Below are 144,179 nucleotides of genomic sequence, written 5' to 3'. Positions count from 1 at the left end.
CAAACTTTCCCAGTTCTTTCAGACCCAGGAGAGCATGGTGTAGGGGACACCAAGCAGAAATATGGACTAAACCTGAGGGGTTTTTGGTATTTTTGCCCCAAATCGGCTCTTTTAATTTTCTTGAATCACTAACTCCCAATGAGTTTTTGTTGTTCTATCTGCCAAACTGGCACAACGATGCCTGCCATAGTAATAATATTCACAGGGTCATAGCAAGATCATAGGTATTGAGGAACGCTGGCAAATATTCCTAGCCATTATCACTGTTTATAAATGTTTGTTGAATTGAATGTCAAGCTAGCTGATTAGCAAGACATACTAATAACAATAATATCCTACCAGGAACTGCCATTTATTAAGTTACAGAACAACTCATGGGCCCAACATTCTCTCTGTAAAGCCTCACAACTGGCAAATCAGGTGTATACATCACATTCATTCCCCAGTGTCACAGATTAGGGAATGGAGATCCAGAGAGGTTAAGGTTGCTTCATAGACATATGGTCAACAGCAGGACCAAAATTTAAACTCAAGCCAGATCTCTGCTCTAAGCCCCACACTGCATTTGGACAGTATTTTGATTTCATAAAGCCAACATCAGAATATTACTAATATCTAACTTTCATGGAGGTACTGCAAGACACGGCTCTATATGGTTTCCATGAAAGGAACTCACACCAACACTATGAGCAAACTCCTATCATTATGCTCAAATGATAGAGGAAAGGGAAACAGACATGGAAGAAACTCACTGTCTTAGGTCAGAGTCCCCAGGAAGAGACACTGCAAGGGAGGATTCAAGTGCAAGTGATTTAAGAAGAATTGCCTTTCGAGAACCAGAACAGGGCAGGAGGGGAAGACAAGCAAAAGGCAAGAAATTCAGGAAGATTAGAGATCCAGCCCTTTGCAGTCATCTGTTCCTCAGTCATTGGCTTAGGGTCATTCAAGAGATCTCCTGGGAAGGGATTCAAGGATATGAGGAAGGAGCACCAATGTTGTCCCTGCACTTGGCCAAGAAACATCTCTGAGTATGGAGCTGGGATTTGAACCCAGCCAGCCTAGCTCCAGCCTCCATTATCTTAACTTCTAGTAAATTTCCCTTTAAAGAACAAAAGGAGGAGTTCTCGGCTCAGTGAGTTATGGATCTGGCATAGTCACTGTTTGGCTCAAGTCACTATTATGGTGCAGGTTTGATCCATGGCCCAGAAATTTTTTTTTTTTTTTTTTTTTTTGTCTTTTTGCCTTTTCTGTGACCGCTCCTGCGGCATATGGAGGTTCCAAGGCTAGGGGTTGAATTGGAGCTGTAGCCACCAGCCTACGCCAGAGCCACAGCAACGCGGGATCCAAGCCGCGTCTGCAACCTATACCACAGCTCACGGCAACGCCAGATCCTTAACCCACTGAGCAAGGCCAGGGATCGAACCCGCAACCTCATGGTTCCTAGTCGGGTTCGTTAACCACTACGCCACCAAGGGAACTCCCATGGCCCAGAAATTTTTATATGTTGCAGGCACAGCCAAAAAAAAAAAAAGGGATAAAGAGGGATAGCAAACTATTATATATAGAATGAATAAAAGACAAAGTCCTACTGTATGTATATTCAATATCCTGTAATAAACCATAATGGAGAAGAATATGAAAAAGTATGTATCCATACATACAACTGAATAACTTTGCTGTACACCAGAAATTAACACAACACAGGAAATCAACCATACTTCAATAAAATAAAACAAGAAAAAAAAAGAATAAAAGGAAATGAAAAAGAAGCAACACCAACAACTCAGGACCATGGGCTTATCCAGCCCCAGTGCCGCACCTGCTTGGCCTGTTATTCTGAGCTCATTAAATTTTTTTTAAAAACCTGAATTAATTGAATCCCACAAAACTAAAGAGCTATGAAGGGGAAAAAAAAAAGACTTCTAATTTATTTATGCAGATTATATGTTTCGGCATCTGCCAGCCCAGAGCCAGCAGACGTAAGCGTTTATTCAAATGGGCCCACATTTTAGAGTTGTTACAATACCTGCAACTTACAAGATGAGCATAATTATCCTATTTTTACAAACTCTAATATGATCTCAACTGGTGTCAGTAAGTTTTGATTGAATTTACTGCTGATTAGAGTTGATCGTCTCTTTGAACAACAAGAAATTACATCTCATTCAGTTCGTTAGCAAGACTAGTGTTCAGCTTACGAGCCATAGCACCAGCGGTAATTATCAAGGATAATTGATTTCTAATGTGGACATATTAATTATGTAGCTATTGGAAAATTAAAATATTTTACTCTGCCAATTATTATTATGAAAAATAAACAAGCTGTAGATCATAGACAAGAAAGTTTCGTTTACTCTGCCAAATTACCTCCCCTCTTCGCAGAAAGACTGTACATCCCAGGAATGTGGTTATGGCACAGACATACCACAGAGAGTGGCCCTAATGGGCTGGCTTGGAAATGCAAACCCCAAGGGAAGCTGAAGATGACCCTCTGCAGAGTAAGAAGATGGACATGGGAAGAGAAAATGAATGTCTCCTTCTCATCAGAAAACAAACAAAAAAATGTGCCTGGTAATGGCAAAGGAGAGCTCATTCAATCAGCTACTCAGTCAACAAACAATTATTGAGCATCTACTATGTACACTAGGGTTAAAGTACTGATGCCTGGATGCTCTCATGAGCCTACTGCTTAATGGGAAAGTTAAGCATGACCCATGAAAATACCTAAATACCTACATAAATCTAAGACCTATGAAAGAAAAACACAGGCTGCTATAAGAGGGACTGACAGTGGGCGCTAGTTTAGATTGGAGGTGGGGAAAGAACCCTTGAGAGAAGTGGCATCTACCCTGATATCTGATGAGTTGGAAAGGTGAAGAGCTGAGAAATATGAGTGATTGTTGAAAAATCTGGGTGCATTGGAGAAAACAAAAGATGGTTTGTGTGGAGGTTTCTCAGAAAACGAAAAGTAGACGTACCGAATGACCCAGCAATTCTACTCCTGGTTATATATCTGAAAAAAAACAAAAACACTAATTCAAAAGGATACATGCACCCCAATGTTCATGGCAGAATTATTTACAATAGCCAAGACATAGAAGCAACCTAAATGTCCATCAACAGATAAATGAATAAAGAAAATGTGATACATATACACAGTAGAATATTACTCAGCCATGATAAAGAATGAAATTTTGCCATTGCAGCAACACAAGTGGACTTGGAGGGCATTATGCTAAGTAAAATAAGTCAGACAGACAAATACTGTATGATATCACTTATATGTGGAATCTAATAAATACCACAAACTAGTGAAAATAACAAAAAAGAAACAGGAGTTCCCTTGTGGCCTAGTGATCCAGGATGTGGTGTTGTCACTGCTGTGGTACAGGTTCAGTCCTTGGCCTGGGAACTTATGCATGTCACAGACACAGCCAAAAAAAGAAAAAAATCAACCCCCCCAAAAAAGAAGCATATTCACAGATATAAAAAACAAACTAACCATGGTTGCCAGTGGGGGGAGAAAGGGGAGAGGAGAAGTATAGGAGCAGGGGATTAAGAGATACAAACTGTTAGATATAAAATTAGCTATGAGGATATATTGTACTATAAATGAAGTACAACCTTTAAAAATTGTGAATCACTATATTGTACACCTATAACTTATATAATATTGCAGAGCAACTGTATTTCAATTTTAAAAAGATGGTCTGAAATGAAAGGTGCACCATGGTGATGTTATGAGGTAGTGTGGGCTAGACTTTGTAGAGCAGGGCCATCCAGTAGAACTTTCTGGAATGATGGCAACCTTCTATATTTGTACTGTCCAATACAGATGTGGCTCTTCAGCACCTACAATGAGGCCAGGGGTACTGAGGAATTCAGCTTACAATTTTAAGCTTAATTACATCAAATAGGGACGTGTGGCCAGAGGCCACCATATTGCAAAAAGATCAGGAGCCTTATAGGCTCTGATAAGGACTGCAGATTGTGTTCAAAGAGCCATGAGAACTACTGAAGACTTTGTAAGCTCAGGAGTGCTGCAGTTCCACATGTTTTTGACAGTTACTCAGTCCTTAGAGCCAGGAGACTCATTCACAAAGCCACTCAATCTGGGAAAATAGAAGTGGGATTTGTCAGATGCCTGTATGAACCAAGGGTATCATGTTATACTGTGTGCTTATTGATTCAACCTGTTCTTCCAATTCTCTTCACCACAAGGAAATAAAATGGTTTAATGCTAACTATAGTGATCCCAATTACAGTGATTCTAACAAACTACATACAGCAAGATATTTCATGGTGTTCTTAACCTTGACCTAGAGTTGCATTCTTGAGCTGACAATGGCAATGACCTGTGAAAATGAGAGGGGACGCTTGACTTTCCACATGGGTGTAGCCCCCCCCCAAGCCAAAATTGAACTTAAAGTCAGTAGGATTGAAAATGCCCTCTAGGAGAGTGGTTCAGATGACTAGAATTGAGTCCTCCTGGATTCAAATCTAGCCAGTATCAATGAGATCCAAGGAGCAGGCAACTGAGCCCAGGAGACAGGGCTACCCACTTGGGCCACAATTTCACCACTGCCGTGAGGAGGAACAGGCCAGGTTACGCCAAGGCCCCTGCTTCTTTGGTGACTCACTCCTCCTAGCCCTACTCCAGTTCATAGCCAACAGGCTATCATACTTCCGCAACATTTCTCAGGTGTCAGACACTGTTCTAAGCAATGGAGATGATAATGGTACGGACATTGTGACAGTGTGAGAACAAATGAACCTTATTCTCAAATGTACGTACAGGTACTTATATGGGAAGAGAAAGTGTTTAGTGCTAATATATGCATTTTCCACTTCCTTTACTCTCTATACATTTATATTTAGTTTTCATGATACACATATTATTATCCTCATTTTTATCTCCATTTACCTGCACTATCCCCAGTAATAATATTGACATTGTGAAAATCAATAACATTATACACACACAGTGTTTAGTCCTTACATGTAGAAAAGCTATGTATAGATATAAAGATATAGACAGGGACATCACAACGTCCATATTATTCTCATCTCCATTTTCAGATAAGTGACAGATTGGGCACGAGGGGTTAAATAACGTACCCAAGACTGTGCAGCTGAAAAGAAGCCCCAGGGTCTGCGCTCACCTCCTCCTAAGGCCTCCACAATAGGTGCAAAGCAGGTGCATGAACCCAGCCCACCGGCCTCAGTAATTGGTCTGAGGGTAGATCGTTCACCCAGGCTGGCCCAATAATTGGATGATGGTCCATGGCCACCAACGGGTCCAGACTCTGTGGATATGGTCCAGGTGTGGTCCTAACGGAAGATTTCCTGAGAGTTTTTGTCTCTCCAGAGGCCAGAATGAGAAAAAGAAAAGCAAGGAATTGTGGATGCATTGAAGCCAGTCTGGTATAGAAAACAAGGGGAAGAGCGAGGCCCAAAATCAGAGAGAGGGAAGAGCGAGAGGAAGAATAAGTGAATCTTGGGGGAGCTCAGATCCGTCTGTGCCTATATCTGCCCTTCTTTCCCAAGGCTTGGATTTCAGCTCTTCCGTTGACTCTGAGAGCAACTTGGAAATCTCTGGCTGGGCTGGTTCTAGTTGGGTTCCCATCCCTTGTTACCAAAGTTGCCCATACCAACAGGCTGCTGGCTAGTAGAGATCAGCACAGATTTCCTGCCACCACCCCGCCCACTCAGAGCGAGGTGCAAGTGCCAAAAGTAACCCTAATAAGTCTAAGTGTTTGTGTCCCCTGAGGGACTTTGAATACAATGGTTAAGTTCCAAGGAATCATTCATTCAACAGCTTCGGAACATCTGGGTATTATCTGAACTCAGTGAATCTCTGCCTTCTGTTATTAATTGGAGCAGTTGCCCTCAGCAGCCACCAGCAGAAAGTGGGCACCATGGCTCAGTATGCTTTTCCCTGGCTGCCCATCAGTCTGCATTCTCCGTGGTGCTCATTGTCCTTTGAATCTTTGTCCATGAGGTGTCTACTCAATTTTAATCATCGATAATAGTATTTCTATCATCGAGAGGACATAAGTCATCTGGAATAACAAAGAGCGACCTTGGCCAGGTAGGTAGGGGAAAAAGTGCTGTGAATTTTACATTGATTTCCTGCATTTGGCTCAAGTGCTGTTTTTCTCTGACGTTGTCTTCTTTCTAGGTTATATGTAATGTTATTACAATTGGTCACTCAACACATTTTTCCTGCATGTCTACTCTATGTTAGCCAATGGGCTGGGTTGTCTGGAGTGTGAAGATGAAAGAGGTAGCATCATAGCCTTCAAGGAGATTCCTCTAACAGTGGATTCAAGTACAGCATAAGACACTGTTGATGGCTTCCTCAGCATCTAGTCCTTCTTTCTTCTTCACAGACACCTGCTATTGCTCAGCTACCTGTCTTGGGCTGCCTACAGGCCCTGGGACAAGCTGACCCATTCCTGGCTTGAGGACTGGGCACAAGGCTCCTGAGAACCCCCTTCACCTTGCCAAGACTGGTTACTGCAGGAACCCAGGCTGAGCTGGTCAGCCCATGGCCTTCCCGTCTAGCAAGACTGACTCAGAAGCAAAGAGCTGAGCTCAAAGAGGTCACTGAGATCAAGAAGGAAATTTTGCTATCTCTTTCTGGCCTGGGATATAATGAAACCATTACAACTGTCACATGTCCACTTGGAGATGGTGCCAGCCCCAGAGGAAGGACAAGTCAAAATGAATTACAGAGAAACTGAGCAAAAGCATCCTGATCAAGCCAAGCCTGAAGTCCAACCAATCTCTGCCTTCCCAGCAGCAAGAGTCTATATTCTATTTCTTCATTACTTAAGGAAGTTTGAGTTGATTTCATTCTAATGGATAGAGACAGAGGAACGGACACTCAGCTAGCAATGTAATAGATCCAGAGAGCGTTAAAGGAACTCTGAGGAGGGGTACCTGCGTATCCCAGTGGGGAGGGGTTGCATAGACAGGTCAGGGAGGCCCTCTGGGGAAAAGACACCCAAGTGAAGCCTTAAAGGATAAATCAGAGACAAACAAATGAGGGAAGGGGTTAGGGCAAGAGAGCCTTTCTGCCATAGAGGGAACCATCAGACAGAAACAGAAGGAAAATGGCACAGGATCAACATGCCCAAGTCACAGATTACAACGTGGAAAGTAGACAGTGAGGCTGGAGCCATATCACGAAAGATTTGGAGGCCATGAAAAGGACCATGAACTTGACCTGCAGATGACGGGAGGCAGGCTTGGCATCATCAGATTCACATAGTAGACAGGTCCCTCTGATACCCTGGCAGAAGACAGCCCGGAGGTCTGAGACAGCTTCTCCACTGCATCTTTGCAAAAGCAGCCAGTGGCTCTATGTAAATTAATGAATGTGGCTGGGTTCCAGTAAAATGATTTTTATAAACATAGGCTCTGTCTGACTTCAGATTTCCAGCACCTTGGAATTTCATAAAAAGCACACATCCAAGAGGATGAGTCTCCTGCTCATAATCTTCCTGTGAACTCCCATCACACTTAGAACAGATCTCAACTTTCCCAAAGCCTCCCAGGCTCCGAGCAGCCCGCCTCCCTTACTGACTTTGCCTCCAGCCGGTCCTGCCCTTATGAAGGTCTTTCCAACTACAGTGGCCTTCCGCTGACTCTTGGTTGCTCCTAGTTTATTCCCACCTGAGGTCCCCAGCACTAGCTTCTCCCTCTGTGTGGAACGCTCTTCCCCCAGCAATGCGCATGGCTCCCTCCTTTCTATGATCCATGTCTCTGTTCAAATGTCACTCCCCAGAGACAGTTTTTCTGACTACTTTTTTTTTTTTTTGGCCATATGTGTGGCATATGGAATGTCCCAGGATAAGGGTCGAATCGGAGCTGTAGCCACCGGCCTACACCACATCACAGCAATGCCAGATCTGAGCCACATCTGTGACCTACACTAAGCTCATGGCAATGCTGGATCCTTAACCCACTGAGTGAGGTCAGGGATCAAACCTTTGTCCTCACGGATACCAATCATGTTTGTTGCCGCTGAGCCACAACAGCGAGTCCTGACCACTCTTGCTAAATTAGCCCCCTCTCCTCCCCCAGCAAGCTCTGTCCCCTGAACTTGATAAATTCTTCTCTTCACAGCCGTTATTACTTCCTGACTTTACAGGGTATGTTTGTTTGTTTACTGATTTCTTATCTCTTTTTCTCCCTGGAAGGCAGCTCCATTAGAGCAGGTAATTTTGTCTTGCTCATGGTTACAGCCCCAGTCTAGAATATTGCCTGGTATATGATAGACAAAGAGTATCTATCAAATAGCTGAATGATTCCATTTCTGCCTTAGATCACCAGAGCAACCCACAGGGCGGGGACCTTTTCGGGAGAGATTGAAAGCCTATTTGAGATTGTGCCCATCATTTCCTATGCAGAGACCTTCATGTTTCTCACTGAGTGCCTTCAGCTCTTCTCACGGCCTCTTTGCATCCTATGACACCTCCCCTAGCCTCATCCTAGGAAAATCCAGAATGCTCTTATATCAGGATTTGCAATAGCCAGCAAAGTCAAGTGTCCAAAATTAACAAACAGGCCTCTAGTTTCCCTAAAGTCGAAGGAAGTTCAAGATGTTAGTGTGACATAGGGACAGAGGCAAGAAGGATGCAGGTCAGGAGGGGGAAGAGTCCAGTGGAGGCTGGTCTGATGAGGTTTAAGGATCCCAACGACATCACCGAGTGTTCAAGAGCAATGGAATCTATCCTCGACATCGTCTAGCCCTTGTGCTGCTTTAGCTGTGGGCCTGGACCAGTAGCATCCCATCACCTGGGAGCTTTTAGCAGCCCACCATCTGGGGTCTCAGGTTCCCGACCTCCTGAATCAGACCCTGCGTGAGAGCAAAGCCCCAGGCAATTTGTGGGCACATCCTAAAGTCTCACTCTAGCCCATCCGCCTGACAGTTCAATTTCTGAGGTTTTTTGTTTTGTCCACCAAGCTTCATCTTGCTCAGAATTATTACAGGATGTCATTTGTTTCCCACATTTAAAAAGACAAGGGGTGTCACCAAAAAAAAAAAAAAAAAAAAAAAATCAGATCTCTAACTATCGTTGAAAAATCCAAAATCTGGTAGCCCTGGTGTGTGTCCCCCACACAGCACCAACTGGGGACAGATGAGCAGTGGCTCCTCATTACCTGGGGCAGGTAAGCTCCAACTCATCAAGCCTACAACTCACCAAGCCCTCACCCAGCCTGCTGTAATCATCAATGAGACTTGTCTGCACGCCACAGTTGTCTCTGTTTCTCACCTCTCATGTAGTCCAATGATCTCATTTTACGGAGAAGGAAAAGACGCTCAGAGGGTTAAGCATCTTGGCTAAAGAGTCACAGCCAGAAGGATGCTTATTCACTTTTCATTATCCTGCCTGAGAAATGGGTAACTTTACTGTTACCTTGAAGATGAGCAAGCTGAAGCATGTCAAAGAAGTTCACTGGCTGTCTTAAGCAAAGAAATAAATAACAAAAATACCTCCCCTCTCCAAGACTGGCAGGAGAGGGAGTCTCCCCAGTGCAGGAGGCTACTGAAGGTAGCCCTGCGCCCCGTACCTCCCAGAGAGGGCAAATGCTGACCTTGGACATTTGCTCAGGACTGCTTCACCTCTCCCTCGGGAAGGAAAGTCTTGGGAACCAGAGAAACCTCTTCAGCAAATGGCATTATCCCGAAGAGGAAGGTAAGGCTGTGACACAGCGACCTTGTCAACATGGGACAATCACTGATCGCCTCAAGTTCACATGAGCACCAGAGACAAAAACCAAAGATGGAAGTTTGAATTCTGAGTCCAGATTAGGCCGCTGAACCCTATAACCGTGGGTGATTTTTTTACACTTCTGGATTTATCAAGCCCCAATGCTCCCATTTCTCACTCTCCAAATGAAGGCCAAGGGTCACAAAAATAAGTCATTGAATAGTAACAAAAGTAAACCATTCAGAGTAATAAAACGAGTTATTCTGCAGGGTATAGCGATTCAGAGTTTACACTGAAACGTCACATACCTTATCTCCTCTGAACATCACAGTAGCTTGGCGACTCTCTGACTTCATAGATGAGAAAAGAGCCCATCCGAGCCCACAGAGTCAATAAGTGCTGTGACATTCAAACTCCCATCCACAGGCTTTTGAAAACTGTGTGGAAACAAAGTAACTGAAAGGAGACCATGTAGACATGAAATGGTGCAGAAGCCTATGGTTCCCACCACCCCCTGATGTACTTTTGTCTGTAGAAAAACTTCAGCCCAAGAATAAGTTTAATCGGAGAAATGAGAAAATGTAGGAGCAAAGGAAAACCATCAAACAAGACCAAATAGTAATAATATAATAATAATTTGCTTAAAGCCAGGGACTTTTAGTTCCTCCTCAAGGGCTGCAGATAATATTCTGAGCCATGTCCTGTGAGCTATCGATACTGAAACCCCCACCAGGTAGAAGTTACCTCCATGATGCTCTGTAGACATAAGCTACCACAATTCCAAGAACTGGCCTCAAGGAACTGGGAATAAACCAGCCCTGGAACCAATAATGAGCTCTATTGAAGACAATCAGGATGATACTGATCAGACCACCTCATGATCAATTCCAAGACGACTGTCAGAGCTGACTGTGCTGCTTCTGCATGTAGCCCCCTCCCTCCCACTAAAAAACTCTTGCCCTTTGTCAGTGGGGCAGTTGGCCTTTGGACAGGAGTCCACCTTCCCCGTTGGTAGGTTACTGGCACCCGAAATAAAGCAAACTTTCCTATCCACCAAGCTTGCCTCTTTATTGGCTTTAGAGGGGCAAGCAGCCAGATCCCACTTTCGATAACAGATCACCTGAGGAAAATCATCAAACAGACCATGTGCAATGACCCCACTGAAGAGAGACAGAGCAGCAATTAAGAGTGCACATTTAGGAGTTCCGGTCCTGGCTCAGCAGAAACAAATATGACTAGTAACCATGAGGATGCAGGTTCGATCCCTGGCCTTGCTCAGTGGGTTAAGGACCCAGCATTACCATGAGCTGTTAGTGTAGGTCACAGATGTAGCTCAGATCTGGTGTCGCTGTGGCTGTGACCTAGGTCCGTGGCTACAATTCTTATTTGACCCCTAGCCAGAGAACCTCCATATGCTGTGGGTGCACCCCCCTCCAAAAAAAAGGCAAAAAAAAAAAAAAAAGAATTCACACTTAGAGTGAAAAAACCAGAGTTCAAGCCCCAACTCTGCCACTTACTGCTGTGTAAATTTTTGGATGTTACTTAACCTATCTGGGCTTAGGTTCTTCATGGATTAAATAAGGTTAATAATAGCACTAGCCTTTTTCTGAATCAAACAAAATAATGTGTGTAGAAATGCTTAGCCTGCTGCCTAGCACACAGAGTAAATATTCAATAAATGAAAGCAATTATTATACATCAGCCCAGCAAGAAAAATATCTCAAGACAGCACCTAGAAAGACCTTAGAGGCTTGTAAACCAAAAATGTAGGTAAAGAGAAGAAATGGAGAGAGAGAAATCTTACCCTTCTAATCTTGCAAAAAGAAACTCCAAGGGGAAGCAGAAATTGTGATGTCTAAACAGCTTCGAGATTTCAATATAAATTAATCAAGGGAATTATTCTTCCTTTCAGAGGATTTAGACTAAGGCGCAATGGCCTGAAGCTACAGAAGAGGAAATGTGGGTTAGGTACTTCAAGACTAGAATGTTCTCAGCAGGGAAAGTAATTAGGAAATGAAATAGGCACCCTGGGGTTGGGATGGAGGAATCTTCCTTGGCAGTAATCAAGGAGAAATGAGGGGAAAAGGACAAAGCAGGCAAGAACGGCACAATATCCATCCATGGGGGGCGGAGGTGTTTCTACACGTTTTAAGGGATCTATCAAGTAGTCAATCAACAGGCATTCATGATGGCCTATTTCTTGGTGCCCCATGAGGTCTTAAGAGACATGCCAAATAAAGGCAGGAACGGGAGTTCCCGTCGTGGCTCAGTGGTTAACAACCCCACTAGCATCCATGAAGACTTGGGTTCGATTCCTAGTGGGTTAAGGATCCGGCTTGGCCGTGAGCTGTGGTGTAGGTCACAGACGTGGCTCGGATCCTGCATTGCTGTGTCTGTACTGTAGGCCAGTGGCTACAGATCTGATTCGACCCCTAGCCTGGGAACTTCTATACGCCGCAGGGGTGGTCCTAAAAAGACAAAAAGCCAAAAAAAAAAAAAAAAAAAGAAAAAGAAAAAGAAAAAAGAAAGAGAAAGAAAAGAAGAAAGAAAGGCAGGAAAGATGCTGACCTCAGGGTCCTTGCTGTCTCCTAGAGAGAGCAGAGCTCCCAGACAAGAGGGAGGATGGGTGTGGGGGAGGGGCTGGGACTTCTTTCCCCCTTGGGTAACCCTCAATTGTTTTCCGTATATTTAGTTTCTCTGACAAAAATGTTAATGGCTTTACACCATCATGAAATAAAAGTCATGAGTTAGGTTTAGCAATTGATTTGTTGATTTTATGCAGACAGTCAAAAAGTGCCTGTGGGTCCTGGTGATGTTACCTCCCGACATGTTGCAATGACACTGTTTTGGTGGCAGCAGGGTGGCTAAGTAGCATAATGTAGGGGAACAGAATACGCCACCCTCCATTATGTCACTTTGGCATATTGATTATTTTGAATTAAAGTTATTTGAGAAACAGCCCATGCAAGAAGAACATTCTGACTCTTCTTTGTTCACCTGAAAGCAGGACAGAAAGCACCCATGTGAAAGGTACCCTCCCTGTCCCAAGAGAGATGAAGAAATTGGGAATCACCAAAAATAGGAAGTTTTGATCCAAGACGGAGGAGCAAACCTTGTTATTTCTTCACTAATTTACTATCCCAAAGCCAAACCCCTTTTTCTCATCAATGCCTCACAAATACACTGTGTCTTTCTCCAAAAGGTATAAAAGCTTCCTGCTTTGGTCTCTTCTTTGAGTTTGCTGTTTTTATAGAGCTCCTGTACGAATGAAATTAAATTGGTCTTTCTCCTGTTACTCTGTCCTAAGTCAACTTTATGATGGGGCCAGCCAAAGAACCTCGAAGGGAATCAGGCACCATTCCTCTTCCTTTACAATCGTGAGCCTCTAATGTATAAGAGAAACATAGGAAAAGTCATACGACCAAGTTGAGATTGATGCCTCATTCTACGATAAAGAAATTCGGCTGAGAGGACCATCACGGCAGGCGACATGGGCAAAGATTTCTCCTTAGGATGAGGTGAGATTGAAGTTAGCCTTTAACCTGAATCATGATGCACATAAGACACGGAAGAGCCATCATCAGCTATCTGTTGCACAAGTGCTGCTTCGTAACAAAAATCCACTGCAAAACTCAGCAGCTTAAAACAATAGCTGTGTATGGATTCTTACAACCCTGTGGAGCAGCCGGGAGGTTTTGTTCACCTGGACAGGGCTCAGCTGACCTTTCCTAGGCTTGCCCACGGCCTGGGGTCATCTGGCATGTAAGGTGGGGCCTGGAGGGTCAAGGATGGCCTCAGTGGCCATGGGTCCCGTGTGCTTCACACAATTTCAGCCCCTTCCACAGGCTTCTCGGCCTGTCCTTGTGACCAGAGGCAGCAAGGCCTCCAAAGGCTTGGGCTTAGAACTCAGAACTCCTCCTGACACCCTTCCCTATCAACACACACACAGCCCTCTGCTGTTGCAGGAAGAAGATTCTGGTAAAGCACACTCCTGGCTCTGCTTTGTCTGGCTCCATCCAGATAATGAAGGGTCCCCGGATGGTTTTGATTGACATGACAGAGACCTGAGCTAAAAGAGGGAAGGGGAAGGCACAAAAGAGTAAGCGTCTGCCGTGCCCCCATTTAGAGTTTTAGGGAGAATTTGGAGAGAAGCAGCCGTTGAGAGTGGACTATGCCAGCAAAATCTGGCAAAAGATGGAAATCGTAGGATTCACAATGTTTTATTGGGAATAAGACTGAGACCCTCTTTGGAATTCTTGGAGAGGCTTTGGTAGAGGTTTAATTGCTTTGCACTTCGGGTTTGGGATGGGCACTGCTTTGGGTGCAACTCTGGGCCGCCTGGCAGAGCATTGGTGGGGGCAGGATGGTGGGGTCCCCTGGGAGCAGGCTCACCATCAGCCTCCTGCTCCAGCCTCATAAACATCTCACATACACTTTGGTTCAAGTCTGACTGTGTGGCACTTAACCAAGGGGATAAATCAACCCCAGCTCCAAATGAAGGCTGGAAATGAAATGGCCTTTTCTAGAAAGAGATGGCCAATTCACCCAACCGCACATAAATTTTGCCTGCATTTGAAATTGGAAAAATCTTGCAGACCCTTCTTCCTGATTAAGAATGTCATAAATCCGAGGGATCAGAGGGGTAACCAGATTCGCTGGCCTCTGAAGTCTAACGCATTCCAGAACAGCATCCGCCCCACTCGTAAAAGTCCCCTAGTATTTTGTTCCAAGACCTCAGAAAGCTTTTGCAGAAAATCACAACTTCCTAACTGAAGAGTATGTCCACATTATTATTGAAAACACGTCCTTATTTTGAGACTTTATTTCCTATGTCTTTGTTGTCTGTATGCAAGCGTTAATAGAGACCCATGGATTATTCATTTGTTTTCTAATCACACGAAGAAAATGCAATGCCAGGAGTCTGTTGGTCACATCAGTGTTTGAAGGACAAGTTCACAAATTAGCAATTGTCCTTATCTTGGCACTAGCCCCCTGACGATCTCTGTGCAGGGTGGGAACGGGATGGACCGAGGACATGGGGTGGTCTCAGAGGAATGTCCTTTTAGCATGGAAGCCTGAATCAAACAGAAAGCAGAGCCTGGGAGTTCCCACTGTGGTTCAGAGGGTTAAGAACCCGGCTGGTATCTAGTTGAGGTTCAGTGGGTTAAGGATCCGGCATTGCCATGAGCTGTGGTCACAGATGCTGCTCAGATCTGGCATTGCTGTGGCTGTGGTATAGGCTGGCAGCTGCATCTCTAATTCAGCCCCTCTCCTGGGAACTTCCATAGGTTGTAGGTGTGGCCCAAGAAAGAAAGAAGGAAAGAAAGAGAGAGAAAAAAAGAGAAAGAGAGAAAGAAGAAAGAAAAGAAGAAAGAAAGAGAGAGAAAGAGAAGAAAGAAAGAAAAAGAAAAAGAGAGAAAGAAGAAAGAAAAGTAAGAAAGAAAGAAAGAAGGAAAGAAAGAAAGAAAGAAAGAAAGAAAGAAAAAGAGAAAGAAAGAAAGAAAGAGAGAGAGAGAAGGAGGGAGGAAGGAAGGAAGGGAAGAAAGCAGAGCCTGTTACAGGCAATCAGAGTCAGAGACTTGGGGACTGTCCTTACAGGTCAGATCATGTCACCCCTGTACTTATGATCCTCCCAGGGTGGTCCCTCTCCTTAGGAACAACTTCTGCTTCCACAGACCGAAAAGGCTGCCCAAACTCAGTCCCCTCCCAGCATTGCCTCCATCCTGCCACCTGCTCACTGCCCCTTCACGTACTTGTGAATCTTAAAACCATCAGAGAGGCCAGGTGAATCAAAACAGTCCCAGAAACTGCTCATGGGTCTCTGCCTTCCACAAAACCTTCCCTGCTTCTGTGGGTTTGCAAGTTTGGTTTCCACGGCTCTCAAGGCTCTCTCTGCTGCTCCAGATAGTGGAGGAAACCCCTTAGCTCAGAAGTCATCCCCCTAGAAGCCTTGCTGGCCTTCCAAGGCAGCCATAGTTCCCTCCAGCCCACGTCCTCTGAGCCCTGCACTCCTTCTGTCCATAGCACTCACTTCTTTGTCCTGTAAAGCAGGAAAGTTTGCAGACGTCCACCAGGGAGCACTGATATAAAGATAATTGACACAGTGTGAATAGATAGAACTATTTATGTCAGCCCCGCATACACTCTATTGAGCAGTCATCAAGTGTACAGCCACTGACCTGGCCTCGCCTGCTGATAACCTGCACCTCTTTAGAGGGGAGGCCAGGTACATCCCTTCACTTAATCATCATCAATACAATTTGCTGACTATCATCTATTTTCCATCATATCAGTTATCAGTTGTTCTTATGATAAATCACTTCAAAACGTAGTAGACGAGGAGTTCCCACTGTGGCTCAGTGGTAACAAACCCGACTAGTATCCATGAAGATTCGGGTTTGACCCCTGGCCTTGCTCAGTGGGTTAAGGATCCGGCGTTGCCCTGAGCTGTGTTGTAGGTCACAGCTACATGACTCAGATCCCACGTTGCTGTGGCTGTGGTGTAGGCTGGCAGCTGCAGCTTTGATTCCACCCCTAGCCTGGGAACATCCAAAGCCATGGGTGCAACCCTAAGAAAAAAAAATTTTTTAATAGAATTTAGAGGCTTCAAACTTCCACAAACATTCATTTGCTCAGCACTCTGTAATTTGGGCAGGTCTGGGTGGAACACTTTGTGTGTGTTCCCTGTGCGAGAGCATGTCACGTCTATATCTAATGCCTCTGCTCGGATAACCAGAAAGGCTGGGGTCTGGTGGGTCTCTCTTGCCTCATGGTGCCCCATCCCCCCCAGCCTCTCTCTCTGCAGGCGGTACCTCTAGCAGGATGGACAGGACCTGGTGTCTCAGGGTTCCAAGGGCGGGAAGGCAAAAGCCACAAGGCCTCTGAAATCCAAGACTCTTAAGACGTGCGGCATGTCACTTCCTCTGATCCTATTGGTCAGAACAAGTCATGTGGTCAGCCTGTACGCAAGCAGGAAAGAAAAAGACTCCACCTCTTGATGGGAGGTGCAAAGGGCTGGCACAAGAGAAGCAGGCTTTACTGGGTGCCTCATATAAAGTCCGGGGATCCCAGGGCGTGGCGGGTGCTGGGAGAGCCTTAGTGAATAAGAAATAGTTCCTGTCCTCAAAAAGCTCACATAGGGGAGATAATAGATGGTAACTAAATGCTAAAGGAGGGGCCCAAACAACTGTAGGTTGGGCCTCTTTTCACCCTTACTTATCAAACACGATATTTGTTTTTTTGGTTTTGTTTTTTTTGTTTTTGTTTTTGTTTTTGTCTTTTTGCCATTTCTTGGGCCACTCCCGCGGCATATGGAGGTTCCCAGGCTAGGGGTCGAAACGGAGCCATAGCCACCGGCCTACACCAGAGCCACAGCAACGCGGGATCCGAGCCGCGTCTGCAACCTACACCACAGCTCAGGGCAACGCCGGATCGTTAACCCACTGAGCCAGGGCAGGGATCGAACCCGCAACCTCATGGTTCCTAGTCGGATTCGTTAACCACTGCGCCACGACGGGAACTCCCTCAAACACGACATTTGTCAGGAAAAAAAAAAAAAAAAAAAAAAAAAAATGGCTGTGCTTCTCCCAGCTAATGAAGGGGTGATGGGATGGGGGGGGACATATTTACTTTGTCTTCCCAAAATATGTACAGACTCCTCAGAACCTTTAAGACATCCCTTCTCCATTCAGATTTCCCTCTCCATGGGTTTGTCATCTTCCCCTCACCCAAAAAGTCTGCACTCACCTTCCTATTGTCAGGCCCCAGGTAAACACACCCCAGGAGAAACTGTGGATGCTATCACATGGGGCCGTCTTTGAGAATTTACTTTTTTTTTTTTTTTTTTTGCTTTTTAGGGCTGCACCCACGGTATATGGAAGTTCCCGGGCTAGGGGTTGAATTGGAGCTACAGCTGCTGACCTACACCACAGCCACAGCAACACAGGATCCAAGCTGCCTCTGCAACCTACACCACAGCGCACGCCAATGCTGGATCCTTAACCCACAGAGTGAGGCCGGGGATCGATCCCCGCCAGGGATCCTAGTCGTGTTCGTTACCGCTGAGCCACAATGGGAACTCTGAGAATTTATATTTTCGCCAGCACATCTCACCACCACCCTTCCAGACTCAGAGCGAGTTGATATATTCTACACTTTACGACAAAAGCCTTTACAATTAATGTCTCCCACCAACAAGCAAGTTTTCAGCTTTTGAGAATCTGATCAAGGCTACATATCCTCACTCTAGATAAATGCATAGAAGCATATCCTTGGCTTTTGCTTACAGTATCAGGGTGGCCACAGAACTCTCACATCCAGGTAAGGGCCCATTTTGGTTTTTAATCTGCTTTGCCATCGCTCTGCACAACGCCTGACACAAAAACAAATGAATGGTGAATGAATGAATCCATCCGTGTGTTAGGACCACCCTTACATCTTTTTCAGGTTTCTCTGGTGAGAGCAGAATGAGGTCCATTTCTTGCTGAAAGGTACATTGTCATCTCAATGGTTAATTAAGAACAAGGCGGAGAGGATTCCAGAAGTATTCACAGTCAAATCCCTCAAGCCTGCGGGCGAGAGTCAGAGAGTCTGAGCATTTAGAAGCGGCTTTCTCTTTACAGTAACTCAGCAATCCTTGTCTCAGGCCGGATCACCGCCTAAGCCTGTGTCAAAGATGGGAGCTTAGCTGCTGATCACGTGGTCGCAGGTCCTCTGCCCCCTGTTTCCAGCTCTGCAGATTTCCACCGAGTAGGTGGTGGAGGAGGAGAGTCTAAGAGTGGCCAGAAGGAAGGCAAAACTGTCAATCACTTTCCGATTCTTTCCCCTTGCAGGGGAAGCCCGGAGAGGCTCTGAGCCCTTTTGTAAATAAGTGGATGAATAGTTCTGGCCAAGGCTGGATCCAGAGCTGTTTTCCTCATGGGGCCAAGACTGATTATTTAACGGTATCTTTTCTCTTCCCTTCATCTCCCCAGGGAACAGAGAATGCTTTGTGGACTTGCTTTCTTTAGTTTTCAGAAAATCCAGGGGGACAGACTGGGGGCAGGGTGCTGAATCCCCTTGGGCCAGGGAGACCGTGTCCAGGGAGATGGAGAGGCTGCCAAAGTCACAGGATGCTCAGATTCGAACGCTAAAAGCCGGGCTCCTACTGTAATCCAGCGCTGTCCAAACTGCCTGGCCAGACGCCAACGGTTCTGAAAGGGGCTTGGGGCACCCACTGGGTGCTTGGTGGAGGGAGTGTTAGTCACCCATATTCTATCCGGCTACCCCAAACATGGGCATCCCCAAATAAAGGCTAATTAGTGTCCCACACCCAACCTCTATCTAATAAAATCTGTACAACCTATGTTTAATAAAAGCCCATAATAATCATCTATAACCTGGAATATAAGATGTATTATGCATAACTGTTATATATAATATAAGCTAGAATAACTCGTAAAAATAGTAAGCTACATCAAAGACCTAAACTCTATCTTTTAATAAAAATGTGCTATTTAATTATAATTTAAGGCCAGATTTCTGCCACTCCCCTCTTTACAACCAGATTAATGGTCCTCGTCTTCTTTTTTCTTTTTGTTTGTTTGTTTGTTTGCTTGGTGGTTGTTTTTTAGGGCCACACCCATGGCATATGGAGACTCCCAGGCTAGGGGTCAAATGGGAGCTACAGCTACCAGCTTACAGAAATGCCGAATTCCCAACCCACCGAGCAAGGCCAGGGATCGAACCCACATCCTCATGGATGCTAGACAGATTCATTACCTGCTGAGCCACCACGGGAACTCCCTAATCTTTTATATTGACATGCTGAAGCCACCACTGCCTCGGCCAAGCAGAGGCTGAGGAGGAGGGACTCAGAGCTGCTTATGTATTAGGCATCTGTGTGCAACTTCATCTTGAAGAAAGGCTTCAAGTACCGCCTTTTTAAAGAAAAAAATAAAATAAAAAGTCACTGCTTTGACTGTCAAAAGAAGACCAAATTTGGCTACAAAGAGTATTCAACCGGAATGATAAAATTCTTGAGCCACAGCACCCCCGAGAAGGAGAACTGTCAAGGATTCAGAGCCTGCCCAGCAGGGACATGTGGGCAGCCTTTGCTTAGTTCAAGTCACCTTTTGGGCATCAGCAGTATTTCGAAAATTTGCTGATTCAAAGATAAAGCCTCCTCACTTAAGGGTGCAGCCTGTATCAAGATCTTGGGTTTTTTCTTTCAGATTGAATCTCACAGCATAAATGACCCTGGCGAAGGTCAAAGTCACTACATCTCAGAGTCCACATTTGTGAAATGAAGACAGTAATATCTACCAAATAAATGCCTCAGGAAAGCCCTGTGGTACCACTTTGCATGCAGGAGGCTCACGCGTTTCAAAATTTCTGTTAAGAAAGTGAAATTAGTTTTGTTCTATCCTCTATTCCTCTGACCTAACCGGAAACGACAATCTCAGTGTGCTCCTAATGTTTGCAGAAGGAATGAATACACTCTAAGATTACATAGAAATGATTTAAACACCGTACAATCTTATGGCATGTCTGCCTTATGATGTGGCGGCAGAGCACCGGTCATCGAGAACTGGTTATATGATCAGGAGGCAAAATGTCACCAGGATGACAGAAGATGCCAATTAAGCAAAGTAATTTATCGTGGAAACATGTTGAAAGATTCTAGAACGGTGTGCAAAGGGACCCCTCTATTATTTAGATCTACATTTTTACTGGTAAATTTATGTCAATAAAATGACATAAATTCATTCTCATTAGGCGTAATGAGTTCATCCAACTCAACTAATAATATGCAACATCTGTCAGAGTGACCTTCTAACAGACTCTTTTCAGTGATGTCACAGTGCTTGTTGATTTATGCTTTTTCAAGGGCACCAAGGTCAAGGTCAGCTGGCTGGTCAGTCCACAGTTACTGTGAGACCCACCTCTCGCTTGCTATGGTGGGTGGAGCCCTATTGCTAAAGCTGCATCACCCAAAGTGCATGCGAAACAAGTCTGGTGCTTTGGGATGTTGGGAGAAATGAAGGAAGGGAGAGGGGAGGAGGAGGAGGGAGGGCAGGAACGAGGGAGGGAAGAGGGATTCGAAGAATGAATTCTCAGGATTCTTTATGTTTGGCTGACGCAGGATTAAATCTTTATTGCAAAACTTCTCAGAGCCTTTAAAATGTACCGATGCCTTATGACTTTCCAAGCGGAAGACTGGGTAGTCAGTGTTTAGAATTCTGTTCTCGTGACTATTGGAAAGAATGATGCTCATGAATATCGCTCAGGAGAAAAACCAGATAAATACCCCAGCCCTGCTCCCTTTTCACTGAGTGTGACTCAAGTCAATGTTCTTTGCTCGGGTTCCATCAAAGCCTTCCGCTGTGCCCACAGCAAATACCTTAGGTACTATGAGAAGAACGCTCACAGCGTGCTTTTACTGCTTAGAGTCCTTCAAACCAGAATGGAGGGTCCCTTCAGGACACTGCAGGGAGCTGGGACCAGCACTCACTTCCCAGGTGGAGCCCCCAAGTGGAGAAAGACCTGAAATGAGACTGTACACAGGAGTCCCATCTTTAGGCGGAGCCAAGGCTAAACTAAGGGGTCTTATTGGAACATAGCTTTCAAGTTCAAGGAGCAGAAACAGCAGAAAAAGCTTCCAAGTTCATCTATTCACTAAGGATGAGCAAGAGACAGGACAAAAGGAATGGGTCTAAGGCATTGCTGAGAATGGCCCTAGGGACCTGGGGGGTGAAGGGGTCAGCCTGTTTTGAAAGCCATGGTCCTGAGCAGGCTCTAAACAAGGCAGGCAGTGTGGATGAGGGGGAGGCCAGGCTCACAGGAGAGCGGCTTCTGGAGTTTCTCTTGCTCTCACAGTCCTGGAATCAACAAGTCCACAGTAAGCCTTTTGCCCCCGTGAGCCCACAGACCCCTAATCACCATGGTGTCTGCCTTAACTTCCAGTAGGACTCCTGATGAGCACTTCAAGGCACTGGAGGCTAGTGATCTGCCTCCTTCCTGCCAGACCCTTCCCCCAACCATGATTTTGCTTCGATGCCCCACTTGCCAGAGGAGTCTTGTATCAAAACAAGAAAGAACATGCAGAAATGCAGAACAAGAATATTCTGACCCTCCCAACTACGCCAACATCCCAGCTGCCTAGAGGTTCCTGGTTGGGTGGGGGTGGGGGATGGGCAAGAGATGGTCCCAACAGAAAAATGAGGGGTTTCCGCTGCTTCTTCTGAATCTTTTCTTTTTTTTTTTTTTTTCCATTTTGGCCTCCCTGCAGCATATGGAGTTCCTAGGCCAGGGATGAGATCTGAGCTGCAGTTGTGACCTAAGCCACAGCTACAGCAACACCAGATCCTTAACCCAGTGTGCAGGGCGGAGGATGGCACCTGCTGTGTCCCAGTGCTTCCAAGAGGCCCCTGATTCCATTGTGTCACAGTGGGAACTCCCTTCTTCTGAATCTTAATTTCTACTTTTTGCACTGGATGGTGGTATGCGAACCTCAGACATGCCTGTGTTTCCATTTCTTCTAAAAATATTGCATTATGATAATATTAATGTACTATTTTAATATTAATTTTATAATTAACAAAATTATAATTTCTAGTATTTACATTACTAATTCAATAGTTGACATACTGGAGAATAGTTTATATATAAAGATATAATACATATTTATAATTTTAAGAATAATAAGACTAAAACTCAGTATCCATTTTGCAGGTTAACAAGAGAATAATGCCAGAGGCTGTGAAGTTCCTGAAAGAGTCTAGTATGTTGCTTCACCCTCCTGACTGTAAGAAACTCTATCCTTGGAGTTACCGTCATTGCTCAGTGGAAACAAGCCTGACTAGTATCCATGAGGATTCAGGTTTGATCCCTGGTCTTGCTCAGTGGGTTAAGGATCCTGAACTGCTGTGGCTGTGGTATAGGTCGGCAGCTGCAGCTCTGATTCAACCCTTAGTCCAGGAATTTCCAAAGCCACAGATGCAGCCCTAAAAAAAAAAGAAAGAAAGAAAAAAGAAATTCTATCCTAAATTTTATGTTAATCCTTCTCTTGCTTTTCTTTATAATTTTGCTATGGTAAATCCCAACAATATAATGCTTAGTTTTGCCTGGTTTTGAACTTTAGATCAAAGAAATTATATTGTGTATATTCTTTTGTAATGTGTTCTTTCACTCAACTTTGAGAACCACAATGCAAAATAAAACCCTCATTTCTTAAATTTCATGGCTCTATGGTATTCCATGGTTTGAATGCATCCTACCTGGTTTCTTAACTCTATTGTAAATTTGATTATCTCTAGCATTTTGCTATGATGAACTAAAAGCATTCTTACAGATGAGCCCTACTGTGCAAAAATTTGCCTAAGGCAAAGTTTCTCAAAAAAAGAAAAAGTAATAAAATTTTTTTGACTTGAGCATCTGCTAAAAACTTTTGACAAGCGAAATATTATGTCAAATATTTTTAAGGAAGTATCTGCAGTTTTTCAACAGAGGCTTAAATATTTGCAAAGGCTATTTATCTGTCATGCTGCAAATATGGTACAAACTCTGTGATAAATGCACATTCAAATATAAAGCAAGGAGTGGTTGGCACATTCTCCCACCATTTCCTATCCTCAGAAGAGGTGTTACCTCCCATAGGAATAGGGCAGAGAGAGGAGCCAAGGAAGGAAGGAAGCTGGGGAAGGAAAGAGCAGGCACATAGGATGGGCCGTGGACGTCTGAGTCTGTAGTTATCACCCAGCCTGGGCTCCCTCATTCCAACACAACAGGCTTCAACTAACAGATTCTCAGAATTGCTGTCACTTTTCTGGACATTTTAGAAATTTTCAAGACAGAAATACCCCATTGATACGAAAGTTGGAAATGGAAGGAACAGCTCAGCAAAGTCATTCAATTCTTTGAATGCTTCCTAACTTGTGTGCAAAAAGGCACTTAGTAATCGAGCATCTTTAAGAATTATTTTTAATGACCCTCAACTGACCACTTGACTAGACCCTTTTGCATTTGGTTGAAAGTAAAGAATTGTAAACTGTTCGATTTATAAAAATTTTCAGGCATGTGAGTTATCCATTTTTTCAGTTTCTGGGAAAGAGAATAAAGAGGCTTTACCAATTGTATTCCAGAAAGATTTATCAAATTCATCATACTTGAAATTTTTTCCCTTAGAGTCCCCTCGCTTAACCTAATGGAGGTTATATAACCTGGAAAGGACTAGGAAAAGGAAATACTATGTTAATACGATATATTTAACATCATATTTTTAATAAAATTATTTTCATTCCAACTTGTGCTTTTAAAACATTTTCATCTAAAAGTCAGAAATAAGAACAGAACCTATTTAATTTGTGGATAAAATCCAGTATATAACTGAACCAGCAAAACTAATCTTTAATTTTAGCCCATCATCTAACCCAGACTTAGTGTCAGAAAAAAAAAAAAAATCTGACATCATAGCTTAAATTTTTAAAATCTGGTACTATGAAGCCCTAACAGACTTTTAACTTTTGCATTATAATTCTACCACAGATAATACACAGTAGGGAGTTCCCGTTGTGGCTCAGCAGGGTAGGATCCCAACTTCATGTCCCCAAAAATGCAGGTTTGATCCCTGGCCTCAATCAGTGGGTTAAGGATCTTGTGTTGCTGTGGCTGCGGTGTAGGCCTGCAGCTGCAGCTCTGATTTGACCCCTAGCCTGGAAACTTCTATATGCCATGGGTGCAGCCATAAAAAAAAAAGAAAGAAAGAAAAAAGGAAAAAAAAGATAATACATAGGTAGATAAGTGGATGAATGGATGAACATGTGATAGAGATAGTCTTTCTCGAAGTTTGTTACCTGGAGAGTTCCCACGGTGGCTCAGCAGTAATGAACCCGACGAGTATCTATGAGGACGCAGGTTCTATCCCTGGCCTTGCTCAGTGGGTCAAGGATCCGAAGTTGCCATGAGCTGCGCTGTAGATCACAGGCATGGCTCGGATCTAGCATTGCTGTGGCTGTGGTGTATGCTGGCAGCTGCAGCTCCGATTCAACACCTAGCCTGGGAACTTCCATATGCTGGAGCTCTAAAAAGCAAAAAAGAAAAAGAGAAAAAAAAAAAGTTGTTAACTGGATGAAATAAGGCACTGCCACCTTTAAAATTCACAAGAGTAATGCATTTTAGATAGTAGTTGGAGATTTCAAGAGGTCAGGAAAATTGTCATCACTCCCACTGGATTCAAAATATCCTGATGTGAACCAAAATATTCCATTTCTAACACAATACTCTGCTCTCAACAGAAAAATTTATAAGACCACAAAAATCACAAAGCCCTACCACAGGTTAATGTTATCTTGATTGAAGGAGGCTTCAGAGGGCAACAAGATCGTGCATTGCCTTTTTGGTTCTCCCCAAGGATCTGCACATCCCAGAGTGATGCATCAGAGGAACTGAAGGTCAGTGAGAGATTTTCTTTTTTAACAATAGACTAAGGATGATTGTGCAAAGGGAGTTAGAAAAGGAGAGCCAACAAGATGTTTTTATCCAACAGGTGTTCCCAGACAGAACAATTTTAGAAAAGAATACCTACAGAGATTGCAGGTCTAAAAATTAATTCACTTAAAACCCCCTATGCTTGCAGACCCCCTGAAAAATCGCTACGAAGCCCCAGGAAACACTTGCTCTAAAGTGTGAAGACCAGTGCCAAAGAGTAAAGACTCAGGCGTAGAACTGGGGTCACAGGACGTGTGTATCTTCAACTTTATTAGACAATCGCAAATTGTTTTCCAAAGTGATCAGCCCAACGTGCAGTCCCACCTGCCGCCTGCAAGGGTTCCCATCTCGCCACATTCTTGCTGGCAATTGGTATTGCCAAGGCTTTTTTCTTGCCCATCGAATAGTTGTAAAATTTTATTTCCTCTTTTAATTGGCATTTCTTTCAGGACTGAGATGATCTTTTCTTGTGTTTATTGACCATTTTGTTTCCCCTTTTGTGAAATTCCTATCTGTGTCTCTAGTCCATTTATCCACTGAATTCATTTGGCTTTTTTCTTATTGATTCTCAAGAAATTTTCTTTGAACATACTGTATATTATAGTACTCCGTCAATTATATACATTCAAAATAGGTTCATTGGTTTAGGGATTACCTTTTTACTCTGTTTATAATGTAGTTTGATGAAAAAAAGTCAATTTGGGGGAGGAGGAGATTTTTAGGGCCACACCTACGGCATATGGAAGTTGCCAGGCTAGGGGTTGAATCAGAGTTATAGGTGCCAGGCTATGCCAGAGCCAGAGCAACACTAGATCCTAGCCATGTCTGCAACCTACACCACAGCTCAGGGCAACAGCAGGTCCCCAGCTAACTGAGAGAGGCCAAGGATTGAACTGGCATCCTCATGGATCCTAGTCGGATTCCTTTCCACTGTGCCACTACAGGAATTCCAAAAGTCAGTTTTAATGTAGTTGAATTTATCAGTATTTCCCTTTATGGCTTGTGCTTTTTGTGTATCTTAGGAAACTCCTGCTCTCTCAAGATCATAAAGACACTCTCCTAGATGTTTCTAAAATTTAAAATTTTGCCATTAAGTACTCAATCCATCTGGAATTGCTTTATGCATCTGAGCCTAGTGGTGATCCATTTTCCTTTTTTACCATCAAGATAAAAATTGCCTTTGCACCATTTACAGAATTTCTATCCTTTCCCCCACTGACCTGCAGAGCCAGCTTGGTCATCTACCAGCTTTCCATGTATGTGTGGATCCAGTGCTGGACTCCCCGTTTGTCCCATTGACCTGCCTAACGATCCCCATGTCAACGTCACAATACCTGAATTACTACCGCTTTATTGCAAGGTCACCCTACCCACAAGGGCAAGTCCCCACCCAGAGGACACCTCTTCATCAAGAATGTCTTCATTGACTTTGGCACTTTGCCCTTCGTGCCAGCCATGAAGGCACACACACTACTTCAGTCTCAGGGATAACCTGCCAGGGGAAGGGCAGTCAGCCTCCACCCTCCAGCGGGAGGTGCCTTCAGAACGACATCATCTTCAAGCCTGAGGCCATTCGCTCCAGAGACTGCCCAGCGGATGACTGAGTGCAGGGGTGGGTGAGCAAGCTCTCACTGAGCGCATCCGGCCAGAGTGGGACTTCTCTATGGACAGTCATTCACTCCAGCTGCCCTTTGGACTAGTGGAGACGTCTCACGCTGAACCCAATAATGAGGCTCTCCATCCCTGATTCTCCTTTGCTCCTCCTATCTTTTCACAGGTCTAGATCAACATAGCCATCTGAAGGCTTTACCTGCCCCCTCCTACTCCCTCTTCCCTCTCTATCTTATGGGCATTCCACTCCCTAAACCTCTAACTCCATCTTCTTTTTTTTTTTAAGGCTGCACCTGCAACATATGGAAGTTCCCAGACTAGGGGTCTAATCAGAGCTGTAGCTGCTGACCATAGCCACAGCCATGCAACGCCAGATCCAAGCCACGTCCGTGACCTACACCATAGCTCACGGCAATGCCCGATCCTTAACACACTGAGCGAGGCCAGGGATGGAGACAGGCACTCCTCTAACTCCATCTCGGAGGCTGCTTCCCAGAAAACCCAACCGTTGTACGCTCACGAAAACTGAGAATGTTCCTACCGATCATGCTCCACAAGACAATTTGTTGGTACAATCTGGGATTGAACTGAATCTATTAGTCCGTGAATCTATGAATCTATTAACCAGTTTGGGGAGAATTAACATCTTTACAAAATGTAAACTTTCTATACATAAACATGTTATATCTGTTTATTTCGTCTTCTAATATCTTTTAATAATGTTGTAAACTTGTTACCAAAAATAATAGTAACAGTAATGTGTAGGTCATTGCGAAAAATTTACAACTTGGACGTTTCATTTTTGGTTGGGATGATATCTGGATGCCTAAAATTTCATTTTCTGACCTTTTGAACTTTTTTTTTTTTTCCTGGTCTAAAGAAATGCCATAACGGAGTTATGGCTCAGTGGTTAATGAACCCGACTTGTATCCGTGAGGATGCGGTTCGACCCCGGGCCTTGCTCAGTGAGTTAAGTGGTGCCATGAACTGTGGTGTAGGTCACAGATGCGGCTCAGATCCTGCATTGCTGTGTGGCGTAGGCAGGCAGTCGTATCTCCAATTCAACTCCTAGCCTGGGAACCTCCATATGCTGTAGGTTCGGCCCTGAAGAAAGCAAAAAAGGAAAAAGAAAAAAGGCCATAACTTTTTGTATCTTAGATCCACAAGCCTTGATAAACATTCTTACTAATTCTTTTGATTTCTTGGTATATTCACTTAGGTTTTCTTTGTACAGTATTTTCTGCTAATTATGGCAGCTTCCTTTCTTCCTTTCCAAATCTTGAAACTCATTTATCATTCTTATCTGAGTATAGGAGCTATGGCTTCTAGAAAAGATTGAAGAGAAAAAGTTAAAGGGTCATCCTTGTCTTGCTCTTGAACTTAAAAGAGAACACTTTAAATTTTCTACCTTTGAGGAGGGTGCTGGCTGTAGGTGTTTTTTTTTGTTTGTTTGTTTTTTTTTTTGCTGATTCTTTAATTAATTTTAGGAAAATTTCCTCCTATTGCTAATTTCCTAGGAGGTTTTTTTTTTTTTTTTTTTTTTTTTAAATAATGAGCAATGCATTGCACCCAATTGGACACTGCCCCATATATTTCACTACAGACACTGCAGTACAACCAGCTTTGCACAATGTAACTGAACAGAACTTGTATCTGATGCATCATGGTGTTTGATCGCTGAGTTTTCAAAACAATTTCCACTATTGTATTTCTCTTATTTTTCTATTTTTTCTCCATTCCACCACTTGAATTAATGGATTCCCCCTCTTCATCCCACAAACACCTCCAATTTTTTCTCCTTTACTAGCTTGAAATGTAGTGTTTCTAATATTTTATTGGTTCTCTCGGAACCTTTAAAGTCCATATGTAGCTTATCAAAGTGCAGAGAGATTTAATATCTTTATCTTCCTCCTGAACACTATTATTTTGAATGCTTTTAACTGCAAATATCCCTCCTGACTTACACAAAATAAACATGCAGAATTTTATTTCTACTTCAGTTTCTACCTGCATAAATTAGATATTGTCAATATTACCTCTTAGCGTCAATGTTTGTTTAGTTACCCACGAGTTTACCATTATCTTTATTTACATTTCCATCTTGCATTTTAGATATTCTGGGATTACTTTTCATCTCTCTGAAGTGCATTTTTTAGAAATTCCTTTAGTGAAAGCCTAGTGGAAATTAATCAGTCTAGGTTTTGTTCAAATTGCTTTTATTGCAAAGTTATTTTTTAAAAAATTCTATGCCTGCATAGAATTATGATCTGAGAATTATTTTCTCTTAACACTTTGAAGAAACTTTTTCCAGCCTTCTAGCTTCCTTTGTCCCTTTTTTTTTTTTTCTGGTTTTAATGGGTATACTTGACCCACAGTACTGCATAAGTTTAAGGTGTATGCCATAATGACTTGACTTACATATATTGTGAAATGATTACCACAATAAGTTTAGCTTGGTTACCATTCAGAAATCAGTTTTCAGTCTAATTTTAGTTTCCTTGTACATTTGTATCTTTCATCTCTCACTGGTTTTAAGCATTTCTCCTGGTCTTTCCTGCTCTTCACTTTCACTCTGTTTCTATGTGTAGCTTGCATTTCGGATTTCTTGCTTGGGATTTATTTGGTCTTATGAATGCAAAAAATGGTATATTTTATTGATAGTAGAAATTCTTGGACTTTTTAAAATACGACTTTTCCTTCTTCTCTGTGATCTCTTTCTGGAGCTTCCATTAGACCTTCCATGTTTTTTTGTTCTCATTCATACTTCCCTTCTCTTGTCTCTCCGAGATGTTTTCTGTGTAATTTCTTCATATCTATCTCCCAGCTCACTTATTCTCTCTTTTGCTATGTCTAATCTACATTAATCCTTCCACTGAGTGCTAAACTAGTAGTAATTTTTTCTTTTAATACCAATTTTTACTTTTTCTAGATGTTAAACATGTTTTATTCCAATTGTGATGGGTCAGTTATGGCAATCTCCTGTACTTTTATCATATTTTCAATACTTTCAGATTTTTAACATTTGAATGTTTCTTTTGTATCCTATATCTGAAAATTCCAAGTCAGGAACCTGACACCACTTTTTTTTCTACCTGCTGACTTGTTTGTGATAGCTTCTTTTGCTTGTGTTTTTTTTGTTTGTTTGTTTTTGTTTTTGTTTTTTCCTTTTTGCTTCTTAGGGCTGCACCTATGGTATATGGAGGTTCCCGGGCTAGGGGTCCAATCAGGGCTACAGCTGCCAGCCATAGCCACTGCCACATGGGATCTGAGCTGCTCACGGCAACACTGGATCCTTAACCCACTGAGTGAGGCCAGGGATCAAACCCAAATCCTCATGGATCCTAGTCGGATTCATTACTGCTGAGCCACAGTGGGAATTCCTGCATTCCTAGATATTAATCCAACAGATGTAAAAAAAATGATGTCCATGCAAAAGCAGCCTGTGGATGTTTATAGCATCTTTATTCATAATTGCCCAAAACTAGAAGCAATCAGCATACTCGCAATAAGGAAATGGATAAGGAAACTGTAGTACATCTATACCATGGAATAGTATTCAGCAATTTTTAAATGAGCAATAATACCATGAAAAGACAAGACATGGGTCAATCTTAAATATATACTCCTAGATGAAAGAAATGAATTGTACAAATGCTACATACTGTACGCTTCTAGTTACATGACACACTAGAAAAGGGAAAACTGTGGAAACAGTAAAAAATCAGTGGTTGTTAAGCTTTCAGAGGAGAGAAGGGAGATTTAAATAGGTGAAGCATAGGAGTTTTTTTTTCAGGGATGTAAAACCATCACGTATGATGTAGAACAATACTGTGAATATGTCATACTATGCATTTGTCAAAACCCATTGCACAAAGAATACTTTTTTTTTTTTTAAAGCCGTACCCTCAGCATATGGAGCTTCCCAGGCTAGGGGTCCAATTGGAGCTGTAGCTGCCAGCCTACACCACAGCCCACGGCAATGCCAGATCCTTAACCCACCAAACAAGGCCAGGGATCGAACCTGCGTCCTCATGGATGCTAGTCAGATTGGTTAACTGCTGAGCCACAATGAGAACTCCCAAGAATACTTCTTAATGCATGCAAATAAACACCTATTTGAGTGGTCAGAGGAATCCCGAGATGGAATGTAGAATGTGACAAAACCATCTCACTGTATTACAAATATGTGAAACCACCTCACTGAAGGGGTGAGGGGGAAATGGTGTTTACCTAAGCAAATGTGGAAATGAGGAGTCTGTAAAACTAAAGGCAAAATAAATTACACAGGTACAACCAACACTACACTCTAGTTGATAAAGGATGAAAAACCTCCTCCGAGTGTCTGAGTTAACAATTCTGATACTGCTATGCGTATATATTGGAGCTGAACAATTAAGGAAATAGATGGCAAACAGTGGTTTTCTCCCTGTTGGAGTGGAAGATGACAGCCAAGCCAGGGGAAAGGCTGGAATAGTTCCTAGGATAATCAGTGAAAGTGGAGACATTGCCATGAACTCATGTTTGGCTGAATATAGATACAGATGGCAACGTATAGAAATATTTATAGATATGTGCCCAAGCATGAATTAACATACACACACATATTCCCTTGTTTTGTCATCTGGGAAGGCCTAAAAGTAATAAGACTCCAATAGCAATGAACATACCTAGCCCCCAGAACTTGGTTTCTAATGCCATTCTTCAATAAAAGGAACCAGAGTTTCTTGGAGAAATGACTGATTCTAGCAGGGAATATACAACATGAGCCTGGATCATCTTACAGTGCTAGAAAGTAAGTACTAACATACACACAGTGGGGGTGTGCCAAAGAGAAATAGGAGCTAAATGAAAAAGCTCTAGATGGCCAAGGCCAGAAACAAATGAGCAATAATGAAATCAGCATTGGATTATAACCCAAGGTATAAAATAAATACGTTCCACATCGATACAAATAAATGATTGAATAAATAAGTGTGAGAGAGGAGTTCCCGTCATGGCTCAGTGGTTAATGAACACAACTAGCATCCATGAGGACGCAGGTTTGATCCCTGGCCTTGCTCAGTGAGTTAAGGATCTGGTATTGCGGTGAGCTGTGGTGTAGGTTGCAGACACAGCTGGGATCATGATTGCTGTGGCTGTGGCGTAGGCTAGCAGCTGCAGCTCCGATTCAGCCACTTGCCTGGGAACCTCCATATGCGGCCCTAAAGAAAAAAAAAGACCAAAAAAAAGTGTGAGTAGAGACAAACTTTCATGTAGAAAAATTGTGCATAGTATATGCAGATACTCTCCCTTAAGGAGATGGAGCATAATTTCCCACTCTCTAAATGTGAACTGTTCAAAGAGTTCCCATCGTGGCTCAGTGGTGAATGAACCCGACTAGCATCCATGAGGATGCAGGTTAGATACCCACCTCACTCAGTCGGTTAAGGATCTGGCATTGCCTTGAACTGTGGTGTAGGCTGGCAGCTGCTCCGATTCAAACCCTAGCCTGGGAACATCCATATGCCATGGGTGCAGCCCTAAAAAGGCAAAAAGATAAAAAAAAAAATGTGAACTTCACATGATGAATTTCAAATAATACAGTGGCGTGGTGCAGGGGCTGGCAAGAGACAGAGTGAAGGAAGTAACTTTACAGTGGAAAAAAATCTCCCAAACTCTACCTCTTTCTAGGTAACCAAAATCAACGGCAACAATGATAAGGCATGTTGTTGGTATCTATTCTTGATGTGATATGATAAAATGGCATTTTACTTTTATCGTCTTTCTTTCAAAACCCTTTCTTTCTATTAATGAGAAAAGCAACAATTACCAATTGAAGGGCATTCTCTAAAATGTGCCAGTAGTCTTAAAAAAAAATCAAAATCATCAAAAAGAAGGAAAGTCTGAGAAATTTACAGCCAAGACAACCCCAGAAAATACAACATCTAAATATAATGTGTATCCTGGATGGAATCCAGAAACAGAAAAAAAGACACTGAGTAAAAATTAAGAAAGTCTGAATAACTTATGAACTTTATTAATATCCTATTGGTATTTGTTAATTAATGGTAACAAATATACTCTATTAAGATGATATTCATAAAAGAAACTGGATATACAGTTATATGAAAACTGCGCTGGCTTTGTGTTTTTTTTTTTGGTAAATCTAAAACTGTTCTAAAATGTAATGTTTATAAATAAAATACTTCAAGATACTTTATTCTTCCTTCCAATCCTTCTGTATTTCTATAAATTTGTCCTTCGGTCCTTCCCTGCTCACAGAATGCAGTGACTTAATGTGGGATCTCAGTTCCCAGAGCAAGGCCAGGGATTGAACCCCAGGCCACAGCAGTGAAAGTGCCAAGGTCCAACCACTAGGCCACCGGGAAACTCTTCTATTCTTTATTGAGAGGTTTCTTTCCATATGTGATTTGTCCCTTGATTGGCATATTATTCAAGGTTCTCCGGAGAAATAGAACCAATAGAAAGGAGATAAATCAAGAGAGCATTAGAGAGATCTAGAGATCCACATGCATTTTTTTATTATATAGAATCGGTCCACACAATTATGGAGGCTGAGAAGCCCTGAGACCTGCAGTTGGCCAGTTTGAGGTGCAAGAGTGCCGACGGTATGGTTCCCATCTGAGTTTAAAGGGCTGTGAGGAGTCCCCGACATGGTTTAGGGGTTAAAGAACCTTACTGGTTACCATGAGGACGTGGGTTCCATCCCTGGCCTTGCTCAGTGGGTTAAGGATCCAGGGTTGCCATGAGCTGTGGTGTAGTTCGCAGACGCGGCTCGAATCCAGTATTGCTGTGGCTGTGGTGTAGGCTGACAGCTGTAGCTCCGATTGGACCCCTAGCCTGGGACCCTCCATATGCTGCAGGTGTGGACCTAAAAAAAGACAAAAAAAAAATAAATAAATAAAGACAAAAAATAAATATATAAAGGCCTGCAAACCAAGAAAGCTGATGCCACAGGTCCATATCCAAAGCTCCAGACCCAGGAAAGCCAAGGTCCCAGCTCAAAGCAGTCAGAGGGGTGGGGTCCTCTCTTCCTCACCTTCTTTGTTCCACTTGGGTCTTCTGATTGCCTGAGACCCACCCACATCAGAGAGGGCCCTTGAGTCGCCCTTGTGACTCAGCCAAAACGAACCTGACTAGTATCCATGAGGATGCAAGTTCAATTCCTGGCCTTGCTCAGTGGGTTAAGGATCCCACGCTGCCATGAGCTGTGGTATAGGTCACAGAAGAGGCTCAAGACCTGGTGTGGCTGTGGCTGTGGCTGTGGCGTAAGCTGGCAGCTGCAGCTCCAACTTGACCCCTAGCCGGGGAATTTCCATATGCTGCAGGTGTGGCCCTAAAAAGCAAAAAAGAAAAAAGAGAGAGGCCCTTCTCCTTTACACAGTTTATGATTCAAATATCAATCACAGACACACCCAAGGTCATGTCTGGCTGCCCCGCTGGGGACCCAGTCATGTTGACACCTCAGATGAACCATCACAGCTAGAGTCAACAGACCAGGCAACAGACTTGCACCCCTGGCAACTGGGATGCCAGCCTCTGTGCCACATTCTGCACAGGGAATTCAGCTGCAGGTCTGTTCGGCTCTTAGCCTCCCTCCTAGGGGAATGCCGTTGGGGGCACAGTCCTCTGCAACCCCGAGGGGCCTCAACAGCCCCTGGCTGGGCCCATTGTGCAGACTGGATGTGATCTTGCGTGGGAACACACCGTGTGAGCCGATCAGTCTACAGAGATGAAGGGCTGTCATTATTCTGCTTATTTTTCTGGGGATTAGCAGCATTCACATTATCTTGATGTTTTCTCGACAGAAACGAAGCGATACCATATCTGAAAAGCTAAGCTCCTATGAATTCATAAAGAAAATAGCTGGCATTGCCTGCCTCAAAGAGAAGACTGGCTGCTCAAATTTCTGCTTCGCTTTTGGCACACAAGCCACTTTCTAATGCATTATCTCATGTAATCGTTACCAAAATCCTGTACAATGCAGGGTGTTATTATTCTGCTTTTTGTGGATGTAGAGAACGCCCGAGAGAGGTTAAGTGACTGGCCCAAGATAACACTGTTGGGAAGTAACTGATTTATATTTTAACACCAGGCTTCAAATTCTAAATCTGTATTCTTTTCACTGCATCACAATCCCTCTCCTGAGAGGGAACAGTGAACTCAACCCTTGGCGGCATAATTGCCTGTAAAGAGAGACCAGAAAACTTTGCCAACAGCTGAATAACAGGTTTCTGGTTTATCTACATTTAGGAGACTATATCCAAGTGAGGTGTGATCATATCTAAGGGATCTAGTTTCGTGTTACGCATTCATTCATGCCTTCCACCTCCAGCTGGCCAGCCAGCCAACAAATCAAAGGTCTACTGGGTGCAAACCACCCTTACAGGTGGTGAGATCCCAGCTGATGATCTCAGCCTCACCATCGTCATCATCAACATTCTCATCCTGGTGCCAAAACCCGTCTCTGTCCACCGCTGCTGCATGGAAACTACGAGACAGAGTTTTGGGTGAAGGAGGAAAAAAAAAAAAATAGCTTTATTGCTCTGCCAGGCAAAAGGGCCACAGCAGGCTAATGCCTTAAGACTGTGCCCCTTTGGAAGGATTAGGAGGTGGTTTTAGAGTTTGGAGAGTGGAAAATAGGGCTGCAGAGAAGGATCAGGGTAGAGGCAAGCTTGCATTTCTTTCATAATTGGTGTTTAGTGGCCCCAGGATGGGTTCTGGTGGTCCTCTTCTCCCTGGAATAAAGAATGGCTCATCAGGTAGTTCTTCCATGTGCTGGGGGTTTGAGTTTGGCAGAAGGGCTCCAAGATACAATTATGTATATTCCTTGCGACCCTGCCCCAAGGCTGCACCATTGTCTCTTGACGGCTCCTCCCTGGTCTCTGCATCCCCTCCCTGCCCTGATGAGCAGCTGCCCTTTGGAGCTCAGGGAAGGTCATGGAGGCTGAGGCTCATTCCCTAAAAGCAAGAAATGGAGGACACAGAAATGTCTGGGTGCCTGGGAGCCCCGCAGGGCAATCCCAATTACTTTGATCATGTGCACGTCACAGGTGGCTAGGAAGAAGTCCGAGATTACAGAACTTGATGCCAGTGTTGTGTTGGCCATGACTTTAACACACACTCACCAAGGCAAATGCTGGAAGACAGAGTAAAGGAGACACAGTCAGCTGGGCAAAATGAAGATATGCACAATTAACCCACAATGTACACAGGGGAAAATGCACTTTGTGGGTGTGGATTGGGAAGAAAGAGTCGTGCTATCTGAATTAATAGCATCGTAAAGAACGCTTGTTCCTGAGTAGGCAGATTGATGAAAGCTTTTCTGATAAGAAAGCAGGGCTGTCTTTTGTTTCTTGTGATGTCTGGGAGAAATTTTCAGCAGGAAGTTCAGCATTCTGGACCCAACCATGAGAATTTGACTTGCTCCACTGGCACAGAGTAGGTCTTAAAAAAGTGTTGATTTCTTCTGTTTCCCCAGATTCAGAAGGGTATGTGTGGAATATTTTCCGGAGGAGCTGCTTTAATTTGGAAAGTAATCTAAATTCCCCAGAAGGGAGAATCACAAAAATAGAAACTCCCCTCTGATCTTTGCTCTACCTAAACAACGCCTCTCATTTCTCTCTAAGGTACAGATCAAATGTGGCTTCTGTCAAGGAGGCACCTTCCCACTCCAACAAGCATCTATCAGGGTCCACGCCTCTGCTTTGTAACCTCCCGGAACACACACCTGGGGAGCTAGACGCCTCTCACTGTAGCCTCTGCAGCTGCTCTTCCGTTGTTACTGCAGATGAAACATGCTGCTTCTGGCTCAGATGGATCCATTCATTTTGAAACTGATCAGATCTCCACTCAACCACGTGGCTACAATAATTTTCCTCTCTCACTTATCTTTATATATGCACTTTCTGCTTGGTCATTCCCAACAGTAAACTCACATCATTTCACCTGGCTTTCAAATAACCTCTGTCAATGGCACTTCCTTCTTTCTACCCCCCACCCCATCTCTGTCTCATCTGTGCTGTGTCCTTCATAGAATCTTTCTCAGCCAACAAAAACCAGCCCTTCCTCTCAAGAGGCAGATCACAGCCAGGGACTGACTCGCATGAGGCACCAAAAAGCTGGCCCACTGCCTTGAGGTGGGGGTGACTTGGTGATGCAAACCATTTTCCAAAGCATCACTCTTGAGCTCAGACTGAAGCCAATAGTCAGCCGAGACTACCACATTCCTGCTTAGCTTTTCTCTGTTCTGTCTTGCTTCACTTTCTCTGAAAAGTATCACTTATATGGGAGTACTCAACTTTGGAGTGTATTCTGCTTCTAAAGAACACTCTGCTTCTCGGAAACCAAGCCTAAGACAGTTGGTACTAGAAGTGAGTGGTCTTAGGAAGCTCCAAGGATGGAGTCTCAAATTGGACCACTTTTTGGATGAATGGCAATGAGGACCCATCACTGGTATTACATGGAGTATAGACCATTCCTGGTTTGTTTGCTTGTTTGTTTTCTGTTTTTTTTTTTTTTTTTTTGTTTTGGGGGTTTTTTTTGTTTGTTTTGTTTTTTGTCTTTTTAGGGCCACACCTGGGGCATATGGAAGTTCCCAGGCTGAGCATCTAATCAGAGCTGCAGCTGCCAATCTACATCACAGCCACAGCAAGGCAGGATTCAAGCCAATCTGTGACCTACACCACAGCTCACAGCAACACCGGATCCCCAACCCAATGAGCAAGGCCAGGGATCGAACTCACAACCTCACGGTTCCTAGTTGGATTCGTTAACCACTGAGCCACGATAGGAATGCCAAGGAATGTATGTATATTTGTGGGACTGGGTCACTTTGCTGTACAGTAGAAATTGACAGAACACTGTAAACCAACTATAATGGAAAAAATAAAAATCATTAAAAAATAAACAAAAATAAGAGCAGAAAACATACCAACTAAACATGTTCCTTGGCATGGCTCAGAGGAACACTTATTTACCAAGATGACAAAAAAAATGCTCTGGTGAGAGATTCAAAGCAGTGGAAAACAGATGTAGCTTTCCTCTGTAGGTCAGGACTGATGCTGGCAGATGCTGCTTCAGAGCTGGGCTCCCTAATAGCAATGAGGATGACAGGAGCCTGAAATAGAAGAGGCCTGGTGGCAGCAAGTAACAATCAGAAACAAATTGAACCCGTTTACAGTAATGGATACCACGATTGCAACAGCAATCACAGGTATGACCAACAGGATTCTTGGAAATGGCTCATAAAACATAGCAATCTTGGAGTTCCCTGGTGGCCCAGCGGTTAAGGATCTGGCATTGTCACTGCTGTGGCTTAGGTCACTGCTGTGGCGTGGGTTCCATGCCTAGCTCGGTAACTTCTGCATTCCATGGGTACAGCCAAAAATAAAAAATAAAAAAGTATGACACCTTGAGGGACAAACAATATGGGTAGAGGGCCACCAAGTCTACTGCTTAAAATCCATAATCAAAACAGTTCTGAGAATGAATGATGAGAAGGATAAGGTCAGCTGCCCCAGTGGAAAGCCATGACTGTCCAGTTTACAGGCCAAAAGGGTTCTCAGGTCCAGAGCTCATTAACTGCAGGAAAGAACAGATCTCCATGAAAAACAAAAAACAAAACAAGGAGTTCCCTTTGCGGAGCAGTGGTTAACGAATCCAACTAGGAACCATGAGGTTGCGGGTTCGATCCCTGGTTTTGCTCAGTGTGTTAAGGATCCAGCGTTGCCCTGAGCTATGGTGTAGGTCACAGACATGGCTCAGATCCCGCGTTGCTGTGGCTCTGGCATAGTCCAGCAGCTACAGCTCCGATTAGACCCCCAGCCTGGGAACCTCCATATGCCACGGGAGCAGCCCTAGAGAAGACAAAAAAACACACACGCACACATACAAAAAAACACCAGCAACCACACAGTGTACAAAGCTGTGCTTCCTCAGTCCTTCCCCCTCCAAAAGCAAATAACAGCAACCAGAGAATTATAGCCATCTACTCAGATAATTGTGTACTGGTCACAAGCAAATAACCAGGTCCTTCAAAGACTGTAGAATACAGGGTGTGAAAAGACACGAACACTCGGGAACCAAAACCCAAATTGTCACTGTCGTCCCTGTTGGAATTGGGTTCTCTGGGGGGTCTTTAATAAATGAATTCTTGGCTCAGGTCCATCTCAAAGTGGATCCATTGGCTCTGCAGATTCACCTATTGCTGTTTCTCTGATTCATGAAGGTATCATCAAAATTGCCATACTTAGCAATTTGACAGAACTCTCAGATTAACCTTAGAAGAAGAGCTATAGTAAGAAAGGCCAAGAGAACGCCCATAAAGTTGCTCCTCCCCCCAAGACAGTACATCAAAACCAACAGCTTATCCTAGAACATGTATGATCCATATTAGTGTCTTCATCCTTAATAGACTGTCATATCCCATTTACTTCCCTGGTGCAAAAAACCAGATGGAGCATGATAGATATTCATGGAAAAATCACAAACTTAACCAAGTATAGTCTTGTTTGTAGCTGCTGTGCCAGATGTGGCGTCTTGACTAGAGGAGATTAATACCGTTTAAGATGTATTGGGCGTGCTACTGTGTTCTTTTCCATCCTCCTATGAGAGGAAGATGAGAAGTAGGCTTGTATTCTTGCGGGACAAATAACAGTTCACACTGACTGCTGCAGGGCTGTGTTAATTTTCCCATTCTCTGTCATTACGTAGTCCAAAAGCAGCTTGGCCATCTGGACATCTTAAAGATGGTAATGAGCACAGAACCGCGGAATCCATTAGTCCTACTATATTGCAAACTATCCAGAGGCTCTTGGCCTGATAGAGGGATGGAACAACCTTTTGAGGACAGCGGAGAGGCCGGATTGACGATGGCCCCTTTGAATAAGGGTGACATCCTTGATGGTGCGGCATACACGTTAAACCAAGGGCCATTACATGGTGATATGTGTCCAACAGGCAGACTGCATGAGTGACAGAACGAAGGACGGAAGTCGGATCAGCCACTTAGGAAGTGTGTGTTTCCTTTGCCTGTAACTTCAGACTCCACGGGTTCAAGGTCCCGGCTCCCAGAGAAGGGGATGCTTTCAGCAAGGGACCCGGACCGGTGCTACTTGGTCATTTGAGGATCCTCAGGGAATTAGACCAGCGGTCACAGAAAACAGCCACTATACCAGTCGGGGCAGTAAACGCTACTCCTCAAGAGGACAAAAAACTTCTGCAACTTAATGAAACTAGGAAAAAATAAATTTGGCATGGACCTGATCCTCCAGGGCAGCTCTTGGTAGTTCCATGTCCTATAAATAAGAGTCCTGTGGGACTGAAATCCTACATCCTTCTTGGGGACAGAGCTCAGTCGATGATGGATTAACATGGGGGTAAAAAAGACGCCCCCCCCCCCCGGCCCGGGTCCCAAGGTGTACTGTACGTTATTTGTGCTTCCTCATAGGATCAAACTAAGGCTCCTCTCAGCTGAGACCACATTCAGGTTTGTCTTCTTTTCCTTCCTTATCCCACTTCCCTCATTTCCTTTTGGCATGAGCACTTCCAGGATAAATCACTTGAGCAAGCATAACTATTTCGGGCTCAGCCTCTGGGGAATCGTGCCTAAGACGCGAGGATTTCTGACAGGTTGGTTCACGGATGGATTAAAAATCTCTAGGAAGAAAATGCATAGCACGCAGTACGCACTTCGATGATATATGTCAAATAAAAGTTTAAGCCTTTACGCACTGAGCTGTCATGCTTGGTTTACTTGCTGTTATTTATTTATTTGTGATATATTTGATTCACCTACCGGACCTTTATCCAGTGTCTCCTGGGTTCGAGGCTGTATGCCAAATGTTGCAGATAAAGAAAAGCAAACGTCGGTAGCCCCTTCATAAAGGTACTCTCAGCCTCATCAAGCAGGCACATCAATAAACCAGCACATCTGAATACAGTGTAATATGTGCCATGAGACAGAGAGGGCCCAGATCTTCCATTGTTTTAACCTTAAAGAGAAGCAGAGACACTGGCTCACAGTAGGCACTCAATAAGTAAGGGAATATTAAATGAATAATTGGAAGTAACCTCTCCGAGTCTTGGGCAATGTTAAGACCTGGTTAGATCTTACACAACCTCAGCTGCATCTCAACAACTCAGAAAGATCAGTCCTCATGGAAATAAAGGCCAGCCCGTTCCTCTAGGATGGGTTATGTCTTGTTTACCGTGGACAATTCAGTTCTGACTTCACCTTCCCTGGAGCATCCTCTGACCGGGCTCCACCCTGAGATTAGACGTTGTTCCTTCTCTAACCCTCTGTGCCTGCATTTTCCATTGTACTTAGCATTTTGTTTGGCCAATTGTTTGGCTATGGTTTTCTAGACAATCAATTGGTTTTTCAATTGTTTTCATTGTTTTTTTTTGTTTAACAATGTAATTGCTTTTTAATATCTAAAGGACAATCCATGTGTGAAAAAAATATTTATCATGGCTTGGATTTTTATCAATAGTCATTTTTTTTTCATCCTTAATTTGAAATCTATTCTTTTAGCCTTTAAATTCAATTCTCGAGTCCAATATATTTGCTTATAAATTTAGTAATTAGATGTGAAAATTAAAGACACTTGCCTTTGTTCGTTTTTTTTTTTTTTTTCTCTTTGTCTTTTTTTTAGGGCCACACCCAAGACATATGGAAATTCTCAGGCTAGGGGTTGAATCAGAGCTGCAGCTGCCAGCCTACACCACAGCCACAGCAACTCAGGATCCAAGCTGTGTCTGCAACTACCCCACAGCTCAGGGCAACGCCAGTGAGCAAGACCAGAGGTCAAACCTATATCCTCATGGATACTAGTCAGGTTTGTTACTGCCGAGCCACAATGGGAACTCCCCACTCTCCTTTGTTCTATTCTCTGATTTCTACTAATTTAACTCATAAATTTTACAGGTTAATTTCCCCTAGGCATGTGAACATTAAAATTTGTCAAATTTTCTCAAACATATCAAATGAAAGTTACAAAAACTTATAAACTTGACAAATAAAAATCTCCCATGCTATCTAAAATTTCATTAATTACATTTCCTTATGCATGTCCAACTATGATCATATGTTGAATATATTTTATTTGCTCAAGCACTTCAAACAGCCAACAAGACAGGCTTATAAATCTACCAACAAAAACTCACTGAGCGAGGTCAGGGATTGAACCTGCCTCCTCATGGATCCTAGTCAGGTTCATTACCGCCAAGCCACAATGGGAACCCCCAAACCTCCTAACGTTTTAAATGAAACCTCAAGTCTAGATTCTCCAGAATGTCAGGTTCTCTTGTTTCAAACATTCCACAAAGTATCTCTTAACAGCACAATGAATACAAAACTTCCTACTACACGTATCTAGTCACAAGGTACACAAAGGTTTAAATATCAAATTTATTTCTTCATCATCTACATACTTATGTTTTTATCTTCCCAGGGTTACAAAGTCACTCATCCAAGCTACAATAATAGAATTACCATCTCAGACCACCTATGGTAACTGAAATTACAGATGAATGTTTGCCAGGGATCTGAGACCACAGAATTGCAAATGCAAAGGATTGGTCAAACACTTGGGACTGCACAGCCTGAACCAAATCAGGAGGAAAGAATCAGACAAACAAAATAAGAAACATTCTGCAAAACAACAGATTGTGCTCTTCGAAAATTTCAGTGTTGTTTCAAACAAAATAGAGAAAGACAAGAAAGAAGACCAAATATGGCTCAGCAGGTTAAGGACCCAGCACTGTCACTGCTGTGGCTTGGGTCCCTGCTGTGGCTCGGGTTTGATCTCTGACCAGGGAACTTCTGCATGCAGCAGGCTTTCCAAATAGACACAATAACTAAAGGCAATGCTTGATCCTGGGTTGAAGCCGGGACTAGAGAGGAAAACAGTGCCATCAGGCAGCACTGGGACAATTTGAATGCAGAGTATATATTGGATGATAGTTTATACTAAATTTAAGTCTCTTGAGTTTGATGATCCCATTGTGAGTATATAAGAGAATCGCCTCCCTTTTTAAGAGAATCATGCATCAAAGTATTTGGAGATGAGGTGTCAGAGCCTCATAACTGGCTCAACAAAATAATAATATTAAGAGTAAGAAGAATGGAAAGAAGAATAAGAACATGTGCATATTTACGTATGTGGAGAGAGGGCACGCAAAAACATGGCAAAAATGCTCAGAAACAGGGGCAGCCGAGGTGAAGAGGAAGTGGAGAGTGTTCTTGCAAATGTCTGCAGTTGCCTTTACAAAACTGAAAGGTTTCTTTGAAAATTAAAAATCAAAAGATTAAAAGTAAGATTTGGGATGAGCTCCTGTGAGTTTGGGTGTGTCTTTGAAGAGAATTCAACTTGGGCAGGAGATGATCAAAGCAACAGCAAGCCATGGGCAAATTTAAACAAAAAGCTAATCTACTGAAAGGAGGCTGGATTCTTTGGAGCTGAAGGAAGGCTGGGGAACAGCTTCTGTGGCTGTGCTTCTAGAAGAACATCTAAAATCATATTTCCTCCCCAGGAAAATAACATTGTCACTATTGTTCCATGGCACTGCAGGCACTGGACCCTGATAATGTCCTGGGCAAAGTGACCACCTGTCCTCCAAAGCTCAAAACTCCTGTCCTAAGTCTTTCACTGGCCACCAGGATGGAGTCTCCATGTCTCTGCTCTTTGTAGGAATTGCTCACCATTCAGCGTCGAAGGCATTTGCTTTTGATTACCTGAGTCTAAGGCATAAACCAAAACTGGGAAAGAAGCTAGGAAGTCTGAGTCTGATCTCCAGCTCCTGCCAAGGCATGCAGGCTCTGCTGCTGTCATCAGATGTCCTCGTGACAGGCTTCCCCAGTCAGAGGAATTGAGTTCATACGATGGTTAGAGAAAAGGAAGAGGATCCATGTCCACAGCACACAGTGCACCCCTCTGCCTGGCGTATCAAGGGTCCCCAAGGCCAAGTCATCCAGCTGGGCTCTATCTCCTCAATCTCAGTCTGGACCCATTCCTTTCTTAAAGTGACCTCTCTCAACTCTTATCAGTCATTCAAGGAGACAGAAGTCTGCCTGCCTCATCCCTACCTCTTTCAACTAAATACTTTGCTGCCTAATTACTTTATTGACTTCGATGAAACTCCTTCCCTCTCCCCCTCTCCCCTCCCCCATCAGGATTGCAACTAACATCTCCTAGTTATGAACTGTAGTAGGACCGTCTCCAGCCTCTTTCTGGCTTTCTTTTGACCTCAATCATCATTTTGTGACAATCTACTGTCACAATCCAGCACAAGGCCTAGGAAACAGTAGGCACCTGAGACACAAGGATGGGTAAATAACGGCACGAAGGAATGATAAAGAGCAAGGGGATGAGAGTTCCCGCTGTGGTACAGCATGTTAAGGATCTGACATCGCTGCAGCTGTGGCGTAGATTGCAGCTGCAGTGCAAATTTGATCCCTGCTCTGGAATATCCACATGCCATGGGTGTGGCAATAAAAAAAAAAAAAAGAACAAGTGGATGAATAAACTGATGGACACTATAGAAAATCACCTCTCTGGCTAACAACGATATAGGAAACACACAGATTCTGACATAAATACAATCTCAATCCATTTCTTGGAAAATCGCCTTTGTATTCAAACATGAAGGTTGATTCCACAACACTCCTGAGTCCCTGGCGAGTTGGATCTCTGACCTCTGCCATCACAGGTGGCAAGGTCACCTGGACCGCTCCCTCCCACAGCAGCACTAACTTCTCTCCCTCCCGTGACCAACCCCCACCTTAGAAGGAATAACAGGGGGTTCCCATCATGGCTCAGTGGTTAACGGACCCAACTAATATCCATGAAGATGCGGGTTCAATCCCTGGCCTCGCTCAGTGGGTTAAGGATCCGGCATTGCCGTGAGCTCTGACGTAGGTCGCAGATGTGGCTCGGATCTGGCGTTGCTATGGCTTAGGCCGGTGGCTACAGCTCCAATTCGACCCCTAGCCTGGGAACCTCCATGTGCCACAGGTGCAGCCCTAAAAATGACAAAAAGACAAAAAAAAAAAAAAAAGGGATAACAGGTGACTCATTTAACCCATAGTTCTCAGCCACCAGCCGGCCCCTGCCTCATTCTTGATTCCTGACTTTTTTTTAAGATGGGGAAGATGCAAAGGGTTAATGTTATCTTGCTATCACTTATGTGTTCAGAATCTGCACAGAGCAGCTAGTCCCTGAGCAAGATCTCCCACCCCGCCCACATTTTTCTCTCTTTCTCTTGGCCTTTCCTCTTCGGCCAGGGACCTTAAAACCTAAAGGCTGAAAAGCTCATTATCACTGGATAGAAATGTAAGTAAACAAGGCATTACGGTAATGAATTCTATGGCAAAAGGCAGGAGCAGAGGGAAGGAATTTTTTTTTGCAAAGGATTGGGCTGGAACTGGGCCATTTTTCAGCTACAATAACAATAAGAAGGCTTTTGTTGTTCTCCAGACATGTAAATCAAAAAGGATACTTCAAGACAAAAATGGAAAGGGGGAAACAGGCTTTGCCACTGACCCTTCAGCCTGCATTCCAAAACTAGCTTTAAGGCTAAGACGCTCTAATCCCTCAACCAAACAGAGGGAGCTAAAAAGATTGGATTTGAAAAGACCACAGGAAATGAGACTGGCAGTCTCTCTCCACACAGAGCTAGTCAAAAGACTTGGAGAAGTTAAAAAACGAGATGAAAAGAAGAGCTGAAAAATTATCCGCGGAATATGTATGAAACACGAGGCTGAAATCAGCTGAAATGCCTCCCTAATTTCTCCCAGCTCTGTGGATGCTTTAAGTGCCAGATCCAGGCGTTCCAGGGGCTGCCGCTGATGTGAACGGAAGAGGGGTGTTTCTGCTTGTGAATTTCAAGTGTAAATTGTATTAGCGTCAGCGACAGCGACGCTGCTTGCGATTTGATTTGCCGGAGCCGACTGTTTCTGATGTTTTACTAACAATTTGGGTAAATATGCCGAAACCAATATGTTCAGCCAGGTGCTGGGCAAATTTAGCCCAGCGTGGAACGAGGCCTGCACAAATCTGTATCCCCAGATGGAAGAAACGGAGTTACAAATTAGTGCAATTGAAACAGAAGAGGTTTGACCAAGGCGAAGCTTCAAGAGATCAAAGGGAGAATAGATGGGAAACTGGATACAGTCGCATGCCAGTTCTTTAGAAGGCAAAGGGTACTTAATTATTTTAGTCCAGTTTTTTTTTTCCCCAAAGAATTGGGTTAACGATTTCACTCTTCCAGTTTGGCCCTAAACTCCCCCAAATTATAAGACAGCTCTGTGTCACAGTGATATGCTAAATACATGGGAAATTTCCTGCATTATTATTAATCTGGGACCAGGCACAAAATTCCAAGCATATTCAAAATCAGAACCTTTTTATATAAAAAAAATATTTACCCATGAGTGTCATCAAAGAGATGTGTTTATTTATGTGAGGCACCATCATTTCTTAATATTCCCATCCATTTATTATTTTCCCCAAACAATACATTGTTTTAAAATCTCAATTAACCAACATAATAGCTCTTTAGTTATTATCATATTATTTTATTTCTCTATAGCCAGGTAAAATCACAATGATTTGCTCATTTACCTCCCAGGTTGGGGGATCTTGCCCAGAAATAGAATAATCACATTTTTAAGTAATTGAAATTTTTTAAATAAAAAATTTTATTTTCATTTTTTAAATGATTTTTATTTTTTCTGTTACAGTTGGTTTACAGTGTTCTGTCAATTTCTCCTGTTAAATAAAAAAAAATTGTAAAAACAGAGTTCCAATTGTGGCTCAGGGGGTTAAAAACCCAACACAGTGTCTGTGAGGATGCAGGTTCGAACCTTGGCCTTGCTCCGTGGGTTAAGGATCAGGTGTTGCCACAAGCTGCAACACAGGTAGCAGATGTGGCTCGGCTCAGGTATTGCTGTGGCTGTGGTGCAGACCTCCACTGCAGCTTCAATTCCACCCCTAGCCTGGGAACTTCCATATGCTGCAGGTGCAACTATCAAAAGAGAAAAAAAAAAAAAAAAAAAGAATTAGAATTATGCTCCCTGTCAGTGGTGGGGTGTTGATTATAATTTGTGTATAAAGGTTAAAAAGAGACAAGAATGTGAGGATGGTAGTTTACCATTATTTGCAATGTCCCTAATATTTATTTGTAACCAAACTTCATGGCACTAAACTCCCTTGAAGTAGGTTCTAGAAGGTAGAGGAGGGGCAGGGGGCAGGAGACAGGAGACGGGAACTACATGACATGTGAACTAGCTAAAAGCACAGACATGGACTCAGGAAGGAGGCTGGGGCTTGCACAAGAGTGAGAGCCAGAGAGAAAGACAGAAACTGTATGCTGGCTGCAGACTCAGGAATACTAGGATTGGTGGGGAAGTTCAGGAGGCTTGCCTGTAGGAAACTCAAAGTTCTGTGAGAAGAAACTGGCTCCGGGGAAGTAATAGTCAGGTCACCGACTACACTGTGTAAGGGAAGTTTCTCCCTCGTGCTCGAGATTCTGCGACACCAGCTGGCGTGTCCTACACTTCAGCTCAATTCTAGTGCTATTTACCCAGAGATAGTGTCAGATTCCACGGGGTAAGGGCTCAGTCCCTCAAGAATGTCCCTCTCCCCTCACTTCAGGTGCCAACTGAGAAAGTCCAGGCTGTCACCTGTGCTTCTGATCAACTGGCTCTAAGTCAGAGGTTCCCATGACCCCTCCTAAGCTTCCATTAATGTGCTGGAGTGGCTCACAGAACTCAGGAAACCCATTTATTCACTAGATTACAAGTTTATTACAAAGGATATTAAAAGCTATGAATCAGCAGCCAGATGAAGAGATACATAAGGTGAGGTTCCAAACAAAGAAGCATCAGTCCTCATGGAATTTGGATCCTGGCACATGCAAGGGTTCTGGCTCATCAACCCAAAAGCTCTCCAAACCCCATCTTTTGGGGTTTTTATGAAAGCTTCATGACATAGACATGATTTATCAAATCGTTGGCCATTGGATTAGACTGAATGTTCCAATCCTCTAATCACTTGGTTGGTTCCACTAGCAACCAACTCCCCCATCCCCAGCCTTAGACACTTTCCAAAGGCCACCTCATTAACGTAACAAAAGACACCTTTTATCACTCTCCTTGCACTAGGATAACAAACATGAAAAGACATAGTGAGGCTATAACTTGGGGATGGAGTTGAGAAGGTGTGCGGTGAGCACGACTGCAGGACATTTGGAACAGAAAGGAAATCAGAGTGCGTACTATGCTTTAGCTTTAGCAACTGGGTGAATGGATGGTGGTTCCCCTTTGCTGAGCCTGCGTGGGCCGAAAGGGGACGGGAGGGGAGGGGTTGGTACACGCAGGGGTTCGGAAAGTGGAAACGGCAGGATGATCTAAGTTAACATGAGGATCAGAGAAGGAAAAGTCTTTAAAGGAAGCACCTAAACGCCATATACCTTCTTGTGTGATTGCTTTGCTCACAGCCTTTCTACCCAACCCTCTTCATCCTTCGAGATCCAGCTCAGGCATCCAATCCACGGTGAAACTTCCCTGACAGCTGACTCTGGTCCAAGAGCAACTCTGTACCAGGCAGGATGCAGCGGGTATAAAGGCAGAAGGCCATGGTCTACCCTCAAGCTTCCTGTCAAGGGAAGGACAACAGCCATGGAACAAACAAATACCATTCCTGCTGGGACAGAAGTGTGGACAGAAGTTTACAGTGTGTACTAGCCTGCCCTAAAGCACAGACTGAGCAGCTTAAACAATAGGAATTTATTTCTCACAGTTCTGGAGGCTGGAAGACTGATATCAAGGTGTTGATGGCCTAAGTATCTGGTGAAAGCTCTGCTCTCGGGTTGCAGATGGTCACCTTCTCACTGTTCCTCACACGGCCTTTCCTCTGCGCTTGTGGATGCAAAGAAAAGAAGCAAGCTCTCAGAGGCCTCTCTTTTTATTCTTTCTTTCTTTCTTTTTTTTGGGGGGGGGGATATTGGAACTTCCATGGCACATGGAAGTTCCCAGGCCAGGGACTGAACCTGTACCACAGCAGTGACCCAAGCCACTGCAGTGACAACACCAGATCCTTAACCCACTGCACCACAAGGGAACTCCTGATGCCTCCTTTAATGGCACCAATCCCATCATTAGGACCCACCATCATGACCATATCCAAATCTAATTAGCTCCCAAAGGCCCCATCTCCAAATAGCATCACACGAGGGGGTTAGGTCTTCAATATGTGAATTTAGGGGAGACAGAAGTCAGTCTGTAGCACAGTGGAAGCACAGGCAAAATTAGGAAAATCTTCAAAAAAGACAAGTGCTCCATTTTCTTGCAAGATAAGAGTATGTTCCCCAGAGGGGAAAAAAAGGAGAGAGGGATCTCCAGACGGAGGTAAATGTCCAAGAGAAAGCTCAGAGGCATGATTCCACTGTGGCACCTTGGAGAATTACCTTTAGATGAGATCTAGACTGGGTGGGAGGTGGGGAAAGGGAGGTTTGACAATGTGGCAGAGATGAGAAATGAACTTGGAGAGGTCTGCACAGGCTGGATCAGGAATGGAAGCTGTGGTTCACCATCAGTTGCTACTTCTTTTCTGCTAACAGAACCCTGATTCAGGTAGCATACACAGAGCTCTTCATCTCAGGGCAGGCAGTCCCTTTCTTAGCCTAGAGGGCAAATCATGACTGGTCTAAACTCATTGGGTAATAGTTCCTTTCTCCAAAGACTGGTCAAGGAAAAGACATGCAATCCAGTCTAGCCAATAAAATATAAAGAGAAGTCTTTTGCCCCTCTTCTTCTTTCTGCTTTGAACATTGATGTGATGTCTGGAGCTGCAGCAGGCATCATGTGACCATGAGGGGTCATGCATGAGTGTTAAAAGCCAAACTGCTAAGGATGGCAGTGCAAAAAGATAGAAAGACACTGGATCCTTGATGACAATACTGAGCCTTTGAACAAATATCAGTCATCATCTGTTTGTAGACGTGATCTGGAGAAAAGTAAGCCTCTATTTGTTTGCTAAGGACTCATGTATTTGTTAAAATTTATGTTGCTGTGGACAAAAAAAAAATGTACTAAGTGATGCACACGTCACACTAAAGTTTTCAGATTTTATCCTGAGGACAAAAATGTTTTGAATGGGATTAGTGGGCGAGGATCAATGTTGTGTTAGAGAATTTCGCAGGACACCAGTCCCTGGAAACTTTATGACGGATAGGATAAATGAGTGAGATGAAAGAGGAGTCCAACTGGTAGGCTGTTAAGGTAGTGATGAAGTGTGATGAAAGCCTGAAAGAGACGATGAGAGGAATGGTAAGAAGTGAAGTCAGAAGTTAGATGTTAAAGAGACAGAACCAACAGAACTGGATCGCCAATCAGATGGGAGGGATGAGGGAAAGGGGAGAGCAGGCAGCACTTAGACCTCTAGCGTGAATGGAGGGAGGGTCCTGGCGATAGTCCCCGAGGGGCATAGGACAAAGGGCAGATCAGGGGGAGGAGGAGAACGTAATTCATGTCTTTTCAGGTACATTGACTTTAGAGAGTAACCAGAATTAATGAAGCTCCACTGTATCTAAAATTTGCCTCAATCATGGAATAATCAGCCTTTGTTGATTTGTCTGAATCCACAAGCAAACCATGAGATCCTTGAGGACAGAAAAGGAAAATTACAATAAAAGCAAACATTCTCGTGTTATGTAACATGGCCAGGAGCTGTTATAAGCCCTCTGTTAAGGTAAGGAAACTGAGGAATAAAGGGATAAGTAACGATCCCAAATTAGAATGTTTCTGCTGAGGTACTGGGTTCAAGCCCAGTCAGTTAAATGCCAGAATCTGTGAATTTAACCACAATACTCTACCACCTCACAGAGACAGTTTCCATTTTGCCAACTCCTACCAGAGTACCCAAAACAAATCAATACGTCAGTGATGAATATGCGACTGTGTCCCATGAAATTTCAGAGACACTTTGCTTTTTTTGTTTTGTTTTGCTGTTTTTTTGACTTTTGGTCTTTTCAGGGCCTCACCTGCAGCATATGGAGGCTCCCAGGCTAGGGTCGAATTGGAGCTGTAGCCACTGGCCTACACCACAGCCACAGCAACACAGGATCCAAGCCCTGTCTGCGACCTACACCACGGCTCACGGCAAAGCTGGATCCTTAACCCACTGGGCGAGGCCAGGGATTGAACCCACCACTTCATGGTTCCTAGTCAGATTCGTTTCTGCTGCACCATGACGGGAACTCCCAGAGACACTTTCTTAATTTAAAAAATATTAATAAAAATATATTTGTTAAGAGATATTCACAGAAACCTATACCAAATATGGGGTAGGCCGTCTTGTGGCCCCCACAAAGATGTCCATGCTTGAATCCCCAGAAATTGAATCCCTGGAATAGATTACCGTACATGGCAAGAAGTAATTAAAATTGCTAATCAGCTGTCTTGAAAGTAAAGAGATGGTCCTAGATTATGTTCCACGGGTCCTTCGATGTGGAGTCAAAGTCTCGGTGCTGTAACAGGAGAAAGACTTGCTGGCCATCATGGGCTTGAAAAGGAAAAGAGAGGCCAAGGAACAAAGACTGTGAGAAATCACTAGAAGCTGGAAAGGATTTTTCCCTAGAGTATCCAAAAGAAACAAGCCTTGTCAGTGCCTTGACTGTAGCGCAGTAACACCCGTTTTTGCTTTGTTTGTTTGTTTTTATGGCCACACCCACAGCATATGGAATTTCCCAGGCCAGGTTTCAAATTGGAGCTGTAGCTGCAGGCCTACACCGGAGTCACAGCAACACTGGATCCAAGTTGCACCTGTGACTTACACAACAGCTTGTGGCAATGCCTGGTCCATAACCCACTGCATGAGACCAAGGATTGAACCCACGCCCTCACAGAAATAATGTCTGGTTCTTTACCCACTGAGCCACCATAGATAAAGAACTCAACTCCCAATGAGACCCGTTTTGAACTTCAAACCTCTGTAGCTACAAGATAATAAATCTATGTTGTTCTAAGCCACGGAACTTGTTGTAGTTTTGGTCACAGCAGCCATAGGAAGTTAATTTAAATGTTGGTGTCTGGAAGTGGAGTGCCACCGAAGCAGAAAAAAAAAATTTTTTTAATGTGAGTGTACTTTTAGAATTGGGAAGGCAGAGGATGAAAAATTTGATGAGTATGACAGAAAAAGCCTAAACTGCCTTGAAAATAGTCAGCAGAAATGCTGAAGTTAATGACTGTGTTAGTGGGGGCTCAGACGGAAGAGAGGGTCACAACAGAGAAAACAAAATCTTATTGGAGAATGTCAAAGTCATCACGAACAGACAGATGGTGGGCAGAAATATGATGTTTAAGGCACTGTCCGGGGGGACAGAAGAAAATGAGGAATCAATTATTGGAAACCAAAGGAAAGAGGGTGCTTTGGGGTTTTTTTGGTGTTTTGTTTTGTTTGGTTTGCTTTTCAGGGTGGCATGTGGAGGTTCCCAGGCTCGAGGTTGAATCAGAGCTGCAACTGCCCGCCACAGCCACAGCCACAGCCACAGCCACAGCAACGCAGGATCCTAGCCACGTCTGCAACCTATACCACAGCTCAGGCAGTGCTGGATCCTTAACCCACTGAGAGAGGCCAGGGATGGAACCCGCATCCTCATGGTTCCTAGGAGGACTTGTTTCTGCTGCGCCACGACGGGACCTCCCAAGATGGTCCTTTTTCTACAGTGACAGAAAGGGTAGCTAAACTGTGTCCTGAAGTTATATATAAAGAAAAACTTGCAAACAAAGAACTTGGGTATTTAGTTGAGGAGATTTCAACTGAAGTGTTGAGGTAAGGTCTGGTCTCTTCTTGTTTCTATAGTACCAGGAATGATAAAGGAAAGAGATAGGTTGAAGAGCAGTTAAGCACAAAGGAACCAGAACTTGGAGTTCCCATCATGGCTCATCAGAAGCGAATCCGACTAGTATCCATGAGGACACAGGTTCGATCCCTGGCCCCACTCAGTGGGTTAAGGATCCGGCATTATCATGAGTTGTGGTATAGGCCACAGATGCAGCTTGGATCTGGCATCACTGCAGCTGTGGCATAGGCCAGTGGCTACAGCTCCGATTTCACCCCTAGCCTGGTAACCTTCATATGCTGTGGGTAAGGCCCTAAAAAGACAAAAAAAAAAAAAAAAAAAAAAAAAAAAGGGAACCAGAACTTGGGGAAATTTTAGCTAATTCAGATTGCAAAAGACCTATTGGATAAATCTTTTTTTTTGTCTTTTTAGGGCTGCACTCACAGCATATGGACGTTTCCAGGCTAGGGGTCGAATTAGAGCTGCAGCTGCTGGCCACAGCCACAGCCACAGCAACTCGGGATCCAAGTGGCGTCTTCAACCTACACCACAGCTCATGGCAATGGCTGGATCCTTAACCCACTCAGCGAGGCCAGGGATCAAACCCTCATCCTCATGGATACTAATCAGGTTTGTTACCACTGAGCCACAGAGAGAACTCTGAATAAAGCATTTTTTTAAAGTCCTAAAAAGTGGAGGAATACATTATGTTCATGGATTGAAAAATGTAATGATTAATTCTCTACAAGTTAATCGTTGTGATTTTCATCAATATTCCGGGAGGATTGCTATAAAAATTGACAAGCTGCTTTAAACATTTTAAATGGAAACATAGGGTCACGAAACGTCAAGGCAGTCTTGAAGGAGAACAAAGCTGGAGGATTTATGGTGTCAGATATGAAGATATATGAAGAGGCGACAGTAATTAGACAGCATAGTATTGACATTAGATAGACAAATAGGCCAATGGAATGGGATAGAGGGCCCAGGAATGCAGCGCACATAATAGGCACTTAAAATGGGAATGGCAAGGCAGAGGAAAAGATGGCCTTTGAATAAATGGTATTTGGGTCTGTTAGAGAGCCTCATGAATCTGAACCCTTCTATCACAAAATACCTGCAAATCGATTCCAGAGAGACTGCAGATCTACATATGAACAGGAGAACAATAAAGCTTTTAAAAGAAAACACAGGAGAATATTTTCATCAACTCAGGACTGACAAAGGTTTATTAAGCGGGACACACAAGAATCACAAAGGTTGATACATCGGACTGTATGTACCTTAAAAATGTTTGTTCGTCCAAAGACAACCATTAAAAAAGTGAAAAGACAAGACACAGAGCAGAAAAGCTAACCAACCTAAGGGTCGTTTCGGAATATGTCTTATGAATAAATAAGAAAAAAGACTGGCCACCTAAGCTTTTTAATGGGTAAATGACTGGAGCAAGCACTTTAGAAAAGGCCAGTAAACACATGAAAAGGTACTCAGCTTCTCAAATCATTAGGGAGATAGAAATTGAATGACTGTAAAAGACTGAAAATAGGGAGTTCCCATTGTGGCGCAGTGGTTAACGAATCTGACTAGGAACCGTGAGGTTGCAGGTTCCATCCCTGGCCTCGCTCAATGGGTTAAGGATCCGGTGTTGCCGTGAGCTGTGGTGTAGGTCGCAGATCCCTAGCCTGGGAACCTCCATATGCTGCGGGAGTGGCCCTAGAAAAGGTAAAAAGCCAAAAAAAAAAGACCGAAAATATACCAAATGCTGAAAATGTAGAGTAATGGGAACTTTCAAAAACTATCGTTTGCAGTGTACATTGGGTTGATACATTTTGGTGGATTATATGGTTAACTGAATTACGGATTTGAATTCTTCATTTCGGAATAAGAAATGAAGAATTTCTTATATATCCACACACTAACCAAGACCTCGTGAAGGGTGGAGTGGCTTTCCCCCCTCCCTGGTTTCGACCATGCGACTTGTATTATCCACTGGGATGCTAGAGGACATTCCTGTGAGCAGAAACTTGAAAATGTGCTTTTGCAGTTAGGCATATCATTTTGGTTCCAGCCTTGAGAAGAAGCTTGGTTGAACCTTAAGATGAATGTGCCTCGAGGGACCTCTGATCCAAGAAGGATGGGACATACAAGGAGCAGATCTGAACCCAGTGTCCAGCTTGGAACCAAGTCCAGCTGAGTCCACCTTAGATTAGCAGCACCTCAGCACTATTGAAATAACAGATGATTGATATACATATGCTCTACCTAGTAAAGCTCAACATATGTCTCCTCCATGACTCAGCAACCCCACTGCCGCATGCATTTCCTAAATAGATACCTCATGGAGATACAGGCATATATGCACCAAATGTATAGGAGTTGCTCATTGGAACATCTTTCATAATAGCCAAACACTAGAAATAACTCCAATATCCCTCCATTCAGAATGATAGGTAAATGGTAACATGCATACACAATGAACACTGCGTAGCAAAGAAGATGAACAAACTACCACATATTTACCAACACAGAGAAATCTGAACAAACATTATCTTAAACAACAACCAAAAAAATCGGTCTCAAATAATTCATACGGTATCATTCTCTTTATATAAAATTTAAACTAATTTGTGGAGTTAGAAGTCAAAATAGGGGTTCTTTGGGAAGTAGGAAGCTCAAGAGTACAGAGGGGTGTCAGGCAGGGCCTAGCTCTTGATCTTCATAGTGGTTTAGGTGGGTTCATTGTGGGAAAATTCAAGAAAGTACACCCTTGCTAGACGTACAGTTCTATAAACATATGTTATATTACAATAAAATAAAAATTTTCTTATGAACTCCTTTATAGTTTGTTAAAAAAAAAAAAAAAAAAAAAAAACTGGGAAATCAGTAGACTCAGACCCTAGCCCTTCATCTTCCATGAACAGGATGGCCTGCAAAGTGAAGTGAGCAAGATCAGCCTTTAGGGTGGAGGAAGCAAATATTCGGGCAGTTACTGACTTGTTTATCTTTTTAAAATAAGAAAAGCTTTACTGGTATTTGATATACAGATTGGCTCTCCCATCTTCCTTTGACTCTTAGGTTAGAGGGTCACATAATGTCCACAGAGAACCCTCGAGGACAAGTTCCAGATGAACAAGAGACAGCAGCATCTTCCTCGCACATGCATCCATAGTCAGCATAATCGCATGCACCTGGATAAGAGGACTTGGGCCTTTTATTGTCCACTTTGAACCAAACGATCATCACAAAATGGAGAAAGGTCTAAAATATTCCTGCAAAGGCGTGCAATTTGAGAGCACAATACAGGCGAAAAACAAGATATTGGCAGAGGTGATGCTTCTCCTAAGAGTTAACCCCATCACAAGACAGAAATAATGAAGACAGTCAAAACCCTCAAAAAATTTGAAAAGGGTTGAACTTTTAAAAAAATTCATACTAATAAGTAACTTCCCCTGAGTATATAATGTGCCCCAAGAGACTCGAATGCATGCCTTAGACATGGTATAAAACATCACAGCGAAGGCAAGAACAACTATTATTTACTTCAACATGACCTTGCTTTTCTATTACATACCTTTTCATAATGTGTACACGTACAGTATGTTAATGTAATAATTCATGTATTTCAAATAGACACGTTCAATATACAAATTTAAACGTACGTATATATGGGGAGTACATGCTCAATTTTTTAATTGATGCGTGCACAACAGAATGTTCTAGAAACCACTGCAAACTGCAAGACTATGAGCTAGTTGCTGATGCTTTCTGGGATTAAATTAGAGTGCCTATTAAATAGGGAACACCGAAGGCAAAGAAGCGCTGTACATCTTAGACCATTTCATCTTCTAATGTTCCATGAGTCTATCATTTTATGTCTGAAAAGTAATTTTCCAAAATATATTTTAAAAACCCACTAAGTTCCCATTGTGGCTCAGTGGGTTAAGTACCCAATGCTGTCTCTGTGAGGTTGTGGGTTCGATCCCTGGCCTCGCTCAGTGGGTTAAGGGTCCAGCGTTGCCACAAGGTGAGGTGTAGGTCAAAGATGCTACCGGGATCCAGTGTTGCCGTAGTGTAGACCTCAGCTGCAGCTCCGATTTTAACCCCTAGCCCAGGAGCGTCCATCTGCCACACATGCGGCTGTTAAAAACAAACCAAAAAAAACCCCACACAAATTGAAAATTAGGAGAATTAACAGAGTCCCACCAAAACAAGCCATGCCCTAGGGGAGCAGTTTTGCATACATAATTCACTCAATCACAGGAGACCCATGAGGAAGATACTGTTTCCATTTTCCAGATGAGGAAACGGGGTCAGATATGAAACAAATGTTAGATAAGGAAACAGAGTCTGAAAGGTCACATTGTGGGGAGCTGGGAATTTAAAACCAAGATCTGGTTCATCGCAAACCTCTTCCCACCCCATCACATTACCATTCTGAAGCAGAATACAAAATTTATGTTTGAGTTTTTACATGACTTTCATGTTTATGTATGTGAAATACTCTGTTTTATTTTCCTTTGCGGTGCCAGGGTCTTGCTAATTATCGGTTAACTTCTACCTCCCCAGCATCTAGTATATGGCCAGGCACGGAGTGGCATTCCATAAATATTTTGTGTGTGGGGTGGGGGGAGACTGAATGAGTGAATGAATGAATGAATAACATGGTAGAACATACCCCATGCTAACTAAAAAGCTACTTTTTTTTGTGAACAAAGAAACTCTCCTACTCTGAATTTTGATTTTGCCATAACAAAATAAATCCAATATGAGCCTTCCTTCAGATCTATATTGCACTGAATACAGAACAAAAACATGCATTTAAATCACTTACATCTAACTTTTTATGATGCCATTGGGAATGGCTTTCTTTTTGCATTTGCAGTTAAAGGGTAGAACAGATGGTGGAAGTTTAGTTTCAAGTGATGGGCCCATTAAAATAACTTATGCTGTTGAGTGATTGTTCACTCTCATGGCTCCATTCATTATATCTGAGTTTGCAAGCTCTAAAATACGTGGGAAGGAAATAGGACTTGAGGAAATGTTTGCAATATCAAGAGATTTGCTGGATTAGGATTGCAGACCCACAAACTCTATCCTTGAAATAAGAGCTTGCTGGAGGCTCCACTAGACAGGACCTTTGCTGCATGGAGCATACTCCTTGGGAAGAATTTTCCCAAGAGACCTGAGATTAGGAAAGGTGATTCAGGGAACAAGTGTCCAGCTCCCCAAACTACATTTCCCCCTTTTTTTCTGTCCTCTATAAGATGGGTTTGACTAAAGAATTTCAGTATCAAAGCAAACGTAGAGACAACTTGTAAGAGGAAAAGCCACAGACATCCAGAGTCTGGAAAAGAACAAGGCTGAGAACCTACTGCAAGAACTCCTTGGCCTCTTAACACAGACTAACGGCAAGAAAGTTCACAGCAGGAGCCAGGGCACCTCAAGCCCTTTCTACCTGCTGAACTACCTTCCGTTCACCTCAGATGGAGTAAAATATGCAGCCTCAGCCAGAAGTCAGGACATCTGGGTTCATAGTAACGGCTGTCAAGTGCCAAGTGCCACAGTCTATGCCAGGGAATTCAGATGCAGCCACTCATCCAATCTTCTCAACAGCTCAGTGACATAGTTAATATCTTCTTCACTTTGCAGTTGACAAAACTGACTATGCCCAAGTCACCAAGCCCAAATGGCAGCTCTAGGAGCCAAACCCGAGTCCATGTGTTCCAAAGTCTTTCTTCAACCCACTCTGTCACACTCTCAGCCCGCTCACACCCCACACTAGAATTTCTCTTGGAGAAAAGAATGGGTCATGGCTGGAGAATGTTGAAGATCAGGTCCAGCTATAACATCCCATGACCACCCCCCATGACATTACAAAAGGGAGCAGCTTTTGTAATGTTTTATCATAGACTATTTAATACTCATCCTATAAACAAACAGGAACTGAGTGCTGGGTGCAGGCTTGATTCTGAATATTGAGGACCTAGTTACAGATGAGACGTGACCGCTGTCCATATCAGCAGAAAGCAGAGAGTATACTCAAGTTGGGTAAGTTAAGGAGAGGATAATAAAGGGAATATTTGCAAAGAGATGGGCAGGGACAGGCAAGTCAACAAGGAATAGTGCGGGCCCTCACTCTGACAGGTGCCTCTATCCCTACAGCTATGCCTTCTAAGGTCCTGGTACCCCTCCTCCCCTTTTCCTTGCACGGTGAGAGGTAAACTGCTCCTCACTGTTGCTAGGTCCCAGATCCTCGTGAGTCAACCATCTAGTTTCATCAAGCAAGAAGCGTTTATCCCTATGGCTCGAAACGAGTCTATTTTTGATGAAGGATGTGCCAGGTTTCTTACCATCAATGCCAAATTATTTCTTAATTAACTCACAGGCACTGTCAATAGGAAAGTCCAGTGTTGATTATAAATGAGAATGAAGATAGAAGAACTGCTTTCTCCGGGATTTTACAATTATCTTGTAGCCATACATAATCAAGGGAATCTTGAGGACGGCTGGTGCCATGTCTAACCTGCTGTTAGTCCTGCCCAGTGTGTTTTCTGTCTTGGACATTATCATTTTCATCTCTAGAATTTTGATTGGGTCTTTTAAAAATCTCTTCTATGGCTCTCCTTACTACATTCAGTCTTTTCTCTGGCATCTTTAAACAAGGAATTTACAGATGTCATAACTTTTTATTTTTGTCCTTGCCTACAAAATGCAGAAGTTCTCCAGCCAGGGATCAAACCTGTGTCACAGCAGCAACCAGAGCCACAGCAGTGACAATGCCAGATCCTTAACTCACTGCCCCACCAAGGAACTCCCAGATGTCATAACTTTTAATGTTTTATATACTAACCCCAACATCTGTGCTATTTCTGGATCAGTTGCTATTGATGGACATCTCTCCTAATGAGGGGTCATATTTTGTTGCTTCTTTACAAACCCGATAGTTTGGATTGCATCACAGATAGGATTAATTTTTCCCCACTATTGAGTCAAAATGGGTATTCACAAATGCCTTGTGAACTATGAGATTTTCTGCTTGGGCTGTTGGGAACGGGAATAATTCCATTTCTGTATAAGTTCTGGACACTGCTCTCTCTCATCATTTGGGCAGTTCTTTCCCTGGTCTTGAAGAGTGTCCTCCCAGGTATGCATTGGTCTCTACACAACTGGGTGCTCAAGAGACCCCCTGTAACTCTCCAGTACTCTACCCTGAGTACCTGAAATTCCTGGGCTTCCTGGGACCCCCTCTGCCTCTTCAGCTCCTAAGGTGTCCTGGGCTCTGCCTGGCTGCCCCTTCCCTCGGCTGTAGCTGAAACTCGGGCCTGGACGAGTTGACCCCAAAACTGGGCTACAGCTGGGACTTGAACCTTCCTGTCTCTGCTCCTCTGTTGACTTCTCTGTTCCTTGGACTCTATATTATCCTATCTCTTGCTTTACTCCTCTTTTTGCTAAAATACATCTTCCAATAGCCTCATCAGAATGGGTGTGGGGGAGGTAAAAATTCTTAATCCTTTCTCATCTCGCAATGGCTTTAGTTTACCCTGGGGCTTGACTGAAAGCAGCCTTAATAGAGAATTACATGTGGAAGATAATTTTCTTTCAGAATCTCGAGGACATTGCTCTGTCTTCTGGCATCTTGTGACGCTATGCTATTTTCTGATGAGGTTCTGAACTTAATTGATTTGTATTGACTTGTTTTTCATCTAAAAACTTGAATCCTTCTTGTTCTCACTGGTAGTCTAAAATTTCTTGATGAAGCGCCCTCTTTTCAATCACTGTGATGATGATGCTGGGGCAGGGAGGGGTCCTCAATCTAGCGTAACATCTTTCTATCTGAGAAATATCTCTGTACTATTTCTTTGATAATTTCCTCCAATTTTTCTTCTCCTCACTCCCTGGATTCCCATTAGCTGGATATTAGGGTCCTTAGATTGGTTTTCTAATTTTTCTTCTCTCTTCAGTTCTAACATTCACTTCTTTGATTTAAGCTCTAGTTTTTGAAAGATTTCTTTTTTACATTTCTGCTGCTCTTTCTATTTAATTTTTCATTCTAATTACTATGTTTTTTAAATTGAAGACTTATTTTTTCCTATTGCTCCTTATGTCCCTCTGTTCTTTTACATGGATTCATTATCTTGCTTTATTTCCCTGAATATATCAGTAATAGAATTTCTAAGTGTTCTTTTGTTATCTTGTTGTCTTTCTTCTAGGCTTCCTCTTAATTTTTTGTTTCTTTGTTTTTGCATTTTAGGGCTGAACCTGCAGCATATGGAAGTTCTCAGGCTAAGGGCTGAATTGGAGCTGCAGATACTGGCCTACACCATAGCCACAGCAATGCAGGATCCAAGCTGAGTTTGCAAACTACACCACAGCTCATGGCCACACCAGATCCTTAACCCACTGAGCGAGGCCAGGGATTGAACCTGCATCTTCATGGATACTAGTTGGGTTTGTAACCCACTGAGCCACAAAGGGAATTCCCCCTTTTGCTCTTACTTTACCTCTGTCTTTCATGTCAGCATCTTTCTCAGATTTTTCAAGTATCGAGTGATACTTCATATTTGAGAAGGAGGCACTAGGTCATGCATGGGAACCTTGTGCTGGTGAGCCCACTCAAGTGGATTAGAGGAAAAGTGGGTTTTCCACTGGGGAGGCTCTACAAAGTCAGGGTGTCAATATCTGTAGCCATCTTCCCTTGAGCAATTCCATTTCTCCAAAGAAAAATCTGGTGATGCATGTGTTGGTGGCCATGGGAGGAGACTGACATACTCTTGGCTGGTGAAGATCTGGAAGCAGGTCAGGGAGCAGGAACGGGGGGAAGGTTGCAGTGCTGCACCATTCAGTCTGTAGACTTTCACTAAAGGCTTCTTATTTCAACCTGGTGCCTCCCTCCTTCACTCCACCCCACTCCGCCCCGACTGGCATCCTCAAGGGCCAGCACTGAGCCTCCAGTCCCATGGAGAAGGGAGGAGGGGCTGTTTCCTGGCAGCAAGAGATAGGGGGTGAGGGTGGGGGTCCTGAGACCGTACCATCCTGTGTCAGACTTTCAATCAATTCCTTTGATTTTAGTCTTGTGCACCTATGGCATTCAGCGGTTCATGGTGTTTCCAAAGGCCCAGGTTTTCTTGGATTCTGTGGGGTAAACACAAGCTGGCTTTGCACCCTCATCCCTCTCTGTGGGCACCTGGGCACTGCCTCCTCCACCTTGTGTCATTTGCCCCTCTCCACATACTCTAACAGCATGTTGCCAGTTCTCATACACTGTTTTCTCCCTTCCCACTTCTCCCTTCTTCTCTTTTATTCCTTTCTCTTCAGTTTAGTGGAGTTCCAGAGGGGAGTTGAGGTAGATGTAAGAATTCAATGGTGCATATTCTAAACAAATCACATGCATCCTCTGGTTTAATTCTTGCAACAATTCATCACACCTGTGGTAATTCATCTCACAGACAGAGAAACTGAGGCTCAAAAATGCCAAGGCATTTATTTGCCTTAGGTCACATGGCCAGTAGGTGGCAGAGCCAAGATTTACAACCATTTCTGATTCCAAAAACCAGGACCTTAGCCACACATGATACTGTTCTGATTTGTAGGGCGGATGCATGGACATTAAAATTTATCAGTTCTATTATTCATTGGCATCTGAGTCGCCCAAACTCTCTTACCAACCGTATTGGGGCCCCCAAAGCCTTGTGGTCCATGTGCATATGATCCCAGGGTATCTGACCTTGACCTCCAGTGCCCTGCATTTCCGGAACACAAGACAACTGGACACACTGCAGAGATCTTTCCGCATTTGCACTGCATTCTTTCATTAAGTACTTAACCTTAGGCTACACCATGTGCTGGGCACTGGGTGAAGTTGCTCCAGTGAAACAAAGAGGGGCTGGCCTTTGGAGTGTTCACCTGTAGTGGGGGAGGAAGAACCTGCTTTAGCTGGGTTTCAGGGAAAGCCTCCCTGAAAAGGTGATGTCTGAGCTGGCACCTACACACTTCATTCATTCTTCCAGCCCACACTGATTGAGCATCTATCATAAAAAGGACAATCCAGACTCATATGGGAAATCCTAAGTGTCTGGTACTATCCTACAAATGCTTGATGTATATGAGCTTGTTTAATCCTCATAAACCTGGTATTTCCCCCATTTTACAGAGGGTAAGGGGGGCACAGGGATTTGAATAGCTTTGTTGAATTGACACATCTGGTGCATTTTAACACTAAGATTCTGCACAGGCTCTTGGGTGCCAGATCCAGTGCTCTTGAATGCCATGCAAGCAGGTGAGCAGAAGGCGGGGGTAAATGAACCAGATTAACTCCCTTCCCTCATGGAGTTTATATTCCAGTGAGAGAATGAGATGACTTCAGTTACCAGGTACATACCCTAATGCCATACATTGTCAGCGTACGACATGGGCTTCTTAAGGGTTGGGGGGGCTGTTAAATGTGAAGAAGTAGTCCAGGGCATACAATCCCCAGCATCGTTATCCCACAGACACAGCTGGACCGGACCCACAGCCGCAGGTGTTGAGCTGTCACCCCGAGTATGCCAGGTGCTTACTGAGCCTCTAAAAGGAAGAAAATGGGACCTTTGGATTTATCTCATTTTACCAATCCAGCAAAGAAAGGATGGAGAGGGAGGGACAGGTGTTTCAGGCAAAGGTACCACTTCTGTGGGGGGACCAGGGAGGTCAGGACAATGGAGGTCAAGGTTGGACACCCTGGGATTGTATGTCCATGGACCCCGAGGCTTTGGGGATCCCACCGATGTTGGCTGATAAAGCACTGGGGACCCTGTGGCCACTGATGAATAGAACTTGCATGGCTGGATGAACACTTTGAACAAAGGTCAGTGGCTAGACTGTGCTGGATGAGCAGGAGAGCAGAGGAGAAGGGGTTGGCATTGAAGGCATGAGTCACACGATGTAGGGCTGGTCAAGCCAAGGAAAGAGGCTTGGTTTTCAAGCCACTGAAAATCACTTCCGTTTTAAGAGTTCCTTCTGGCTGCTGTTAGGAGATTGTGTATGAAAAAGGCATGAGGGGAAGCAGAGAGACCAATTAGGATATATGTTGGGAGCTTGGACTGGTGGTTTGGGGGAGGAAGAGAGATGCATCCAGAGTTGGAACATATTTAGGAGATGAAATGGACAGCACTTGCTAATGGACTGGATAAGGAAGTTGAGAGCAAAGAAGGAATGAAGGGTGGTGCCTGTTGAGGAATTGTGGTACCACGTGCTGAGCCAGTAAAGATGGGTTGAGTGACAGCATGGTGGTGGAGTAGATTGGGGGGAGGGCTTCAGTTGATACGGGTCCACTGCAGAACGGAGATTCGGAAATACTAATCCATCCTCTGCTGTAGATGGGCGCAGAATACCAGTCCAGCCTTCCACTTACTTCGTGCAGAGTGAGACCTGCAAAACCGAGGTCTCCGTGAACTCTAATAGACTGGAAATCAGGAAGTTTAAATGAATATGCACCCCAGTCTCTGCCAGGTCACAGAGCAATCACCCATCCCAAAGTAGGGCCATTTTCCTCACATGCCTCATGCCATTTCGAGGGTACCTTACATTGCAGTTTAGATTCTGCCATTTTATCCAGCTGGATTTCTTTTCAATTCAACCCAATTTTAACCCCAATGTTCAAGTTATTTTTTTTCCTATTATGCCCATAAATGGAAGCAAATCATAGTATCTTGTATAAATGCAGCTGTTTTTCTCTCCTTTCTCATGTTAGATGAAAATGTTCTTTTTTTTTTTTTTTTTTATTCACAACACCACCCCGTCCCTGTACCCTGCTGAGTTCCTTACCATCAGCTGTTTCTTTTCCTCATCTCCCGTGTTCTTTCCTGTCTCTTCAGGGAGCCCCTGCCGAGATGTTTTCTTATATAATCAAATTATAGGTCAAATTCATCAAAGGGAGGGAACACAGGTACATTTCTGATGAACGTTTCAACTAATCCAGTAAGTAACACATTCTTTGTTTAAGTGGGAGCATTGGTAAATAAGGATACTCTTTGATAATGAAGAATGAAGGAAGGAATAGAGCTTAAAAATATGCCAGAGCTCCCGATCCAACTGAAAAGCTTGCAAATGTATGTTATCATCACTGCAAATTTTATGGCTAACCTTGGGTATTACATATAATATGAAATAGTGTATACATTTTATAGTTTATTAGTTGATTTCAATAACTACCTCCAGGTGCCTAAGAAGAGGCACGCACTGCTCCCAGGACAGGAGATGCAGAGATGATGGAAGCTGGTCCCTCCATGGAGAACAAAGCATGTAAACGGATAGCTTTGATGGAGGGAATAGACGTGCTATAGCAGGGACAAGAGCAGAGAGACTGCTCCTGTAAAATGCACAACTGGAGGAATGCTTTTCAAACATCTATTTAGAGTCAGACATTGTGAATCATGCTTTACACATATAATCCCATTTGACCTGCATGGCCATCATGCAAAATAAAATTATGACCCTCATTCTGGAGAAGAGAAAACGGGAACAGCACAATTAAGTAATTGGCTGAAAGTCATCAAGATACAGAGTAGCAGGGAGAATGAGAGGAAGCGCTCTCTGGCACCACCAGGGCATTTTTTCCCACGGGATGTGGATGGTGTCGATTAGGAGGATAGAGGAAGGTACCAAGGTCGGCTTGGGGTAGAGGTAGGAAAGAATGGGTCTTTGAGAAAAGCTGCCCCAAAGCGATAACACGTGAACGAGGCCTTAAATGTTAAGCAGGCAAGAAGGAAGGGGAATGGGTGCTCTTAGCAGAGGCACAGCAGAGTCATGGAATAGCCAGGCTCGAGTGGCTCAGGATAGCTGGAGGGTCAAGGTCAGGGAGAGAGGGATGGGGAGAGATGAGGCCAGGACCAGATCCCAGAAGGCCTTGAAAGTGTTCTAAACAGGGTCTTGCTCTGACCATTCACTTAGCTTCCATTTGTCTGCAGCGTGAATTGCAAATGTTTCTCCCAATTTGTCCTGTGCTTCTTAGGTTACATAGTGTTTGCCTTTGCCTTCTTTTTTTTTCAGTAGAAATGGCACAAAGTTGGATACACCATTGCCAAAACTATAAAACTGTGGGTTATCAATGATTGGAGCCCATGACCTTGCTAGAAAAAAACCCTGCAATTGCTATTAAAAATACACACCAAATAACAAAAAGAAAAGGTACCAATGATAGGTTACAGATTTCTTTTACCTTAAAAAATAAAAAGTTGCTTTAATAAATGTTTCGTTCTGAAATATGAATTTATAAGTTTGCTAGAGATTGCATGTGCTTTTCTCTTTTACTAAAGAAAATTCATTCGGATTTTTTTTTAAAGCTTAGAAAAAGATGCTCTTATCTCAAACAAGTGTGCCTATGATTTTTGCCATAATACTTGAACCATGTGACTTTAGAAAGCTGCCACCAGAGGATTACATTTCAGGAGCCAATTTTTTGAGAGGTGAACAAACTCCTGTGGGAGTTGATTTGAAAAATGAAAAGTCAAAAGTGACAACTTTGTGACACCATTTAAGAACGACAGATGGTTTAGATAAACCCAACACTTACAGTAAGCCCGTGACTTAGAAATATATTTAATCATTGGAAAATCTATCCATGAAGGGCATTCCTGGGTGCTTTTAAGTTCGGGGAGGTTCTGACAAGAGATTTTCTGGCATCATAGCATGTCACATGGCAAGCAAGTATGCAAGAAGTATTTGCTGATTGCCCATGCATGGTACAGTTCCTAAGAACACAGCATTTTCTCTGAGAGAGCAGAGAAAATAACTACTCCCTGTCCTCAGTGTAAGGCTTGTTCGTGGGTGATCGTAGCATCTTTCATTCCCCACAAACACTGATGGGGAATGAAACCCTGAATCACTTAAACTGATTATCTGACATAAGAAGCCACAGCCAGCTCTTCCAATGACTTCGCCACCAGAGGTGGTCCCTGGGTCCCCTGGGTCCAGGGCTTCACTGCAGCTGGAGGGCAGTTAGATACACTGCTTTTTTGGGGGGACAAGGGGGTGCTTTTTAGGGCCACACATCCAGCATATGGAAGTCCCGGGTTAGGGTCAAATCAGAGCTGCTGCAGCTGCCTGCCTACACCACAGCCACAGCAACGCCAGATATGAGCCACATCTTCGACCTACACCACAGTTCACGGCAATGCAGGATCCTTAAGCCACTGAGCCAGGCCAGGGATTGAACCCGCATCCTCATGGATACTAGTCAGGTTCATTACTGCTGAGTTGCATATGCTGTTTAATCATCACACCCAGCTTTGCTCCCGGATTCCAGGCATCCCGTACTGAGATCAGGAGACCTCGTGCCAGACTGGTAAGAATACAAAAGCCATCACACTCTCTCCACAGCTCCCATCTCTGAAGTTGCAGCAGTTACAATGTTAAACTTGATCATAGCAAAGTATGCATGGAGGGAGGTTAATTCTAAGAGAGGTAGGTGCAAGTTATTCATTTATTTTCCACTTTAATTTCAAAGATATAAAGGAGCTGCCGGAACTATTTCAGGCTGTGGCTACAAATTTCTGTATAGACTCACTTTTCATACAAATTTAGGACAGTAATTAGGAGACTTGGACTATTACTCTGAATGTGGACTCCATTGAAATTGTTTGTCTTGATAATCTTTATCTAAGCTGTTTATATATACTTGAATTACACAGAATCTTTTCAAAGAAAAATATCCAAAATAACTTATTTTTTTCTTTTTTGGCTTTTTGTCTTTTTAGGGCCGCACCTGCGGCACGTGGAGGTTCCCAGCCTAGGGGTCTAATCGGAGCTGTAGCCGCCGGCCTACGCCAGAACCACAGCAGCGCCAGATCCGAGCCGAGTCTGCGACCTACACCACAGCTCACAGCAACACTGGATCCTCAACCCACCGAGCAAGGCCAGGGATCAAACCCGAAACCTCATGGTTCCTAGTCGGATACGTTAACCACTGTGCCACGACGGGAACTCCCCTAGAAACTTCTGAAGTAGTTTCTTCTCCAAGCTTTTGGCTGTTAGGCTTGTCTCTTTTCTAGTTATGGCTAATTTTAATGCAGTGACATTTTATCAATGATGCTAGTAACCTTCATATGATAGTAGTGATTATGATGATGGAGACGGCAGTTCATATTTAGTGTTTTCCACGTCCCTATGTTTATGTTTTACTTTTTTTTTTTTTTCAGAGTCGCACCCACGGCATATGGAGGTTCCCAGGCTAGGGGTCGAATCGGAGCTACAGCTGCCAGCCTACACCACAGCCACAGCAACACACCAGATCCGAGCCACGTCTGTGACGTACACCACAGCTCACAGCAACGCTGGATCCTTAACCCACTGAGCGAGGCCAGGGATCGAACCCGCAACCTCATGGTTCCTAGTTGGATTCATTTCTGCTGCACCACGACGGGAACTCCTACATGGTTTTTTCATTCCTTCCTCACTCAAAGCCTTTGAGTAATAACTATGGTTTTTATGGCTGATAGGACAGAAAGAGGAACAAAGGGGTTAAATTAATGACACATGGTCAGTAAGCTGGGGTTGGAATGTGAATCAAGATTTTACTCTATTGAGTCCAAGTTTATAAATACTGCCTTCTAGGGAAGTTAAAGCTAAAGTTAAGGGACAAAAATTGCAGCAGTTTCAAGTCATGTATTCCCTGGGGACCAACTGAAAACATCAAAAGCCATCCTCTGCCACAACCTTCCATTTATTTGAACATATGGGTTGAGCACTGGCTATGAGCCAGGGACTCTTCAAGCTTCAGAGGTCCAGCTGTGAACAAGACACTCAAGATCCCACTTCTCCGGGGGAGACAGAAAACAAGTACATGACAGTATGTACACAAACAGGGTAATTCAGGGGACAGGATGACTTAGACGGAGCTGTCCCAGAAGTCATCTCTGAAGAAGTAACTTTTGAGCTGGGAGCTTTGCAGTATGAAAATGAGCCAGACGGAGCTCCCGTTATGGCACAGTAGCTTAAGAATCCGACTGCAGGGGCTTGGGTTGTTGTGCAGGAGTAGGTTCGATCCCCAGCCAGGCAGAGGGGGTTAAAGGATCCAGTGTGGCTGCAGCTGCAACTCAGATTCAATCCCTGGCCCCTGGGAACTTCAATATACTGTGAGTGCAGCCATAAGGGGGAAAAAAAGAAAAAGAAAGAAAGGAAATGAACCAGCCATGAGAAGAGCTAGGAAAATAATTATCTAGGAACAAGGACCCATGAGGGCGAATCCCTGTACTGAAAGAGATTCAAAGGAAAGGTCAAAACAGCAGCAGGGAGGGAGATTCAAATCTAATGTAAAACAGTTAGACCACCACTGAGCCATCTCAACCCTCCCATTATACAGAAGCAAAAATGGAGACTCCAAAAATTAAAGTTAACCTGGATTGGGCCCCATGCGTAAAGACGGCCTTCCCGAATGCTGTCCAGCTAGCACTTCCTGTACAGTGATGCCATCATGTCAAGATTCCCAAGCACCATAGAAACAATCCTAAATGATCCTTTTTTTAAGAACTTTGTCATTCAAGAATCCTAAAATTCTGGTCAAAATGAGAATGGTGGCTAGGATGAATGCCAAACCCTTCCTTCAATTTTGTCAAAATCAAAATTTCAAGGGGGGAGTTCCCGTCATGGCGCAGTGGTTAACGAATCCGACTAGGAACCATGAGGTTGCGGGTTCGGTCCCTGCCCTTGCTCAGTGGGTTAACGATCCGGCGTTGCCGTGAGCTGTGGTGTAGGTTGCAGATGCGGCTCGGATCCCACGTTGCTGTGGCTCTGGCGTAGGCCAGTGGCTACAGCTCCGATTAGACCCCTAGCCTGGGAACCTCCATATGCCGCAGGAGCGGCCCAAGAAATAGCAAAAAAAGACCAAAAAAAAAAAAAATTTCAAGGGGGATCTTAGGGATAGCATCATGCTGGAAAATTGTCTGCATTACCTGACTATATAAGGCACCTTATGAATATATGTCTGTGAAATATATATATTTATAAATTGTATATAAATACATAATTTAATATATAACTACTAAGATATAAATGTAATATGCAAACATTAAACATATAAATATAACATAGGTATTTCTATAAAAGTCAGCATATACATATAATAGATGATATATAAAGATATAAATAATTGTATAATATATATTATAAAATATCTTGTCAACTGAAAACATGAATGACCTAAAAGTTGGGAATTACGTTTTATTTGGTGGCCTTACTGAGGACTGTGGTCTGGGATGGCAGCCTCTCAGGTGGATCTGAGGGATTCTTCCAAAGAGGTAAGTGAGGTGCCAGGAGATTTAGGGGGTTTTGCAACAAAGACCAGGTAGTCAGAGAACTTCAAAAAATTACTGTTAATTAAAGAAAACCAGGTATCTCAAGGTAATGAATTTAGCACTTTCTTTTTTTTTTTTTTTTTTTTTTCTTTTCTAGGGCCGCACCTATGGCACATGGAGGCTCCCAGGCTAGGGGTCGAATCGGAGCTGTAGCTGCTGGCCTACACCACAGCCACAGCAACGCAGGATCCGAGCCACATCTGCGACCTACACCACAGCTCTCAGCAACGCCAAATCCTTAACCCACTGAGCGAAGCCAGAGATCAAACCCGCAGCCTCGTGGTTCCTAGTCGGATTCATTAACCACTGAGCCACAATGGGAACTCCAAATTTAGCACTTTCTGTATGGAAAGATGCAAGACTCTGTGCTTATTGAAATTAGTCCTTTGATACACGTTTTAACTATTGTGAATGAAAAATATTTTATATTCCATATATAAGTGATGTCATCTGTTATTTGTCTTTGTCTTTCTGACTTACCTCACTTAGTATGGGAATTTCTGGTTGCCTCCATGTTGCTGCAAATGGTATTATTTTGTTCTTTTTTATGGCTGAGTAGCATTCCATTGTGTATATGTACATCTTCCTAATCAGAGTTGCGGTTGGGAGATGCACACTATTCCATTTAGAATGGATAAGCAGTGAGGTCCTACTCTACGGCACAGGGAACTATATCCAGTCTCTTGGGATAGACCACGACGGAATACATTATGGAAAAAAAAATGTGTGACTGGGTCACTATGCTGTACAGCAGAAATTGACTCAACACTGTAAATCAACTATAACCTTATACAAAATACAAAATAAATTTTTAAAAAAGAAAGAAAAATCTTGCCTGCCTTACAGTAAACAAAGGATGTTGCCACCATCAAGCCACTACAGCCCGCCCATAGTGAGTCCTGAGGGATCTCAGGATGAAGACAAATGGGCTGCTGGCTCAAGCCCTCAGCCATTCGCAGCCACTCTCAACAGTGCACCTGCTGAGGGGACTCAGGATGGGAAAGAACAGGATTCTGGCCCTAGGTAGCTCAGGTGCCTGTCAAAGGAATGATTTCAGTGGGCCCAGACTTTTGCATCTTCCCACACAAAGAAAAGTGCTAAATTCATTAACTCGAGATATCTGGTTTTCTTTAATTAAAGCTCATCTTTTGATGTTCCCACTACCTAGTTTTTGTTGCAAAAGACTCTATGTGGCCTGGCTCCTCCCTTTGGAAGAGTCCCTCAGAACTATCTAAGAAGCTGCCTTCCAGGCTTGAACTCCTCAGCAAAGCCACCAAAGAAAACATAATTCTCAAATTTTAGACTGCATTTTTTTTTCAGTTATCACCATCTAGGACTGGTGTCTTGTTTTTCTCCCTCCTGAATTCCCCTTGGGGTGCACCAAAGGAGCGACTACATGGGCTGATGGGATTATGACCAGAACTTCTTTGTTTTACTAGAACGGCAGGTGACATTCTTTGTCCACAATATACATGTAAACATAGACATATGACACCCATAACTATATATGATAAATATTTTTTCTTTTTACATATGTACACACACACACACGTCTGTGAAAGCCTGCTGGTATGCCTAAGCAAAGTCTGGATGGATCTGCTGTTGGCCCACGAACAGAAAGAACACAATCAATCCCCTGATTACTGACCACAAGCCACCTGAGAGACTGTGGCATGTGCTTGCTATTCCCGTTGGGTCAGTTTTCCATCCATACATATTCATGCCTCAGATACTCATGGAGCCATGTGCTTCACTCCCAGACTCTCTTTTCCAGATTCTCTCATCTCCCTCTGTCCTCTCTTCTCTAGGAAACTCATTCCTCAGAGCCCCAGCTTCATGGCGCCCGAATCCAGTATGGTCAAGGCAAAGATCCACCATCCAGAGAGGGTCAAGGTGATGCCTTCCCAGGGTCTTCCCGAGCCTTCCAGGAAGAACATCTTCAAGACAAGCAAACCTTCTGGGTGCTACTATGGTGCCCTCTTATTGAACACTTTGGATGCATTCTTCTGCTAAAGGACACACTCTCCTTCCCACTGAGGATAAGAATTGGAAAGAAGGAAGGAAGAGGACCAAGAGCCCCAGCCTGCCTCATAGGCAGTCTTACCCTCTAGATTGGCAAAGGGAAGGTGTTCCCCAAGGCCGTGGTGCTCCAGTTCATCAATCGCTGCAGGTTTGACTCCCTTTCAGAATTCTCCCCCTGCTGATGTGTCTAACATAAGCTCGATCCTGCTTAGGATTCCATCACCATGACTCTAACAGTGCATCACCTGGACCCTAAAAGGAGGGGAAGGTTGGGGACGTTCTTACCAGGATCCCAGAGAGTTCATCTTAAGCACTTCTCAGAAATCGGTATTCCCTTTGTGTGGGATCCGCCTCTTTCTCCAAGCCTAATTGACAGAAAAGAGATACAAGTGGCTGTCAAAAAAGCAGATTGTTGAGACTCTGTCTTTTAAACCACATCCTGCAGTTGGAAAATAAAGCTTCTTATTTTTAGAATGCCAGCAGAATTGTTCCCGGCTCTGCCCCCGCAGTTTCAATAGTGGCCTTGGGCTCTAAAACCCTACCCTTGAAAAGAAAACGTTTACATTGTAAATGCACTGGCAGTAGGAAGACTATTCTATCCTGGAATATCCAACGGGGTGAAAAGTTCAGAAAGGGCTTTTTCCTTTCTTCTGAAAGGCCTAATCCACGGGGCTTTCACAGTCACAAAATCACACTCTTAGCAGTCATTGTGCACGGGTTCTAGCTGTGAACTTGCATAAAATCTGAAATTTCACACAACCAATTCTGTTCTGGGGATTTTACCACTGATTATCAGGAAACGGAGCTTCTAGAAGGGTTTGAAGGAAATCGGACCATGCAGCCCCTTCGGCGAACAGACTTGCTAACAAAATGCCTTTAACATATCCTTTCTTCACAAACACAGGCCGCTCCATACCTCGTCAGGCTGCGTCAGGCTGGCCCTTGAGTACGGCAAAGGCGCACAGGTTCTGACATGAAGGCTTTGGGAAACCACGCCGCATTTATTTTCAAAACCTTACATCAGTCAGCCCTCTCAGGTACTCTAACATTCTCCAATTGTTCTAGAGTCAGGCTGGAAAAGGGAAGGCTCAGACTGGCTCCATGGCTGCCTCCCGGTGCTTGGAGGGAGTGGCAGGTGGCAGGATTAGGTCCATTTTGACTAGTGGGCAAAATGATAGTCAGCAGATGAAAAAAAAAAAAAAAAACATTCAGGAGGAAGCTTTCAATTTCTATTTTCCTAATCGTTCAGGCCATCCAAAGCTAGAGTGAGTGGGATTCAAATGCCGTGATGAGCCTGTTATTGAAAACGCCCAAGGAGCTTCATCACAGATGATACGGTGGGGACTCCTTCACTGACTGAAAAGCCCTGAGACTGGCTCTCTGTGGCCATGGCCCAGCCTCATGGAGTGGCCCTGGCAGGGCTCACAGGAGCAGACTGGGAAATGCGGTTACCTGAATCGGTCAGGACAGGAGCATTCACCTTTCTGGGGCCTCTGACTCTTTAGGAAGGTCTCCCTAGGTGCCAGGAGGACTCTCTTAATGCATTTAACCTGCACAACAACCCTAAAAGAGTAGGGACTCATCATTCCTGCTTTATAGATGATGGAGCTGGGGCACAGGGGTTAAGTAATTGGCCCAAGGTCACAGAGCAAGGGACAGAGGAAGGAACCCTGGCTGGCACTCTTGAGAGTTAAGTCTTCAGCCTCTCAACAGTTCTGCCTCAGAATCACCTCTGCAGGCTCGCTGAGACCCTGTTGGGTGACCACCACTCTCTGCAGTCCTGGCTTCCTTTCCTAGGGCTTGTTTTCTATGACGGATCAGCACTCTTCTGATGTCAATCTTATAATCACAAAATCCCTCCCCTCCCTACTCAGACTACAAAAACGCCCAGGGTTATCCTTTGGGGTTGATACTATGCCCTTCCTCATTTTATTTTTCTAATACATCTTCCCTCATCTACACCCAGCATCTACTACCAATGTACTCAAAGCTGAAGGAGTGAAAAGTTTAGAGTCAGTGAACAAGTTCATTGTCACAGAAGAATTGCATGGGTATTACCAAATCAGAAAGAATGAGGACAAGGCAAAAAAAAATATATATATATATAAAATCTATATATACATATATACACACACATACATATGCATTCATATGTATATATATTGTTTCTGTGTCTCAATTTTTTGTTTTATAGGTAATTCTTGGTTGAATAGTGAAAACAAAGGGAATAACATTATAAAAGCTAACACTCGAGTTCCCACTGTGGTGCAGTGGGTTAAGAATCCAACTGCAGTGGCTCAAGTCACAACTGAGCCGTGGGCTCCATCCCCAGCCTGGCACGTAGGATCCATCATTGCCACAGCTGCTGTGTAGCTCACAGCTGCAGCTCAGATTCAATTCCTGGCCCAGGAACTTCCATATGCCTCGGATACAGCCATAAAAAATTAAAAAAATAAAAAAGATAACACTTGTATAGTGTTATATACTGGGCACTATCCTGAGTGTTATACACCAGACACTATCCTAAGTTGTTCTTGCATTTACTGATATAATCCTCACAAAAGCCCTATGAGGTTAGGCAGTATTATCCACAGTTTATAAAGATGAGAAAACCTAGGCACAAAGAACTGAAATCCCTTTCAGTTTCAGTACCTGAACCAGTAACCCAACTAGCATTGGCAGTGAGAGAAAAGGGTGGCGTAAAATGAAAATCATTTTGGGCAAGGTGCAGAAAACAAGATTAATTTAAGATTAAGCAACAGCATTGGAAATGGGTGATAATGCAAAGAACACAACCGAAGGCAGCTTCCAGGCTTCTGGATCACACATGTTCTTGTCATAAACCATGAAGAGTCCAGCTCTGTCTTTGTTCAGGCTGTTCCCTTTGTTGGGAATGCACGTCCATGCTCTTCCATGACTTCTCAATCTACTAAATCTAATCTTCTTAACCTCTGTCTCCACCCTGCCATCTGCATTCCCACGGGCACTTGTTAGTTGCATACACTTTTTTTTTTTGCCCTCACCTCTCTTGCTCCACACTTTGAACTTCTTAGAGACCAACAGACAATGTGGTTAAAAAGGAGTCCCCCCCAGCTTTAGTCAGTTTTGTGACTCTTGCTATATAGTCATGTCTGTGTTACTTTTCATTTAATTTTTTAGTGGTTAATTTTAGGAGAATTTTAGATCTACAGAAAATTTGCCAAGATAGTACAGAGGGTTCACATATGTCCTACACCCAGTCTTCCCTATTGTTAGTATCTTATGTACATGCAATATGATTGTCATAATTACTGAACCAATATTGAAATATTATTATCGACTCAACTCCATCAATTTATTCAGATTTCTTTAATTTTGTAAGAAAGTTCATTTTTCTGTTCCAGGACCCCATCCAGCATATCACATTACTCTTTGCCATCCTGTCTCCTTGGGTTCCCGATGGCTGTGTGTATTTGAGATGCTCCTTGTTTTTGATGAATGACCTTGACAACGGCGATGAGTACAGTGGCTCCTCAGTATTTACAGGGGACTAATTCCACAACCCCTGGAAGCAACCCAAATCTGCGGATGTTCAAGTCCCTCATCTAAAATGGAATAGCTCCCATCAGCTCTCTGTATCCATGGGTTCCACATCCAGAGTCAACCAGCCAAGAATCAATCTATAGCCAGTTGATTACAAGGATGCAGAACCTGGCAATACCTCAGGTGGAACCAACGATGCGGGTAAAGTATTTGTAGGATGCCCCTGGATTGGGGTTTGTCTAATGTTTTTCTGATGATTTGAAGGGGACTGTGGCTTTGGAGGAGGAAGATCAAAGGCGCGTCTCATTCATTACGTTATATCAAGGGCACGTGCTATGAACGTGACGTTGTTGACTTTGATCACGGGGCTGGCGCAGTGCGTAACAGGATCCTCCACTGCAAAGTTACTCTTTATTTCTTCCTTTCCATCCCAGGCCCCTTGGAAGGAAGTCACCATGTACACTTAAAAATGAAGGGGAAGATATGTTCCACCTGTTTAAGGACTATCTATATAAATTATTTGGAATTCTTTGGCAGAATTCTCTTCTCCTCATTTATTTATATCAGTGTGAGTAGTACATGGATCCTACTCTGTTCTTTGAATTATAACCCAAAACCATTTTATCGGTTTTGCTGCTCACACTGTTCCCACTTTGGACATTAGGGGTTCTTTCAGTGGACTACTGCATTCCTTTGATATATCCTATCTTTAAAGATTTTCTTATTTTTCTGAGCACTTTTTACTTTCAGACATTCCAGGCAAATGTTGTGTATTTCTGCCCCAGTCCTAGAATCAGTCATTCTCCAGTGAGCCTTGGGTCCTTTCTTGGAGAATGATATTTGAAAATAAGACCTGGGTTCTAGATATGCTTGTTCTTATTGGAATATTGTTGCTTCTAGGCTCTCTCAGCTGACAGAGCAAGGAAATATATGTGTGTATACAAGCCTGAGATATACAGTATCTTAAAATATTTTTATATATAGCCATCTGTATTGACAGTAAGTTAAACATGAGGTCATACTCATGTCTCCAGTTCTAATTTAGGATTAAATTAGGTAGGAGCCATTCTAATCTTTTCCCAAGGCTTCTCTGTATCCTGCCACTTCAACAGTGAGAACCCCAGCTCCCATCATCCACCATCCATTTACCTCGTTATTCAATTCCAAGATACGTTATCAGTATCAGAATTGTTCGCCTTTGTCCTTGTGGGAGAGAAACACTATCAACTAGAGCACAGCACTTACACCTGGTTTCTTATGCCTTTAGTCTTACAGACTTGGCTTTTTTCCCGTTACTAAGATCAGCACCCCCCCCCCCACTCCCCCAGCACATGCTTCAGTGAGACTGTTTCACACATAGTCAGTACGGGTGGATTGTTTTGTTCCAATTCACATTCCATTCGAGTTGGCCCCAACCTCCTAAATGACTATTTTAAAGTGCTTTATGTTAATGTTCACTCTTCAGCGTTGAAGATGCTAATGTTCATTCTTTTTGTTTTGGCTTTTTTGCCTTTTCTAGGGCTGCTCCCGCGGCATGTGGAGGTTCCCAGGATAGGGGTCGAATCGGAGCTGCAGCTGCCGGCCTACACCACAGCCACAGCAATGCCCGATCCTCAACCCACTGAGCAAGGCCAGGGATCGAACCCGCAACCTCATGGTTCCTAGTCGGATACGTTAACCACTGTGCCACGACGGGAACTCCAATGTTCATTCTTTAATATTTTATGGGTTTTGGCAAATGCACTATGTCGTGCACCCACACTGTTAGAGTAATTTCACTGCCCTAAAAAAATAAGCGCCTCACCTATGCAACCCTCCCATCTCCTTAATCTTTTAGAAGCCACTGGATATTTGGTGTGTTCATTAGTTTTGTTTTGTTCACATACTCTATTACTTTATCTTTTCCAGAGTATAATATAAAATGAATCAGAGTACGTAGACTTCTCGAGCTGGTCTCTTTCCTATAGGAATGTGTACTTAAGTTTCATCCGTGGGGAGTTCCCTTGTGGAGCAACAGGTTAAGAATCTGCCATTGTTACTGTGGCGGCATGAATTGCTGCTGTGGCTTGGCTTTGATCCCTGGCTCTGGAACTCTGTATGCTGTGGGTGTGGTCAAAGTAAATAAATAAATAAATAATTCATCTATGTGAGTTCCCTGATAGCCCAGCGTGTTAGGGATCCAGTGTTGTCACTACTATGGCTTGAGCCACTGCTGTAGTGCAGGTTCAACCCCTGGCCCAGGAACTTCTGCATGCTGTAGGCATGGCTACAAACTTAATTAATTCATTAAAAATTCATCCACATATTCCCGTGGTTTGACAGTACATTTGAATGATAGTCCCTTCTATGGATGTACCAAGATAATCCATGCACCTATCTTAAGGAATATCAGTTTGCTTTTGGTTTTTGGCAGTTATGAATAATGCTGCTATAAACATTTATATACAAGTTTTTGTGTAGATATCAGTTTTCAAGACAATTGGGTAAACACCTTAGAACATGACTGCTGATCATACGGCAAAACAATTTGTCCGTGTAAGAAATTTCCACGGTCTTCCAAAGTGGCTGCACCATTTTGCATTCCAACTATCAATAAGAGTTTCTGCTGCTCAGACGCTAACCAGCCGTTGGCATCGTCTGTCTTTCGGATTTTAGCCCTTCCCTTTGGTGTGCAGCCATATCTCATTGTAGTTTCAACTGCATTTCTCTTAAATGAAAAACTGGGTTAGTTTTCTATCGCTGCTGTAACAAGTTACCACAAACTCAGTGAATTTACATATCCACATATTTGTTACATTTTTGCAGTGTTAATTAGAAGTTCACTCCAGGTCTCACTGGGCTAAAATCAAGGGGTCAGCCGCTCGAGGGAAGAATCTGTTCCCTGAACTTCTAGCTTGTAGAGGATGCTTCTATTCCTTGGCTCACAGCCAACTCTTTCTTACAAGGATGAAGGATGGGAGTGATGATATCTAACTTCTTCACATGTTTGAGCTGAAACTTGGAGGCCCTACTTCATGTCTTTTATTTGCAAAATGTGTTTCTTTGTTTTAACGCAGTCTATTAAACATTTTTTGCGATCCACCGAACTCTCCCTGGGCCTACATTTTGCTATGGCTCTTGCTGTGTGAAGGTTCTAAGCAGCAGACTTTGACGAGCTCTGCCAAGGAACAACCACAGAGCACGCGGGCTCCACCTACATCGCGTACTTCTTGTTTCCTAGCCTGGAGCTTTTCTGACACGGCCCTTGACTCCTCTGGGGAACCCATGCAACTGTGAGCTGTCATGTGTACCCTAGAAGTACAAGAGAGCATGTTTGATGATGGGGAAAGAGAGCTGATGGATAAATGTTTTCCCCATTACATCCCAGGAAGACAAGAATTTCCAAAAGCTCTCAGAAGATCCTGGTGGGACAGGACACCAGTCGCCTGCAACAGAAATTCTGGAGTTCCTATCGTGGCTCAGCGATAACAAGCTCGACTAGCATCCATGAGGATGAGGGTTCCATCGCTGGCCTTGCCCAGTGGGTTAAGGATCCAGCATTGCTGTGAGCTGTGGTGTAGGTCACAGACGTGGCTCAGATCCCGTAGTCTGGCAGCTGCAGCTCTGATTGACCCCTAGCCTGGAAACTTCCATATGCCACAGGTGTGGCCCTAAAAAAGCAAAAATGGAGGGAAACAGCCATTTGCCATTAAACAGATAACTGTCCTTTCATAACTCGCCAAGCCGTCTCCGCCTGTCTCACACATACTCCTCCTAGCCTGCTCTCCCCATCCTTCTTCGGCATTTCAATAACACGTTGTCAGTTTTATAAAATTCCCTGCTCTCACTCATCTCCATCTCCACTTTGAGAAATTAATAAGAAAAAAGAAGTAAAGGATAGGAGAAAACAACGCCATCGCATACTGTTGCTTGTGCTCTTGTGGTTAAAAAAAAAAAAAAAAAAAAAAAAAAAAAGGCGATTATCAAAAGTAAAGAAAGCACCACTCATAGTGATTTGTGGACTGGCTGTTGGTCTGCAAACTGCTCTTGCTGTCTATACTTAACAGATTGCTCCAGACGGCACATCAACTACAGTCCCTCCATGCAGTATTTTGTCTAAGTCACTTTTTTAATTAAAAAAATTTTTTTTTCGTTTACAACTGACTTGTGCTTTTTTTTTTTTTTTTTTTACTATTTTTGACTCGATGAAGAAAGCAAAGCCTTGATTTATATTCATGAGTTAGCTCCTCATCTTGTGGACTGGCTCTCTGAGTAACAGTGAATTAGAGAGGCGTAAAAGTACCAGCTGAACATTTCTTAGTGCATATGATGTCCTAAGCAATGTTCTAGCTGCTTTACTCATATTAACTCATTTAATTCTCAAAAAAACTTCTGTATGAGGTAGGGAATATTATTTTCATTTTACGGGTAAAGAAACCAAGGCACGGTGGCCTGTGATAATACGCTCAACGTTACTCAGCTGATACGTGGTAGTAAACTCCAAGGTGGCCTCCAGGGTGGCCGCAATGAGCCTGGCCCCTTGGCACCCACACTTCGTGTAGCCAGCGCCCGTACTGTATCAGCATTAGCATGTACGAGCAAAGACTAGAGCAGAAGTGACAGTGTGTGACTTGCACAGTGTTACAGACGGAATGTGTGTGTGAAATATGCTGAAATCCCATCCTCCACTATGATTGATGGCATTGGGAGGCGGGGCCTTTGCAGGTGGAACCCTCATGCATGGGACGCGTGCTCTCATAGAAGACAGTCCAGAGGGCTTCTTGCCCTCTTTCCACAATGTGAAGATGCGATTAGAAAATGGGCCTATGCAACTCAGCAGTGACCAGCCATGCTGGCACCTTGATCTTGGATTTCCACCTTCCAGAACTAGGAGATCCAAGTTTCTGTTGTTTAAAAGTCACTCCGTTTGTGCTATTGTGTTAGAGCAGCCCAAGCTGACCAAAATACAAGGCTAGGTCATAAAAGATACGGTTGCTTCTGCCTTACTCTCTTAGACCAATTGCTCTGGGAGAGCCAGCTTCCAGGTCATGAGGCCCCTCAAGCAGCTGCATGGAGAAGCCCACACAACAAGGAACTGATGCCTCCCACCAACAGCCAGCACCGACCTTCCAGCCATGCGAGTGAGCGATTGTACCAGAGGACCCTTCAACCCCCGTCGAGCCTTCAGAGGACTGCGGCCCTGGCATCTCCACCATGACCTCATGAGACACTCCCCTCCCCAAGTGAGAACCGCTTAGCTTAGCTGCCCTCCAAATCCTGGCCCATGCACATGATCTAAGATCATACGTTTTCATGGGTGCTTGAAGTCTCTGAGTTTTGGACGAGTCTGCTCTAGAGCCACAGATAACTACAGTGATAGAACAGCCTGGCTCCAAAGCCTGTTTTCTTCATTGTTCTGCAAAAGAATTGAAGACGAACGAGGAAACAACTTCCTCCTCCTGTCACCATAATGTTATTTAAAGCCAAGTTTCTGTGCCACCTGCCATTACCTCCGCTAACACTGTGGTACAGTTCCCAACTTGAGAAATACAGGGGTAGACAAGAGAACATGGGGTTCGAGAAAGATATATCGGGATGAAAATCCTGGCTTAGTCCAGGTTTTACTTTGAGCATGTCCCCAAAAAGGCCATCATCACTGGAGAGACAAATACTAACTTTTTCTTTTTCTTTTTTTTGGAGGGGGTGTGGTTAGGGCCACACCCACAATCGTGGCATGTGGAGGTTCCCAGGCTAGGGGTTGAATCAGAGCTGTAGCTGCTGGCCTACACCACAGCCACAGCAATGCCAGATCCAAGCCTCATCTGCAACCTACATCACAGCTCACAGCCAACGCCAGATCCTTGACCCACTGAGCGAGGCCAGGGATCAAACCCGAAACTTCATGGTTCCTAGTCAGATTTGTTAACCACTGCACCACGACAGGAACTCCCCAATAAAACTTTATTTATAAAACTGGGCAGAGGCCGGATTTGGCCTGAGGACCATAATTTTCTGCTCCTGTTCAGGATTATCTTGGGCGCCAGTTACCACGTGTTATTTCTCCTCCTCTGTATCTGGATGTACTCTTCCCTCTCTCCGTGTTACTCCTTCCTTTCTCCTGAACTGCTTCTCTCCCGCCAATCACATGCTTTCCTCCACTCAAGCATGACCTCCCTGGGGGACGATGCTATTCATGACTTTAGACCCTTACAGATCCTCCTGCCATGTGCTTCCCCAGTGCCTGTCCTCTATCTGACCCTCATCTCCCTGCACTGTAATTCCGTGTCTCTGACTCCCTTCCCTGACAAACTGGGAGCTCTGTGACGGTGGGGATTGGGTTGGCCTCAGGCCCCATTTGATTCCTGGCCCAATTCCTGACACGTAGTGGGTGCTGTATAAGCTGGGGGGAAGGAATTATTGATCTTACAGAGAGCATCTAAGACACTCTTGGACCACTTCACACTTGTCTGCCTCGTTCACAACTTTGCTGAAAGTGACCTTGTTCCCAAGAAATGGCTCCTAAGCCTGTATATGTTGTTAAACTCACAGGCAGTCTTGCCTCTATGTCATAGCGCAAGACGCTCCAAAGGAGGAAGTGCCTGTGAAATTTGTGTTTCAGGCACTTTCATTCTCTTGCCACCCTTTCCCCACAACGGTGACCTTTACATTCAGCCTGAGTAGAAGTGGGGTTGTCAGAACATCAGGTTACATTATGCGATGCAGCTCTTTGTGCCTCTTAAAGACAGAAGTTCCAACATGGGCTGCACGGCGGGGAAGCTGCCCCGATGATGTTCTCGAAACCACGGCTGCCAGGATGGAATCCGGAAGCGGGTCAGCAGTCAAGAAGCCACATGCTTCTTGGAAATCCGTTTCCCTGAACACGGGTCCTCATTTCTGCTTCCCGAAAATAAGTAACCCCTGGCTCTTGCGTGGCCTTGCTTCTTCAGGGGGACAGGAGCGGGGCTCGGGCTTGCGGGAGCGGGGTGGAATGGTGCTGCAGGGCTTATTTTTCTCTTCTTGTTCTGAGGGGCTGTGTACTGGGATCTTCAGAGAATTGTGGAGTCCTCGGTTGTCCCACCTAAACGGAGGCTCAGAGGCTCTGAAGCTGGCAGGCAGCTGCTCCTCCTGGACACAGTCCATCCCTCCACCTTTTTGGTAACTGTTCGATTATCTGCCCCCACCTCCGTGGATAAGCAGCTCAAAGGCTGGGCTAAGCCGCTCCTGGAGACCCTTCCAGCTCCGGGTCCTGCAGCCCACTTCTTCAGGGTAGTTTCAGAGGCAGAGCTGCGAGGACCAGCAGTGGAGAGGGAGGCAGGAAGGGGAGGGGATTGAGCCCTAAAGGATGAGTCAAGGGCTTCTCCACGGGCTGTTGTGTGGCCATCAAACAAAGACCTCGTGCTCTGCTCTCAGCCCCAAAGAATTTGCCCAGCCCCAAGGAATTTTTTCTCAAGTCTGAGAAAAAAAGATGAGAAGCTAGCACTCCAGACACACAGAGTTCGTAAGTGCATAGAACAAGCACAGCGCCTGGCTCGCTCCTTGGGAGACTTCAGTGCAGCACTAATCAAATCAATTTTCCTGGACTTTTACCCCAACAGAGTCCAACTGAAATAATAATGGCCCCTGTGCAATATCAGTTTTTAAAGCCCACTTGCCTGCAGACAGGCCAAGTCACCTAATGATAATGAAATACATTACTAGGCACTGACTATTTTATTATTATTATTATTATTATTTTCTTTTAGGGCTGCACCCAGGGCATATGGAGGTTCCCAGGCTAGGGGTTGAATCAGAGCTATAGCTTCCGGCTCATGCCACAGCCACAGCAACGCAGAATCTGAGTCACATCTGCAACCTACACCACAGCTCATGGCAATGCCAGATCCTTAACCCACTGAGCAGGGCCAGGGATCAAACCTGCAACCTCATGGTTTCTAGTCGAATTTGTTTCCGCTGCGCCAGGAGCTCCCAACTCTTCTGATTTTTGCAATCTTCTAAAGAGTATCATTTTCTGGAGTTCCTGTTGTGGCTCAGCAGGTTAAGAACCTAACTAGTATCCATGAGGATGTGTGTTCAATCCCTGGCCTCACTCAGTGGGTTAAGGATCTAGCGTTGCAGAAGCTGCCACATAGGTCACAGATGCAGATCCTAAGTGGCCGTGACTGTGGTGTAGGCCGGCAGCTGCAGCTGATTCGACCCCTAGCCTGGGAACCTCTCTATGGTTCGGGTGGGGCCCTAAAAAGACCAAAAAGAAGGAAAGAAAGACAATTATTTTCCGTCGGGATGAGCTCTACCTGAGTGTTAAACTCATCTCCGCCACTCTGGTCAAATGTGCTTTAGTTTCCTTCCCCGTAAAATGGAACCAAAAATACTATTCGCTTCATAGGGTTACCAGAGAATGAAATGAGTTAATAAATGTAATAGTACCTGGCACATAAGTGTTCAGTAAATACGGGTCATTATCTTTAGCTTACATTAAGTGATTTTTAAGATCTTCATTCGAGAAATATCCTGTGTAGTGGCATCTAATTTTTTTTTTTTTTCCTGCCAGACACTTATTTCTTCTCCTTCTGCAACAGCCTCCCATTTTTCTCTACAAATAATTCCTTTTCCACTGCAGCGTCTGCCTGTCAAGGACATTTGCGTCCCCTAGCTATAGGGTATATATGTGGCCCAAAGCAGGTCAATCCTAATTTCTCCTGCATCCTATACTCTTCAAAGCCTGGCTCATCTGCTTTCCCTCTGATTCTACAGCTCTTCTGTGTTCTTCCAATAATATCTTTTTTTGCACAAAGCAGGGGCAGGGAGGAGGGAATTTGGGAGGTAATTTAGCAGACAGTTAACAAGTTAATCAGTTTCTGTTGTTGCAACCAAAGATCTTTAACACATATATCGTTGGAAATGGGCATTTTAACTTATTCTTTCTAAATAACAAAACTGGCTCACACACACACTGACTCTGTGTCTAGACCTTTATTACGTGGTTACACTGAACACGTCTTTGCAACAGTAGGTGTCATTAGCCCCATTTCACACATTTAGAAAGTGAAAACCTAGATTTTCATGCCAGCTCACCCAGTCGGTGGCTGTGCATCCTCAAGCAAGGCTTTGAACTTCTCTGAGTCTCCGCATCCTGATGTGCGAAGTGGGGTTGGTTGCACTGCCCACCCCTTGGGTAGTTTTGAGAGTCAAACAAGATAATGGAGATAGAAAGCATTTTATGGGAGTTTGGGGTTAGGAGATGCAAACTATTATATTTATAATGGATAAGCAATGAGGTCCTACTGTACAGCACAAGAAACTATACCCACTCTCTTGAGACATATCGTGATGGAAGATAATATAAGAAATGCAGTGTGTGTGTGTGTGTGTGTGTGTGTGTGTGGTATATGTGTGTCTGTGTGTGTGTGTGTATGACTGGGTCACTTTGCTGTACAGCAGAAATTGACACAAGCATTGTCAACAAACAATACACTATATATAAAAAAAAATTTTTTTACGCACTTTGTAAACTGGGAGTTCCCGTCGTGGCGCAGTGAAAACGAATCCGACTAGGAACCATGAGGTTTCAGATCCCTGGCCTCACTCAGTGGGTTAAGGATCCGGCGTTGCCGTGAACTGTGGTGTAGGTCGCAGACGCAGCTCAGATCCTGCGTTGCTGTGGCTGTGGCATAAGCTGGAAGCTACAGCTCTGATTCAACCCCTAGCCTGGGAACCTTCATATGCCATGGGTGAGGCCCTAAAAAAAAAAACAAAAAAAGCACTTTGTAAACTGGTTAAGTGTCATATAAATACAAAATTGCATTATGATTCTCCTTGGCCAAAGGATGTATTTTTAACTCCTCTTCCTGGTGCCTAATTTAAGCCGTTTGTTCTTTCTGCATAAAAATAATGATTTTTAAAAGGCAGATTTTCACATGCCAGTCCCAACTAATACACAGTCCAGGATAATGGCTTTCTCCTCCTTGGAAGCAATGCTGCACTTTGTGGATTTCCTCGCGGCTTCATTCCCTTGCCAGATCGATCATGGCCGAAGCTTGTATCCTCCGCTCTTCTGATCAAACTTAGAGCTCTTTTCTCTCCTTTCACTCTTATTTCCCTCCTGTCTTTCCCAATCTCGCAGCTCCCCAAGGACCAATAAATGCCAGCAGTGACTACACACAGGCTTATGAGGGTATTTTAGGAAATTAGAGATTAGATCCAACTTTCTCTATCAGACTGAGATTCAGATGAAGATTTTCCAGTCTACTGAGGATTATATAGAGAGTAAGTGCGACTAGTGAAAATTAGGAATATAATTTCTAAATGCCAGTATTTTTAATAGGCAAATAATGCAGGAGATCAGGCTGCAGTGTATTAGCAAAGAATAAAGAAAAATGAGAGGAAGATAAACATTATTCCACTCGCGGAAGACAAGACGAATAGTCCTATTGACCCACACTGCCATCTTGTGGTCGGTTTTCAAATAGGGCTGAGTTTCCCGGTGGTGACTGCATTCGCTGGTCTACCCTAATCACTTAAAGTGTGCATTAGAGCCTGCAAATGATTTCCCGATAACCCAGGAGAGCACAGATGATCACTCCTGGTGGGACTCATTAGGCATGGTTGACCAGTTATCCCGCTCAGCTCTCGGTAATAGTGGCTGTCTGTGGTTCTTCTCTGGGTCTGTATCCCTCTAGCCTTCTCACCAAATCCGTTTTATCTGTTAACTCCTAAGGCCGGACTTGGCTTTCTCACTGTATGAGGTTACCTAACCCAGAGAACCAGTGGTCAGCCATGGACTATGGTCCTTCTTTCCAAAAAATGACGGTCCTCTGGGGTCACACACACTGTCTCATACAAATACTCACACACACACACACACACACACACCCACGGTCACACATTTCTGCCAACAGTTTCAGGGGTTCACAAAGCTCTTGACTATGTTTAGATCGTCTTCTCTACAATATTTCCCTCGGTGACAGTATGGAATCCACACTTTGAATTATCACATCCACGAAGATGCATCTGATTCCCATGTCCTTTATGATATGCAGTTAGTCCTTCATTTCTTTGTTCTTTTTTCTTTTTTTTTTTCCCCTCCGCTTTTTAGGGCCCCACTCATGGCATCTGGAAGTTCCCAGGTTAGCGGTGGAATTGGGGCTGCAGCTGCTGGCCTACACCACAGCCACGGCCACTCGGGATCCAAGCCACATCTTCAACCTACACACCACAGTTCATGGGAATCCTTAACCCACTGAGCAAGGCCAGGGATCCAACCCACATCCTTATGGATACTAGTCATATTTGTTACCACTGAGCCACAGTGGGAACTCCAGCCCTTCATTTCTAAGCGTCCGCACTATTCCCACGCCCCGCTTTCCTATAGTTGCCTTGAAACAAGCCCAAGCCGACCCCCTCTCATACAATGCCTCTGGGCACATTCAAATTGGGCCCACCTCTCGAAGCCCAGTTCTTATCTCTGGAAAGCCAACTCCTACTAAGAGGGACTTAAACTTCCCTCTTTGTGATCTCTTACACCAATTTTTTATTTTTTTATTTTTATTTTTTTTAGGGCTGCACCCACGGCATATGGAGGTTCCCAGGCTAGGGGTCAAATCGGAGCTTCAGCTGCCGGCCTACACCACAGTCACAGCAATGCGGGATCCAAGCCGCGTCTGCGACTTACACCACAATTCACGGCAACACTGGATTCTTAACCTGCTGAACTAGGCCAGGGATCAAACCCACATCCTCATGGATACCCGTCGGGCTCATTTCTGCTGCGCCACAACAGGAACTCCTCTTACACCAGTTTTTTCTTCTTTACCAAAAATATGGTAGGCTTCCCACAGTTTATAACTAACTGAGTAGACGGTAAGTTATTGAGGAAAGAAAGGAGTTCCGTTTATCTTTGCAGCTTCTGCACACAGGGACCTGAAAGCTTCTGTACGTGGGTCCTTAGGAGGAGTCACTGAGGTCATGCATGTAATGCATTTGGTACATTTCCTGGTCAGAATACGTTTCTCGAATAAAAGGATCCTCAGATGAGAAAAAGAAGCTGAGGTCACTTTCTCGAAAGAAAGCATCTTCCTATAATTTTGGAAACAAGTAGTGGGTCTTTTCTTTTAATAAAAGTGATGAAGAAGGTCCCTAAAAGTTAGGAACTGAGCTAGGTACCAGAGATAGAAAGATTAATCAACACACTGCTCTAATAGCTCCGATCTTTGAAACTTCTCAATCAATACTGAGATGCCTCCCCTAGGAGGCATTATTGCATTAATCATATTTATGAAAGTAATTTTTTAAGTTTTTTTTTTTTTTTCTCTCTGTAGGGCTGCATGTGCAGCATATGGAAATTCCCAGGCTAGGAGTCGAATCAGAGCTATAGCTGCCGGCCTACACCACAACCAGAGCAACTTGGGATCTGAGCGGTGTCTGTGATCTACACCCCAGTTCACCAGATACTTACCCCACTGAGCGAGGCCAGGGATCGAACCTGCATCCTTGTGGATCCTAGTCAGGTTCATTACCGCTGAGCCACAACAGGAAAGCCAAAGCACTATTTGATTTAAGACTCTGTACCTGACAATTGGCGAGGGTCATCAGCTGTGGCTGGTTTCAGTGCCACAGCAATAATGGTTTTAACAGCACCAGCACGTTGTCCATGGTACAGGAGAAAGAGCACTCGAGCTGGAGGTAAAGAATCTAACTCCAAAGAATATCTTTTTTCCTCCAAACCACATTCCCCAGAGAAGAAGAATAAACCCAGACCTCTGCCATTTATTGAGGTGCCACACCTGTTGCTATAAATTCTTGATATCCTCTGGTATAATTTTTTGTGCAAAAAAAAATTATTTAGAAGTTCATATTGCTAATTAAAAATCCGTTTACCTTACAGCTCAAAAAATTGTATCTTCCTGAGTTCTGCCATATTACTTGCCACATCATTTCCCAGGATTTTGATCCACTCCATGGGCTGAATGGTGAAGCTTCCTGTTTCCCCAAATTCTTGCCACATTTGTCAGTCTTGACCTCTGACAATCTGATTTTTATCCACCTGATAGATGCAATGCGGTATCTCACTGCTGTTTAAATTGGGCATCTGTATGGATTTCAAGTGAGGTTGAACTCTTTTGCATATTTGTAAGCCACTTGAATTTCCCATTCTCACTCCCCTACTCTTGACCACTGTGTTGATATTTGTGCCTTTTTCTTACTGATTTGCAGGAGCGCTTTGCATATGCTAGGTACTAATTCCATTCAAAAAGTCTCTCTTTTTTTTTTTTTTATTACCTTACAGTTAATGTCTCACTTTTAAGTCTCAAAGAATCTTAAAGTTCCCTCTCATGTGTGGTGTGAGGTGGAGATCCTACTTAACTTTTCTCTATGATATTAATCCAGTTCGCACTATCAACTTTTTTGGTTACACCCATGGCACATGGAAGTCCCTGGGCCAGGGATAGAACCAGTGCAAAGCAGCAAGCTGAGACACAACAGTGGCAACATCAGATCCTTAAACCACTGCGCCACCAGGGAACTCCTCAATTTTTTACAAACCTATCCTTAGAGTTTGCTGGTGGCTTGGCAGGTTAAGGATCCAGCATTGTCACTGCAATGGTTCAGGGTGCTGCTGTGGCTCAGGTTTCATCCCTTGCCCAGGAACTTCCACATGCTGTGGGCATGGCCAAAAAAAAAAAAAAAAAAAAAAAACCTATTCTTTCTCAATTGCTTTGTCTTGCCATCTCTTTCATAATTTCCTAGGTATATATGTATCTTCTAAATGTTCCATTTCACTTGCATCGTTGGAACTGATTATTCTAGTAGCAGTACTGTTTTGTTACCATGTTTTGGCAATATGTCTTCATATCTGCTAAGCAATTCCCCCTTATTTGCTATTCTTTTAGAAAACTGGTGTGGCTATTCATAGGCTTTTAATAGTAGCTGAAAATTTGAGAGTCTGTCAAATTTATCAGAAAATAATGCTGGAACTTTTAAATTGCATTTAACTTATACATTAATTTTAGGAGTTTTGACTGCCATACAATTTTAAGGCATCCCACTCCTGAACATAATGGTATAATCGTGTTTTCAGATATTAGTTTAGGTTTTTTAAAAAGCTCTACATTACCTTCTGTAGGGCTGTTGTGCATTCTTTGTTCAGTAAACCCTTAGAGATGCTACAGATGTATTGCTATTGGGAGCGTTGTGTTATTTGCACAATATTTTCTAGTTTTTAATCCCTGATAGAGAGGAACATGAAAACTTGGATAGTCTTTGCTAACCTTACTGATGTCTCTCTCATTATTCTACCAGTTGGTGACTCTGAGTTACATGGGTTGTCATATCATCTGTACAGGAGGAGAGGCAAAGTCCAGTCTCTAGTTGCCTCCTAGTGAGAAGGAGAAGAGGGGACCACACCTCAGGACACTGAGCCCCCGTTATTACACGTTGTTCTCATTCTCTCCCATTTGGCTCCCACTGGCCTTCCCAGGGTTGCCTCGACTGAGGACCACACTTGGGTGAATTAAGCCACAGAATTGTGTTGACTCGCAGTTCTGGAGGCTCGAAGTCCACAATCAAGGTATTGGCAGGTTGATTCTGTCTGAGACCTAAGAGAAAGACTTGTTCCATGCCTCTCCCCTAGCTTCCGGCGGCCTGCTGTCAATCTCTGACATTCCTTGTCTTGGAGAAGCCTCACCCCCTTCTCGGCCTTCGCCTGCACAGGTGTTCTCCCCTCTTTAGAAGGACACCAGTCATACTGAATGAGGGGCCCACTCTGCTCCATCCTTTATCACCTCGTCTTAATTAATTGCATCTATACCGACCGTATTTCCAAATAAGGTCCCATCCTGAGGTACTGAGGATTAGGACTTCAGCATGTGAATTTGAAGGGACACACTTCAACCTTCAAGAACTTTCCTTGAGAGGCTCCCACTGGATGCCGGGGGTTAAGAATACAACTGCAATGGCTCAAGACACTGCACCCTGCAGAGGTAGAGGTTCCATTCCCAGCCCAGTGCAGTGGGTTTAAAAGGATCCAGCATTGCTGCAGTTGTGGTGTAGGCCGCAGCTGAGGCTCAGATTCAGTCTCTGGGCCGGGAACTGCCATATGCAGTGGGCTGTGGCCATTTAAAAAACAAAAACAAAAAACTTCCTAGACTCTTGCCCTGAGTGTTACAATTTTATAATCTAATCATCTCCTCCTAGACATGCAGGGGGAATGAAGAGGAGGCTTGCCCTCACCTGCCGTTTGCTTCCTGCCCCAAATGCTCGTCAGTGATGGTCTCTGCGGTCTCCAGCCAGGGCTGAGCTGAGCTACTGTTTTCCCGGTGCCCACCGGCAGAAAACAGAGAAGAGAGAAACCAACACAAAAGAGCATCCTCCAGCTCCAGGGCCTCATCTCTCCAGCAGTTTCCCTCTATGGTGTGGTCCAGCCACTGTGTTCTCTCTGCAAGTGGATCGTAGTTTTTATTCCCATTCTGAGTCACCCCTTTTTTTTATTGCTTCGTCCATTTCGAAGGATGCTTTTCATGGAGACACAGTCTATGTTAATTTGCCATCTACTCAGAATCATCCTTGGCCCGGAGTCGTTCTCTAGGTACCTTAATACACAGCCCAGCCCATCTGTTAGTTCACCAGCTATGTCTGATTTAGGAAATTTAAAAAACAAAAAACAAAACAAAACAAAAAAACCAACAAAAAAGGAGCTTTTGCAATTCTTACAATGGAGGCACACGGATAGGTAATTAAGGCTAAAAGCAAAGTTTTAAAATATACCTTAAAGATTTTTGCTCAAAAAAGACTAAGCTGCTATAGAAAATTTAGGACAGTGATAAATGATGGTTTTCCAGGCCTGGCTATTGTTGCAAACAAAAGCATACTTGTTAAAAGGCCAGACATACATTCGTTTTTCTTTTTCGCAGTTACTCAGTTGATACTTTGTTGTGGTTCCTGCTTGGGTTCTAAGGAGCAGCCGGCACAGCAGCTGTGGAGGAAGGGGCCCTGGGGTGGGAGGCAAGGCGCTCAGAACCTTGACTTTTTCACTAACTGTGTCACCTTGAGCGCATCTTGAAACTTCAGGCTTCCTTTCTGTCCAGCACAGGGTCGAACTGCCCAAGTTCTCACCAAACCTGACGTGACACAGTGTTCGCTTGTCATGGGGTGAAGATGAGTGTGCCTTGTGTTTTTCTTTGGTTTCTCTGAGATCAGAAAGGGGCTACATCACCAAGAAATGATGCTCTGATTTTCTCCCACACTTACGAAGCTCACAGAGAGATGAGATTACCCATGTGAAATGATCTGAAATCAAGCTGACTTTATAATCTGATGGTAACATGAGATTGACGAGCAGACATTCTCACCCTGACGTCTGTATTTCTACTTGGAGAAAGAATGGACACACTCGGAAAACATCCAAAAGGATGCGAGAGGCAGCAAGTGCTCTTTTGATGCAAGGCACTGACTTCAAACATGAAAGGGGTACAGACTCACAGCCGTAGAGAACAAACTAGCGGTTCAGGGAGAAAAATGGGGGAGGGGATTAGGAGGTCCAAGCTCTTAGGTACAAAATAAGCTATAAGGATATATTGCACAAAACAGGGACTATAGCCAATATTTTATAAAAACCATAAACGTAATATAACCTTCAGAAAGGGTGAATCACTATATTGCAATAGTATATTATAATTATATAATATTGTACACAATATATTATGCACAATACAATATGTACAATATTATATTATAATTACATAATTATATAATATTGTACATCAACTATAATTCAAAAAAGAATGAAGGGGGTATGAAGGGCTTTCCCAAAAATGTTTCTCTCTTTGGCCTGAGAGTTCTGAGAAGCACCATTTTCTCTTCTCACAGAAAAAAAAAAAATAAGCCTCAGAAAAGGGACATCAAGGATGCTTGTCCCCCTGAGAGATATAAACCAGCCCCCTCCAAGAGGAAAGGATGCATATTATGCTATTAAAAGTCCATTCCTTTTAGGAATCATGCTTGCTTAGTCGTTGTGGTTGTTGTCCTTGTGGTTGTTGTTATTGTTAATGGACTTTCTTTCTCTCTTTTTTTTCTGGTCTTATTAGGCCCCATAACTGCAGCTTACAGAGGTTCCCAGGAGCTACAGCTGCCAGTCTACACCACAGCCATAGCAACGTGGAATCTGAGCCATGTCTGAGACCTACACCACAGCTCACAACAACAGCAGATCCTTAACTTGTTGAGCGAGGCCAGGGATCGAACCCACGTCCTGATGGATACTACTAGTTGGGGTCCTTAGCTGTGAGCCATGAAAGGGACTCCATGGACTTTATTTCTTTGAGAAGTTTTAGGTTTAGAGGCAAATTGAACAAAAAAAAGAGAGTTGCCATATACTCGCAGTCCCCACACAGCCTCCCAAACTCTCCGTATCCCTCACCGAGCGGCACATCTATAACAATCCATGAACCTTCATGGACACGGCATTATCACCCCAAGTCTATAGTTCACATCAGGGTTCACTCTTGGTGTTACACATTCTGTGGGTTTGGACACACGAATAATGACATGCATCCATCACTGTAGTATCATACACAATAGTTTCACTGCCCTCTCCTCATTCATCCTTCCCGCCCCTCTAATCTTTTTTTTTTTTTTTTTTTTTTTTTTTGTCTTTGTCTTTTTAGGGCCTCACCTGAGGCATATGGAGGTTCCCAAGCTAGGGCTCGAATCAGAGCTATAGCCGCCGGCCTACACCACAGCCACAGCAACTTGGGATCTGAGCGGTGTCTGTGACCTACACCACAGCTCACAGCAAGGCTGGATCCTTAACTCACTGAGCCAGGGATCAAACCTGCATCCTCAAAGATCCTAGTTGGTTTGAGGAACTACTGAGCCACCGACAGGAACTCTCCTCCCTCTCCTCTAATGCTTGCATTTTCAAAACCTCAATAAATGGTTTCACTTTCCAATAATTTTAAATTTTCCGAGAAGTTGCAAAGATATTACACAGAGTTCCTAAACACCCTTCAGTCAGTTTCACCCACTGGTAACATCTTACATTTTCATACTATATTTGTCAAAATTAAGACACTGACATTGGTGCGTTGCTGTTAACTGAACTGTAGACTTTGACTTTATTTGATTTCATCCTTTTTTTTTTTTTTTTCATGTCAATATCCTTTATTGTTCCCAAATCCAACCCAAGAGCCACACTGTATTTAGCTGTCACATCTTCCCAGTGTCCTCTGGTCTGTGACCCTTTCTCGGTCTTTCCTTGGTGGTCACGACCTTGAGAGTGTTGAGCAAGACTGGTCAGATATTCTACTGAGTGTCCTATAACCTACGTTTGCCTGGTGTTTTTCTCATGATGAGCCTGAGGTTATGGGGGTTTTGTACAGATAGGAATTACTCTTCTCATCACATCAAATCAGGCAGGGTAAGACATTCGCATGACATCCTGTCATATGACCGAGTGAGGTTCACTTTCATTATTGGGTTAAGGAAGTTTTTGTCAGGTTTCTCCACTGTGAAGTTGCTGTTACTCTCTTGCCCTATGCTATTCTTTGCAAAGAGTCCCTGAGTATAGCCCACTCTCAGTGGTGGACGGGGACTGTGCAGCAATTCCACTCTAACTTCTGCAGTGGGGGACTGTCCACATACATTACTTAGAATTCTCCTTTATGGCTAGCTCTTTTGATGTATAGGTCCCATTTTGTTTTGTTTTGTTTGTTTTAGCCATAAACCAATAGTATGGAACAGCTGGGCCCACATCAGCTTGGGAGAGCCTATTGCTAAAATGTTCAGGAATTTTGCAAGCTGGTTGCCACGTGCTGGCAGCCTGTAATCAACATGGTGGGAGGATTTACACAAAAGATATTGGCAAACACTGTAAATCAAGACCCCACCCCACTCCAAGAGCTGGTTGTTAAACACGTACCCGCACACCTCTGTATGGTCCATGAGAAAAATAAATATAGGCGTTCCCTTGTGAGTTAGCAGGTTAAGGACCTCCCATTGTCACAGAAGTAGATGGGGTCACTGCTGTGGCTAGGGCTCGATCCCATGGGTGTGGCCCCCCCAAAAGAGTAGAAATAAATATAAAATGGCAAAGGATGATAGTGATTCGGTCTTATCATGGGCCTTTTATTTCTTTGCTGATTGAAATGGAAAATGGAGACGATGTCCTCTCTGAGAATCCTCAGTCTCAGCATCAGAGCCTGCACCGTCGTGTATGAAAAGGTTTGACTGCATAAGTCTAGGCAACCCATCTGCTGTTTACTCCTATCACTGAGTGAAATATAGCACTCTTCAGACTCCCAGCTGAGAGGTTTTTAATACCTATATTTCTTTATATTATCCTGGAGGCAAAACATGTGCTTTCTGGTTGCGGCAATCCTTACTATTTACTTTCAGCAATAACTGCATCCATTTCTTACGTCCCAATCTTCCTCCTTCAGGGGTGATGCAGTGAAAGCCTCACTGACACGCGCACAGGGAGGTGCTCAAACCACAGGGGCAAGGGGAACTTAAGAAATCTGGGCGTGTATATGCGTATTGCCCCCTACACTCCAGAGGGAGGGAGAGAAACCTCTTTTCCTTAAAGTATATGAATTCCTTTTGGCAAAAGAAAGGGAAGATCCTGGGATTTTTTTTTACCCCTTGGAATTTAAATAAATGTCTCCAGGGGATAGAGGAAATAAATTGGAATTTATAACCACGGGTTTTGAGATGTAAACACATGGAGATAAGCCTCCTGAGGTCTCTGGGCTTTTCAATCACCCTTTTACTTCCCAGGCTAGGTTTCAATCCGAGTCCTACAATTGTTTGTGCAAAAAACCCTAACCAGTCAAAACATAAAAACATTTCTCTACTTTCCCACACCACTGTCTGGAAGGAAGAGACAGGGCAGATTCTGAATTTTTACTAAATAAGAACTAGAAGGAGAACAAAACTCCTTGACTGTCCTCAGCCTCTGGAGTCTTGCACTTTCCTTTGTTAAGGAAACAAAACGCCAATGTTACAGTTCACTAAAGAGGCAGCTCCAACTGAGGGGAACTTAACTCTGAGCACATCAAGTTTGGTCTCATGAAAAAGGACGGCATCTGGTCTCATGAAAAGACTTAACGAACAAATTCTGCTTCTCCGGGAGAACGGCAAGCAAACTCATCAGGCTGAGTTGGTGGCAGGCCTCCCAGGGGCCACCCAGGTGAGCCAGAAGCCCTCTGAGGACAGCAATTCTCAAATACAGCCTAATGCCAACTATATCTCTCCACCACCCGGACCCACACAGACCCCCTGCTTTGGAATCTCTGAGACTGTGGTGCCTAGGAAGCCATATTTTTATAGTGTTCCAGGTCATCCCAAAATGCAACCAGCCTGGGGCATCCACTGCTCCAAAATTCCTCCCCAAACAACAGGGTTCTGAAAGTGGTGTACAGCTCCACCTACAGCTGATACTTGGTTTTGCAGGAATTCAATATACACCAGTTACCTACCAGAAGTCTCTTTTCTCTTGGATGGAAACATGGAAACCTGAACCATTTACTTACTATACGACTTTGGGCAAGTTGTTTCACCATTTCTGAGCCTCGGTTTCCTCTTCTGTCATATCATATCAACATCACAGTGTCGTGAAAATTATTCTAAAAAGTAATCTGTTTAGCATAGTTCTGGGACTCTGGCTGACTTTTTCCTCCTTGGAACCTTGGGGCCTGGGAAGACTAAGCACTCAATAGGAACGGGCCAAATGAATGAACAGAAGAGGAGACAAAATGCTGTGGGAAAGTGAGTCCCATCCATCTCGTTTGCTGTTGTAGCCCCATATCCAGGACTCTTCCCTGCAAACTATGGGAAATGAGTAAATATTTGTTGAATGAATTATAGGTCTGTAATCAAAATGGGTCTCCAATTATGTAATGGAAAGCACTGAAAATGAGATTCAATATAAGAAATTTCATTTTAGAGGCCTTTCAGAGATAACCTAGCTCATTAATCTGGATATATCCAATCTTGATACCCCTCTCTTTGGAAATTAATGTAAATAAAATGTGTGTATATAATTTCTTCCTTGTAATACATAATGCTGATGGTAAAAGTTATCTTAAAAAAGTCAGCTTACATTTCTTTCCCTCCTTTAGCTTAAAAAAAAATCTTTGTGATACAGCCCAGATATTCAAAAACGTTTCTTTTTACCATTTAATGACATCATTCTCTGCATCTCGTGAAGTTCATGATCTTGCCTAAAAGATTTTTTAGATTCACTGTTTTTCTTTCTGTCTTTTCATTTGTTGATAATACACACATATCCTTCAGATCCTTCCAGTAGATTTTTTTAAATATCTGAAACATTAGCATCTTATGAAGGATGATATGACCTATCACCAACATTGCTGTTCATCAATTGAATTGAATTACTGCTCATGGCTTTTAAAATATACTAGGTCTTGGAGTTCCCGTCATGGCTCAGTGGTTAACGAATCCAACTAGGAACCATGAGGTTGCGGTTCTATCCCTGGCCTTGCTCAGTGGGTTAAGGATCCGGCATTGCCCTAAGCTGTGGTGTGGGTCGCAGACGCGGCTCGGATCCCACGAGTTGCTGTGGCTCTGGCGTAGGCTGGAAGCTACAGCTCCAATTAGACCTCCTAGCCTGGGAACCTCCATATGCCGTGGGAGCGGCCCAAGAAATGTCAATAAATAAATAAATAAACAAATAAATAAATAAAATATACTAGGTCTAGGAGTTCCTGTTGTGGCCTAGTGGGTTAAGAACCCAACACAGTCTCCATGAGGATGTGGGTTCAATCCCTGGCCTCCATCAGTGGGTTAAGGATCTGATGTTGTTGCAAGTTGTGGCATAGGTTGCAGTGTTGCTATGGCTTTGGTGTAGGTCTCCAATGTGACCCCCAGCCTCAGAACTTCCAGATGCCGCAGGTGCAGCAGAAAGGAAGGAAGCAAGGAGCAAAGAAACGGAAGCTATCTGCCCTCTCTCCATTATGCCTCCCTAGCTAATCAAAGAGGGTATACTGTCGGCCTATAGTATCTCTCAGACGATACTCAAGTTCACAGTCACCCCAGATCCCACATTAAAACACTCACCTAGGCTTTCTTCAGGTGCCCAGAATAAACCCTTCTTGATGTTTAGTGAGGGCTGCTAGTTTGTCTGCTGGACGCATCTTGTAAAACTGAAACTCTGTTCCCATTAAATGAAAACTCCCCATTGCTCCTCCCTCTAGCCCCCAGCAACCACCCTTGTGTTTTCTATCTCTATGATTTTGACTGTTCTGAGTAAATCATATAAATAGAATCATGCAGTACTTTTCTTTTGGGGACTGACTTAATTGACTTAGCATAAGATCCTCAACTTGCCTCCATATCACAGCATCTGTCAGAATAGCCTTCCTAAGGCTCAACAATACTCCATTACATGTATTTACCATGTTTTGTTTATCCATTCCGTCATCAACAGACATGAGGTTTGCTCCCACATGTTGGCTATGCTAATAGCGCTGTTATAAATTCAGGTGTGCAAAAGATTTATTCCTTGTGAACACGGACTGTTCCAAGTATTATGATCTTATGTAATTTTCCAAGTTACCATGTGACATGGGGTGGCAGACTGCTAATCATCCCCTAATATCCACTCCCCCTACTTCTCTAGGAGCAGAACCCTTTTCCCAGGCCAGGGATCAGTCCTGAGCTACAGTCGCGACCTATGCAGCAGCTACAGCAACGCTGGATCTTTAACCCACTATGCCAGGCCAGGGATCGAACCTACATCCCATCAATCCAGAGATGCCACCAATCCTGTTGCACCGCAGCAGGAACTCCGCCCTCTCTAGTTTTAAATGAGCACATGGACAACCAAAGAAAAGATGCTGGAGTTTCCATGGGGCTCAGCAGACTAAGAACCTGACTAGTATCCATGAGGATGTGCGTTCAATCCCTGGCCTTGCTCAGTGGGTTAAGGATCCAGCACTGCTGTGAGCGGTGGTATAGGTTGCAGACATGGCTCAGATCTGGCATTACTACAGCTGTGGTGTAGGCTAGCAGCTGTAGCTCCAGTTCAATCCCTAGCCTGGGAACCTCCATATGCAGGGATACAGCCCTAAAAAGAAAAAAAAAAAGATGCTACACCTCTCTACCCTTGCAGCTAGGTGGGGCTACACAACTAAGTTCTCTCCAATAGGTGTTTTCAGAAGTGATGGTGCAACTTCCAGGCAGGCTGCTAAAAGCCAGGGGCGTACCCTTATCTTTCTCTTTTCCCTTCCTACAGGCTGGAACGTAGATGTGGTGGTGACCTCCTTACTCTGGACCTTGTGAACCAGGGTACCCCTCACACACAAGGATAGGGAGCAACATTTCTGTAAAAAACGATAAACTATATCTCTAGCAGACGTAAAATGACTTGGGACTGAAAACACTGGGGAATGAAATCATACCAAGATGGGATTGAGGACAAGAGAAAAACAGTCCTCGGGTGAGGGTCTTCGGGCCAGAAGACGGACATGAAATTCACAATCCTAAATTCTCCGAATTGCCCACATATGCTTGGGGCAAGAGGTGGTGGCTCCAAACATGAAGAATAAAGGACTGGACCCGTGCCACAGCAGGGACCTGAGTTGCTGCAGTGACAATGCCAGGTCCTTAACCCACTGAGCCACCAGGAAACTCCCTCAAAGACATTTTTAAAAAGAATCTTTTGGGGATAAACAATAAGGTCCTACTGTATAGCATGGAGAATTATATTTGATGTGCTATAATAAAGCATAAAGGAAAAATATTTTTAAAGAGTATATATATATAAATATATACAAAACTGAATCACTTTTCTGTACAGCAGAAATTAACACGATGCTGTAAATCAACTATACTTTTTTTTTTTTTTTTTTTTTTGCTTTTCAGGGCTGGCTGAACTCACAGCAAATGGAAGTTCCCAGGTTAAGGCTGAATAGGAGCTGCAGCTGCCAGCCTACACCACAGCCACAGCAACACCAGATCCAATCCACAGCTCACAGCGATGCCAGATCCTTAACCCAATGAGCAAGGCCAGGGATTGAACCCTCATCCTCATGAACTCTAGCTGGGTTTGTAACTCTAGCTGTTGAGCCACAATAGGAATTTCCACAACTGTACTTCATTTAAAAAAATAAAATAAAAATAAATAAAAAGAATCATATTGTAAGGTGAAGGCTAAGTCCAAGTTTTGTTATGAAAACTCGGATTTTCCTATATTATATTTAGTTTACTCAGAGCAGATCTCTCTCTCTCTCTCTTTCACACACACACACACACACACACACACACACACACAGAGGTAGATATGCGCACAGATAAATATGTCTCAATTGCCTTGATAGCCTGTGCTATTTGCTTCCAGGATTCATTTATCACAATGGAGGAGGGAGAAAAAAGCCAGGGGACAAGACAGGTAATTTGCATGACTGAATTTTTAAATAAAATGTCCCTAGACCAATCCCATTTTCAACTTAAGTTGTTTTTCCATTGCATGAGTGGTTTAGAAACTACAAAACTCGAGAGGGAAGACGATGGAGCAAACTGAAACACTGGCTTCGAACCTCAAATGACCATGCGTTTAGTGGGAGTGTATCACTGTACTTCCTTAATCCGGCCATCTGGCAAGGGGTTGTCCATGTGATTAATGAGAGGCCATCGTACAACATTGCCAGAAGGGAAACAATTCCACTCACCCATACAGCTAAACCATAATTACTATGCAAATGATTTCGGTAATGTAATAGAATGGAATATCTGGTCATTACAGGGCAGACAATTCACAATGCTAATTGGGGTTAGTCTCTTTTCAGAGAGTAAATAATATTAACAGCAAAATAAATCCAAACTAATATTAGGTTTGATTTTGCTTATAATCAAGGGGAATGGTCTGCTTCTGAAATGACATTTCTGTTAAAAAAGATAAACTCTATTTGCTGCCGCCTCTAGCAGGAGTAAAATGACTCGGGACTGAAAATACTGGGGAATGAAATCATACCAAGATGGGATTGAGGACAAGAGAAAAATGGTCCTCGGTTGAGGGCCTTCAGGCCAGAAGATGGACATGAGATAGACAATCCTAAATTTTCCCAGCTGCCCACACACACTTGGGGCAAGAGGTGGTGGCTCCGCATGTGAAGAATAAAGGAGGAGAAGGAGGAAGCAAACTGCTGGTAAGTCATCCTCTCAAGTCTTTTCTTTCCTCCCCAGTTTCTCTCGACCCAAGTTTTTGTCTTAGATTATCACCTACTTGTTCTCCTGGAATCCTTTTCAAATCTACCTCCTTGCTTCGTCCTCTGCCCCATTCATAGGTACTGTGACCTGGAGGTTGGCACTTGCCATCCGCCTCTACACGGATGGAATCATGAGCCACTGCAGCTGCCAACACCCCCTGAAAGGAGCTCGGGCGGGGGGGGGGATGGGCAGAACAGGTCTTCAGGTTGTTAGATATTGTCAGGAGAAGATGTTATGGGCCCAATTCTTGCAAATCCTTGTATCTAGAAAAGCCCTCGAATCCTTCATGGTGACGTCTGCTCACGAGACCAGCAGCGACCTTCTGTAAAAATGTGGCTCGGCTTCATGTCCCTCCCCCTTCACCAAAATCTCACACTTGCTGACCTTCGTCCTACCTCTTTGGAGCAGTATTTCAGATCTATCTGAAGTGCTGCCTCCCAGATTATAGTCCTCATTTTGCCCCAAATAAAACTTAACTCTCAACATTTAGGTTGTGCATTATTTATTTAGTTATTTATTTGGTCTTTTAGGGCCTCACCTGCAGCCTATGGAGGTTCCCAGGCTAGGGATCCAATCGGAGCTACAGCTGCCAGCCGACACCACAGCCACAGCCATGTGGGATCCAAGCTGCACCTGCGACCTACACCATAGCTCACAGCAACGCCGGATCCTTAACTCACTGAGCAAGGCTAGGGATTGAACCTGCGTCCTCATGGACGCTAGTCAGATTCGTTACCGCTGGGCCACGATGGGAAATCTGAGGTCGTGCATATTTTTAAATTATCCTTGCCCTTTTCATGCTAAAGCAAAGCAGAATCCCCTTCATCCCACAGCTAAAGCCCCACACTTCCTGCCTTGGCGCAGAAGTACCCACAGGCTCCTTCCATCAAAACCTTTCTCTCACCATTCTGCACAGCCACTGGGAGGGCCCATGGCCTGAGTTTGGATAAATTCCTTTTCCCAAGACTCCTAAAAATGGAGCTCATCAGCCCTGCTGTTTACACTGCACGGCAGACAGGATTTCTGCTTGCGGCCTCTCCCTTCCTGTTTTTAGGCCAGATTCTCTGGCTTCCCTCTCATTCTCTGATCCACACAACATCCCTCGGACCAATTCCCCCTTTATAGGATCTTAGCGAACAAAGAGCCCTAATGGATATACTTCTCCTAAGAAATATGAGTCAGATCTTCACGGCATCCAGTGGAAGGGGGTGGGGGGGAAGAAGGTAATGACTATCTGGTAAATGAGGGCTGTTTCCTAAGATTTCTTGTGGTCAATTTCTTTTCTTTTGTTTTTTTTTTTTTTTTTTTTTTTTTGTGGTCAATTTCAAATCTGAACTATCCTGTGAGTCGGTGACCACGGCAGCAGCAGTGGAGGTAGCGGTTGAGACCCCAGCTCCAAACCCAGATCATGTGGGTTTGCACCTCGCTTCCTCCACTTTGGAGCTGTACAACCTCGGGCAAATTGCTTACAATAAAATGCAGAGAGCAGGAGCACAGTCCTCCCAGGATGGCTAGGAGAATGGATGAGTTATACGCATGGCAGGCAGAGAGCAGAGCCGACACCAGCAAGCATCGTAAGCAGGTAAAGTGGGATTATTGAGACTCCTGAAAAATGGCTTATGTGGGCAGGCAAATAAGATCTTAAAGATAATGATCAACTCACTGACTTGACACCCACAGACAAGGAGTCCGAGAGCATCTAAAGGGGTTCCCTTGGGGCTACAGACACCCCCATGATATTGGAGTTTGGGCTTTTTTGTCCCAGAATTTCTCCTTTAGAACAAATCTGACTAGCATCCATGAGGACAGAGGTCCCATCCCTGGCCTTGCTCAGTGAGTTAAAGATCCGGCATTGCCGTGAGCTGTGGTGTAGATCGTGGATGCGGCTTGGACCCGGGTTGCTGTGGCTTTGGTGTCGGCTGGCAGCTGTAACTCCGACTGGATCCCTAGCCTGGGAACCTCCACATGCCGCTAGTGCGGCCCTAAAAAGACAAAAAGAAAAAGAAATTTATTTAGGGCCTGCCATGCATAGATAGGTTTGGTTCCCTTTGTTCCAGTTAGAAAAGGATTCAGTTACTAAATACCTAAAGATGGTAACTATGAGTTATATAGGCTATGCCAGACCATCCCTCCCAGCGGTGACTCACGCCCTGCCAACCAATTGAATTGCAGAGCAATTATGAATTTTTGCTCTCACAGACCCACTGGCTTAGGAAGCAAGTCCTGTGGAACAAGCAAGTCCTGGCCTGATGGCAAAGTCCCCAATTCAGGACCTCCAGTCTCTTCTCGGTCCCTGATGGCCTCTCGGGTGGCTTCCAAGGAACCCTGAGTCCCAGGAGATGTTCCTGCCTCTCTCCCTCATCCCATGTCTCCTAAAAGACCTTGATCAGTACCTGCTTCTGCTGCCCTCCCTCCAGGTCCCCCCCAGAGTTGCAGTGGCATCACCCCAGCCCTGTCCAGGGTGCTCTGTCAGGCTCTCCAAAGACAGCCAGAGTCTGGTGTGTGTTCACTTGAACCCATCCCCAGGAGCTGGATCCAGTGGGGTATTTGAGGGTTCACTGAGGTCTTACTAAATTCCACACAGAATTTGAAGACAGGGGGACCCTCTGTACTTAGTGAGAAACTGAGCTCCCAGCTGCCAATAAGAGCAGGAAATCAAAAAGCCTAGGGAGCATCACACTAAGTGAAGTCAGACAGTCAAAGACAAACATCATATGATATCACCTATACATGGAATGTCTTTTGTTTTTTTGTTGTTTTTTGTTGTTGTTGTTGTTTTGTTTGTTTGTGCTTTTTAGTGCCACACGTGCAGCATATGGAAGTTCCCGGGCTAGGGGTCCAATCAGAGCCATAGCTGCCAGCAACGCCAGATCTAAACTGTGTCTGCGACCTACACTGCAGCTCATGGCAACGCCAGATCCCCAACCCACTGAGCGAGGCCAATGATCGAAGCCACGTTCTCATAGATACTATTCGGGCTCGTTACCTCTGAGCCACAACAAAAATGTCCTATACATGGAATCTAAAAAAAAAAAAAAAACAGAGGGAGAATATAAATGAACTTATTTGCAGCACAGACTCACAGACTTTGAAAAACTTATGGTTACTAAAGGGGACAGGTGGGGGCATGGGAGGGGTGGACTGGGGGTTTGGGATTGGCATAGGCACACTGAGCTATATGGAATGACTGGCCAATGCAGACCTGCTATAGAGCACAGAGAATTCTACCCAGTGTTCTGCCATGATCTATGTGGGAAAAGAATCCAAGAGAGAATGGCTACGTGTACAAGAATGGGACACTTTGTTGTAGAGCAGAAATTATCACAGCCTTGTAGATCAACTATACTTCAATAAAACTTTTAAAAAAAAAGAGAAGCAGCAGCAGCCTAGGGATCATAGTCCCAGACGGCATCCTCCACTTGCTTTGCTTTCAGAACTGCCTGCTGCCTGGAGATGCCTTGCTTGAGCCGAGGTGGTGGTGGATAGAATCAAGGCACAGGCATATTTCAAGGCAAGTCTGAATCAGAGAGACAGTGGTGGGTGAAGTGAAGCTGGCCTTGCCCAGTGATGTTCTGATCCCAAAAGGTGGTTCTGTCACCAAGTCCTACGGCGGGCACAGCCACCTGTAATCTTTAGGTGGGCTGCTGGCTCACGAGTGATACAATCCCTGAAAAGACTGAGCCCAGCCAGCCAGGCTCTTAGATGAAAGCCCATTTAGCTCCCTCCAGCCTGAGGGCTAGGTTGGCTCTGATGCCAGTCGGTGTGCTGGGCTCTGACTGCAGGTCACGTGGGACCAGAGGATGGTGACAGCCCTCAGCCAAAGCCAGGGCTGCTCAGAAACAGGGCTAGTCTGAGGCTCTCCCGTGACAAGCTTCTGAGAGGGAAATCTCTGCAGGTGCACAGGAGCGGTCTCTGAAATTGAGACAGACAAGCACAGAGGAGGCCCATTCACAAGGGACTTCTGGATTAGAGACCCTCCTCCTCCAGCACAAGGTGCTAAAGAGACTTGGCAGCACTTACTAGGCTGCATCCAGTGGGTTTCCTTGGTGACTGCTTGGCATGGGTCTTCCTCCACCGTCTTGGCACGGAGCACCTCACACCGTATTAGCAGAAGGCACCAGGAAGCCGACATCCTGAGTCTGAGCACTGCCAGATGTCAGGATCAATCACCTATCTCCTCACACCACTTACCAAGCAGGGTCATTTCAGTAAAATGAAATCACCACCCCTGGCCACACGCTGATAGGGATGGGGCAGAGGTCAATTTAGGTTTGATCTCAAGGAAATGTAGCTATTGTAGGCTGTCAACCTGGCCTCTCTTCTTCTGAAAACAGGGACAGTGTCTCCAAATCACCACCGTAACTCCACCATGTGGGGCACTGCCTCCCATCCAGGTAGAAACTGGGTAAACATTTTTCAGGAAGAGCTCCCCAAAAATATACAAAGTAAAACCTAAAAATTCTCTCAACCCTCAAGGGCTGTTTGTATTTCTTTTATAGGAGTTCTTTACTTTCCTTTATTACAGTAGTATTTTTAAATTTTAACTTGTCTCCTTCTGCCCTCCAACTACCTAGAAGTTCCTGAAGGAAAATACTGCCTCTTACTCACTCTTAAGCTACTTCATACTGGTAAAACTTGAGATTTGAGCTGAACCTTAAAGAACTGGTAGGTTTCAATAAGTGGAGGGGATGCAGGAAGCTATTTGGGGCCAGTACAATGCCTGGAACTTAGGAGAAAAGTTATGTTTGTTGAATGAATAAAAGATTCACCATCTATGATAGGAAAATGGTGGAAAGAGACAAATTCAAGATAAATAAAAAGCTTCCTGAAAGATGGAAGAGGAAGAGAAAGAGAAGATGAGAAAAAATAAGTCCATCTCAGTGATCATTTTTTTCGGCAGTGTTGCTAAATTTAAGCGGGTACAAATTAGCGGTTTTCATTTCTTAGCTTTTTATACTTTCTCCTTCCTTAACTACTGAATTTGTCACATATATGCAATGCTGAAGTACCTGAATTAATGCTTTATTTCAAATTTTAAAAGCATATTTTCTTAAAGAAGATTGGTCTTTTTTTGTGTCTGTGTGGTTTTTTTAGGGCTGCACCCGCAGCATATGGATGTTTCCAGGCTAGGGGTCGAATCAAAGCTACAGCTGCCAGCCTACACCACAGACACAGCAACTCAGGATCTGAGCTGCGCCTGTGACTACACCAAAGCTCACAGCAATGCCAGATACTTAACCCACTGGACAAGGCCAGGGATCAAACCCGCATCCTCATGGATCCTCGTCATGTTCGTTAATTGCTGAGCCATGAAGGGAACTCCCTGGTCTAATTTTTTATTTCTCCTATTTTCCCTGTTTTGTTTTGAGGCAAGATCAGCCTTATAAAATGAATGTACAAGCTTTGCCTTTCCCAATCACTGGAACAGCTCTCATAAGCTAGTGAACAGACTTCCTTCATAATCTGATTAACTGAATCTTTAAAACTGTCTAATCCCGAGTTCCTGCCATGGCACAGTGGAAATGAATCCAACTAGGAACCATGAGGTTGTGGGTTCGACCCCTGCCTTCACTCAGTGGGTTAACGATCCGGTGTTGCCGTGAGCTGTGGTGTGGGTCGCAGACGCGGCTCGGATCCTGCGTTGCTGTGGCTCTGGCGTAGGCTGGTGGCTACAGCTCTGATTAGACCTCTAGCCTGGGAACTTCCATATGCCTCAGGTGCGGCCCTAAAAAGACAAAAGACAAAAAATAAATAAATAAATAAATTGTCTATGCCAGGTAAGTGATGGGGTGTGTGTGTGTGTGTGTGTGTGTGTGTGTGTGTTTAACACTGATTAAATTTCTTCAAAGTTAGGAGGCCTTTTCAGATTTTCTGTCTTCTTCAGGCATTTGTGGTACTTTTCATTTTTCCATCAGCTTAATGAACTATTTCTAAGTATATTCGCATAAAATTGTTCACAGTATTCTCTTGAAATATTTGTAACCTCTTTTGTATCAGTAGCTGTGATTCCTTTTTCTTGCCTAATAATAATAATTTACCTTTGATGTTAATATCAATCACCATTGCTGAAAATTTATTGTTAGTCTTTTCAAAGAACTCGTGTTAATGCTGCTGATTGCCTATTTTTTTTTTTTTTGCTTCTGATTTAATTTATTTCTGCTCTTATCTTTAGTTCCATCTTTTTCTCTTGCTTTAGGTTTACTTTGTCATTCTTTTTCTAACTTCTTAGACTTTAACAGTTTTTTGGGTAATTGTAATCTTTTGTCTAATAATGTATTAACTTTATAAATTTGGAGAATTACAATCACTAAACCCTGTTCTCTTTATTCGTAGGGTTTTTATTGTTATTTAGGTCTAAGTCTTTTGTAATTTTTATTATGATTTCATCCTAAGATACATTTTGTTCATTGCACTGTGGGGTTTTTTTTTAATTTTTTAAAACTATGGGGGAGTTCCCATTGTGGCTCAGCAGGTTACAAACTTGACTGGTATCCATGAGGATGTGGGCTCCATCCCTGGCCTCACTCAGTGGGCTAAGGACACTGCATTGCTGTGACTGTGGAATAAGCCAGCAGCCACAGCTCTGATTCAGCTCCTAGCCTGGGAACTTCCATATGCCACAGGTGCAGCCCTAAAATGAAAAGAGCAAATAAATAAAATTAAAGTTTAAAAAAATTTTTTTAATTAAAAAATAAAACTATGGGGAATTGTTTGTAGTATTGATTGCTGGTTTGATTGCATTTCAGTTGGATAACATGGTCTGTAGTTTGTTTCTAGATTTTTTAAATCTTTTTTTTGCCTGTGCCTATGGCATATGGCCAGAGATTGAACCCACGCCACAGCAGCAACCTGAGCCACAGCAGTGACAATGCTGGACCCTTAACCCTGAGCCACCAAGGAACTCCTGTTTTCAGATATTTAATGAGAATTTTTGTGGCTCTGTATATATTTATTCTCTGACTGATGGGAACAAGGTGATTCTATTATGCCCACTTTGTTGCATTCAAATTTTCTAAATCCTTAAGAAAATACTATGTGCCTAATTTAGCAGATTCTGAAAAAGATACAGTTAAGCTTTCTTACCATTATTAGAAATACATGCATTTCTCCCTAAAATTCTTTCCAAACTTGTTTAAATGTTTTGAAAACAATGCTGTTAGCTACAGATGAATTCAGAACCGTTCTAGTTTCCAGGTGGATTGTTTCTGTTTCTGTGTCATCTTCTTTATCTCTAACACTGATTTTACTGCCGTGAAAAAGTTAACACGAACTACTAACATGGAGCTGAACTAATATAAATAATACATAATTAACAGTAATAATTATGGGATAATTAATAATTCATGAGTAACAGTACAATAACGTTGCTATAGCAGCTTTTATTTGCTCTTGGCTTATACAGAAAAAGGAGGAGTTCCCATTGTGGCTTAGTGGGTTATGAACCCTACTAGTATCTATGAGGTTTCATCCCTGGCCTTGCTCAGTGGATTAAGGGTCTGGCACTGCTGTGAGCTGTGGTGTAGGTGGCAGACATGGCTCCCATCCTGAGTAGTTACTGTGGCTGTGGCATAGGCTGGCAGCTGTAGCTCTGATTAGACCCCTAGCCTGGGAACTTCCATATGCTGCAGGTGCGGCTCTAAAAAGCAAAAAAAAAAGAAAAAAGAAAGAAAGGGGCGTATGGGGAGTCAAGGTCTGGACTCAACCCCAACCAAGCCAGCTGGCAGCCCCTGAGCTCAGCATCCCTCTGCTTAGGCCAGCCCCTCTGGGGCTCTGGGGAGAGGGGGTAAACCCATGCCCAATAATTTCAGCCTTGTCTCTCCTTGCCTCTGATCTGAACAGGGACAAGGTAGGGTGGGGGGGTGGGGGAGAGGCCCCACAGGCTGGGTGACTAAGAGTCTGCTGATAAACACTTCCTCGTTGGCTGCAGACCAACCCACGTGACCCAGAGCTGAGGTTCCCTCTTCTGACGGGAGTCTGCCTGCCTGGTGAATGGCATCTTCCATCCACCCCAGCTCAGCCCTATCAAGCTCTCTTACCAGGACAAGAGCCCATCTTAGTGTCCAGGACACACTTCAGCCCCATCTCTACGGTGAAGAAGCTGAGACCAGAGTAAAACCACGTGGCCCATATGGGTATATGTTTCTTCTGTAAAGAGAAGGAGGTAGATTGCTTTTTTTTACTCCAGCATTGCTGAGTAGGTTGGATCTGATTCCTGGCCTGGGAACTCCGCATGTCTCCAAGGGACCAAAAAAAAAAAAAAAAAAAAAAAAAGAAGAAATTAAATAAACAAATCCCCAGAACTGGGGACAAGATGGTGGTGTGAAGGGAAATTGCAGGACAGGCTCCAGTGGGAGCATTTACTTACTAGGCTGCAGCCTGGGGGAGTAGAAACGCTTCCTTAAACAAACACTCGGACTAATGATGATTTGTTTTCCCAGGAAGTTCCGTTTTTCCTTTCTTTCTTTTTTTTTTTTTTTTGTGAACTTCCACAACTCTAAAAAATGAAACATGACAATTCTCAAAACAAAGCAAGCTACTTGTAAGGATAAAACATTGCAAACATACAGTACACCTTGGAATTTTATTTTAGTCTTCTAAGAATCTAACAAGGTGACTGTTTAGCTGATAAAAAAAAAACTAAGAACATACATATTATACAGACCTTCTATTTCCTAGGAAATCCAAGCTGGACCAATGCTTTCACTCTAAAGCCTTATATAATTTGGCTTTATAAACTCACCCAAATTCAGATACGAAAAGCTCAACATCGGAAACCACCAGGGCAGCCCTTGTGCTATTTCACTAGGTGGCAGCATATAATAACAAATTATAATATTACAAGGTACTAAATGAGAAAGCTGCGAAAAAGCTACTTTAATCATAAGTGTCAGCCTCGCCAAGATTCGAAAACAACAGAAAGAACTTCAGTGCTTTTCAGTTTAACTTTTAAAGGGCAGTGGATCTGTTAGAGGGATTACTGTACACAACACAGTCACATTCCGTTTAAGTAAAAATGCTTGAGATTAAAGTATGATGGATAGAAGGACTGGATTTTCTTTTTTGTCTTTTTAGGGCCACACCCGCAGCATATGGAGGTTCCCAGGCTAGGGGTCCAATGAGAGCTGCAGCCACCAGCCTATGCTAGAGCCACAGCAACGCAGGATCCGAGCCAAGTCGGCAACCTACACCACAGCTCACGGCAACGCTGGATCCTTAACCCACTGAGCAAGGCCATGGATCAAACCTGCAACCTCATGGTACCTGGTCGGATTCGTTAACCACTGAGCCACGACGGGAACTCCGACAGGAACTCCGGATTGGATCTTCTGAGACATCTTTTCTTCATTAACATGTAACCAAAGGAAATAAAAACTCACCTCTAAGCAAAGAGAGCTGTCCATAGATACGCACAGCTAGTTATAATAAGTTTATCTCAAAGCCAGATCTCGAATTTTACTTGGCAATTTATGAGTGAGTAAAGAAAATCGAAATTTTAACTCTAAGGAAACAGACCAGCACAACTGAGAAATTCAAGGCCAATAGTAGCAAACTGTCATGCTACAGATTCAGGGCATGAATGTGTTTTTCTTGGCCTGAGTGTTTGTGTTTGTGTGTGTGTGTGTATAGAAGAGCCCATATTAAAATTCAAGCTATTTCATACAAAAATCCAAATTCCCAGCTTCTCTAGAGCCTACAGATCTACCAACACTGAGCTATATTTTCACATTCAACAGGAGGCTGGAATCAAGTGACAGCTGCCCCTTTTAAGCAAACAAGAGCCCTCCAGAACCCCTCAATTTGCTCTGACCCTAGTGTCTATTTCCTAGCTCTGTTGGTTTTCCATTGCTGTGAAACAATGATTACAATCTTACAAACTTCAAACAGCACCCCCTGCTAGCGCACAGCTCTTCAGTCAGCAGCCCAGACACCCAGCACCACTGCATATTCTGCTCAGGATCTTACAAAGCTGATGTCCACGTGTCAGCCAGGCTGTTTTCCCACCCTCTTCCCAGCCATGTGCTTATGGGAGAATTAAGTCCTGTGTGGTGGTAGATCCCCTTTGCTTATTGGTTCTGAGCAGGGATACACTCAATTCCTATTGGCTGCCTTCAGCCCTTACCACGCGGCCCCCTCCATGTTCAAAGCCAGCAGTGGAGCAGGAGTCATGCAGCAAATCCCACTGCTGCCCCAGATCTCTTTCCAGGAGGAGCCCAGTCTCCTGTAAGGACTCACCTGATTAGGGCAGGCCCACTCACACTGCTCTCCTGTTGTTGAAGCCAAGTGGGCTGCATGATAGAAACTACTCATGGGGGTGATGTCCCATCACCATATCACAGTCCCAGGGCTCATACAGCCCTGTGCACAACACAAGGTGGAAATCTTCAAATCCAGTCTGCCACGCTAGGCCAAGTCAGTTTATCGTTCATTATCAAATTGCACTGTTACCTTTTTCAGGAGAATTGAAATTGAACCATATGAGACATTTCTATCAAAGACTGAGAAAATGAAAAATGAAAATGGCAAGGCTGGAGTTCCCCTCGCGGCTTAGTGGTTAACGAATCCGACTAGGAATCATGAGGTTGCAGGTTCGATCCCTGGCCTCACTCAGTGGGTTAAGGATCCAGCATTGCCATGAGCTGTGGTGTAGGTTGCAGACGCGGCTTGGATCTGGCATTGCTGTGGCTCTGGCGTAGGCCGGCAGCAACAGCTCTGATTCGACCCCTAGCCTGGGAACCTCTACATGCCGTGGGAGTGGCCCTAAAAAGACAAAAGACAAAAAATAAAATAAAATAAAATAAAAAAGAAAATGGCAAGGCTGTATAATTTGAGGACGACAAAAAAAAAAAAATGTTCCTACATATCTTATGTTAACAAAACAAAGCGGACTTTTTTAAGACTTTGGCCCCATGACTCATTTATGTGACCCATCTGGGAGTTTCAGTTTATGCCCCTGCTTTAAACCTACCCCAACATCTGTCTCCACTGAAAACAAATGAAGTGCCTCCCACAATCACACCCACGTCTACTTCTACCTTTGCTCTTGGACTTGGGTAGCTTCATCTTTGAGGGTTCCCTGTACCAATGCTTCTCAAACTATTGGTGATGAAGAAATGTCCTTCCCCAACCCATCACGGACTGATTGTTTTTTTCTTTTCTTTTTAGGACCAAACCTGCAGCATATGGAAGTTCCCAGGCCAGGGGTTGAATTGGAGCTACAGCTGCCAACCACAGCCATCGCCCCAGCAATGTGAGATCTGAGCCGTGTCTGCGACCCACACCACAGCTCACAGCAACGCCAGATCCCCAACCTACTAAGCGAGGCCAGGGATCAAACCGGCATCCTCATGGATCCTAGTCAGGTTTGTTAACTGTTGAGCCACAAAGGGAATTCCACAGACTTTTTTGTTTAATACCATAGAAATAAAATGAGTTCACCGATCACACTCTCAGATGTTGGAGCAATGGCACAATGTAAAATTACTACAGAAAACTCCAAAGTCTTAGTTTGTATGAGCTATTTATAGATAGACTGGATAGTCTTGTTAGAGACTGTTAACATATTGTTCATGGACAGCTACCACTCCACTAACCACAGAACTCATAATGGCCACTCATCAAGCATGATTTCAGCGCAAATGAATTATACCATCAAATCACATATATCCCTACAGTTATAACAGCTAACTTTTCTTGTAGAATAATTATGTGTCACTGCCGAGGACTCTTCTAGCCATTTAGAGACATTATCTCCTCTAGTCCTCAAAATCTACTTATGAAATAGCATCTACTGTTATTTTATAGGTATGAAAAACAGGCTCAAATAATGTAAATAAGTTGCCCGTATTCACGCAGATAGACCGTGTTCTCACACACAGCATTTTGTGCTCATTCATGTGACTGGCATTCACAAGGCCACAAGGAATGGTGGAAGTTGTGCCTGCTTTGGGGTCAAGGACCAAGGCTCAAACCACAGCTCTTCCATCTCTCAAATACATAACATGGGTCAAACTACTTAACCTCTCTGAGATCAATGAAATCCAGCATGATAATATGCAGCTCACTGGGATATAATTGGGGGAGATCATTACATGATACAATTTGTGCTAGTACTTTATAAATCATAAAATTCTCCTTAAGCATTACAATTTTTATTGATGTAGTTGCTATACATATTATATGTTACAGGTGTATAACATAGTGTTTCACAATTTTTAAAAAAAATTTTTAAGTTGTAAGTGATTCACAACTAACCTTTTAAAGGTTATACTTCATTTATAGATATTATAAAATATTGGCTATATTATCTGTGTTGTACAATATATCCTTGTGGCTTATTTATTTTTTATGTAGTACTTTGTGCCTCTTAATCCCCTACCCCATTTTCTTTTCCCCCTTTCCCTCTCCCTACTGACAACCACTAGTTTGTTCTCTATATATGTGAGTCTGTTTCTTTTTTGTTACATTCATGAGTTTCTTTTACTTTTCAGATTCCACATATAAGCGATATCCTACAGTATTTGTCTTGTTCTGTCTTACTTATTTCACTTAGAATAACACCCTCCAAGTCCATCCATGTTGCTGCAAATGGCAAAATTTCATTATTTTTTATGGCTGAGTAGTATTCCATTGTATATCTGTGTGTGGGTGTGTGTTTGTGTACTATACAGATAGACAGATATATAGATATATATATAGATAGATAGATAGATAGTCAGATAAATAGAGAGAGAGAGACATGTATGCCACATCTTCTTTATCCATTCTTCTGTTGATGGACATTAGGTTGGTTCCATATCTTGGCTATTGTAAATATGCTGCTAAGAACATTGGGGTGCATGTAGCTTTTCAAATTAGCAGTTTCATTTTCTTCAGATATACACCCAGGAGTGGAATTGCTGAGTCATACGGTATTTCTATTTTTAGTTCTCTGAGAAACCACCCAGTCTTCCATAGTGGCTGCACCAAGTTACATTCCCACTAAGAATGTACAAGGGTTTCTTTTTCTCTGCATCCTTACCAACCTTTGTTATTTGTGTACTTTTTGATAATAGCCATTCTGACAGGTGTGTGGTGATATCTCATTGTGGTTTTAATTTGCATTTCTCTGATGATTAGTGGATGAGCATCTTTTCATTTGCCTGTTGGCCATCTGTATGTCTTCTTTGGAAAAATGTCTATTCAGGCCTTTTGCTCATTTTAAAATTTGGTTGTTTGTTTTCTCGATTTTGAATTATATGAGCTATTTATGTATATTGGACATTAACTCCTTATTGATCATATCATTAGCAAATGTTTTCTCCCATTCAGTAGGTTGTCTTTTCATTTTGTGGATGGTTTCCTCTGCTGTGCAAAACTTTTAAGTCTAAATATTTTGTTTGCTTATTTTTTGCTTTTATTTATTTTGTTTTAAGAGATGGATCCAGAAAAACATTACTATGAATTACATCAAAGACTGTTCTGCCTATGCTTTCTTTTAATAATTCTATAGTTTCTAGACTTACATTTAGGTCTTTAATCCATTTTTAATGTGTTTTTGTGTATGGTGTGAGAAAATGTTCTAATTTCATTATTTGACAGGCAGCTGTCAAATTTCCCAGCACCACTTATTGAAGAAACTGTCTTTTCTCCATTGTATATTCTTGCTTCTCTTGTTATAGAATAATTGACTATAAATATGTGGGTTTATTTCTGGTCTTCTCTATTCTGTTCCATTGATCTATGACATACAACAGTTTTTAGGGTAATACTGGCATCGTCTCTAAACAATGTCCTTCAAAAGACTTCTTTCAAATACGCTATAATGAAGTTCCCATCATGGCGCAGTGGTTAAGGAATCCGACTAGGAACCATGAGGTTGTGGGTTCGATCCCCGGCCCCAATCAGTGGGTTAAGGATCTGGCGTTGCCATGAGCTGTGGTGTAGGTTGCAGACGTGGCTTGGATCTGGCATTGCTGTGGCTCTGACACAGGCCGGTGGCTGTAGCTCCGATTAGACCCCTAGCCTGGGAACCTCCATATGCCATGGGTGCAGCCCTAGAAAAGGCAAAAAAAGACAACCAAAAGAGCATGCCCAAGCTAACCTGCTGATTCACAGCTAGATCAGCCAGTTTACCCCAGACACAGGGAAAAATTTTTTTTTAGGGCTGTACCTCTGGCATATGGAAGTTCCTAGGCTAGCAGGCTAGGGGTCAAATCAGAACTGCAGCTGCTGGCCTATGCCACAGCCACAGCAAGGTCAGATCTGAGCCGCATCTGTAACCTACACCACAGCTCACTGCAAAGCTGGATCCTTAACCCACTGAGCAAGGCCAGGGATCAAACTTGTGTCCTCATGGATACTCAGGATACTCATTGGGTTCATAACCCGCTGAGCCCTAAAAGGAACTCTGGAAAGCATTCTTAGTATAGATTGCCCTGAGGATTTCTAATTATTTGTTACACAATGTAATTTGATCATACATAGTTCTACCAGCACTAGAGTTCAATCTCACATCATTGCACTGTGGACTAAGAATGCTCCCTGCCACATCAGTAAACAAATGATGGTTCAGCCATCAAGCCATCTCAGGACGGAAACAAGATGCCCGCCCTCAAGCCCTCAGCCAGTGCAGCCACCCCAAACTCAGGATGAAAAAACGAAAAACAGAATAGTAGCCCTTGATAACTGACTGCATATCAAAGGTAATTTCCAGGAGCCCATATGTTGCATCTTAGCAAACATAGAAGAGTGCTAAATTCACTAACTTGAGATGCCTGGTTTTCTTCCTTTCTTTCCTTCTTTCTTCTTTCTTTCTTTCTCTCTCTCTCATTCTTTCTTTCTTTGCTTTTTAGGGCCATACACGTGGCACATGGAGGTTCCCAGGCTAGGGATCCAATCGGAGCTACAGCTGCCGGCCTACACTACAGCCACAGCAATGCCAGATCCGAGCTGTGCCTGCAACCTCCAGCACAGTTCACGGCAACACCAGATCTTTAACCCATTGAGCGAGGCCAGGGATTGAACCCACAACCGCATGGTTCCTAGTCGGATTCCTTTCCGCTGTGCCACGACGAGCTTCTGCCTGGTTTTCTTTAATTAATAGTGACCTTCTAATGGTCCAACCCCGGTTTTTGTGTGTTTATTAGTTTTATAAAACTCCTCTACATCCTGGCCTCTCCCAGCGGTCACTCAGAGCTGTCTGAGAGTCCTCCCTTCTGGGCTCGAAGTCCTCAGAAAATCCACAAAATAAAACATTACTCACAGCTTTTACGCTGTGATTTTTTTTTTTTTTCAATTGACAGCACATGGGCAAAACTCACTGTTAACAGCGCTTGTCTCTCTCCAGTGATTATTTTCTTCTTAATTATCCCAGTTATGTAATCACTCTATAACCACCTTCCATATTCCATATTTTTAGAGGTCATGATCCTAAGGAATGCGGAAAGACCCCTATTCCAAAAGTGTCTAGGAAGGGAGTTAGGATTCTTGAGGTTAGCGCTAAAACTGGAGTAAGAGTAAGAGTGAGGCATTCCTGCCAAGACAGCAAGAGACTTTTAGATCAGAGGAGCTGGTGAAGTCAGAGTCCAAAACAACATGAGCCTAGGGAGTTCCCATCGTGGCTCAGCGGAAATGAATCTGACTGTTATCCAGGGTTTGATCCCTGGCCTCGCTCAGTGGGTTAAGGATCCAACGTTGTTGTGAGCTGTGGTGTAGGTCGCAGACACGGCCTGGATCTGGTGTTGCTGTGGCTGTGGTGTAGGCGGGCAGCTGTAGCTCTGATTCAACCCCTAGCCTGGGAACCTCCATATGTCGCAGGTGCGGCCATAAAAAGCGAAAAGAAAAGAAAAGAAAAGAAAATGAGCCTAAGTCCAGACACAGAGGAAGGAGAGAGACAACAAATTCGAAGAAATAGGATATAGGGAAGCTCACAAAGGAAAGCATTCAGGGCTCTGCAGCTAATTTTAAACAGACTCATAACACAGGAGTTCCCTGGGAGCCTAATAGTTAAGGATCTGGCATTGTCACTGATGTGGTGGGGGTTCAATCCCTGGCCCCGGAACTTCCACACACCACAGGCGTGGCTGAAAATAGGTAAATAAATAAATAATAAAAGAAATCACCTACAAAGACCTCTAAGGAATCTAATAACATAACAAAACTGAGAGAATGAATGAAATGGAGTTAGCAAGGTTTCAGATGTAAGGCCAATATACAATTTTATTTCTATATATTTGCAACAGACACATGGAAACTGAAACTCTGAAAAAAAGACATTTATAACGGCCTCAAAAAAACACAACCTAGGAGTTCCCTCTGGGGTTCAGCAGGTTATGAACCTGACTAGTATCCATGAGGACGCAGGTTTGATCCCTGGACCTGCTAGGTGGGTTGTGGTGAGCTATGGTGTAGGTTGCAGACATGGGTCAAATCCCTGGTTGCTGTGGCCGTGGTGTTGTCCGGCAGCTGCAGCTCTGATTTAACCCCTAGCCTGGGAACTTTTCCATAAGCTGCAAGTACACCCCCCCACACACAAAAAAAACCCCAGCAAACTAGTTAATAACAGATTTAATATACATTTAATATATATATTATCTGTACCCTTTAAAGTACAAAATATTAATCCCATCATGCGGGCCCCACTCTCAAGACCTAATTATCTCCCAGGGGTCCCACCTGTAAATACCACCCTCCTGGGGTTAGGATTCAACATACCCATTTGGGGAAGGCATAAGCATGCAGTCCATAACACTAAGAGAAACCAGGTCAATGGTTTCCTGGGATTGGGAGTAGGGAACGTTGAGTGCCAAGGGACATGAGGGAACTTTGGGGGTGATGGAATCAAAATCATATCTTTTTCTTTTTTGTCTTTTTAGGGCTGCACCCACGGCACATGGAGGTTCCCAGGCTAGGAGTCGAATCAGAGGTGTAGCCGCTGGCCTAGCCAGAGCCAAGCAACATGGGTTCCGAGTCGTGTCTTCGACCTATACCACAGCTCACAGCAATGCCAGATCCTTAACCCACTGAGTGAGTACAGGGATCGAACCTGCGTCCTCATGGATGCTAGTCAGGTTCGTTAACTGCTGAGTGATGAAGGGAACTCCCAAAACTATATCTTGAGTGTGCTGTGATGGCATCACTGCATCCAATATATGTATTTCAAATGCATCAAGGTAAATTATACCTTAAAATAAACAAGATAGTGGGCCCAGCAGTGAGGGTAGGGAGATAGGGCAGAGAGGAGGCCTGGTTATGGTAATTGTATCCATGCCAATTGCAACTTGCCTTTAACACACGATCAGTGGGGGATTCTGTCACCATGTCCCATGCTATCTATACTAGAATGCATTGAGGATTCAGTACAGATATGAAGGATTTCTCAGTCTCTCCACCCACAAATGCTTCCACTTGTTCTGTATTTTTGTACATCTGCTTTTCTTTCTGTCACCCCCACTCCTGCCCTAGTCCAAACATACCTAGATAGACAGATAGATGATAGATAGATAGATAGATAATAGATAGATGATAGATAGATAGATAGATAGATAGATAGATAGATAGATAGATAGATGATAGATAGATAGATAGATAATCTCACTCATCTGGTTTACATGTAAATGCTGTCAGCCATAAGCCTAGCAGAGCAGACTATGAGACTAAAAAGCCTAACTGCTATAAAATATTAAATGCAGAGAACATCACATATTTATTTCTAAAGAGTTGTATTTTCACCAAATAAGCAAGAACCCAGAGGAGGTGGAGTGCATAGGGCCAAGTGCATAAGCAGGTAAACTGGCCTTGGGAAAAATCCTGGAAACCTACTTACTGAGATAGAAAGAAAGCAAGCCTAAAAACAGAGGTGTTTGAGAAGGATGCTGCAGAACTGGTAGCCTTCTGCCTCTGCCCTGAGGGAAACAGAGGGGATGAGGGGATGGGGTTGGGAGCTGGAGGGGAAAGAGCCAAGTCACCATGAGGACCTGGAAATCAGCTCACCCCAGAAAGTCAGGAAGTGAGTCTGCTCGGGACCAGCTATGGGCAGAAGTCATCACTTATTGATGGTTCCAATTAGTCTGATGTCAAAATTCATCTCCTCTTCGAGTCCCAGTTCTGCTCTCTGCCTTTTGCATGCAGCCACTTGTGCATTTTTGAAAATGCAGAAGATATATGAGATATAGATGTATATCTTACCGCATATTTTATACCTCTGGGTTGTGAGAACATCAAGGTGTTACTATCTTTGTATTACTATGTATTTGCTAAGTCTTCTTTTTTCTAGTTTAACATCTCAACCTGCAGCTATTCCTCAAATAGCAGCTGTTTTGCCATCTTGGCTGCCTTCTCTTAGAAACAGATAAATAACAACAAACCATCATTTGGTTTGTTGTTGTCTTTTTAGGACCGCACTCGTGGCATATGGAATGCCCAGGCTAGGGGTGGAATTGGAGCTCTAGCTGCCAGCCTACACCACAGCCACAGCAATGCAGGATCTGAGCCGCGTCTGCAACCAATGCCACAGCTCACAGCAATGCCAGATCCTTAACCCACTGAGCAAGGCCAGGGATCAAACCCACGTCCTCATGGATACTAGTCAGGTTTGTTACCACCGAGCCATGACACAAACTCCAAAATTTGTCATTCTTCACAGTAACTTATGTGATGGTTAATTTTATGTCAGCTCAGCTGGGTCACAGTTCCCAGATAGTTGGTCAAATGGTATTTTAGATGTTTCTGTGAAGGTTCTTTTTTGGATGACGTTAACATTTAAATTGGTGGACTTTGCGTAAAGCAGATTGTCCTCCATAATGTGGGTAGGTCACATCCAATCAGGTGACAGCTTTAATAGGAAAAGATTGAGCTCACCCATGAAAGGAGGACTTCCGCCGAAAGACTGCATTTGGACTCAAGCAGCAACTCTTCCCCTGGATCTCCAGTCTACTGGCCTATCCATCAGAACCTGGACTCCCCAGCCCTCCCCAGTTGTACGAGCCAATTCCTTAAAGTGAATTTCTAGATAGACAGATGATAGATCGATACATAGATAGATACATAGATAGATACATAGATACATAGATAGACTTTTAAAAAGACACAATCTAAAAGTTGACAGTTAAGTTTTATTTGGGGCAAAATGAGGACGATAGCCCAGGAGGCAGTATTTCAGACAGCTTTGAAAAACCACTCCAGACGTTCCCATCATGGCACAGCGGAAAGGAATCCGACTAGGAACCATGAGGTTGCGGGTTCAATCCCTGGCCTCGCTCAGTGGGATCTGGCATTGCCGTGAGCTGTGGTGTAGGCCAGTGGCTACAGCTCTGATTAGACCCCTAGCCTGGGAACCTCCATATGCTGTGGGTGCAGCCCTAAAAAGACAAAAGACAAAAAAAGAAAAAAAGAGAAACCACTCCATGAAGGTAGGGGGGAAAGTCAGCAAACGTGATTTTGGTGAAGGGGGAGGTATGTGCAACTGAGCCACCTTTTTACAGAGGGTCACTGCTGGTCTCATGAAGGTCACTGCCAGTCACCAGGAGCAGAGGTCACCATGAAGGATTTTAGTGCTCGTCTAGATACAGGGAGATACAAGAATTGAGCTCATAAAATCTCCTGAAAACATCTTTCTAAAGACCTGTTCTGCCCGTTTTCCCAGAGCACAGAGCGCCTCCCTCCTGGTCCCCCCCCCCTGAGCTCCTTTCAGGGGGTGTTGGCAGCTGCAGTGGCTCATGATTCAATCCTCGTAGAGGCGGATGGCAAGTGCCGATCTATATACTTCATAGAGGGATAGATGTAAGATATAAGATATAAAGGTTAATATAGAGATTGAAATAGAGATTGAGGCAGAGGCACCCTGTTGGTTCTCTTTCTCTGGCGAATCCTGGCTAATACACTTTACAAAAACTGCTTTCCCATAAGCTCTCCGGTAGGTGGATTTTGAAAGTCATTTGTGCTACTCAGCTCATGCAGCCTTTTCAAATGTCTTCCACTTGGAAAGGAACATACAGATTTGTGCTCGCTCCTCCAGCTCACCTCAATTGTAATTTCCAAACTCCCAAGCCCAGAGAGGCCACAGACTTTTCATGGTATCTAGTATAGCAAAGTAGGTCTTCGAAGAGTTGCACAGAGGGATGCTGATACTCAATTCCAATCCTTAGTAGCACTTTCAAAAAATAATTAGTGACTCGAAGTTTGTTTAGTCCCCAACCTTCCCTCTGATCTTCAAATATGTCGCTTGTATTCAAAGAATTCAGGGTTGCTAATTTACCAATCATAAATAATAGTAATAAAGTGGATTTGGAATTCCACATCAAATCCATAGAGAGTGATGAAGATTTTGTTGGAATAAAGGTAACTAATGATGTATTATCAAAAGCAGCAACAGGATGATGCAACTGGCAACTCGCCCACGTGTTACCAAAATCAGGCCTCCTTTTACAGATTCCCAATGGAACACTCACACCCTCCTCCTGCTGCTGAGTTCTCGGGGTCTTTTCTTTGACCCAGTTCTTTGAAAGAACATTGCTTCCAAGCAAACAAATCCTACTTTAGGATGGGAAGTGAACGGGGGAACAGAATACATAAGATGTAGTCTTTCTCCTTTCAACTCCAGTTCACATAGGGTATAGTTTAGAGGGCAGAGCTGCACCACAATATAGGTACCAACACAGCTGACCTAGATATTAAATCAATGAAATGTTTTTTGACTGAAATATAGTTGATTTACAATATTATATTAGTCTCAGGTGTATAGCATAGTGACTCAATATTTTTATAGACTATACTCCCTTTAAAGTTCTTCTAAAATAATGGCTACATTTCCCTGTGCTATACAATGTATCTTTGTTGCTCATCTATTTTATACTAGTTTATTTTAGAGTAGTTTGTGCCTTTTAATCCCCCAGTCCTATCTTGTCTCTCCTCCTTCCATCTCCCCACTGATATCCAGTAATTTGGTCTCCAAATCAGTGAATCCATTTCTGTTTGTCTTATTTTTTAGATTCCACACAGACGTGATAACACACACTATTTGTTTTTTCCTGTGTGACTTGTTTCACTGAGCATAATGCTCTCCAGGTCCACAGCAAGACTGCTTTGTGCTTGTTGGAAAACGGCGGCTGCCCTCTGCAAACCTCTCCACCCCAACCACACCCTGTATGCTCTTTCTTTTTCTCTGGTCCCTCTCCATGGGGCTCCCCCAAGACCTTCTCACAATTTCTAGCTAGAGGGATTATGCTTGGCAGGCTGGGAGCCCTTGGAGTGCCGCTCTCTGTAGCTACCGCCATCATCCATCCTGATTGGTCAGGACCCATGCCCTATCAATTGCCAAATATCCTAAATATCATATCTGGTTGGTTGGGAGGGTTTTGAGCATCTTTTTTCATACAAAGGCTTTTAATTGCTCAATCTATTTTTGTTGAGAAAATAAATAAAGAAAAGCAGAATTGTTATAGCAATCCACACTTTGTAACTTTTCCAATACATTAACCTGTTCATCAATTATTGAGTCTTGCTATGTTCCAGGCACTCAGTGTGACAGGCATTAAACACACACATGACACATCATTTCCTTCTCATGACAACCCTATGACTTAAGTGCTACTATAATCATTTTCCCCCAAATCATATTAATATTAGCTAACATTATTCTGTGCGCTAGGTGACCAGCACTGTGCTAAGCACTTTACCTGGGTTAGCTCATTTTATCTACAACAATATCATAAGATACATGCTTTTTTCATCCCCAATATATAGATGAATCAACTAGGACTGGAAAAGATTGTGTAACGTCCTTAAGACTAATGAGCTGGTGGAACAGAGCAAGAATTCTCATCTAGGTTTTTCAATTCTAACTTTTCCACGGCTTTTCCATTGTTCCCTGTTCCCTTGCATCAGTAGATACTTCCCCCAGTGTTCACAGAAGCACAATTTACAACAGCCAAGATGTGGAAATAACCTAAATGTCTGTAAACAGAGGAATGGATAAAGTAGATGTGGCACATATATACAATGGAATATTACTCAGCCATAAAAAAGAATGAAATAATACCATTTTCAGCAACATAGATGGACCTAGAGATTATCACACTAAGTGAAGTAAATCAAAGATAAATATCATAGGATATCACTTATATCCAAAAATAACCTTAAAAATGATACAAATGAACCTATTTACAAAACAGAAACAGATTCACAGATTTAGAAAACAAACTTATGGTTACCAAAGAGGAAAAGTAGGTGGGGGGAGGGATAAATTAGAAGTTTGGGATTAGCGTAGACACACGACCATATATAAAATAGATTTCCACAGAAAGGAAACTCAGGGACATGGAGAACAGACTTATGGTTGCCAGGGGGAGGAGGAGAGAGTGGGATGGATGTGGAGTCTGGGGTTAATAGATGCAAACTTTGCATCTGGAGTGGATACGCACTGAGATCCTGCTGTTTGTCACAGGAAACTATATTCAGTCACTTGTGATGGACCGTGATGGAAGAAAATGTGAGAAAAAGAATATATATATTCAGAAAAAGATACATATATGACATATACATATGACTGGGTTCCTATGATGAACAGTAGAAACTGACAGAATACTGTACACCAACTATAGTGGAAAAAATAAAAATCATAAAAAAATAAAATAGATGATCAACAAGGACCTACTGCATAGCACATGGGACTCTACTCAATATTCTGTAATGACCTATATGGAAAAAGAATCTGAAAAAGGATGAATATGTGAATAACTGAATCACTTTGTTGTACACCTGAAACTAACACATTGTAAATCAACATACTCCAATATAAAATAACTATTAAATTAAATTGAAGAAAAAAAAGAAGTGGATATTGGCAGACATCTTGAATAATAAGGCTGTTGTGATTTCTAAATAGCTGAAAGTATCTTGGGCTCTAAGTTTCAGATTTAGAATTGACAGTGTATAAAACACACATTAGAAAAGTGCCACACTCATAACAACCAAGAGAAGAGATCTCTGGATGAATTTCTGCTCCAGTTTCTCACTGGGAACGCTTGTCTTTAAAAGGTGGGCATTTTGCTCTCCCTTAGAGACTCTGTGTTTTTATTTTACCCCGTATTTAAGATGAAAAAACGGAGAGTTCAATTCCTGGGGAATGCGACAGAGTCCGGGGTTACTGAAGACATGCTCCCATCCTGCCCTCACTTTTCCCTTTTCTTGTCTAAGGGAGAATGCGACACCACACGCTTTGGGGGCAAGGACTCTGCCTTTGTCATCATATCCCTGGACATTAACCTAGTGCTTACACATGAGAAAATAATAAATATTGTTTGAACACAGGAATAAGTACAGGTGAGTGGTGGCGCTTTTTGAATGTCTCCAAAAGAGACAACGGTCCGAATGATGAGGACCATGAGTTCGGCTTCCCCAGCAGACTTCTTACTCCCACGAGGTCAAAACTTCACCATAAACAGCATGTGGCATCTGATTCATCATCCTCCCTTTATTCCTTCGTACAGCAAACACGAGCTGAATTTTCATTCATTTATTTAACTGGTATTTGTTGAGCACCTCTTACACATGAGGCAATATGCTAGATTCTGGGAACCCAGTAATAGAGAACTGAAGCACGGTCCCTTCTTCTTCGGGCAGCTTATGTTCAAGTTGGGAGGAAGGAAGTTAAAATAAATGCCTCCACAAAACAACTCCGAAAAACAATGCACAAGAGAATTACCAATTGCATGGAGGCAATAAACAGGGAAAAGAGATGGAGTGACCAGGAGTAGCGATGAGAAGGTGACCTTTGAGGTGACATCTAAATGATGAGACAGAAGCATCCTAACAGAAAGAAGAGCACATGCAAATGCCCAGGCTCCTGGGGAACAGAAAGGAGACCGTGCTGTTGAAATCCCGTGAGAAAGGGGGGAAGGGTGAGAGCAGGAGAAGCCAGGCCTTGCAGGGCTCCATGATACAGTATGACATTTATTCTCAGACAAGTGCAAGCCCAATGAAGGGAATGAGAAGAATTTTCTGTCCCCTGTGGACTGAAGAGGGAAGAGTAGAGGCAGGGGGTGATAGTGACTTAGACTAAGGAGAAATGGAAAGAAGTTGATGGATTCGAGTTCTCCATGAACTGAGTGCATTAGATAAGGCAAGAGAAAGGACCTGGCTTAAGCAGCTGGGAAGAGTGACACGTTTCAACTGAAAAAAAATTTTTTTGAAAAGACAACTTACAGACAGACGAGGAGAAAATATTTGCAAACAATGTGGCCAATAAGGGCTTATTCTCCAAAATATGCAAACAGCTCATACAACTCAGTAACAAAAAGAAAAAAAAAAACAATAAAACAACCCAATCAAAAAATAAGCAGAGGCTTAAATAGACATTTCTTTAAAAAAGACATACAGAGGCCAAAAGGCACGTGAAAAAATACTCAACAGCACAAATTATTAGAGAAACACAAATCAAAACTACAATGAGGTACCATATCACACTGGTCAGAATGGCCATCATAAAAAAAAATCTACAAATAATAAATGCTAGAGAGGATGTGAAGAGAACTCTCTTACACTGTTGGTGGAAATATAAACTGGTACAACCAAATGGAGAACAGTATGGAGGTTCCTCAGGAAACTAACAATTGAGTTGCCATATGATCCAGCAATCCCACTCATGGGCACATGCCCAGACAAAACTATAATTCAGAAAGGTATGTGCACCCCTATATTCATAGCGGCACTATTTACAATAGCCAAGACATGGAAACAATCTAAATGTCCACTGATAGATAAATACATGAAGATGTGGTATTTATATACAATGGAATATTACTCAGCCAATAAAAAGAATGAAATAATGCCATTCGTAGCAACATGGATGGATCTAAAGATAACCATACTAAGCAAAGTAAGTCAGAAAGGGAAAGGTGAATACCAAACGGTATCATCTGTATGTGGAATCTAAAAGACCGCACAAATCAACATGTCTATAGAACAAAAACAGACTCACAGACTTAGAGAACAGACTTGTGGTTCCCAAGGGGGAGGGGAGGCAGGGGAGAGAAGGATTGGGAGTTGAGGATTAGCTGAGGGAAACTACTGTGTGCAGGATTGATAAACAATAAGGTCCTACTGCAGAGCGCAGGGAACTATATTCAGTCTCCTGTGATAAACCCATAATGAAAAAGAATATATATGAATCCCTTTGCTGTACAACAGAAGTTAACACAATATTCTAAGTCAACTATACTTCCATAAAGAAAAAAATAAAAGTTTTCACTTTGTATACATTATTTTCCACTGCCTATGAAATCCCCAAATGAGACTATCATGTAAGCAGTTGGATAAACAAGCCTCCAGTTCAGAGGAGAGAGAAAGAGAGAGATGAGAGCTGGAAATGTGAAATGTGGGTATATGACCAAGGATGGAGAGTTTCAAAATCAAGCCAAGATAGACGAGGATCTTCTTTCAATGCCAGTCAGAACCAGGCTAATTCTACGGTCTTGAGCAAATAGCTTCTTCATGCCTCCGTCTTCTCTATAAAATAGGAGTGAAAGTACCACTACTTAGGGTTGCTGTGAGGTCTAATAAAAAATCCATACCTTAGCCCTGGATAAGCCCTCCATGAGAGCCAGTGTAACTAGGTCATGTTTTTTTTTTTCACACAATTGCTTTCACAGTCACTGTGGCTGCGAAGGTCTTAAGACAACTGAATGCCTTCTTCAGAATCACTCAGACATGCTTCTCTACCAACATCCTGAGGTCCTGGCCAGTGGTCCCTGCCCTGCATCCTCAGAACTCCCCAGGCAAGGGGAAAGCCCCAGCCTCACCAGCCAGGGCGGGGGTGGGAGGCGGTGTTGATATTCCCTTCTGGCAGACATGCTTCCTCTCCAGGCTTTAGGACCCCTCTACCTTGGCCTAAGGGGAGAGCCTTCCTTTCTTACCCCAGAGTGAAGATCAGAAAAATGCTGGAATGTTCTTACACCCATGACTCCCATCTAAAGCATCCTCCAGCCTTTTCTTTATATAGTTGAGGTTGGTTGACGGAGCTGACAGCCAAAGAATCCACTTGTTCACCTCTCAATAAGAAACATGTCTAAGGTTGCTCTTTATAACACAGGAATTTGTCATATATTTTACCTTTTTTTTTTTTTTTAGGACCGAACCCATGGCATATGGAAGTTCCCAGGTGAGGGGTCAAATCAGAGTTGCAGCTGCCAGACTACACCAGGAGCCACAGCAACACGGGATCCGAGCCATGTCTTCGACCTACACCACAGCTCATGGTAACGCCGGATCCTTAACACACTGAGCAAGGCCAGGGATCGAACCCACGTCCTCATGGATCCTAGTGGGGTTTGTTGCCGCTGAACCATGACAGGAACTCCTCTCATACATTTTAAGTAGCTTGAGTTCCAGCCAAAATTCCTATAGGAAACATCCCATTGCTCACCATATGTATTTTATGTTTAATTTTTTTTCTTAGTTGTCAGACTTATTAGCCCATTATGACCTTCATGCAAATAAATACCAGGCCATGAACTTGAAGTCTAAAAAGAGTTAAGAATGACAGTATATAATATTGCCTCTTCTTTAAATATACCCATGATATTGGGTTACAAATCTGAATAAGACATTATAAACGCTGTACTATAGAGAATCCATAAAAAAGGTCACCTGGCTGATGTCTGAGTTTAAGGGAAGGTGGTAATGAATGGTTCCTTCTCCTCCGAGTTCAGAACCAAGAAAGAAATAGAGTCAGAAGCATGGAGGCAAAATAGCAACCTTGTAATTCCAGAAGATGAGACTGGAGAGTCCAGCTGATCCTGTAGCAAGTGGAGGCGTCTCCCCACCACTACACACAGCAAGATGAAAATCTGTCTTCGGAGCCTACCACGTAGAAGCGGGAGCCACGAACACACGCCGATTGGTGAAAGCAGATCCCCGAGAGACAGCCACATGGCGCATTTGGAAGGGAGGAGGAAGCAACCAGAAAGCATAGACAAATGGATGCCCCAGTTTTCCTACCTCCCAAACCAGAATGGTGGGAGAAGAGATACTAAAAGTGCTCCTTGCATCTTTTTCCTTCCTCCCTCTTTTAAGGACATGGAGGATGGGAGACGAGGAAGAACCAAATGCTATAAACATGCAGAGAGTAGAGAAAGATCGCCTAGAAGTAGGAAAAATAAAAAACGAGGAGGACAGCACCATGAGGTTCACCTCCTCTGACCCTGCCAGGTGTGGGATTTTCAGGGAAAGGTGTGCAGGAAGCATGCCTACTGGAGGGAGAGTAGGAATGAAGGAGAGGGGGAAAGGCAGCTGTTCTCAGGGAGACCTGAGAGGTCCAGATGGACTTGAACATCGAGACCTTCAGTGGGGAAACGGAGGAAGATGGTGGAAAGGCCATCTGGAGCCACGCTGGGGAGAATCTTGGTTACAGCCAAGGAGTTTATATATTATTGGGTCAGAAGTTGGAAGACAGTCAAAGTGTTTGAACAGGAGAGGAAGAGAATTACAGCAATGCTTTAAGAAAATTAAGTGGGCAGCAGACTTCAGAATATATTATCTGGGGAGAATGTGGAAGCAGGAAGATCAGTTAGAAGCGCCTGTACAGGTTGGAAGTGGAAGTCACATGAACGAGTGTCACCACAGGGGGCTGGGGGCTGGGATGCAAATGACTTGCGTGTGATGCTTTGAGTTTACAAAATTCCTGTCCCATCAGTTACTGCAGTTGTGGGGAGCCAGTCGCTTAACGATGGACACACTGCAAGGCAGTCAGTTTGCATCAGTAAATCTGAACTGAATTAACACCAGGTCTTGGTGACAGGAAGGAAAGCTAGCAGGGAGGCAAAGATGACGCATAGCTTTCAAACCAGAATAAGTCTTTCATCCATCACATGTTTTTTGAGCTCTTCCTATAATGCCTGAAACCGTTCCAGATGCTAGGCGACGACAAAGAATTTGACGGATAAAGACACTGTCCTCTGGAAGTTTGTATACCAGGGATAAGAGATCATCAATAGATAGATAAAGACATATCAATAGATAGATAAAGATATCAATAGATAGATAAAGATATCAATAGATAGATAAAGACATATCAATAGATAGATAAAGATATCAATAAATAGATAAATATCAATAGATAGATAAAGACATATCAATAGATGGATAAATAGATAAAGAAATATCAATAGATAGATAAAGAAATAGAAAATATGATGAGGTAAAGGAAAAAAATCCAGGCAAAAGGATGGAGGGTCAGGAAGCTACTTTTTAAAATAGTGTCATCAGAGAAAACTCTTTCTGGGAGTCACCAGAAGAGAGGGATCTGGAGGTGAGTGGGATGGCCAAAGACGAGACTCAGAAGGGTCTTATGAGCCAAGCTAAGGACCCTAGTCATTGTGTGGAAGCATCATTCATAGAGGAAGAGAAGGGAACATACAAAGACCAGCGAGGAGGTACATAGGAATCTAGGCAAGAGATGGTAACTGCTTGATCTAATGTGATACTGTTAGAGAAGGCAGAAAAATAGCTAGGAGTTCCCGCTGTGGTGCAGTGGGTTAAGGACCTGGCATTGCCTCAGCGATAGCACGGGTCACAGCTGCAACTCAGATTCGATCCCTGGCCCGGGAATTTCCACATGCCAGAGGTGTGACCAAAACAACAACAACAACAAACGAAAACAGCCGAGTTCCCAATATACGATAAAATAAGGCTTATGGGATTCTTTATTGGACTTGATGTGGAGTGGAAGAAGGAGAGGGAAACTAGGATGCTTCGAAGGTTTTTGCACTGAGTGGCTGCTAAAATAGTTGTGCCCTTCTGAGATGGGGAATAGCGGGCAGAGGGATCAACAGCTTTGCTCAGAACCTGTTATCTTTGATACACCTGCTGAACATTCAAGTGGCGATGTGGCCAAGGAAGGATGTGATTTTGGAGCTGGGGGAGATCTTACGGCTAGACATGTAGATGTCAGATGGCTTTAGCGTCACCAAATACAGAGATGCCAGGAAGGAGAAGCTGGTTCTCATACTTATCCAATATTTTCTGAGTACTTACTATGTGTGAAGCACTTCTCTAGGCCCTGGGCATGCAGACACCAAGGATATAGTCCTTCTCTTCAAAGGGCTCACAGGTTGTCAGGAATACAAGCAAAGAAACAACCAGACTGGAGCATGTGATAAGTTCTCAAATTGGAGTTTCCAGAGGAGCTCCAGGAGACTGTGGGGCAGGGGGAGGGGGGGCATTGAGTCCAGGAATTCAAGGATGTCTTCCTTAAGAAGCTGATGTGCAAGAGAAGTTTTGAGAATGGAAGAAGGGTGGTCTGTGAGAAAACGATTTAATATTTTTCTTTTTGTTTTTTACTTTTTAGGGCCGCACCAGTGGCATATGGAAGTTCCCAGGCTGGTGGTCAAATCAGAGCTGCAGCTGCGGCCTATGCCACAGCCACAGCAGTGCAGAATCCAAGCTGCATGTGTGACCCACACCACAGCTCACGGCAACACCAGACAGCCGACCCACTGATTGAGGCCAGGGATCCTCAGGGATGCTCAGGTCCTCAGATGCATTTCCGCAGTGCCACCACGGGAACGCCATGGGAGAAAACACTTTGGGAGTCACTGCAAAAGAGGGTGCCTGTAGGAGGCCAGCAAGAGATGAAACTGGATGGGTAGGCAGGGATAGATCATGAAGACCCTTTAGGCCCACCAAGGAGTCTACTAGATGGGGAAGAAGGCGAATTCCATTGTAGAAATGCTGACTTTGGGAGTTCCCATTGTGGCTCAGTGGTTAACGAACCTGACTAGCATCCATGAGGATGCAGATTCGATCCCTGGCCTTGCTCAGTGGGTTAAGGATCCGGCATTGCTGTGAGCTGTGGTGTAGGTCTTGGCTTGGATCCCGTGTTGCTGTGGCTGTGGTGTAAGCCAGTGGCTACAGCTCTGATGTGACCCCTGGCCTGGGAACCTCCATGAGCCTGGGTGCAGCCCTAAAAAGACAAAAGGCAAAAAGAAAAAAAAAATTAAAAAAGAAATGCTGAGTGTGCGATACAAACAGGACATGTCCAGAGGATAAGAGAAGATCAGAACTCCCCGGAAAGTCAGGGCCAGGTTCGTATGTTCATTTCTAGCTCTAGCTATAGTATTTCAGTGTCTCCCTCACAGAGATCATCACCGAAGACACAGACATGAAATAAATGTCCAAGAATCAGGAAATGCCGAGAAAAGAGGAGCAGGAAAGGGGCAGAGTTGTAGGCAATGCCCCCGGGGTGAGGACTGGGAGAGGAGCAGAGTCAGGCTGGAAATCAGAGCCAGAGTGGTCAGGGACAGTTCAGAACTGGAAGAGCACACCGTCACCATTGCCAAGGACACGGCAAGACTCACAGAGGAGACGGTGGCTGGCAATGTCAAACGCCGAGCCAGGTTACGGAAGGTGCAATGTGAGAGAATGTCATCCAATATGGTAACCATATGGTTCCTTTTGGGAGAATAATTCAGAAGCCTGTGGGTAAAACTCAGAGCAAGGGGTTAGAGCAACTAGGATGGGAGCGAGAAAGTGAAGGCAGGGAAGGGGGACTTTTAAGCCTCCAATCCCCACCATAGCCTATTTTCCTGCCTGGCATCTTCCATTTGTATGCAACCTTCACTTGACCCTTTCTCCCCCTAACTTTCCATCCTGTCTCTCTTATTCCCACTCTCTACTGTCCCAACATGACGGGCGTCTCCTGCCAACAAAAATCCTCGCATTCAGCCAACCAGCAAGCTATGAACTGAATCATCAAGTAGACTTATCATATAATGAAACAGGTCAAAGATTACCTTGATGAAACCTGTGCTGTCATAGATTCTGCAAAATAACCAGAATCTCTTTAAGGACCCCTTCAACCAGGAAGAATCCACACTAACCTATTAATAGTGGGTACTAACTGGGTCCAGGCCAGTAGAAGGTCTGGGGGGAGGTATTTTTTCATTTCTACCATATATGCCATTGTATTGTCTTATGTTATTGTTGTTTCACAACCACAAAGTGTTGGTTTTCTAATTTTAAATATTTTGGTTAAAACAATAAGACATGCCCCCCATGCTTCTGATCTGCAGAGTGACCATTTGGCCAAGACCGTCCATATTTCTTCCTGTCTTTATGTTCTCCTCCCATCAATCTCTGGCAGCTAGAATTAACGCAATGGAAATGTTGGCAAACTCTCCAGTCAGACATTTGTTCTCTTTAACGTCATGGTCCTATCGAGATCATTGTTCTCTTCTATCAATGGATATCTAGCTTTTAATTAATTGGATCTGTGCATATCCAAAAGCCGCTTATGCAAATTAAAACAAGGACTCCCCTCAAGAAACTGGGAGTGATAACCACGGTCATTATGAAAACAAGTGAAGCTAATCAAAGCCCCCTTGTCATAATTCTGTTTTTAGAGACCAACGGGCTGAAACAAGTGGAATCAGGAAAAGAATAATTGGCCACTTATTCCAATTCCCACCATTTATAACAGTAATAAACGGCACAAATAGCAAACCAATTAAGTACTGCTCCCATTGAGCTCATCAATTACCAACATGATGGCTTTACCTCCCACTACTTGCATCTCTCCTTTCTATCTGAGGCTCATTCAGGGCCCAATCCTTTCCCTGGACCATGACAACAGCCTCCCAAACTCTACTCCTGTTCCTCTAGACAACAGCCTCCACACTGGCCACTGGAATGAGCTCTCTAATAAAGAAAAGCCATCGCCTTGCTTAAAACCCTTTAACAGCCCTTGATGCACCCTGGAACATTTAAGGTCTTTCTCACGGCACCAAGATGGCAGGTTTCTTGGCTTCTACCTGTGGATCTTCTAGACTCAGGCTGGTGGTGTACCAGGACAAAGTTCTTAGGACTGAGTGATTCTTTGGAAGTCAAGGTTTTCAAACTTGCTCTGTGCAAACGCTTTTACCATGAGTAACCCTGCCTCTTGGAATATCTTACTCAGGCACCTAGAAAACAGAGATTGCAGAGATAAGAATGTCCATTGAAGACCAGATGGGAAAAACTTCACAGATATGATGTTGGACCTTCTGACATCAGTAAAAATATCAGCAGGACCCACAGGCACACAGTCAACTAGCAAGCTGTGGTCTTTAGTTAAAGATCCTTAAATATGTAAAAATCCAGGGTTGGCCACATGCATGTCTCTAAGTCCTCCAGCTTTGAGTTCATCCATTCTTTTTGCTTTTAGTTTTTAGTTTTCATCTTTTTAGGGCCACATCCATGGCATATGGAAGTTCCCAGGCTAGGGGTCGAATCGCAGCTGCAGCTACAGCTTAAGCCACAAGCACAGCAACCCAGATCCGACCAAGTCTGTGACCTACACCACAGCTCATGGCCATGCCAGATTCTTAACCCACTCAGAGAGGCTGAGGCCAGGGATCGAACCTGAGTCCTTGCAGATTCTAGCCGGGTTTGTTATGCTGAGCCAGGATGGGAACTGCCATTCATTCTTAAAAGTACAAGTTGAAGCACACAGGGAACTTATTTAAGGACAAGAGGCAGCTCAAGTACCTCTGGGAGGGCCAGAGTCACGTTTGGAGCTGTCTGGTCAGGAACAAGGCTACCCAGTCATGCAGGAGCCCCACTCATCTGGCTTGAGGTTACCGGGAAGGTTAATAAAGCTTTGTGTCTTTCCTCACATTACAAGTTCTCCTTCCTCCAAAATAATAGATTCATGTAACCCAACACTTACTCCAATTTTGTTCTTAGCTTTCAGAGCTCAACTCTTTTTTCTTTTTTTTTTTCTGCACTCGCGGGCATGTGGAAATTCCCAGGGTAGGGATGGAACCCACTCTGCAATTGTGATCTGCCCTCAGCTGCAGCAACGCCCAGATCCTTCATCCTCTGCTCCACAAGGGAACTTGCTCAGAGCTCAATTCTGAGCTCCCTTAAGTAATTCCCCAACTAAAAGGTTTGGCACCATCCATTTCCCCGTTGGAACTGTCTTGTTTACGTGAGTTAAACTCAATAAACCAGGGTCGAACACCTTAATAAAACAGTTAAATTAAGTAGAAGCATAACACAGCACCATGGTTGCCACTAGACCAAGATACAGACATAGCTCTGGTCTTTAAATAGTCCCTGGATTATCCAAAAAGGAAATGTCTGCTGCTTCACTTTTGCAAAGACATCATGTCTTCTGAGGTTGTCATCCCTTCAACATCCTCCTGAGACCTCCTGGGCCCCATACTGCAGGCCCTGGGAGAACCCACAGGCACCTTCCCGCAGCATAGGCACGTGCATACAGATGCCAGGTGCACACACGTAGCCCACCCTGTGTCTGTATCCCCAAGGCACCCCACGAGGTTGTCCTTCTAGTCATCAGGGCATCCCCTGAGCACCCTCTTTCCACTTCTTTGCTACCAGATGGTTGGCAGAGTGGACTCTGCGTGTACTCAACCAAAAGGAGCTGCTGTCATTGGGGCGATTCAGCCACTCCCTCCCCACCTCCCAGAAGATGGAGATAATGACTGTGTGACACGAGGGTTTGAAAAAACATACCTTTGCCTCAAGAGGGGACCTTCGGTGATTCAGTTCATGCTCCAGCGCTCCCTGCAGGGACAGGTCCAAGTCAGTCCCTACCACACCCACATGGGGCTTTCCTCTCCTCCCCTGCCCTGGTCCTCTCACTCCCCTTCTCCTGGAAGCACGTCCCTCAGGGCATTTCTGTCACAGCAATCCCTGCCTCAGGCTCTGCTTCAGTTCCCTGTTAGGAAACCTGACCCAACACAGTTGGGTTTGGCAGATTTTTTTAAGGAAAGGAGACCCCAACATAGAGCAGCAAGGATTCCCATCTGAGGTTTGCTAAAACAAGAAGCATCAGGAGTTCCCGTCCTGGCTCAGCAGTAACAAACCTGACTGGTATCCATGGCGACTCGGGTTCCATCCCTGGCCTTGCTCAGTGGGTTAAGGATCCAGCTTGGCCGTGAGCTGTGGTGTAGTTCACGGTCACAGCTCGAATTCCGCAGGGCTGTGGCTGTGGCTGGAGCTGCAGCACCAATTCCCTAGCCTGGGAACCTCCATATGCCGCGGGTGCAGCTCTAAAAAGACAAACCCAAAACAAAACAAACAATAAAAAGTAGTACCAGTGTGAACAGCTGCAGGGTGGGTGGCCACGTTTTCTATACAGGACACCAGGACAGAATCGTAACTCTTTCCATCGTTTGAGGCTTTTATTCTGTCCTCTCCTAATTGCCTCCAGGGAAGGAAAAGAGCACAGGAAGGAGCCGGCCGATCCTAGTCGAGGAAACTTCCAGACTTTGGTACTTGTATTAAGAAGTTTCTGAAAGCTATGCAAGCAGAGAGAAGGCATGGCGACCAGATTATTTTAGCTGTTACAAATCTGCCCTTCCCCACGCTCATTCCTCTCATTTTCTCTCTCAGCCACATTTATGCACAAAATAAACCGTCCCTCCATTCCTTTAGGGACTGTGCCAAGTCTACAAAGAGGGATGTGTGCGCCCCTGAGGGAAGGTAGAAAGGGATCTGGGCGCAAGGAAATCCCGCGAGAGCCGAGATGTGCAGGAAGGGCGTGGCTGCCCCTCCGAAGGGCTTCGGGGACGTGAATGGGTACTTAGCCTCGTTGCTATGGTGGGCGGGCAGAGTTGGAGGGATATGCAAATTGCCACAGGACCAACGAAAAGAAAGCAACCAACAAGACTTGGTAATGACGAGGTGAAGGTCAGCAGTTTTCTGGTTGAGCTTAGGCATCTGATCTGTGCCTGGAAGGAGGAGAAGCGGATCACCAAGGAGAAATAGTGAAAGAAGGGTATCCCAGCTGAGAGCAAGGCACAGAGATGTGGACGCGGATGGTGGTGGTAGGACCTCGGAAGTGCAGAATGCTGCAGGGCTGTGGCAGGAGATGAGACTGGGAAAATAGTTTGGAATCAGCTTGAGAGGGTCCAGAGGATGCTGGAAGTGGTTCCAGCGGGAAGTGCTTTGTTCATATGGATGATAAAAACCAATCTGCCCACCACATGAGGGAATAGATTAGCGAGAAAGAGACGGAGAGGTGAGAAGGCAGTGAAACCAGCTAGGAAGCTTTTGACATGACCTCTAGTGCTTACTGTGTACTTGTGACATGCCAGGCACTGTTCCAAGCATTTTCCACATTTTCTTTCCCTCACTAGGGCTGAATGGGACGCATACTATAGTGCATCTCAAATGACAGGAGGAAACTGAGGCAGGGGCTGCATAAGTGGTCTAGGGAGTCAAAGCTAGTAAGCACAGAGCAGGGAATTAAACCCAGGAGTCTACAGCTGCAGCAATGCCAGATTCTTTAACCCTCTTCACCGCGGAGGATGGGATTGAACCTGAGACTCCACAGCAACCCCAGCTGCTGCAGTCAGGTTCCTAACCCACTGCATCACAGCAGGAACTCCAAGAAGAACGAATAAAATCAACATACGCAGGGTTAACAGGTGCGACAGAGACAAATACAAATAACTAGATTTCTGGTTTCAGTAAACCAAGGGAAGGGGATTTGAATTAAGAGGACAGAGAATAGCAGCTCCAGGGGTGAAATCCAACCTTTTGTGAAAGGCGGAGTTTGCGGGGATTGGGAGATAGCATGGTAAATCATTCAAAAACATGTGTCTTCACACCCTTTCCAGCATTTGTTATTTGTTCACTTGTTAGTGATGGAACATGATGGAGGATAATGTGAGAAAAAGAATATATATGTATATATGTGTGGCTGAGTCACTTTGCTGAACAGTAGAAATTGACAGGACACAGTGAAACAACTATCATGGAAAAAATCAAAAACAAAATAAAATAGTAATTTTTGAAAAAACGTGTCTTACTCCGCCCCTCCCCCCATCTTCCTCAACTCACATCGTCGCACTTGCTCTGTCCTTTCTGCTGTCAAAGTGTCTTCTCCAAAAAGTTCCTGGGACAGATGCCATTGACACACCAAGGCCAGTACGTCCTCTCTTACTGGGTGGCTCTGATCGTAAATGAGAGGCTTATTCCTGTCGAATGAGTCAGTAAAAAAGCCTCCTCCAGTGCAGGGAAGGTTTCCTGGCACCACAGAGACCCTGACCTGCTTAAGTGGATGACGGTCCGTCCCACCTGCTAGGACAAATGCAAACTTGCAAACAGATTGGTGTTTCCCACTAATTCAATGGATGTGAACAACCTGGGGATAGTTCTTAGGGTTGTCTCACAAAAGGCACTGGGAAAAGAGAGCACTTGGGATTGTCAGCTCATTCCCAAGCGCATACAGGCCTTCTTTCAAAACATTCTTGTCCAAGGAATCATCTTTTTTTGCGTGGGGGGGAGTGCACACTCGCAGCATATGGAAGTTCCCAGGCTGGAAGTCGAATTGGAGCTGCAGCTGCCGGCCTACACCACAGCCACAGCAACTCGGGATCCGAGCTCCTCTGTGACCTACACCACAGCTCATGGCAATGGCGGATCCCTGACCCACTGAGCGAGGCCAGGGATCGAACCCTGATCCTCATGGATACTAGTCAGATTCATTTCCACTGCACCCCAATGGGAACTCCCCAAAGGAACCATCTTTAAAAAAATTAAAAACCAAGCATCTCTCTTTCTCTTTGTGGCTTCCTCCCTCCCTCTCTCTCCTGCCCTCCTGCCCCCACTCTTAGTTGTTTTTATTTCAAGAAAGTCATGGACAAATGCAAAAGACTGTTATTCCTTGTGTCATAATAGCAGAGGATTGGACACAATTCAAATGTCTGTCCATGGGGGACTTATCAACCATGATATGTTCCCACAACTCTATATATTCAGCCTTGAAGAAATATGAGGAACATCCTTATGTAGCAGTTTGGATACTGAGATAAATTATGTGTAAAAGCAACATGCAAACTGGTACGTCATTAGACACCTTTCCTATATCTGTTCTCATATTTGCAGAAAGAAATATCAGAAGAATATTTTCAGAAATAACATTAGTTATCTTTAGACACCAGAAGCAAACAGGGTAGCGGGCACAGAAAAAAAAGAAATAGGGCCCTGGGGGAGTTCCCATTGTGGCTCGGTGGGTTAAGAACCTGATTTGTATCCATGAGGATGAGGGTGCGCTTCCTGGCCTCACTTAGTGGGTTAAGGATTCAGTGTTGCCATGAGCTATGGTGCAGGTCACAGACACAGCCCAGTTCCTGAGTTGCTCTGGCTGTGGTGTAGGCTGGCAGCTGCAGCTCCAATTTAACCCCTAGCCTGGGAACTTCCATATGCCGCAGGAGCAGCCATGAAAAAAACAAACAAAACAACAACAACAAATAGGGTCCTGGGTATAGCTATTCAATTTTGACTTTGGAATCACAGAAATATCCTTTCTAATTTTTTACTCATTTTTTAAAAAATTGTATTGGCGTATAGTTGACTTAACACTGTTGCGTTAGTTTCAGGTGTATAGCAAAGTGAATCAGTTACACATACACATATATCCATTCTTTTTTCCTGTATGGGTTATTACAGAATATTGAGTAGATTTCCATGTGCTATACACCAGGTGCTTGTTGGTTACATTTTATATCCAGTAGTGTGTATACGTTAATCCCATCCTCCTGATTTATCCCTCCACACCACGGTTTTCCCCTTTGGTAAGCCTAAGTTTGATTTCAAAATCTGTGGAATCACAGAAATCTCACGTTCAAAAAATAAAATTAAGTGTAAAAAAAAAAAAACAGGAGTGCCCATTGTGGCTCGGTGGAAATAGATCTGACTAGTATCCATGAGGACACAGGTTTGATCTCTGGCCTTGTTCAGTGGGTTAAGGATCCAGCATTGCCGTGAGCTGTGGTGTAGCCAGACGTGGCTGCGATCTGGCGTTGCCGAGGCTGTAGCTGTGGCCAGCGGCCGCAGCTCCCATTCGACCCCTAGGCTGGGAACCTCCACATACTGGGGGTGTGGCCCTAAAAAGGAAAAAAAAAAATCAAGGAAAATATCTCATGCAGAAATCAAAAAGAGATTTTTTTACAGAAGGAATCCACAGGGAGAAGTCAAACTGTGGCTTACAAACAAATCCCCAAAGTAGGGGGACCAACCAGGGTCTGGCCCGTCCCCTCTAAACGGCTTTCCAACGATGGGTATAGGATTGGAGGAAGACTGGGGTGGGAGGGGATGGATGGGAAGGGGGGACACTACGGCTCAGGAGGAGAGTGGCCAAGAGGAAGTGACAGGAGAACAGGAAGGGAGGAGCAGCACGGCTAGGCATCACTTCCCCAAACCACAGCCTGCCCCAGCTCCTTCAACCTTCGTCATTCGCCAAAACTTCTTTGTACGTTAGAAATATTTTTCTACATATGTAGGGGAGACCCTCTTCTCCCTTAGCCTGTTTTTCTTCTGTGGCAGGATACTAATTTAAGATATGAAAGTGTTTCTTTTTCTCCCTGTCTGGCCCCCCTGTTCGCTCTGTCCCCGTCCCCATCAGAGCAGGGAGGCACCTGTGTGCTCGCGGCCTCCAGGAGCAGATGTAGAGCAGAGACTACAAAGGCCTGTCTGTCCAGCATTCACTGGCCATCCCCTGCACCAGGAGAGCATGAGAAGTAATCTGGGGCCCTGAGAAGAAGAGGATCCACCCAATATTCCCAAGAGAGGTGGCAGCTCATGCATGGAATGGCCACGCAGCTGCCTGAGTGCTGTGCTCCCATCAGGGCAGGGAGACAGAGAGACCCACGTGGTGTGAAAGGGCTGTGCAGTGACAGATGGGCGAAGATGGACAGTGGACAAAGCTGGGACCAGACCCAACCCGTTCTCTGGCAGGGGAGACGATCCGGAACGGTGACAAATGTCAGGGAGAGAGCCCGCCCTGGAAGCCCCTTCCTTTTTCCAACATCCTACCAAGGTGTAAGGTTTTTTTTGTTTGTTTGTTTGTTTGTTTTTTTGTCTTTTTTCTATTTCTTTAGGCCGCTCCTGCGGCATATGGAGGTTCCCAGGCTAGGGGTCGAATAGAAGCTGTAGCCTCCGGCCTACGCCAGAGCCGCAGCAACGCGGGATCCGAGCTGCGTCTGCAACCTACACCACAGCTCACGGCAACGCCGGATCCGTAACCCACTGAGCAAGGGCAGGGACCGAACCCGCAATCTCATGGTTCCTAGTCGGATTCATTAACCACTGCACCACGAAGGGAACTCCCAAGGTGTAAGTTTAAAGTTAGGATTCACTTGGTCTACAGGTCATCTTCATGAGATATTTATCTCCCACTTCAATGGGGGGCGGGGGGGAGTGTGAAGTATACGCAGTATCTCTGATTCTTTCTCCACCGGAGTAGACACACTTATACTCCCAGGGGGAGAGTGGCCGGGGCAGGAAACAGAAGCGGGGCATCTCTGAGTTTCTCTGGGCTCCCCCAGACCTTTGCTGTCCCCCTGCTGCATCCTACCCTCCCCAAGTGCCAGCACCTGAGACAATGGCATGTCATCAGGGCATAAAAAACAGTCAAGCAAGCAAAAACTTGGAAAACCTGTCAGGAAGGGATCATGGCAGCTCGGGCCACCTTTATTAATTCATGTGCCTTGAACTAAATTCCACGGAGGTCAAACAAATATGCTTGACTCAAGCACAGCCAACAAAATTGTCCTGCACTTTGTCCTGAAGGTAGCAAAGGAAAAAAAAAAAAAAAAAAAAACCAGAAATGGGATCAGAACAGGAACAGGGTGGAAGGTGAGGCTACTCCATAAATATAAAAGATGGCAAAGACAATGCAGTTCCCTCCATGTCCTGGAGATTCAGTACTGATGTCAGTTGCTACAGAAGGAGACGCGTCTTCTTTAAGGTAATCGCGATCCTGAAACACGTCCAACTTCATAAAACAAAGTTAACCTTTGGAGCTGTGTGAACTGGCAGGTGAAATGATTACATTAGGATAAGGAGAGTGCATTTCATATGTTCAATTGCCCTCCTAAGACTGTTACAGATTCAACCCCCCCCCCAAAAAAAAACCCAATAATAATTAAGGTCATCTTCCCGTCCCTGTTTACCTAGGCTAACTGGTTCTCTACCTCGTCCACATTTCAGACAATATTGCAACAACTGACCTGCTGGACTGTGAGCTCCCAGAGGGCTGGGACAGTGTCCCTTCATGTTTTAATCCCCCGGCTCACCACAGTGCTTGGTGCAAATAAGTGCCCCATGGCTAGGAAGGGGAGAGGTGGCTGGCTGGCGAGGTGGGAGGTTGGTATTTGGATGGGTGATGTGTGCTAGCTGGTGCCCCATTTTCTGAGGCCACCTAAGTCCTGTGGGATTGGAAGACAAATGGAAGGAGTGGGGAATGGGCAGGGTCTCCCCACTGGAGAACGAGGAGAGCAAGCAAAGCAGAACGTGGTCAACATGTGACCCCAGGACGTTCTCAAAAGCTGATCAGGGCAGATGATAATGTCATGGGTTTAGGGACAACAGACAGAATTCCCTTGACAAAGGATTTTAAGTGTTAATCAAATAGAAATAGTTCAAGGCGTAGCATCTCCAGGCTCAGTGAGCAATCAGAATGTTGATTTTGACACCCAAGTAGAAGCCCAATTGGATAGCCCAATTTATTGATAATGGCTACCCCTCAGGGGGCACCTGGCTGCCCACGACTCAGTGACTATAAAGCTTTAGGCAGCAAGATTGATATCAGATCCCACCTCCTGGAAAGGACTTGAGTCCTAAATGCCCTTGGGGATGCCATTCCCATGCTCCTGTAGGTTTATCCTCTCCTTCCAACACTTCAGTGCTTAACCATGCCCAAGCCCCTCTCCTGTTAAAAAGAAATAAATAAACCAAGTCAACGAATAAGCAAACAAGCTTCCCTTCTTACAGCCAGAGTTGGCTGGACATGTTTTAGTGTGTGTGCTACCTGCCCTCTGCAGTATCCAAACATCATCGACCACCACCCTCCCGTGATAACGCCCTCCTGTGACCTTCTTCCTGCTTCTTGCCTCTCCTTCATGGACTCCTTGTCCTCTGGCCATGTCTTTTTGGAATGTTGGTGCTGCCCTAGTTTTTTCCTGGGTGCTCTTCTCTCCTTCTGTGTACCCTCCTGAGAGACGTCACCCATTGCTTTGTCCTCAACATCCAGATGCAAATGACTCCCAAATCTGTATTTGACCCTGGTTTCTCTCCAAATCACCATACCTGTATACATATCCTATTTTCTGGACACCTTCCCTTGGCTGTCAGTGGGCTGAAATACGTCTTTTTTTTTTTTTTTTTTTTTTTTTTAAGCCATGCCTGCAGCATGCAAAACTTCCCAGGCCTGGGATCAAACCCACACCACAACAGTGACAATGCTGGATCCTTAACCTACTGAACTGCCAGAGGACTCCTTTAAAAAAAAAAATTTATATGTATATATATGCCAGTTTGATTCTGTCATTGGGAGGCAGTTTGAGTTTAAGGACCAAAATGAAATTGACAAGGGCCAAAATGATGCAGAGTAAATTTTGCTATAGTTGAAAAGCCGACTTGAGGGTCCCGTATCATTGCTAAATTTAAAAACTGCAAAAATTGTTTCAGAAAATATTGGGCTTGGTTAAAAGAGAAAAGTAAAAGACAGTGAACAATAACAATAACAACAACCAAAAAAACAGCAAATGGTGAAAAATTATATTGCCTACAGGTTAACGAAAAATCAAAAAGATCTGATTAAAGTTTACATGCATAAAGTTTGACAGGGTAGAAACTGTGGACCTAGAAGGAAACTTGCCATAGAAAAAAGCTATAATCCATAAAAATTTGACAAAGATGAAGAAAAAGAAGTTGAAAAAAAATCAAGCCTTCCTTGTACAAGGAAGAAAGACTTTATCCTGATGGAAATCATGTTGGTAAAACAAAAACGAAAGTGGAAACAACCAGGAAGAAACAGTTTTACTACACTGTTTTGGAAAATGGACCAAGGAATTCAATTGCCTCAGTGGAGTTCATCCTGGAATAAATCTTTGCCACAGAATTCATCAGTTTTGATATCATCCTAACAGAAATATTTACATTCCAGGACAAAAAAAGCCACAAAACCAAACAACAAAACCATCAGGGTCCAAATACACAGGCGTTAAGATGATGGAGTCAAAATGTGCCACACTCCCCAATGGGTACTTCAAACCCCAGCTTCCAAGCTGGACTTACTTTTCTTTCCCCACCTAACATCCCAAACCACTTCTCTGCTTCCTCTCCCTGACTTCCCTCCTACCTTTTCCCCACCACGACATCAGATCACAGCCTGCCTTTTCCAGCTCCTGAATATCTCAGCGTGTTTTCATCACTCCATTCCCACAGTGATTCCTGCTCTGAAGGCCACCGTCACCTCTGGGCAACAGTCTCATAACTGGTCACGCTGGTCCCCTTGACTGTCTCAAACCACCTCACACACAGCCAAGGAAGTTCTTCCTGAAACGCTAATCTGATGATTCGTTCTTTAAAGTTTCCTCCTGCCCCATGCCTGGCTTGCAGGGACCCTCGTGGCGACTGCTTCTCCAGCCTCAACCTCACGGCCTCTGCCCTGTGATGGTTCAGTGTCTTGGACTTGCCATCTTCTCTCTGGCTCAAGAGCACCCCACATGCTTCCCCTTCCACCCCAAGTCCTGCTGCCTTCATCCAACCCCAAGAATCCCTGTGCTTGTGAATTCCTAGTCATCCTTCAAGAATTATATTGCAATTGGAGTTCCTGCTGTGGCGCAATGGGGATTGGCAGCATCTCTGGGATTGGGAGTGTCTCTGGGACACAGGTTCGATCCCCAGCCCATTGGAGTGGGTAAAAGGATCCTGTGTTGCTATAGCTGCAGCGTAGGTCACAACTGCAGCTTGGATTTGATCCCTGGCCAGGGTGGCCAAGAAAAAAAAAATATATTGCAATTGTCTGTTTTCTTATCTCTTTCAATAAATTATAACATTCTCAGGACAGGATCACGCCTTATTCACCATTATATTCTCAGTACCTAGTGACTAATGTGTAATCGGACCTGTGTATTTGTTAAATAGGTGGACGGATCATATTTAATCTTCACAGCAACCCTGCACAGCAGGCATTACTGCCTTTACTTAAAGAAGCACAAAGAAATTAGGTAACTTGCCCAAGTTCCCACAGAAAGTAAGTAGCAGCTAAGATTAAATGTAAAACAGTTTAACTATAAAGTGCATGTTCTTTTTACTTCACCATGCAGTGTCTTTTAGACACAACCAAAATGCAAACATGGAGATACAATTCCTACAGCTCTGGCAGTTGAGAGGCAACAATGCATTAAAAAATAACAACATAGTGCAGTCATGCAGCTGTAGGTGCATAGTCAATTGGCATATGCAGAAAAGAGACGGGCCATGGGGGAAAAGGAGGTTAGGAGAGATGTGAGGGGGGATATTCCAACTAGGGTTTAAAGGATGAGTAAGAGTTTGACCAGCAAAGTTGGGAAATGAACCCTGGGCAGATGTAGAAAATGAGTTTAGTTTTCTCATCCATCAGTTGCTGCATCAGAATAACCTTAAGAAATTAATATTCTCTCTGAGCGTAGTTCAGATGACCAAGCAACTCACGCCAATA

The 144,179-nt window shown here is 43.9% G+C and overlaps 1 long non-coding RNA gene across 1 annotated transcript; it reads right to left on the bottom strand.

Moving 5' to 3' along the window:
- On the bottom strand, positions 72,048–135,163 carry LOC106504591. The gene is made up of 3 exons (XR_002346566.1): positions 134,782–135,163; positions 134,198–134,248; positions 72,048–72,357 (listed from the first exon to the last, which is right to left on the bottom strand). It is a non-coding gene; the product is annotated as an uncharacterized LOC106504591 (long non-coding RNA).

Source organism: Sus scrofa, chromosome 8, assembly GCF_000003025.6.
Source record: "Sus scrofa isolate TJ Tabasco breed Duroc chromosome 8, Sscrofa11.1, whole genome shotgun sequence".
NCBI classification, from domain to species: Eukaryota; Metazoa; Chordata; class Mammalia; order Artiodactyla; family Suidae; genus Sus; species Sus scrofa.
This window is presented reverse-complemented; position numbering and strand designations above follow the sequence as displayed.